This window comes from Pteropus medius, unplaced genomic scaffold (genome assembly GCF_902729225.1).
Source record: "Pteropus medius unplaced genomic scaffold, Ma_sr-lr_union100, whole genome shotgun sequence".
Taxonomy (NCBI): domain Eukaryota; kingdom Metazoa; phylum Chordata; class Mammalia; order Chiroptera; family Pteropodidae; genus Pteropus; species Pteropus medius.
This window is the reverse complement of record NW_024350924.1, coordinates 10269819-10381151: the sequence shown is the minus strand read 5'-3', so window position 1 is coordinate 10381151 and position 111333 is coordinate 10269819. Positions and strand designations below refer to the sequence as shown.

General features: G+C 46.0%; 3 protein-coding genes and 1 long non-coding RNA gene across 7 annotated transcripts; 1 reads left to right on the top strand and 3 right to left on the bottom strand.

The window, feature by feature from the left end:
- Positions 1-1873: 1873 nt before the first annotated feature.
- PDZK1 (PDZ domain containing 1) lies at positions 1874-23895 on the top strand. Of its 3 annotated transcripts, none has more exons than XM_039841395.1 (9): positions 1874-1963; positions 12677-12888; positions 13602-13842; positions 15483-15619; positions 16441-16636; positions 18857-19053; positions 21295-21513; positions 22433-22723; positions 23415-23895. In XM_039841395.1, exons 2-9 carry the CDS (start codon positions 12679-12681, stop codon positions 23463-23465), a joined length of 1542 nt encoding a protein of 513 aa, XP_039697329.1. In that variant the 5' UTR covers positions 1874-1963; positions 12677-12678; the 3' UTR covers positions 23466-23895. The 3 variants fall into 3 exon arrangements, with proteins under 3 accessions (XP_039697329.1, XP_039697328.1, XP_039697330.1); XM_039841394.1 differs by lacking the exon at positions 1874-1963 and adding an exon at positions 1977-2169; XM_039841396.1 differs by lacking the exons at positions 1874-1963; positions 22433-22723; positions 23415-23895 and adding exons at positions 1977-2169; positions 21725-21790.
- LOC120585151 (uncharacterized) lies at positions 2163-4240 on the bottom strand. Its single transcript, XR_005648251.1, has 3 exons — positions 3492-4240; positions 2860-3064; positions 2163-2426 (listed from the first exon to the last, which is right to left on the bottom strand). It is a non-coding gene; the product is annotated as an uncharacterized LOC120585151 (long non-coding RNA).
- A 334-nt stretch (positions 23896-24229) lies between the features above and the next one.
- Positions 24230-61809, bottom strand: GPR89A (G protein-coupled receptor 89A). 2 transcript variants are annotated; one of them, XM_039841397.1, is made up of 14 exons: positions 61613-61809; positions 55701-55760; positions 52166-52269; positions 47038-47144; positions 46526-46627; positions 42193-42313; positions 41488-41568; positions 33529-33638; positions 31572-31660; positions 30901-30993; positions 27852-27947; positions 26179-26268; positions 25239-25304; positions 24230-25095 (listed from the first exon to the last, which is right to left on the bottom strand). In XM_039841397.1, exons 1-14 carry the CDS (start codon positions 61652-61654, stop codon positions 24889-24891), a joined length of 1368 nt encoding a protein of 455 aa, XP_039697331.1. In that variant the 5' UTR covers positions 61655-61809; the 3' UTR covers positions 24230-24888. The 2 variants fall into 2 exon arrangements, with proteins under 2 accessions (XP_039697331.1, XP_039697332.1); XM_039841398.1 differs by lacking the exon at positions 52166-52269 and having other exon boundaries at positions 61613-61803.
- An 11728-nt stretch (positions 61810-73537) lies between these two features.
- GJA8 (gap junction protein alpha 8) lies at positions 73538-75121 on the bottom strand. Its single transcript, XM_039841020.1, has one exon. The coding sequence runs from the start codon at positions 74914-74916 to the stop codon at positions 73594-73596; it is 1323 nt and encodes a 440-aa protein (XP_039696954.1). The 5' UTR covers positions 74917-75121; the 3' UTR covers positions 73538-73593.
- Between the last annotated feature and the right edge of the window lie 36212 nt (positions 75122-111333).

Genomic DNA, 111333 nt, shown 5'->3' with positions numbered 1-111333 from the left:
TTTTTTTTAAAATCCAAATTTTAGTAGGGGCAAATCTCACTCAATTCAACATTCCACCGGGAAAGGGTTTTGTCATTTTAAAAAATTGCTGATTTGTATTTAACATGGAACCAACGCCGTTTCTGAATTTCAAGGCCTCTTCTATTTCCAGTCTGGAGGCTTGTGGCTGTTTATTCCATCTGTGCTGGGACGGAGGTTGGGTCTGAGAAGTATCTCTACTGGGAGTGACGTGTAAGCTCCACTGCAGGCTTTTTTCTCTCTTTTTCTTATTTTAGAAGTCTCGAGAATAAATTTTACTGACTTAGGCTACTTAGTTTAAAAATTATAATCTTATTTACATGCAGGATAATTCACCTATTTTAGGGGTACAGTTTGGTGAAATTTGCTAATTAGAGACAATAACTTAGCCACCCCCACACTCAAGACATAGAACAGTTCTCACTTTAAAGTTTCCCAGGGCATGATAACAAAGAAAACCCCCCAAAAATTCAAAGCAAAGGTAAGAAAAAGTTTCCCCTTTAGGTGCTTGATTTTAAGAGGGACGTTGACGAATCGGCTGGCGTCCAGGGCGAGCATCTTGACGTCGCGGCGTAGGTGGACCATCTTAGGGAACGAGGCTCGTCGGGGACAAACCCGCCTTCCGGTATTTGAAGGGCTGCCGTGTAGGTAAAGAGCGAGCTTCATGCAGCTCAGACGGAGCCATCAGAACCTGTGGGAGAAACTTTGACTCTATAAAAAGTAAATTTCTGAAAACAATATAAATAACGGCTGTTTACAGATGGTGAAGGGGTAGGCGAGCCTCAGAGTTAAACATAAAGCGCTGTGGATCGAACACGTGGGGAGTGGCGGAGTCGGAATTTGAGCCCAGGTGTTCTGACTTTCAGCCCAGGTGTTCCCATTCTCTTCCACTTCGGAAGATTTATAGCGTCAAGGTGGGGATGACCTGAGTCGAGTTAGTTGCTTAGGGATTTAGCATTTTCAACCATCAACCCCCTTGCTTGGGCCACGCCTTTGTGGGGGGCAGCCAAGGCCTAGTGAAGACCAGCGGCCAGCCCAGCGTGGGTGGAGGAGGGGAGCCACCCCCTCCTCAGCCCGTGGCTGGCTTTGCCTCACTGCCCGGAGCAATCTCTTGCCCCGATTCCCCGTGTGGGCCGAGGATTCAGGTCAGCGAGAAGCTGGCCGCTCTGCCCGCCTGTGTGGGTGCTGCTGATAGGGATCTGCTGTGGTCCTGGCCGGGGCTCGGCCGAGAGTGGGGCACCCCCACACTGCCCAGGTGGCTCGTGGAAGCGCCTTTCACTTACCCGGCCACGCTTGCCAGAGAGGCTCTGGGTGAGGAAGGGGAAGGCACTTGAGAACAGAGACAGGTGAGCGGGAGGGGGAGGGCACGGAGAGCCGGGGGCCTGGGCGACAGAGCCCGGCTCTGTGCTCGGCTCCCACGGGCGGGAGGGAGGGTGGCCCGTGAGGACTCTGCTCCGTTCACGGGGCTCACTGGCCTCCTGCTCTTCTGCTGCTGGGGGTGGCACAGATTACTGCTCCCCAGGAAGACCTCAGTGTGTGAGGATGCTCAGGCGACCTTCAGCCCTGACCTTGGATCGGAGACAGGGGAGGCTCCGAAGGTGTCGGGTGTTAGTTGAGTGTGACCAAGGCATCTGGCGAAGGGAGGGAACCGAGGGGCAGAGCTGCCCCCTCCCTGGCTGTCCTTCCCCCTTTCTGGGGGGGTGGAGTACCGTGCGGCTGGAGTACCGTGCGTGGGGTCTGCCAAGGGCTTTTTGGGTTTGCCCAGCTTGGAGCCCAGCCTGTTGGTAGGAAGCAGGTCAGAGGTTACTTGAACTCCAACCATGCGTCCCTGTTAAATACATCAGCTTTTAAATCAATCTTCGTTCAAAGTCCAGTGAGCTCGAGACTGCAGCTGCCAGCGAAGAGTGCATTCCGAGAGCGCCCAGCGGCTCCTCTGCGGGTCCAGGTAAGAGCCGACTCTCGCGGCCGCTGCGGCCCGGCTGCCCGGCCCACACCACCTCCTCCATTCTCCTCGCTCCTTTCCTGAGCCGCGGCTGGCCGTCCGGAGCAGCAGAGAGGCCCGTGGGGAAGGAGCCAAGGCCCCTTTGGGGGGTGTGGGGGGGATGGACGACTCCAAGGTTCTCTCTGCTCGCGCTGGCCCGCGTCTTGCAGGTAAGGATCTGCTTCGCAAAGCGGGATCCATCCGTGGACTGATCCGCAGGAGCAGTTTTCCCAGGGTTGCCTGGGGCTTTGAGGTGCAGCCAGGGGACTGAGGCCGCAGACAGACCTCGTGGGTCACAGGGGAGGTGCCCCGCCTTCTCACTACGCAGGGCTCTGGGGGTTAGAGCTTCTCTTCGAGGATTCAACGAAACTTTCCCACCGGATCATGAACACGGGCATCCTTCCTCTTTTCATCCTGTTATAGACCACTGGGAAAGGGGGAGACACAGTGATTGCTACGCCAGCTGGATCTGAAAAGGTAGATTAGATCTCCCGGCTCTACCATTTGGAGCGTCTGGTTGTTTGAGTCTTGTGTGGGTCCGGGGGAGCCTTGCTGTGGCACTCACCCAGGCGATTCTCCTGCACCACCAGCCGCTTCCTTCCTAAGCGGAGGGGTCCCTTTCACGTAAGGACTCGTCAGCTAAGGGGAACCCCTGAGCGGCTGGCTCGGTGAGGACACATCCCTCTGTAGTTCCAGGCCCTGTGGCGGGGCTGCCCCCAGCACGCTCTCATTCCGGGATCCCGGAGGCTGATGGGCTCAGGTCACGGTTCTCCAGTCGCCTGGAGTCACATGTCCCTTCCTGCGGCAAATAACTCGGGGACTTTGAGTTTGTGTGTTATGACTAAGTAAATCGTTCTTACCTTTGACTCTTTTGCTTGTTCTTTGCACCGTAAGTTGCTAGTGATGATGTCTTGTGCTCACGGACCCCTGGCTAGATGGATGCTTCTCGTCCAGCAGAAGGAAACTGGAGGTTTGACTCAGTTGTTGGTGGCAGGCTGTTAGACAAGTCCGTTAGCCAGCTGTAGCCTCCACTTCATCTGTTAAAGCCTTTTGCTGAAGGCTGTCCTGAAAATGACAACTACGTGTTCGAGTAGGAACACAAAGGCGCTACATTTCAAATGCCGCATCCAAGGCGGATAGCGGGAGAAACAGCCTTGCGGTCAGTTGGGAGACCTCGTCCCATCTTTTGATCTCGTCCAGCCTCTATTTGCTCATCTAGAGTTGAGACTAGATGATCGCAATCGTTCTATTCAGCCCACCAAGTGTAATGGATCTTAGAGTTTTGGAGGCTGGCTCCTTGTCACTTGGATATGAATTCAAATGCTACCTCCCCAGGAGAGGCTTTTAAAATGAGCCTCCCCTCTCCACTCCCAACCCCCCTCACCTATCTCCTCATTCATAGCCTCTGTCGTCAGAAATCGTTTACTTTGCATGTGCCGCCTTTGCCAGAAGTTTAGTTTCAAGAGAGCGGGGATTTCATCCTTGGTGTTACCTGCTGTCATCCCAGCTCCTAGAACACCTGGCAGAGAGTAGATGCTTAGGTATTTGAGTAAGTGCAAGTTAGTGGCAGAGAAGGAGCTGCAGGCAGAGAATCGGCGTGTTTGATAAGCTGCTCTAAGAGGCTGAAGAAGTCCGAGACTCTCAGGTCTTCCGAGGTCCAAGTCTGATCATGTGGGAATGGGCATCTCTGGTTCACATGACTTTCACATCTGTTGCATAGGAATTTGATGAGATCAGCAAGTTCGAGCTAGACATATTTTCCTCAAGATCTCAGCAACTCCTCTCCTTGGTCCTTCACGAGGGACCCGTGCCCAGATTTCTCCCATCTCTTTGCCCGGTTGTCATGGTTAAATGTTTAAGAGCAGGGTGTTGGGACGGCAAGCCTGCATCTGGAGCAGACGTGTTCTTCCTCTAAACCTGATTCCTCCTCGGTCAGGTGGGCATCGCAGAACCTAGTTCCTAGTGTTGCGAGGAGCAGGTGGGGGAATGAGCTCGGGTCTAGCACACCTGAAGTGCTACTATTCTGATGATCTTCAGACAGCTTTGTGAGGGGCACGACCCCAGGGAGGGAAGGAGCCCAGGCTGTGGCAAGGGGTTTTGATAAGCAGGAAAGGCAGCCCCTAGCCCACTGGATGGCAGCTAGGGAGGGCGTGCTCCAAGCCTCACACAACATAAACACTGAAGCGCCTCTGTAATCTGCAGGACCGAGTCTAAGGCCCTTTACAGTCCTTTCAACATATACCTGTTTTCTAGGCATTTGGAACCATTCCCCATTCCCAAACTCACTATTTCTTTTGTCTGGATGCCTTCCTCTTCCCAGCTTACAGAACAGGGAGGCTGGGGAGATGGTGGGAGGAGCCTGGACTCAGCTGGGTTTGAATCCAGGTTCTGCTTCTCTAAATAACTACGGGAAACCAACTTTTCAGACTCTTTTCTTGTAAAATGGACCAATGAGATTAAATGAGAACTCATAAAAGGTGCTTTGGCTGGTGCTTGGAGCTTCAGTACCTGCCCCATCGTAGGTACTAAGTATAACTTACCGATTCTGTAAATGATACTTGAAATTCAGAGGATGAAGCGATACCTTCAGACCGTGGCGGTCAGGAAAGAATTTGGAGATAATCTGATATTTGAACTGAGCCTTGAAAATGGGTAGGCCTTGAATTCATTCACTTGGAAAAAATGTTTGCTTAGGACCTACTATGAATAAGTAACCAGAGTGCGGATGGTATTTCGGACAGAGCATGGGGCCTGAGCAGAGGGCAGGCTGAGCGTGGACGAACACACACGGGCCGGAGTGGCGTCTGCTGAGGAGTTAAGGAGACTGACATTGGGCTGGGTTATGCCGAACCTCAAAACCTGAGCCAGGAGTCTGGAGTTTGTGTCTTGAACGAGTTTTTAGAGACTAACATGGTGAGAGCCAGATAAGGAGTTTGCCTTGAGGCGGGGACGGGGAGAGGCTGGAGGCGGGAGGACCTGGTACATAATGAAAAAAAAAGAGCCAGCGATGGAAATGCAAGTTCAGAGGATCTTATAAAACAAGGTGCCAATTGCGGGGGAACAGCCTGGCTCCAGCCGGCTCTCGGGGTGGCTCGGCTATTTTCAGGGATCTTTCCGTGGGGGCATCTGGGTTTCCACACAATTTCAAGTCCATCTCTCTCCCAGCCCGCAGAGCTCTCAGATAAGCCAGTAAAGTGGGAAAGACTTTGAACTCCAGCCCAGAGTCCTGCCATATAGGACAAAGTATTGTTCACGATAGATAGCCGGGCGGTACTTGGTACCAGCGGGCCAGATGATCTTTGAGATAAACAGATTCCATTCCTTGTCATCTGTCAGAAACAAGTATTCCGCCCTGGGCTTCTCGATCATTGTTCTCCACCTAACTCTAAATGGAATGCATTTCACTAACTTCCCACGTTTGAAATCTCTTGCTGGCTAAGCCCGAACAGTAGCTATCACGGTGGGGCAGTACAGTGAGCAAATTCATGTTTTAGGGCCCCACTTAGCCTTCTGTTTTCGATACTAGTTGTTTAGAATTAATAACTTGAGTTGTTGAATTTCCGCAGGTCTCGCTTTTCAAAGGAGGAATCCAGGCAGCCTTCGATATGTTATCTGCAGCCACGATATAGGCTCTGCCCTAGGTAAAACAGTTTTGGAGAAGGATGAAATTGAGTTGCCTTTATTTCTTCCTTGCTCGAGACATCTGTCGGTACCAGCGGAGGTACAGCCGGGTCCCTTTCATGCCGCTGGAAGCAACAGCGGCTGCCGAGGCTCAGAGAGTAGGCAGACAGGCTGGGTGCTGGGCTGGAAGCCCTCGTCAGGGCTGATGGCCGTGGGGAATTCCAGGCCTGTCTAGAGTTGCTGATTTAACATCGCCAGTCTCCGCCAATTGTATTTTCCAGTAAAAGTCTAGCGGTTGGTTGTCTCACGCTTTACCCATGCGTACAAACGGAGGAGCAGCCTTTCTGACGAGGGCCCGAGGCCTGGTCGAGCTTCCGGCAACGTCGCTCTCTCCGCACTGAAGTTGGGTGTTTTATGAACCAGCACGGAGTTCAGTGCCACGTTCAGGTGGAATGTTGCCCTCTGTTCCCCTCGGGCCTCCACGAGACGAATCACTTACTCTCCGCTTCCATCCTGGACTGTATACTCAGATATCCCTCCGTAGTCACAGTCATTAGGGTTAAATATGATTCACGGGCTTTCTTGCTCTGTTCTTGCCGTTTGGTTTTTCCGCGGCTCGAGGGCTGGTTACGTAAATGCCTCGTGAGGAGAGGCCGTTTTCTTTGCCTTCTGATCCTGCTGCATCACTGAGGTGCTGTTAGCTGAGACGGTGGGACTCGTAGGAGATGGGGTGATTGACGCCAGAGGCTCGCTGTGTTTATGGAGTAACCCCACTGCATCTGGCCTTCGGGAGGTCAGCAAAGAAGACGCTCCTTGGGCTCTTCCTTTCCTGATGGCCGTCATCTGCGCCTGGCTCTCACCGATGACAGCCCCCTTTTGTTTTCGGCTTCCAAGCAATGCAGTTTATCCCACATCCTTTCTCTCATCTTTTGGAAATTTGGTGACGCTGCCTATTGAGTGAGCCGGTCCACTAGTTGGTCCCTGGTTACCATGGCTACCTGGGCCAGAAATCTCCCTAAGGTAATTCTTCCCTCCTACCGCCTTCTCCGCTCTTATCTGTTTCTTGGGTCCCTTTGCTGCTGTACCTCGGGCTCGTACCTCTTAGAGCTCACCTGCCCAGGTGTTGGGACTCTGGCCAGCTTAGTCTCGAAGTTCTAGAAACACTCCATGGAATCTTATATTTCTTTGATACACAGCATTTGGTGCTTTTTAAAAAAATTTTTATAATTCCCTAGCTTTCAGGTATACATGATGCTTCTGGGCTCAGGGAAATCTGAGTTTATTATTTGAGCTTTATTTCATGGGGAACAAAATCTCCAGCCCCGACTCTTCAGCAGCAGAAACTAACTTTGCAGAGGGCGGCGAATGTGTAGACAGAGACTCTCTGATCTGCAAATCAAGGTGCCTGCCCATCCCTAGTCCGTCATCCAATCTCTTCAGCTCTGAAAAGGCAGGAACGCCGCTCAGATGTCCTCCCAGAAAACAGGATTCCCATTACACCAGGCCTCCCACCGGAGGACGGGGACGATGGCGTGCGTGACTGGGCTTCTCTGCTCCAGGTACTGAGTTTAGACGCTGCACATGTTCTATCTTAAGTAATCTTCACCGTGTCCACATGCATTTCCTATTGCGGGTGTTCACCTGTCTTTAGCTCGTATTTAAGAAAGTTGCCCATGCTCTCACAGCTAGCACCTGGTGACATCAGGATTAAAAACTGGGTTTAGCTCTAAAACTTGTTCTTTCCAAGGTCCTTTACCCCGACTAGGATGCCAGGGGACGATGGAAGTAAACATGCAAATTCTCTTCACATCAGCCACATACCCACACGGCCGCTTAGATTTTTCGTTACCGGAAGTCACTCTGTTCTAAAGATTCTTACGATGACCTTTTCTGTGTCAACCACTTAATTTTTGAAACTGTCCCCTCAGTCCCTTCTCTTTCCCCCTCCCCATTCATCCTGCTGAGCCGATCCCTCAAACGCTGCCTGTCTTGTCCTCCTGGCTTCTCTGACCTGTCCGTTCACGTGGGCCGCACAGTGTGACGCTCCAGCTCTGTGCTAACGGTGAACACAGAAGTCCTCACCCCCTGGCCTTCTGTTGTATAACATGTCGAACCCCAACTTGGGGCAGAAGTTACCGCTTTCGCCTTCTATTCTCAGCGTGAGAGCCGTGAGGAACCACGCTCATTGGTCTGCTGTGAATTCGTGAGGTCGATCATCTATCTATCTGTCTCAGGAGAGACTGTGTAATTGACCTTAGTTGTTCCTTAGACATTTTTATTCGGTTTGTGGACTCATTGCAGTGAAACACACTGTGGCTCTTCGGAACCCTTTTTGCCAGTGCTCATAAACTGCCAGCTCAGGAGGCTCAATTCTGTTTAGTCCAGATGGAGTTACTTGAGCCTTTGGAACAGATGTCGGCTCTTTAAAATGGGGGACATGTTGCATAAATCTAGATCTCCAGGTTCTCTTAAGAAATCGGGCAATCCGGCACGTCTTACTTCCTCGCAGCAGCTGTCCCCGGGTGCTAAGCCGGGGCTGGTTCCCAGTGCTCTCCTGGCCAGCTTCACTGGCTTATCGCTGGATATTTTGGTCCATTTTCTCAAAGTTCAGGATTTGTCTCAACCACTTTGCAGGAGAGACTGAAGCTGAGGTAAGTGACCTTATTTCCCTCTGTCCTCTTCTGTCTTGTCCCAGTGGAAGTCGTCCCTCTCGTCAAGGCTAAACCCATTTCCTATGCCCGCCCGTATCATTCCTCGGATATGCAAACATGCTGACAGTTTCTTAACACGAGAAATAAAACCATCCAACAACTTTGCTTTCCCCTCAAGCTGCTCTCTCAACTCTCTCAATCATCTATTCTAAGACGTACTATATTCATTGTCCCTGCTATTTACTATCCACTTGTTTCTTAGTCCCTTATCCATCTTGGGCTTCCATTTTCTCAACTCAGCGGCATTTTCTGTGTACATCCTTTTTACCTCTTGCCTTGTGAACCATCCGGTCTTAAAATTCTTCTTTACTGTGTTTGGCTACACCGTGAAATCCCAGCCTTCTGCTTATTCTTCTCGGCCTCATCTTCTCGTCGCCCAGATATGGATGTCAGTCACCCAAGGCTCTATCCCTGGCCCTTTTCCTTCCACATTTCACTCTTGGGCTTCGCCTTGCCCTGCTGCGCAGACTCGAGGCCCTCATCTCCTGAGCGCCAGCCCCACACTTCTGTCTACTGCAGGGTGTCCTGCCAAGTCCTCTGATTTAAACCTGTCCCAACCTGACTTCGCCGCCTCATGCCTCACGGGTACGCCATCGTTTAATGACATCGCTTTTCGGCCACTCACCAAAGCATGACCCCTTCCCTTTGCAACAGCCAGCCCGAGTGGGCTGCATTACTCAGATGTATTAGTCTCCTAGCTGCCATAACAGAATGCCACACACCGGGTGGCTTAAACAACGGAAATGTATTTCTCCACGGGTCCAGAGACCAGAAGTCCCAGATGTAGGTGTCAGCAGGTTTGGTTTCTCCCGAGACCTCTCTCCTTGGCCTCTCCCCTTCTTGCTGTGCCCTCACACGGCCTCTTCTCTGTGCACATGTACTGCTGGTGTCTCTTCTGATAAGGATGCCAGACCTATCGGATTAGAGACCCACCCTTATGATATCATTTAACCTTAATTATCTCTTTATAGAGCCCTATCACCAAACAGTCACCTTGGGGTTAAGGCTTCAACATGCGAACTTTGGGAGAGACACGATCCGGTCCATAACAGAAGGGTAGTCCAGGGGTTAAAGCAGGAACGATGTCAGGGTTGGTTAGTAGAGCAAAACTGAGCTAAGGTGATAAATTCAGGGCAAGTACACAGCTGCCCCTCAGGGAGGAGCAGACGGAATGGGACGATGGCTATAGAATTAGAGTATTCTTGCAGCTCAGAGCTGAGAGGAGCCCAAAGCACAGCTGCATTCGAATGTGCTGTGGCCTCAGAAGACTTAACCATACATCTGCCCTCTGTGACTGAGGCCGTGAGACCCCAACAGGGCTACCTGCCCCCACGTGCCCCCACGTGTGAGTGCAGTCAGCCGTAAGTAGGGAGTAATGGCCCCGTGGCTCTGACGCTGCCTGGGGCCGTGGGCCTGCTCTACCTCCTGGGCGCTAGTCATGAGCAGTGTAAATACATATTTTGGATATCCGTGTTGTCGTACCTGTCCCGTCTGAGGTCATCTCTGCATGGAGAAGTCTGAGGGAACAGGCCTGAAGGCTTAGTGCAGTCTGTCTGAGTCCTCACCGTGGTTCTTCTACCCGTCACCTGTGTATATTCTCACGGCTGCCACGCTGGGTCGGGCCCTTTATTGCACGCGAGAAGGATTGTTACGACAGCCTCTTACCTGGCCTCCCTCCCGTGTGTCTTTGCTTCAGGCCATACCACCTACCATTCCTGAAGCCCTCTGCTTATAAGCCTTGGGTGCTGCCTGCTGCCTCCCAAACTCAGGCCAGACCCCTCGGGCTACTGGTGGTCAAGACCTTTACGGTCAAATTCGTCACCCGGGAATTCCCGCCTGTTGGTGGTTCTTCAGTCACGCTGGGTGTTTGTCTCATCGACCCTCCCTCCAAACTCGCCCACCTCCGCCCCTGATGTCCACGCTATTCCGTGCCTAAAATGTTCTCTTCCTTCTTCTGCACCTGCTGAGGTTTCTGTACCTACCCCTCTGTCGTCAAGGTCTAAACACAGTCCTGCCTCACTTGGGAACCCCTCCCTTGTCTCACAGTGTAGGTCTTTTTGTACTAAAGCTTTTCCTTCACCCTAAAGTCCCTCGAGAATAGAGGTGGTGTTTTACTTTACCCCATCGAGCACTTAACACTATTTTGCATCTAAGTGTGAGGTGAACATTTGTGGCGTGAGCAGATAAAATCAGGTTTGGGGTAATAAGGCTTCTTGGTGTTCCGTAGACTTATTGTAGAAAGTCGAAAGACCAATGTTCATGATCCTAAACTTCACCGCTCTGTGCTAACTGAAGAAGCTAACTGTTTAGGGAGGGAAGAGGTCGGTAGGGAGCATGAATGTGAGGGAGAGCTGGCAAGCGGCATTCTCATTCGGCCTTGTGGGATGACTGGGAGATTCACGGGGTGAGTGGTCGGGCCTTAGACAAGGATGGGGCTAGGCCTCCACCCACAGGATTGAGGGAGGGGAGGAATGGCCTCAGCTCTTCAGGCAGATAGGTTTGGGGGTGAGGAGTGGCCTGTCAGTTTTAATTCATAGGATAAAGAGCCCATGGGGGCTATTAAAGGTTGTTTTCATCTGCTCGACTCTTAAGTTTGCCTGACTTAGAACTAGAACTTGGGGAGGAGGCACAAGGCACAGACTTTAGGCTGCCACTCGCTCCCATGCTGTTGGCCAGTGCACTGACTGTGGGCAGAGCTGGACACTGAGGACGGAACAGGGTGACCAACGGCCTCTCCTAACCAGGCTGTCACCTTGGTTTCTCAAGTTGAGTAAAGGCAGGCTCAGGGTGGCTGTTAACAGTTCACCTGACCTTGACATTCTCCTTCCCATGAGGGCATGATCCCAAGCCTGAGGGGAGGGGAGGGCTGTTAGAAGCAGCAAAGGGGATTTTTAAAATGCTCACGGTTAGGTTTCAAGCCTGGGGATTCTGAGCGGGTAGGTCCGAGGGCTTTCTAAGCATCTATTTTTATAAATCCTACCTGATGTGTGAATCGGGCTGGGGGCAGCTAGGATTTAGAATCGAACCGTGAGGTGATTGTGAAGACTCAATGAGATAATGTATGACCTTGACACAGCGTTCTCAAACCATGACGTGATTTTTCTGTGACGGTCTGTAGATTTACACCACCGACTAGTGTACCTGTTTCCTCAAACGGAAGCGCCTGGTGCCTTTGGCGGACGGAGCAACTCGCAGGATTTCAGGGGCGAGAAATGACGATCCTATAATCGCGAAGTGCCGACTTCATTTCTCCAGCGATTGTCATTTCTTTTTCCTTTCTCAGAAGATTTCGCTTTTCCCCGGCCTGCATCGCGACTGAGCTACAGCGACTTCGGGATTCCTTTACGAAAGCCTCTCTGGGAGCGCGCAGGCGTTACACCAGTAGCCCTGCTGTCACCATGAGGTCACTTTTGTGCTGGGAAATGCTTTGTACTCTCGTCAGGCTCCCCCTGACCCTGAGACGCGCATGTTTCTCAGGGGATCGTGGAGTTTTGATGAGCTACGTGGCTTTAAGCTCCCTTCATTCCTACCCTGCCCCCGCACCGGGCAGGCTTCTGAGCATTTATGCCCGTGTGATCTTTTTAAATCCCTGTTTTCGAGGGGAGAAAGCTGACGAGGCCCTGGGAATCCTCGGGTATCCCTACCCGGCTCTGACTAGAACTTCTGGGCCTGGAAACCCACTTTTCTATCTCATCCGCGATGCATCCGGCCAGCTCGGAGGCCTGGCCGCTCTGTTTTTCAATTGCGGTCTTCCTTGTCTGCCCTGCCTCCCCTAACTCCTAACAATCCTTCAGGTCTCGGAGCTGTCGTTCCTCCCACCCCATTCCCTGCTCCCGAGGCTTTCCGTTACCATCTCCTCTCCTGGCAGGTCATTCGCCACCTGTCACTGTAAAACTACGTCCTCCCTGACACAAAAGGCAAAAAGTGTGGGTTGGTTTTGTCTACGCCTTTATCCCCAGGGCCCAGAACTTGCCAGGCTCTTCAAATATTTGAATGAAAGTGGGATCGTATTTTCTTAAAAATCTTCGTTCACGCATTTGGACCTAATTTCTTTAGGTCAGGGGACAAAGAGGAATTTGGTCTTGGAGCTATTGAAATTCAAGCATCTGTGTCTAGTACCCACCCAAATACATGCATCTGAGACTCAAGTAAAACGGTTATCCTTGGGGAGCAGATTGACAAATCATTAGCAAGTCCTGGAAGGTGGCCTCTCCTACCCCTAATATTGCTCCCCAAACCGTCTGGATTTGTCGTGATCAGGAGAATTCTAGGGGATGGAGGACAAGGTTCTCACTCCAATTACGTTTCCTCTCCCATGGATCTATCCATTTGGTTTTCATCACAGAAATGGCCTCCACCTTCAACCCCCGGGAGTGTAAGCTGTCTAAACAGGAAGGGCAACACTACGGCTTCTTCCTGCGAATTGAGAAGGACACCGATGGCCACCTGGTCCGGGTCATTGAGAAGGGCAGCTCAGCAGAGAAGGCTGGCCTCCAGGACGGAGACAGAGTTCTTAGAATCAACGGGGTCTTCGTGGACAAGGAAGAGCATATGCAGGTGAACGGGACACACGTGGCACTTCCTCCAGGATCTGCCCATCCTCACGTTGCTGCTCATTGTTTCTGGTGTCGGTGGAGCTTTCCTGGCTGCCGCGGGCCAGGCGGGAAAGCCTTCGTGGCCGTACTTTTCTGCCAGCTAATCAAACCTCCCACGCTTACCAAAGAACTGTAAAAATGATGGCTAGATTTAAATAGCGTCAGGTTGAAAATGCATTGCTATATGCCAGGAACTGTGCTAGGCAATTTCATATTATCTGTTAATCCTCGTTACAACCCGAGGTACGTATCAGCAGTTCACAGGCGTGAGGTGGAGGCTCGGAGAACTCAGCCGGCTAGTGTGTCCGTGCAGTGACACGGGAGTCTGCCCCTGCCCCAGGCCTACCTGCCCCGACGTGGTCACTGTCTTCATGGACCTGGCAGGGCCTGCTGTGCTCTCGGAGGCCTTCGTCCCTAGAAAGGACCAGTCCTCATAAGCGTCGCCTGAGCTGGGGTTGGGTCTCACTCTCCGTTCCTACAGTGCTAGAGGCTCATCCTAATCGGCACCTGGCTCTCGGGAGGACTGGGGTCCCCCCTGCTGATTGGGTGTCGGGGATCGGCTATCGGAATCTCCAGGGCCAGGTAATCAATCAGCCAGATAATCAGCCAGCATCCCTCTCGGGCGGTTGATAGAGGCTGATTGGTTAAAGTTATCTCTTCCCTTCTTCCTCTTAGGTTGTAGATCTGGTCAGAAAGAGCGGGAATTCGGTGACTTTGCTCGTTCTGGATGGGACTTCCTATGAGAAAGCCATGGAAACCAAGGTAGACCTGAAAGAGCTGGGCCAGGAGCCGAGCGCGAACGGCAAGACGCCGAGTCCCGTGGCGAACGGAGGGACCCAGACTCCGACCCAGCCTCGGCTCTGCTACCTGGTCAAGGAGGGCAGCAGCTACGGCTTCTCTCTGAAGACTGTCCAAGGTGAGCCTGCGGGCGGGGCATGGACAGCCAGCTTTCCCGAAGGAAGACGGTGATTAATGACTTCTTTGACTAACTTTTCAGTTGCTATGGCTCTCCGAGGCAGCTGCACTCTCTCCCTCCGGCCCCAGCCCTGCCTCGCACAACTGTGCAGTGAGAGGTCAAGACACTGGACAGCAGTGTGTGTGTGGGGGGTGGTTACTGGGCACTCTTGACCTTGAGGTCAGAAGCTTCGAGGGTCGATGTTTCTTTATTCTCCTCCAGCTTCCTTAGTGTGAGGGTGGAGAGGAGAATGGAGAATAAGAGGCCAGTAAAAGGAGGTTCTTCATAACAGCTTTTGATTAATAGGTAGCTCGGTTCATCTCTGTGCCCAGGTGGTCACTCATTTATTCAACACATTCTCGAGCACCTAGTGATGTGTCAGGCACAACTGTCAGAGTTGCCGAGGACACCACAAAAGTCTCCACCTCCTGTGACATTTAAATCATACCTTTAGCCGTGGCCCCGCATCACTCTGAGGTGTGACCTTGACCTCAAGCTGAGAGGTACACAGTGATTTGAAAAGTCCGGACCCCCAGGAAGCACTAGAAGTTCGGCTTCTAGAATTTCAGAGGTGCAGGCTGACCTGTGCTCGGCTGACCATGGTTTCTGTAATGGCTTCTCCGGGACCAAGGTTGGAAACTGTGAGAGCTGTTGGCCCTGGGGTTCCACCTTGAATGCTGCCCCTTTGGGGACTGGAGCCACTGGTGGCGGGCCATCTCCTGGTGAGTGATTAAGAGCGGACCTATAGGAAGCATAAACTAGTGTCCACGGCTTACTTACTGCAGCAAGAAATACGAACTAGCTGTAAGAGGTATTTCTCAAGTTTGCCAATTAAACACAATGGTGGTGTAGGTGGTCGAGGGCAGCTTGGCATTGCTTAGAAGTCCGTTATCAGAAACATGGAAAAAAATCATCATAATTCAGATCCTATTCACTTGGCCCTTGGGCTAACGTCCATGGTGAATGAATGGTTTCGGTTAGCTTTATGAAGAAAACGTTTCCTTCGTGACGAATATATAAATGTTGTGTTTAAGGAAGCAGAGTTTAAGTTACTGTTATTCCTTACAAATAATTTATCTGGTCATTATACGGCAACCTTTTGCTTAGACCGGATATTAATATCTTGAAAGGATTGACAGCATTCTTTTAAGAAGCACTGAAGTCACAGCGCCGTCTGACCCAGACCGTTCGTGTGTAAGCTTCCCGTCCTCTTTCGCTCGCGTGAGTGAGATGTGTCGAATCCGTCGGTCTGTGATCATTGGTGACAGTGCTAACTAACCAGGACAGAACGGAGTGCATGCCTTCTAATTCTACGAAAGCAAAGGGAGCGTGACACATGAGCATGGTTTGGTACTTTCTGGTTCAAGAGGCCGGTGCCACCTGCGGGTCCTTCCTCGCATCGAGTTGGGCTCAGAAATTCCATTCGAATCAACGACGACTGAGCAATGGCTGCGTCGAGCTCAGCCAGGAGCTCTGCACGCAGGTCCAGATCCGGAGCCAGGCTCTTTGAGTTAACCCTAAAACTGAAAGTTCTAGTTTTACATTATTGGGAGAAAACCTTTTACCATTGTACTTTCTGCATCCGCCCCCTACTCTTCCAGGTAAAAAGGGCGTGTACATGACGGACATAACGCCTCAGGGCGTGGCCATGAAGGCTGGCGTCCTGGCCGACGACCACGTGATGGAGGTCAACGGAGAGAACGTAGAGGACGCCACCCACGAGGAGGTGGTTGAAAAGGTGCGTCTCGAAGGGCTGCTTTCCTCACCTCTGCTCTGGTTGGAGGTGGCGGGAAGAGAGCAGTCGGGGTTTGTGACGCGGGGGGCGTGACTATAATGATGGGAAGTGGCCCCTTTGTATTGAGAGCAAACAGACTCGCTAGTGCCGTGAGCAGTGTTGGTAACGGGGTCGAAGGCCTTCGCTCGTTTCACGTCATCTTGAAGAAAAGGGGTTTCGAGAGCCACTAACTTCATCTTTTGGATCTTGAGTGGGCCTGATTGGGAGCCCCCTCCGAATTTAGAATAGATCAGTGTTGAGCCCACGTTACTGAAAGGTTCGGGGCATAAACGCTGTGGCGAGGAATACGGGGAGTACCCGGGGCCCCCACCCCTCTCATGTCCAGCATCGTTCCAGACTCATGGAGAACACGCCGAGGTTTTCCTCTGAGGTCATGTGGACCCCTGAGAACTGACCGACCTTCTCTTCTCTTGGTAGAATGATCTTTCGAAGTAGGCCTTGACTTTCTTTTGTTTTCCAAACTCCTTCTCCAGCCTTCGCCTGAGTACCTTTCTGGGTTTGCCGAATTCCAGCTCACACTTGGGTTCAGTTGGCATCGGTGTGGGCGAGGTCACACCTAACGAAGGGTAAACGAGAGCCGTGGCAGCAGAGGTAGATAAACACCAGTGAGGTGGCAGGAAAGAGCGTGGCAGCTGAAACCCGGGCCCTCCGTCCCGTGTGTTCTGTTGAATCTAGACTCTCGGTCCCTCTGTCCAGAACCGTCCTCTCTCTCAGCATCGTTCTTGGAGACCGACGCTGGTCCTCACCTGTGCGTGTGCTTGCAGGTGAGGAAGTCGGGAAGCCGTGTCATGTTCCTGCTGGTGGACAAGGAAACTGACAAGCACCACAGGGAGCAGAATATAAAGTTCGAGCGAGAGACAGCGAGTTTGCAGTTCCTGCCCCTCCAGCCCCGGGCTGTGGAGATGAAGAGGGGAAGCAGCGGCTACGGCTTTCACCTGAAGAGCAGCCCAGAGCAGAAGGGTAAGGCGCGGGCAGAGCCGGAGCCCACAGCGTCGCCACCCGGTCTGACTCCAGAGCTCCACGAGCCCCCAGCTCCCCACCAGGTGCACGAGGGGGACAGTAAGAAGCTGGAAAGCAAAGCTGGGTCAGTTTCCATGCAACCCTGGGGCCTGCTGGGCACCCCCAGGTTTCCATGGCAGAATAAGAAGGCAGGATTTCGAAGCTGGGCAATAGTATGCTGGTAAATTGGCTCTCGGGGTTGGGGGGTAAAAGCATCGTTATTCGTAGCATTTGTTGATTTTTGCGGTGTAAATACTCCCACCGTGTCTGACTCCAAGCTACCAACATGTCACAGTTGAGATTATGCACAACCAGTTCTCAGGAGCTGGTGTGAGCAGACCCGGCACGCTGGACTGGAGGCAAGGTGTGGGGCGGGACCTGGGACTCGAACAGAACCAGGAGGCTTTCTGATAGGCACAGAGGTCCTCCCAGGGCAGGTGACTCTATGAAAGAATGTAATAAGTTCAGGCCATGTAAACTGTTATACAACAGGAGTTGCTGTTTCTTTTTACTGTATCTATTTACCTGACTTGATCAAATGTTAATTTGGTCCATGTTATGTAAAAAGTATCCTCAGGACCTTTGAGACTATCAAGTGGATCAGACAGAAATTCTTAGTCAAGGAGCCTCCTATCACTAGAGGAGATAAGAAACACGTGTAACTGAAGGTAGATACCGAGAAGCACCCCAATAAAAGGGAGGTGGCAGTGGAGGGAGGTAAAGTCCTGTAGAACTCCAGATTGGAGCCAGCTCTTCTCTCTAGAAGGCGCTAGAAGGCTTCATGGAAGAGGTGGCATCTGGGCTCAGGCTCTGTAGTATGAATGGAATTTGGACTAGACACAGCAACGACGAAGAAGGCCATTCCAGAAGGACAGCTGTGTGAACCAAGCAGGGGGGCGCAGGCAGTTTGAGTGACATCTAGAGCGTAGCGCGGGAAACCAGGTTAGAAGGGCGGTTTGATTGACAGGGAAGGACCTCCGACGCCAGGTTGAGTTTGGACTTGGTTCTAGTTGTGAGGCGTTAAGTTTTTTGAGCAGCGTGAGAAGAAAAAATTAAGCCTCCAGTGTTTTGGGGGCTTTAGACATCTCAGTCACTCCCAATAATTCTGCAAGAAATGCTGACGTGGAGGGCTTAGAGAAGATCCAGTGATTATCTAAGGTCAATAGTTAGCTGTGGAATAACCGGGATCAGACTCAGGTCTGTTTAGCTCCAAAGCAAAGCTGATGCTGTTGCACTGGGGAGTGACTTGGTCAGACTTTGCGTCAAGGTGAATCTGAAGGTGGATGTGTATTGAAGGCAAGGATCAGGGACAGGGAGAGCAACTGGTAGTTTAGGTAGAACTCAAGGCAGGAACTAACACAAACCGCATTTAGGGTTACGGAGGTGGGACTGGAGAAGCGATGCCTGTGATGTTAGGGTAGCACCGTAAGACAGCAGTTGACAAGAACGGGCAGTGGGTGGTGAGGCGGGTCAGAGGCTGAGTGTCAGTGGGGGGCGATGGTGCTCCAAGTGACAGGTGAGGGGTGCTTTGGGGATACATTACGTTGGGAGGGAGCTCTGGGCTACCCAGTCGGAGATGCCCAGCAGCCAGTGGGAAAAGTAACACTGAAGCTCTTTAAAACAGTGCTCGGCACAAAAAAGGAACGTACGGCGGCATCCGGTGAAGATGTTCAAGTCACGGGAAGGCCAAAGACGCAGCCTCGAGGCGTGCACACAGACCCGTTCACGGGTGCTACTAAAATGCCCGCATGGGTTTCCTAGGGTCTGAATATTTTGGTTTTGCTCTTTGTGCTCGCCCCACCCCATCCTGCCTTTTATGGCTCAGCTTCTACATAAGATGCGTGGGTCCAGGCTCGCCCACCGACCTCCCAGGAACCTGCTGACTCTTCATGCTCAGTACGCTATTTTGTCAAGATTGAATTCCAGGCCCTTTTAGAAACAACATGATTTTCTTTAAGGCCCTTTCGTTGCCAATGGCTGGGTTTGTTCCTGGAGTTGAGTTCCGAGCAGGGAATGGGGCTGGAGAAGGGTGCTCACGGGCTTCCTAGGATGCCAGTCGGGGGACAGAGCCCGTAGTCAGCCTGCCTTTTACCTCTATTTCATCAGCGCTTTGGGCGGCAGAAATCCTAGTTTTTCAGTGATCTTTCTGATAACGTCATTTATTTCGGGGGGTGGGGTTAGGTCAAGTCATCAAAGACATAGACCCCGGGAGCCCAGCGGAGGTGGCTGGCCTGAAGACCAACGACCTGCTAGTGGCTGTCAACGGCGAGTGTGTGGGGTCCCTGGGTCACGACGACGTGGTGGAGATGATCAGGAAGGGTGGGGATCAGATTTCGCTGCTGGTGGTGGACAAGGAGACGGACGAGCTGTATAGACTGGTAAGTGGAGCAGGGCCACACGCTCAGGCGTTATGCGGGCTCCATTGCGTCTGCCCCCACGCTGGGCTCAGGCACCCCTTTTTTTGAGCCAATGCTGTTCAGTCCACGGGTAGCCTCTGTTTCCACTCACGAGCCCATGGTGTCAGCACCGGTGTCCAGTGCCGGCTGATGAGAGTAGGGCCGATTTCAGCCGGCTGGATCATCTGTCTGCTTGGTTAAGTGACCACTTTGCTCTCCAGACCGGAAGGGGCACAACGATGACCTTGAGGCTGCACTGAACCTCAGGGTGGCAGAGACAGGAGAGTGCCAAGTGACTGGCACGTGAGTTTTAAGTCCTAAGCTTCAAGATTTGGAAAGAATTTGCAAATATAACTGCAGAATTACTTTTGGTTATCTTGAGAAAAATCCATGATCAGTAGACTACCGGAAAAAGGCAGACACGGCCCTAAGTTTCCTAAACAGGGACCAAATGAATTTTAAACTATAGGCCAGCAAGTTCCATCGATCCCATGTAAAAGCCTAGAAAGGCTTATTAAACAGCTTGTAGTAATTTGAAAGGCTACTCCATGTGAGAAGCAGACTTATTTTTGAGTTGTTCTGGGCACAGCTTCACCCAATAGAGACGCCGTAGGGAGGCAGGTTTTGGCTTAGGACCCCCCGAAGCCGCTAGGAGCGTGATCAGCTACTTCTGCAGAGTGCTGAGCTCCCAGCTGGGGGAAACGATTGAGAAGTCAGAGGTCACTGCTCGGCTGCTGTAGAGAGGATTATGACATCGAGTCCTTTCCAACTTCTAATCTTATGACAGAATGCTTTAACTATAATTTTAATGTTTTGGTCAATCTGAGAGAGAACGCTAATCTAAAAAGATGTCTGTCCTCATCTTCTTCCTCCCTGTTCCCTCCAAAGTAAGTTGCATAGGTGAGTTGGATCGTAAGAGGTAGATTAGTGAATAATACACCTAGAACACCAGTTCCTAGAACACACCAGACACCCAATATTTGAAGAATGAAAACTCATTAAGTGTATGTTACTGTACTTTGCCTCGAGATTAGCTGCTACTGTCGGACACAGCTGATGTGCTCGTTTGGGGCGTGATGTCAGGTATTCGTGCATGTAATCAGTTACTGATAATTTTCCACGTTTTAAAGAGAAAAATGTGGAACATTGGCAAGTATATCACTAAAAGGTCTGAAGTTAGCCGAGCTGGGTAGCGAGCAGGTTCTGTGCTGATGCTACTCTCGCTTAGCAAACGGTCTTGTGGCTAGTAAGACAGGTGGTAACCGAAGGACCCCACGTCTGCCCTTGGCCAAGCCTCTGAACGGGAGGATCGGGGACAGAGCACACATCGTACTCACTTTCGATTACTGCATTTTTCACTCATCACCTGACACGTCTTGGACACTTCTGGGCAGCAACTTAACTGCTGATCCAGGATCTCACCATATCCAAACCTATCCTTTTAATTCTCTCAACTAAGACCCATGGCTGGCTAAGCCCTTAGTTCTGAAAAAGAATTAGTCACGTTTCCTGCTCCATGCCTCTTCTGTATTCGAGACCATCACTGCTGCTTCTCACGGATGGTCTGGGAGTTGAGATGGCTTAGAAGGAGTTTAAAGATGGTGAGGAGTTTCGCATGACAGACGTGTCAGCTGAGGGTTATAACACTAAATAGTAAAACAGAGGACGGCAGGTCTGGAGGGGAAATAATCTTTGATACCATGTGACCATTGGATGGCCGCCACCCTGCACCCCTTACCCCTATGCGTACTTTAGATAGTGATAAAAATAGCGTCTTGGTTTCACTTTAATGTGTTTAAGGAGCTCTGGCCATGACCTTGCTGAGGGGGAAGGGCCACACACGAACCTGCTTGGCGTGAGGCACTGGGCAAGTCCCTCAGTGAGTGTAACTTCCAACAGGGGACAGATTCCCACGTTTCACAGTGACTCGCTCACTATCACCAAGTCAGAGGAGCCAGCGACCCTGTGACTTATTTTCGGATCCTTGCAGGACGCCCCGGGCTGCCTTTGCTTTACGCACGTGTGCACCTGTTCCCGTGCTTGTACACGACACTCTGTGACCGAGCTCGGCTCCTTTATACCTTTTCCGGTTGGAGCAGAGGACTTTTACAGCCCACAAGTAGACATCTCACGTATGACACCTTGTAAATTAAACCAGCGCGTTTAATAAAGTGCAACCCCTCACTCTTACAATTCATGTTTTTCCCCCTTTATTTTCAAAAGGCTCATTTTTCTCCATTTCTCTACTATCAAAGTCAAGAACGGCCCGAGGGCTCTGTCCAGGAGGCTCCGGCTCCCGCTGCTCCTCTGGACGGCCCCAGTCCAGACGCCACAGAGGAAGCAGAACACAAGCCGAAGCTGTGCAGGCTGGTGAAAGGCGAACAGGGCTACGGCTTCCACTTAAATGCGCTTCGGGGTCAGCCAGGCTCATTCGTCAAAGAGGTACGGGGATCTGGTTCCGGCAGCCGCCGAACACGGCCGGGCAGGAGGGTGTGAGTTCTCCCGGTCCGTGACGGTGTAGGAAAAAGGCCACATGGAAGGCCTATGTCACGCGCCATGATGGCTGTCGTGCCCTGTGTCCTCTCGCATAGCTCCCAGGACATCCTAAGCTCACTGCTTTTTTCTTGAACGTCTGTCCCACCTCGCTCTCCAGCGACCCCTGAGCAACGTGCAGGTTAGCGGTGCTCGGGCCCCCCGCAGCTGAAAATCCACGCATGAGTTCTGACCCCCCAAAAACTTAACTACTAACAGTTGACCGGAAGCCTTATGGATAACGTAAACGTTGCTTAACACATATTTTATATGTTACATGTATTACATACTGTGCTTGCAATAAAAAAAATGTTATTAAGGGAATCATGAGGAAAGGCAGTTACGGTATTTGAGGAAAGCCCACGGGTAAGTGGACCCGCGCAGTTCAAACCTGTCGTTCACGGGTCCACTGTGCTTCCAAATCAGACGGCCCGTGAGCCGACAGGACCGTGGCTGACGGCCACTAGCGGCCCCCCGGAGGGATGCCTGGTGGCGTCTGTGCGCCCGGTGTAGAGTCCCTGCCCCGCAGGGCCGGCAGCAAGACTGTCCCTAGCGCTCTCAAGTTGGGGAGGAGGGGGGGGACCTGTGACACCTAAAGCCTTCGACGTCTCAGACGCACATGTGATACCCAGCCGCGGTGACGCTGCTCACTGGAGTTCGGAAGTTGTAGCTTTCACAAGCAGAAAAGCAGCAGGGCAGCGCTGAGCTTCTGTGCCCCGATGGAAAATAACAGGGCTAGGAACAGATTCTCCAGCCGCGCCCTCCCCAGTGCAGGACAGAGTCCAACGCTCCCCGGCGTTCGGAGGTGGGACTCGAGCTCTGTTCGCAGGTTCAGCAGGGCAGTCCTGCCGACCTGGCTGGCCTGGAGGATGAGGACATCGTCATCGAAGTCAACGGGGTGAACGTGCTGGATGAACCTTACGAGACGGTGGTGGACAGAGTCCAGAGCAGTGGGAACGAGGTCACGCTCTTAGTCTGTGGAAAGGTGGCCTACGATTATTTCCAGGCCGAGAAGATCCCGATCGTGTCCTCCATGGCCGACCCGCTGGACGCGGCCCCGGATTCCGCAGAAGGCTCGCTGGCGGAGTCGGAGCCGGGCTCGCCTGTGGCGAAGGAGCGGGTGAGTGGCGGGGCACTCTGCCAGTGCTGTCACTGAGCGGGTGTGTGTGTGTGTGTGTGTGCGTGCGTGTTTGGGCTGCTACAACAAAATACCACAGAGTGAGTGGCTTATAAACATCAGCATTTATTTCTCACATTTCTGGAGGCAGGAAGTCCGAGATTGTGACTCCACCAGGTTCGGGTTCTGGTGAGGACCCTCTTCCGGGGTGTAGACGGCGCGTTCTCACTCTGCCCTCAGAGGCGGGTAGGGGCTGGGAGGTCTGGGCACCCTCTTCTTTCATGACACGGATCCCAGCTCTGTCCTCTCGACCTAATCTCCTCCCAAAGGCCCCCCCGCCCCCAATGCCTTGGATTTTAACATATGACTTTGGGGGGGATACAAACATTCAGACCATAGCCATTGACCATATTCTGAATCGCTTAACAAAGAAACTAGCCGTCTTAAGAATCCTATGATATCGCTATAGGGAGTCAATGACAGTACTATGCTAGCTTTACAGAAAAGAAATATAAACATTAACAAATTTGTGAGTGCCAACCAGCAAGCTGGAAACGAAGCCCGACACAGAAGCAGGTCACCTGGCCTCCGGGAAGTGACTCTCGTCCCTGACTTAAGTCACGCGGCTCTCGAAGAGATCACCCACGTCCTGATGCTCGCTCTGCTCACGGACCCTTTGTTCTCCTTTGCACAGGCCCACAGTACAGCCTCTCATTCCTCCAACTCCGAAGACACAGAGATGTGATCGGAACGAGTGATGGCTTTGGCTGCTAGCGGTTTCTGGGTATTTAATAGGAAGCCTTTCCCAAGGAAGGAGCTGCCACCTGTTTGCTGTCCGTCAGAGGACGCCTGTGAAGCCAGTTCAGCACGTGTGATTGTCTTCTGTTGCCCTCTGTCTCAGGGGCGGCTTCTGCAGCTGGCTTATTTATGGTTAACTGAGGGAAAATTGAGGCGGGAGCCAGATTTTTTTCATGCGATCTCTTTCAAGCATCAACTTAACTACATGTCTCTGTATGATGACCTCTCTTCCTTCCGTAGACTCCTTGAGCACCAAAGATGATTCATAAATCTGTGTGTGTGAGAGCTGCTGATTAAAGGATCTGAGCAGATAAGCAAATTCAATTTATGCTTTTTAAAGAATGTTGTGGTTGCTAAAATAAATGCCCTTAAAAGTGCCTTTTGGGTATGCTTTGAATCTTCCCTGTCAGCTGACCTAACCTTAGGTTAGACAGCGCTTTGGTTTTTGGTAAACTTTCTATGCTTTGACCTTTGTTTTGCCTCTAGAAACCCAAAATGATAAAATTCAGAATACGATCTTAGTAATCAATAGAGACTATCTGGTAATAAAATTCAGGATTTTCTTAAATTGGCTTTCTGAGTGTTCTAAACATTTTCCAACACCTACCTTTTATAGGTGAAGAAATCGGGTGACTTATTCCAGTTAGTTACTCATTCCTTTACCCACAGCACGAGGGGCAGGTAGAAAGAAAAAAACGAGACATCACTGAATTGAATGTAAAGCGATTCACTTTTAAATAACATCAAGTCAGAAGTAAATCAAGAAAAATGGCATACTGGAAGTCTCTTTTGCTGGAATCTGTTTTAGTTGCACCTTATCCCATCCCATCCCCAGAAAAGAACGATACCCTCGTGCTTGTTTTAACGGGGCGGGGGCTGGGGAAGGGCGGGTGGATGTCGACTCGCGCTGGATCCCACGAGCGTAACCCCGAGCTATCCGGTAAAATGAAGTTGAGGCCAAAGCATCACCATCTCCAATTTTAATGAAAGTCTCGAGGGAAAGCCGTGACCTTCTCCATCCATGTGAACCTTGACTTAGCAGTCCTCTGTGTCCGGCCCAGCTGCCTTAGACGGCTCCTGCTGTGGGGGTCCCGTGTGTCCCCACGATCACCCCACCCCGCAGTCTCCTAGCTCCTTCCCGCCCACCCCCTGACGCTGCACCCTCCTGGGACCCACGCAGGCTGCTCTCGGCTGCGTACTGGCTTCACGGTCACAGTACCGTCTGACGGAAGGCAGAGCTGCAGGCAGCGTGTGCTACCCCAGTGTTTGTTGGCTTAAAAAATTCCAGGCCCCGGTCCCCTCCGTTTTTTCCCTCTTACATCCGAATTCCGACGCCACCGGCCTGTTAGCAGTCTGTGACAGGCGTGAGTTCAAGGCGTCATATGCTTCTCCGGTGCCTGTTTGTGAGCCAGGTAGAGGAAGAGTATGCTGGACAGAGCGCTGACCAGGAAGATGACGTCGAACCAGCGGTGGTAGAAGCTGAACTGCAGCTCTCCGAGGACCTGCGTGATGATGGCGCGGTACTCCAGCGGCATGCTCATCCGGATCAGCAGCACGGACGACACGAAGTACATGCCCTGGAAGCCGCACACGGAGACCCAGAAGTCACTCCGAATGCAGTGAGGGACGGGTGGGAGGAAGTGGTTAAAACACTTAAGAGCATACCACACACTTCTGGCATTTTGCCATTGTAAACGTGAAGCAAGTTTGCTAAACTTACCATTATCTGTGCCAACAGCAGGACAATGACGTTGGAAGACTTACTGCTCGAGATGGCGTAGAAGAACTGACAAGAAAGGGAGAAGAGGTGGGTTTGCGCAGCTCTGCTAGACTCCTGCGTCAAGAGCATCGAGTAGCATGGCTGACATCTAATGAAGTGTCCCTTCTGTGCCACGATCCCGTGCGGAACAGCTCCCATGACTGAGGCTGTCCGGATGGCTGGGAAACCATCCGAGGACAGCTCTCCCACGGGCAGCTGGTGGTGGTTTACGTATCACAGCATAACATGGAAGGATCCCAATCGCTATCAAACTTTTCAGAAACCACGTCACACGCAGGACCGTCGCTGTAAGCTACTCCGAGCCCGTGTAATTGTTACGAGGCTCCTGAGCTCTTTCCAAAATTGTCTTAGATGCCTGAGGGTCCCGTCTCCTCCTCTCCCAACCTCCTCTTTTATTTGAACTCTTGGATCTTGGAATCTCTACCTCTTCTACCAGAGGATTTACCTTCCATGGAGCTTTCCTATGCTGATGAGAAAACAGCTGAACATTCTGCTTCTCCGACTTCCACATCCTCCTGACAAGTGGCTGTCAGTTACACCAACCTCAGAGACCCAGCGCCTTCATTCTGGCATCTGCTGAGTGCCTGCCTACCCCGTGCCGGGTTCTGATCCAGATGCCGGGGACAGAGTGAACAAAGCAGACCCTGGTCTCACTCTATGACCTTTGCTAACTGTACGTATGTATCCGATTGATATATGATATAAATACATCATCAATTTATACATTAGTTTAACTTTTTAAAATTCTGTTGTATGTCTCTGAAATATTTGTGACTGTTGTCTGAGATCTCAGAAGGCAGAGATCATTAGGTAAAATTATTTCATGGAACCACATGTAATTAAACAAATAAGTACTCTTTAAGTCCGTGACACAACATACCTTGGTAAGAGTGATCAGCAATCCTCTGATAGATGTGACGATGATTATTCCAACCAGGATGAAGGAAATATGTTGGGACCAGAACTTCACCTGCCACCGTAATAGGGAAAAAAAAAATCTGTTAAATCTCTGTTCGAGAGATGTGAAGGCTAAGAAGGTACACTCTGATGGCTTCTGTGACTGCGAGAGGGGACTTCATTAAGCCCTACCTGATTTAAAAAAAAATTTAGGTAGGGAGGAAAGCGAGTAAGTGACAACTAAAACACCTACAGGAAGGCCGCAGGGGACATCTTTATTAGCAGACTGAATCAAGACTTCAGGACAGGAGGCAACTGCAGTGATGAAAATAACACTCATAAATCAGAAAAAACAGTTGTGACAGAGCTTCAGTGTGATAAGTGAAAAGCATGAATTACAAGGAAATCAAAGAGCAGCTTGATTATTTTTAATATCGTGAATGACAGTTGTCTGATCACCTAAGACTTTAAGAATTTTTCTTTTTATAATAAAAGAATATACAGACATTCCCAGCCATGGTCTAGGAAGCAGCTGACCTTCAGTTTGAATCAAATGATGATGATACCTTTTCTCCTTTTGGACTGCTTCACAGTGACAGGCAGCTTTGGGACCCTGTGCTTGATTCAGGTCTGAAAAGTATCTGAGGGAGAGCTGCTATTACTAACATCTGAAAGATTGTATCCGGAATTACGAATTATATAAAGTATATAAATAAATCACAGGTGGAACACAGCAACTGAAGAGCATCTGAAAGCCCTGATAAGAAAGAGCGTCTCTAAAATGTAGCCCGGTAAAACATTTAAAAGAGGAGAACACAGTATGACCTGCATACTGCTTGAAGGACAGCGAGAGCATTCTCCGTCATGTAAAGCAGGAGATGCTGCTGGTCTATCATCAAAAAAACGTGCGCTTTGAGCTGTTTCTTAAAGGCTGGAGCTCGATTTTCTCTGGTTCGCTTTCAGTTTATGCGGCCAGCAGGGGCGGCCCAGCTGAGACGGGCGGCTGGGGGTGGCATGCAGTCTGTGGCCACGACCACGGCACGGGCAAAAGGCCCTCACAGGGACAAGGAACGCCACACTGGCCATGTTTATACCTGGAAAATATTCTATTCTGCAGATGAAGACATTAAACTTGAACTGGTACAAGAGTGTTTAAGCGACGGTGGGGTGACAAAGCAGTTGCAAAGACTAAAAATACTGGTGCGCATGTTACAGTCACCGCCGTTAGCTCAGAGTCCACATTAACTGATAAAGATAATTGTTTTACAGCAGAAATCATTTGAGTGCTAACAAAGAACAGTAATTAGTCGTTAATTTTCTACCAGAGAAATCAAAGGTAAGCTGTGTGTTTGAAGATCTCATCGAGAATGAGAGAGAGAGGTGTCTGAATATTCGATGGGGAGGACTGGGGAGCGGTAGCTGGCTCCGGAGAAGCCAGGAGGAACTGTAGAAATAACCAGCACGCACCGGTCATTAACTATAGTTTTATACCCTTCACAAATCTGCCATATGAATGTCGAAATATACAGAGAGTGGGAAGAACCAAAACAGATGCTAATCCCTATAGTAAGGAATTAGACTCTTAACGATTGTAATTTATAGCAGATAAAATAGAAAGAAATAAAAAAAAAACCAGGATCTCGATATGACTCTTACATCGAATTGGATCCCCAGATAATTCACAGTGATCTCGATGCCTCTGGTGACAGGATCGGTTTTCCCAACTCGGTCAAAAACGATATTAATGGTTGCCTGCAGAGATATAGATCTTTACATTAGAGCATCTCAATGAGCACTATTGCAAAAAGTGATTTGAAATAATGAATTAATCACCAATGTATCTTATAGGTGGATGTTCCTAAAAATGCAATTCTACTCTCAGTCTGCATCGTACGTAAGAAATCTGCTTTGGCTAGTCACATCTGGCAAACAAAAGTCTCGATCTACCCTTTCTTTCTTTTCTGTAAAGAGTGAAGGGGGATAGGCTATGACATATGACATTATCAGGAGCCAGAAAGGTAACAAACAACCTGGTCAGTGAAGTCAGTGTGAGAGAATCAAGGAATTTAATTCTCGGGGTTATTTTCTGAATGCTCTAAAAACAATCACAACAAAAAAAGTCGCAGCTCACAAGCCAGCAAAGGAGATCAAATGGAATTACGAAAAACATTCAATTAATCAAAAAGGCAGGGAAATAAAAGGGAAAAAGGAAAAGATGACACAAATAAAAAACATAGAGATATGGTTGTTTTAACCCAATCAAACCAACAATCACATTAAATGCAAACGGCATAACCCAGGAGTTGGGGAACTCCGCCACAGCTGTGTGGGAGTGGCCACAGACAATGTGTAGGTGGGTGGGCTTGGCTGCGTTCCAATAAAACTTTATTTACAAAAGCAGGTGGTGGCTGGATTTGGCCTGTGGGCTGCAGATGGCTGACTCCTGGTCTAAACGTGCTCATTAAACAGGAGGGACTGTCAGACTGGATAAAAAAAGCAAGACCTAACGATATGTTGCTTAGAGGAAACCCGACTTAAACACAGAGATACAAACAGCTTAAAAGTGAAAGGATGAGAAAAGATATATTATGCCAACACTAATCGAAAGAGACCGGGAATGTTTACATTCATATCGGCAAAGTAGATTTCACACAAAAAATATTGCCAGAGATTAAAAGAGTCGTTTCGTAATGATAAAAGGAGCATTTCGACACAGGGTACATAAATGACCCTAAATGTCTACGTACCCAATAAGAGAGCTTTAAAATACATGAAGCATAAAACTGACAGGACTATAAACTTAAAAGGATTCAAATCATGCAAAGTATGTTCTTAGATCACATGAAGTTAAATTAGAAATCAATTACAGAACGATTTTTGGAAGGTCCCCAAAACATATTTCTAAATCACCCATGAGCCAAAGAAGAAATCAAAAGGGTAATCGGAAAGTATTTTGAATTGAATGAAAATAAAAATACAACCTATCAAAAAAAGATGCAACTAAAACAGTGCCTAGCAAGAAATTTATAACATTAAAACACCTACGTTAAAAAAAGGCTCAAGTTGACGATCTTCGTTTCCACTTTAAGAAAAAGAAGACCCAAAATAGGCATCGGAGGAGAAATAATAAAGATCAGAGCAGGAATCGATGAAACAGAAAACAGAAAAACAGCAGAGAAAATCAATTAACCCAAAGAATGCTGGTTCTCTGAGAAGTTCGATAAAATGGATGAACTTCTATCTGGACTGATCAGGGTAAAAAGAGAAAAGATACGAGTTGCCCATATTAAAAATGAGAGAGAGAGAGAGAGAGCACTTCACACCCACTAGGATGACTATTACTGAAAAGGCAGATAAGCAGTGCTGGCAAGGATGTGAGGACCCGCGACTGCCTCCCACTGCCGTGGGAACGCAGAGAACGGCCTGGCAGTGGGGCAGTTTAAACACGCAGTTAGCATGCGACCCAACAATTTTATTCTTACCGGTATATACCTAAGAGAAATGAAAACACGTGTCTACATAAAAACTTAATACATGACTGCTCATAACAGCATTATTTATAATGACTCAAAGCTGGAAACCACCTAAATGTCCATCGACTGCTGAATGGATAAATAAAAATGTGGTACATACATACAATGGAATGACTATTATTCAGCCATGAAAAGGATGTAGCATTGATAGAGGCTACGACACAGACGAACCTTGAAACATTCTGCTAAGTTAGGAAGCGTCTCACACGCAAATTGTACGATTCCATTTACGTGAAATGTCCAGAACAGGGAAATCTAGATCGTGGTGATGGTTGTTGCACGGTGTATACATTTGTCAAAACTTACTAAATTGTACACTTTAAATACGTGCGGTTTAATGAATGTCAATTACACCTCATAAAACTGTTAAAAAAGATGCGCCCCCAAAAGGCTGAACGTTTTAGTAGCTTAGCTATCTTCATTCATCCTCTCCCACGGAATCAAGATTTAAAATGAATAGGTATTGACATCAAGTTATTATAACCTTAGAGCTGTTAAATCCAGAATCCTCCATTCATCTACCTTAATCAAAAATTAACTAACAAGCTGACAAAGCTCCTCTTTGTGCAAACAGCCTCAGTAGAACAATCACTGAACCAGAAAGTCACATCAGCCTTTTCTGTAATCACACTGAAATCCATTAATACCCGCAGAGTGACAAGATGAATAATGCATATAGAACATAGGACGTTATGGGACAGCCACAAAGAATAAGAGCTATAATCGCGTAGGATGAATTTATCTATAGAAATGTTGTAGAATTTACTTTGGACTTAATTTTCTTAGGTCTATGCACGTAATTAAAAAGGACAGGTGGTTCTGTTCTTAGCCGAAGGTAGGAGTAGAGTGAAGTACAGTCATATGCTCATGGATACTGCAGAAAGCAGACTGTGAAATAAACTTTTATAAGCACTTCGTATATTTCATAATCTAAGACCTTATTAATGATTTCTGACAAAAGAAAAACGCAACCTCCCTTTTCTAGGTGACCTAAGAAGGAGAAGGAAACAAGAGGCTCAAATATGTGAAAGATCACATTCTCTGCTGACTCGATTAGATTTGAAATTTAGGTTGAAATTTAGTTCAATGTCTCAATCAAACCCACTTTTCTCTTTCTGCCATTACCCGGGAAAACCACCTGACCCCTGACAGTAAAAAAATAATACACTTACCATGAAAATCTTCCAAACGCAATAAATAGAGAAAAAGTAACCCAGAAAATTAAAATATTTGCCCTTGAAAGTTTTGGAGTATTCTATTCTCTCCTGAGGAAAAACAAACATGAAACATGGTCAGTCGCAGCAAAACATAAATTTATATAATTAAAGAAAATGAATGGCTGCTCAGGCTGAGTCAAAAAACCACATATGGTAATAATATTAAAATAATGCTAGTGGGCAACACTTATTGAACGCTTACGTTAAGCCAGAAAAGGGGATAAACACCTTATACGCATTAACTACTTAAATTTTCGTATCAACTCGGGCATCTTATAGCTTTTACAATATTACTGACTTGCACGGGAATACAAAGCGATCGGAGGAGCGTGACCATCTTGATCCTGGGTCACCAGGAAGTGGCGTGTTCCACCATTCTAGACGGTGAACGGCCTCTTCTGACTATCTCGCTTATTTCTGTTACCGAGAGTGTTCCATGAAGGAGGATTTTGCTAGCCGTAGGAGCGATGCCGTGATGAGTACAGACCCCTGAAGCTTCGCGGCTGATAGGGAAGCTATGAGGTGTCTCTTGCACTGCTGGGCCACGGAGGACAGCAGAAAGCTACTTGGTCTTGTTCTCCCTTCCATCATATCGGCAAAAAGCACACTGTTTCTTTGCTCTGTACCTTGGTAGCATATAGATCAGCTGTTTCCAGAAAAAGCTGCCTGCTTAGTTCTTCCAATGCGTCCACTTCCTGTTGAATAAGAGTGAGATCTGGCACAAAATGGGCATCAAGGTTTAAATCACCAGATGTTTCAAGAAATAGAAATGAAGGAAGCCTAGGCTTTTGGTTTCTCCTACAGTGGACCCTAGGAACCGCCTAGAGTTCCAATCTCCTGCTTCACGGCCATTTTCCAGCCTCCGACTCAGGTGTGTGCAAGCTCCTCTGCCAAGGGCATCGCCACCAGACACCTACCACTCTGTGTCTCATGAGCTCAAGTAGCTCGGACAGATGATTCTGCTTCTTTTTTGTTTTATCTAGTTAAAGTCAAATGTAATCTCTGAAATCTCAAATGGTTACATAGTAAAAACACCTATTATATAGGCTAGTTTCTCCTAATTATCTGAATAAATACGTTAGGAAAGGAAATTAATATTTACTACGTTCTAACGCAGGCTAGGATTTCTAGACATGAACTTCTTTAGTTCTTTAGACATTATCTTCTATTATTCTCAAAACAATCCCATGAGATGGGTGTTGTTATCCATTTTGCAGACAAGGAAAGTAAAGCTCAGAGGGTCATTTAACCTGCTGAAAGTCACACAGCTAACGGGCATGGATGCAGTCAGCCCAGATCTGCTCTTTCCATTACACAATGTCACTGTCGATAATTCAGTGAGGTCTCCACTCAGGAAACGGGGCTCAGAGAGGTTAAAGAATCCCAATACTTTTGTTGATTTGACTTATTGTCGCTAAGATAGCTTAAACCTAAACTTTGGCTGGTGTGGATTTTTAAGTAATAAAAATAGTAAGGAGAGCCCCTTTTACTACTGAAGCATTGACTTGACTCTAAATGCTTCCTCCTCTGTGATTTTTCCCACTGTCGCCCAAATCAGAAAGTGCCCTCAGGCCTTCCTCGGCAGTGGCTGCCACTGGCACAGTCCAGGTCACCAAACCACCTGTTTACCTGTTTAGATGTCTGCCTCTCTCATGACAGAGAAGCACTCTGGCCGGAAATAGGAGAGGTGAACGAAGTGTTTCCTGATTAAACAAATTTAAAGAAAAATCCTTTCTCCTCTCCCATAGTCAGCCTCCCTTTCTTTGATCTAATTCTTACCGGCATTTGACACAGAAAGTTATGTCGTAATTTACAGCAAGAACAGATTATATCCTTCTCCTCCAATTGAAGAAGGGAATTTATACGCCCTCAGGCCGGACAAGGAAGCAGGAATACGCTGTCAGCTCTGGGCCCCCAAAGTTCTGACTTAATAGCCTGATAGTCAAAGAGATTTGATTACTCAGTTTGGAAATCAGTTTAATACTGCGACCGGCTGGGCCAAGAAAAATCCATTAGCCCAGTTTCCTTGATTCTTTAAACCAAAAAGTCACCGGAGATGCAGAAGCTGCTTTGGGAACGGGCCCTTACCAGCTCGTACACGAACCTCCACTTTAGGGACCTGTGTGTTTCGTGGTGAGAAACGTAACAGCGGAGCGGAAAGAACTGAGAAGGGGAGACCACAGCTCTGGTGCTGACTTTGTCACAAACCGCTGTGTGACTTCGCTTCTCTGAGTCAGTTTCCTCATCTCTAAAATGGAAAGACTGACTTGTCAAGAAGCCTTCGGCTCGAAGACAATGGTTTTATGATTCTACGATCGTCTGGGGAGCTGGAGAGGTGACTGTGCACACGCCGCGTTTCCTACGCCAGCCCCAGCAGGCTGGGCTCCGGTGCAGTCAGAACCTCGTCTGCAGATGGGAAAAAGAATGAATGGTGCCAGGTGGGTGCTAGGTTTGCCGGGAGATCACTGCATCGGGCATGTGAATGTCTAACCGCTATGCCGTACGCCTGAAACTAACATGACAGCGACTGTCGACTGTAATTGGAAAAAAAAAAAAGGAACCAAGCAGAGGGGTAGAGGATACTCTCACTTCCTGGTGCTGACGTGGTGACACTCTTGATCATTCTCCAGAATCCCGACGGTCTGTTATGCACCTCTCCCTTCTGGAACATAGTTCTCCGTGTCATTGCCATCCTGAGAGGAAAAGTGAAAACAAGCAAACAAACACTTCAGCGAGGAAGCATGAAGCGTCACAGCCCGTTCTCAGCCACCTTGCCGTTTTGTAAGGGCCCCTGTCATGTGCGGAGCTGTTCAGGGAGGATGCGCCTTCTGGAGTCCCGCTGAGGGGAAATCATACGCGCCCAGAAGCAGTGTGGCCTGGCGGGGGACCCGGAGTTTGGAGTAGGCCACCACCCTGAGGACAGGCTCCGCCATCCAAAGCTGTGGGACCTCGGAGTCGTCACTTCCTCATCTCTGGAGGGTTGTGAGGATCGATGAATACTTAACAAGTCATGCTGTCGACTACACGGCACTCTACAGATATGAATAATTATTACTGTCATATCATGAGGACAGAATAAAAATAATAGCTAGCACACCTAAAGCACTGGGTACAGGGCAGGAATTCAATAAATGTTTCTTTCCAAAAGCAGACAAAGGAGAAAAAACTCCCAGCAAAATCGCATATACCTGGACTCGTCAAAAACACTGCCACTCTCCCTCAAACTCCAGTCTCCCCCGACTACCGAATAAATCGACAGGAACTGACTACCCCTTCCTCTTGTCCTCTCGGTCTGTTGACAACCATCGCCTCGACGGCAGCTGCTGGCGTGTTCCGGCCCACCCACCGCTCAAGGCCACATGGGCATCAAGAAAAGTCCTTGGGAGGAAAACCAAGGCCATTTGTGCATAAATGGTCCTGATGGGTCAAGGTCTATAGGCCTAAAATGAACCAGGATGAGTCTTATAAAAATCGAGTAGTAGGACTAAAGAAAGATTTAATTCAAGGTGGTCAGTTTTGGCTGACAAGAGGTAGAAGTGGTGGGGAGGAAGAAGCAGGCCCGGAATTTATGGTTGGGACCAATGCGAATTACCAATGGCAGTCCTACGGGCTAGAATTTCTAAGCCACGGCTAAGACGGTATTAACAACAAGGAATGTTAGGTGTGTTGGCCACGCTGACTTAACCCTTTCCTCTTTAAAATGACCCACGCTGAGTGAATGGGATACAGCTCCAAGTTTTAGCTCCTTCTGCCTTTCCCTTTAAGGAGACACACGCGCGCTGTAACTTAGCAGTACTGGAAGATGCAGCTGATAACCAAGAAGAGGCTGACCCGGTTATGTGAACTCTTAACCCGTAGTGTTCACACTTTCATCGTTGAGAAAGCTGGAATGAGCATCTGAAGAAGGAAGAGGCCGTATCCCACTCAGCTGAAGTCCACTTCCATCGTCATGCTGACTGAAGGACGGGAGTAGGGGTGGGGGAGGGGAGAGCACAGAGGACATTTCTCTTGTCCTTTGTTTGAACGTCTGTACCACCACCACAGAGCGGCTGGCGCGGAGTGGCGCTAGTCGCCAACGCGAAGGTGACTGACACTGGACTGTGGCCCGTAACAGGCAGAGAGGTGCAGAGGTGAGAGCTGGCTGCACAGGCACGTGTGGCCTTGTTGCAAACAACTCACTTTCACTTTCAATTCGATCGCTTCACTCTACACCAATTTCGCTCTTACCAAATAGGATGCAGAAGAAAAATAGTCGTACATTTTAAAAAGAGAGAGTCAGCAACCAACTTCCTGAGATGTGGTGGAAAAGAATGAGAAGCAGCGTGAGGCACCCGCGAAGCAGGTCACTTGCCCCGCGAACTTCTCTTCACTATCGTCGCTGCCGCCACCACGATCACCGTATTGGGGCATCTTTATAACAGGGGCAGCCAGAGCAAGAATCTACCTATTATTAGCTGAATAGCATTTAAAAACCCACAATCTGGAAAAGCAGATGCACTTGGCTGAGGTTTGGTGGTGGCACTTTGCGGTGAAGAGGCTGAAAGACGTCTCCTACGGTTTAAGTATGACAGCCCACTGTTTCTGGTGGGAGGTCGGCGATGACTTTTCTTTTCAAATTAAATGTTTTGAGGCAACTGTAGATTTGCATGTGGTTGTGAAAATAATAGAGAGAGAGAGAGCCCGTGTACGCTTTCCCCAGTGGAAACGTTTTCACAACCAGGGAACTGGTCCTGGGGGTGAACACAGAACATTTCCATCGCTACGAGGGTCCCTCATGTCGCCCCTGAATAGCTCACTTTCCTCCTCCCACCTCCGCCCCCCTTTAAACCCGGGCAACCATGAAGCTGCTTTCCATTTCCATCTGTCATTTCAAAAATAGACCCATACAATAGGTAACCTTTGTGGACTGGCTTTTCTCGCTCAGCAGAATTTTCTGGAGATTCATCCAGGTTGTTTCATCTATTGAAAGTTCATTCCTTTTTAATAATACTCAGTCGTATTCTGTGGTATGGATGTACCACCCTTTAACCATTCATCTATTAAAAGATAGATGGGTTATTTCCATTTTTGGCTACTATAAGTAAAACTGCTCTAAATGTTAGTGTACAAGTTTTTGTGTGATCATTAAAGTCTTCACTTCTCTGGCACAGATGCCCAGGAATGCAACTGCTGGGTGTGTGGGAGTTGCATGTTTAGCTTTTGAAGAAACTGCTAAACTTTGTTCTGAGTTACTAAACTATTCGACGCTAACCAGAAATGTATGAGTGATTCGGTTTCTCTGCATCCTTTCTAGAATTTGGTGTTGCCATGAATTCGTCATTTTAATAGATGTGTAATAATATCCTGTGGTTTTAATTGCATTTCTCTTGTTAAAAAAAGAAACGATAGATCCAAAATGGAGTCACTTTTGCTAAGTTCCACCAAGACTCAATATCTAGCCTGACCACAGTTTCAGCCTCTCTCAGGACTGGGATTTTAGACTAATCAGTCTAAAACTTCCTGGCCAGCACTAGTGAGGTCAACTGTTTAATAAGACCCCCTGCTTTCCCGTAAGGGAAGGTGACCTTGGCTGAAATAATCCACTTGCCTGAAATAATTTAACTTTCTTGTCCTACCCTCCTTCTGTCTATAAAAATCTCCATTTTGTACAGCACCTTTCTATTTGAGACAGGATGCTGCCTGATTCATTAATTGTTCAATCAAGCCGATAAGATCTTTAAATTTACTTGGTTAAATTTTTGTTCTTTAACAAACACTCCAATGATTCATGATGCTAAATATCTCTTCCTGTGCTTCACTGCCATCTGTATACCCCCTACGATGAAATATCTGTGCATGTCTTTTGCCCGTTTTCTAAGAGGAGTTATTTTTTTACTCCAAGTTTTGAAAGTTCTTTATGTATTTTAGATACTAGTTCTTTCTCAGATATGTGGTTTGCAAATATTTTCTCCCAGTCTGTAACTTGTCTTTTTATCCTCTTAAAAGTGTCTTTCATGGAGCAAAATTTTTAGTTTTAATGAAGTCCAATTCATCAATTTTTCCTTTTATGGACTATGTTTTTTTTTGCGTCAAGTCTAAGAACTCTTTGCTAGCCCCAGGTCTCAAATATTTTCTCTTATTTTTTCCCCTAAGTTTTATATTTTACACTTTGAGTTAATTTCTGTATAAAATGTGAGACTTAAGATTCTTTTTTTAAAAAAAATCTATGCACGTCCAATTGCTCCAGCACCATTTGTTGAAAAGGCTATCTTTCCTCCTCTGAATTGCTATCTCACCTTTGAAAAAAATTAGTTGGCTGCATTTCTTGGTCTATTTCTGAGTTCTTTATTCTGTTTCCATTGATGTATGTGTCTATACTTCTGCTAAAACCACAGTCTTGACTCTGATAGCCTGAAATCACAGAGACTGATTCAGTTTATAGTTTTCAGCATGTAAGTCCTATACATATTTTGTTAGAAGTACACCTAAGTATTTCATCCTTTTGTGACTGTAATCAGTACTGTATTTTTAATTGCTAGAAATGCAGTTAATTTTTGTATGTTTATTTTGTATCCTGAAACTTGTTGAACGACCATTACTTTTTTCATTTTTTCCCTATGTGTACCATTTTTCTCTTGCTGCTTTCAAGATTTTTTCTTTATTTTTGTCTTTTAACAGTTTGACTATACAAACGCAGGTGTAGTTTTGTATTTATCCTACTTGGGGTTCTTTAAGCTTCTTAAATCTATAAATTAATGTTTTCCACCAAATTTGGGAAGTGTTTGGTCATTATTTCTTCAAATACTTTTTTTTGTCTCTTTCTCTTCTAGGACACCAACTACAAGTATTTTGGACTGCTTGACATTTTTTCATACTGAGACTTTGGTTTCTTTTTTTCCTTCGATTTTTTTACCTCTCTATTATTTAGAATGAATAATTTTGGTTGATGTAGCTTTAAGTTCACTGATTCTTTCTTCTGTCATCTCGATTCTGCTAAGCCAACCTAGTAAAATTTTCATTTCGTGACTGTACTTTTTACCTTTTGAATTTCCTTTCGTTTTCTTTTAAGAATATAGTATCCATTTCTTTTGGGGGAAAACTTATTGGTTCATTAATTATATTATACTTTCATTTCTTGGAATGTATTTATAATAGTTGCTTTCAAGTCTATTTGCTACCTATTATCTGGGCCTATTTGGAGTTAAGTGTCTACTAATTGCTTTTTATCTTGAATATGGTTGCATGGTTTCTTTGTATGTCTAGTAAGTTTGGTTGAAAACTTGACATTGTAGATATTATGCTGTAGTGACTCTGGAATCCGTTTTGTTTTCTTGAGGATGTTTTTTTGCTCTAGTACGCGGTTGACTTACTTGGACTGAAACTATAAAACTGTTACACCTACTGTGTGCAGCAACTAACGTCTCTGCTCAGTTTTTCAGCTTCCAGCTGCCCATTTCTCAGCCTGACTGGTGGTCTCCTCTGAGCCTGAGCAGATTAGTGATCAACAAAGACTCTGGAAACCTTTTAGTCAGATTTTAGGGCTTACCCTCTCTCTGGCCCTTTGTTTCCAGGGACACTCCTTAAATTTCTAACTGCTTGGCCAGTCCTGAGTTCTATCTTATGACACCTTAAGCCAGTAAGAATTTTGCTGTCTTCCAACTCGTGTGCCCAACTAACACGCAGTTCAGGCAACGCACTCGAAGGCACAACAAACTTGCGAATCTCATTAAGAGGCAGTTGTGTCTCTAAGGCAGACCTCTTTCTAGTTTCTGCTTTTTCTCAGGCTTCCTGGTATTCACTTTGCTCATGCGTTGTTCAGTGATGAGGCAGGGATTTGGGCAGTTGATACGCAGATTCTAGACCTCAGTCCTTTTGCATTTCTCTTGCTTCCAAAAATTTCCCTTTAATTTTTCAGCTACTCTGCCAATTTGAACTTTATCACTTGAGTAGGTGCTGAGGGTGGGCGGTGGTTGACCAGCAAGCACTCCCAGGCAAGAAAGCCACAAACACGCAGTTAGTTACCTGATACTCTTCTCAAATTTTTACTTCTGTCTGTTCATTTTCCAGTGGCTTTGAATATTTGTTGTTACTGATTTTCTAGTTTTTACGATTTTCTGTAGAAGGAATTGCTTGAACTCTGCTCAGTGCCATTCCTGGAAGTCTCCTGTACTATGATTTGACAGCGGCTGTGGCTGCTGCTGAAATTTCATCAGTGAATGTATTCCCCTCTCCCCCCCATCCCTACAGATTTTGAAAAGAGAGCCTAAAAATATTTTACCTCAAGGGTAGAATTAAGATTTTTTTCTTCAAAATAGTAGATTGCATTTAACTTTTACATGTTATAGTACTCCAGTTTTTTTCTGTATGTTGCAAGCTATGTGAAAAATTATAAACTCAGAATTTGTAGGTTGAGAGAGATCTTAGAGACCCTTTAGACAACCCTGTCATTTTACAAATGAGGAAACTGAGAGTCTAGTATTTGTTCAAGACAACTTAACAGGTGTATTGGAAAGTGACCGTCTAGCTCGAATTCATTCCATTATACCGTGATGTAGTTTCACAGCTATGTTTTCTATCTTCCATGAAACCATAATTTCGAAATTGTACTACTACTGATTATGAACAGAGGCTGTATGTCGGCTGTATCATAGATTACCAAAACACAAGCTTTACTATCTAAGTCAGCAGAAACACAAAACAAAATAATAAGTCGCTTAATTCTCTCAGCCTGAAAAAAAGCCGAAAGGCTTTGATCACTAAACCAGCATGTTCGTACTCTCTGAACTAGGTTTTTGATGAATGTTGCCCAAATACTATAAACCTCATCTTCCACTCAGCGTTCCAAGTGAGAAGACAGTGTGCCTCTTTCCTCTCCCATTTCAATCATTAACTTTTCTTGTTTGGAGCAGATGTTATTTTTCTTGTATGCCACCTCACTATGGCCCTCTGCTGTTAGACTGGAAGATGGCTTTCTAGTCACCACTCTTCTCCAACTCTATGTGTGAAAACGGTTTTTCTACATTTTGGTAAACAGCATGGCCACTGTAGGACTCCCAAGGGCCCTAGAACTCTCACACTCGCTGTCTATCTGCCCTGTGTGCTCCACTGGGTAAGAACTGTGGTAATCAGGTCAAGTTGGGACGCTGAGTCATCTGAGAGCCACTCAAATTAACAAGACCTACTGCAGGACCACAAACCATCCCAGATCCTAACTACACAAGGCCTATCGCAGCATATGTGTGGATCAGAGCCAGTTACTGACCGTGACTAGTGAGGAAATGGCTTAAAAGTACATGGCCGTGCTTGACATGGGTCACGATTTATAGTCATCTCTCTATATGAATACGAAAAATACAGTAAAAGGGAGAATGTTCTTGGGAATTAAAATAGTATTGTTTTTATATAAGTATCTTCCAATATTGAATAATATTCTTATTTTTATGGTTTAAAAATCTGCATTGATATTCATTCACATAAAATGAGCTGTATAGAATGAAGGAAAACAGAACACGTGTAAGTAAGTAAATGCATACACACGTGCTATCTACTTCTAATATCCTAGTAAAGAGGTACAGACATGGAGGCAAATAAGGTTGGTGAATATCGGCCTCTTTATCATCCTATTGTTCTCTCTTACATTAAGGCTTCTTCGACTTGACTACAGGTCTTACTATGGAAAAGTGTGGAAGAACATGAAATGCAACAATGCTGATGCGATTTAAAATTTCTCTGTCGCCATTTTTACATGGGCAATGATAACTTTAATAAAGACAGTGGACTAATAAATTTCATGAAGGTAGGAACGGATTATCTCATTCATCATTCTATCTCTTCAGCATTTAGTACAGTGCCTGGCATAAATTAGGGCTCTTATAATTAAGTAAATGAATATATGAATTTATAAATGAAGGCGAAGCATTAAATGATTATCATGCAGAGATTACTAATAAATTCAACAGTTTTCCTTAGCTATGTATAATTCACTGTTCCAAGAGCTCTATATATCAACTCATTATTATTTTACAGATGGGGAAACCAAGACATAAGGAGATCCAGTAACTAGCTCAAGGTCACTGAGCTGTAGGCCAAGGGCTCAAACTCGGACAGTCTGAGTCTAGAGCCTACGCTTTACCCACTGTGATACAGATGCCTTTGAAAACATAAAATTCAAAAGTACTTTGAAAATAATAAAAACAACAATAGCTAGAAGACTTGGAGAATTTTTTAAAGTAGTTGGAGAAAATGAAGTTAAAAAGATCAAAGTCAGGCATGAAAAAGTTTGTAAAAATGCCAGACAACAGACTTTTATAGAACATCCAATGTAGAATACCTTCAAATATAAAAAGAATTCTAAAAATTCATGTCAAGGTAATTTATCTAAAGTCAAGAAATAAGGTTGCATTTGAAAATTCTTTTCGTACAGGACAAGATGCTGTCTTCAATGGTACCTTAACTTACAATGATAACGAATAAGATGAAATTCGCTGTTAGTACCAACTCATTGTTAAATTTTCTTGTTGAGAAATTCTGACAGTACGAGTTTTTAATAAGCCGATCTCTTACCTTTTCTTTTTGCTTATGATCATATCCATGGTTTGGAGCAGCCGCCGTTCCAGGGCTAGAATATCTGTGTCAGTCACATTCCTGTAATAAGCACAGACTGTGAGCAACGCTATTGGGTCCCACTTTGGGCATAATACAAGGCAGTTGGAGAAACGCATAAAACTCGATTGTTACCCAGCTATTCAAGGACCTGTCTTTTTCTAGAAAATATGAAAATGACTATAATAAGCAAAACTGCTTTTGCTGTCATTTTTTACAGCTAATCCTTCTGGGGTCTCGGGGTGACGGATGGTTACGAGCTCTCTTTTAGTCTTTCTTAGCTTTGATTCAGTGACATTTACGACGCATGTGCGAGCACACTGTTAACTTGGCATTGTCTTCTGTTGTCCTACTTTAGGGAGGGACCGATTAGCTGAAGTTGGTGTCCACTAGGATGCGCCTTTAAAAAGTGGGGGGTTGAGGAGGGGAGAGGAAGGGTCGAATTGAAATCGCCAATTTAAAAATAAATGAACGTAGGACAAACGAGGGCAAGCAACGTAAGTGAAAAAGACTTACTTAGATTCCTAGGCCCATGCCCATAGGACAGAAGAAAAGAATAAATATTAGATCTGTGACACCGCCTTTTTAAGTATTAATGATGGTGGCATGATACGACATATGTATTCAAGACATGGGAAAAAAGAAAAGAGACAAAATGCTCCTTACCTGAGAAAGTAGGACATGTAAGTGTATGGGCAGTTGACAGCACCAAATCCGGAGAGAAGAGCCATGAGGGTCACCCCGATCACGCCCACCCGGCTGATGAGCTGTTCTATGGACAGGATCCCTGAAAACAGCAGCGCACATCAATGCAGGTGATGCAGAGAAAATGGCTGCCCTGCCCTCACCGGAAACACCACTGAAAACACGAAGGACATACGACTAACTGATGCAAGCCAAATTTTATTAATGAGTAGAGATTCTACAATAAATGTATAAAAGTCTATAGATTTCCTTCCTATCTCATATGCTTCCAGAATCATCTCCATTACTCAAGGTAATATGAATTCTAACAAAGCAAAGTACTTTAGTGAAAACTTTGGCCAAAAAAAAAAAAAAAAAAAAAAAAGTCAGGAAAGTATGTCTGCTGGAAAAGCACAAACGGCAGGCAACACTTTGTGCTGTAGTTACCTCTGATACCTACTTACCCCCTTGGGTCATAAGCACTTTAGCTTAAGCCTCATTCATTTTTGCCACCAATAAACACATAATACATCTAAAAATAGGCTGAAATTATGGATGCGTGAGTAATTCAAAGGCGAAGACACGACTTTTAGATGATCAGTTATATTCTAATTACCAATCATTTCTTATTATTTGAAAAAGCTGAAAAGCAACCCAGTAATTAAAATAAATGCTGCTGTTGACGTGTTTGGGCTAAAGGAGAGAAAGCAATGTGAAAGTGGCTCAGGACGTTTGGTATCACAGAAAAAAGTCCTTGTGATTTGTTTCCACTTTCTGTATCTAGGACAGGATCCGCTCCGGCCATCCTACGGCCGAACGGCAGCGCTGCCCCTCGGTCCCTGGGCGCTTTATGCTCATGGCACCACTGCAGAGCTCTTCGGGACCTCTGGTCTCGGGCCCCTTGCTGTCCCCACCTTCCATCTCCTTCTTCACCGAGAGTGGACCCCAGGCTCGCTTGCTCCACCTCTCCCCCGCCCTCCCTGAAGCATGGATCCTGCAAACTACCAACCTCGGATCCATCGGCCACTCTGCCTGCCCCGTGCCCATGCCCAAGCTGCCTACGACGGCCACACACCAATACTGCTGCCATGACAGATTTATGGCCTTCAGTCTGAACAGAGCTCACAACACCGAGAAATCCTTTCCCTGCCTTTGGCCAGCCATTTCTCCCCACTCCCCTGAGCAGACACTCAGTAATCCGTTTTTCCAACCCTCGTTCTCCTTAGCTAATGCCCTTATTATATATGAAATGCGTTATTAGATGTTAACTACCTCCACACTGCCATAAATACTGACACCTGCCATCATCCTCCCAACTTGTCCCCTCAGAAGACGGTGTTCAAAGCTAAGACTTCTCTTCCGGTGCCTTTGATCTTAGGCTCTTTCCTCCTTTTCCAGAACCTTGTTCCGCTGCCTTTCCCCTCTCTCGCGTCTCCCGTCTTTCCTTCTTTGTTGGTTCTTTCCCTTCAGTTCCCTTTTCTTTCATAAGAAAAAGTCTGTCCTTGGCCTTGAGTTTACCTCTAGTTACCGGTCTTCTCTATGTCCCCCTGAATAGCCAGTCAGGCTCCTTAAAAGAAGTTTATACTCACTAAGCTCCATTAATTTCTCAACTGGCTGCAATTCAGCTCTCATCTCTCCCCTCTACGCTGAATGGAACCGCTTCTGCGAATCTTAAGGGCAGGATAACAGGTAACACCTACCATGCACGTTATGGAACAGGCGCTCTTCTAAGCAGTCACTGTATTAATTACTTTATTCCTCATGATGATCTTATGAGGTAGATATGCTTGAAAATCTCACTTTACAGTGAGGCATGGAGGCGCAGAGAGGTTAAGAAGCTTGGTCAAGGTCACACACCTAATAAGTGGCCGAGTCGGGATTCAAACCCAGTCCAGTTCTTCCATAGCCTGGGCTCTTCGCCATTATTATCATAAGGTCGTGAATTTCCCTCTGGCTGCAAACATCGAAGCCATTTTCCAATCCTTGTTTTATTTGTCGAAGCCATTTTCCAATCCTTGTTTTATTTGCTCTTTCATGACACTGAATTGCTCCTGTGCATTTCCTTTTCTTGGCTTTCATACTACCATTTCCCTCGAGTTTCCCTTTAACTTCTCTAGTTGCTTTTTCTTGGTCTTTTGCTCTGCGTGGGCCAGAATTTTCTTCCATATCAGTCTATACAATTTTCCTTGGGTGACTTTGCCTGTTTCCCCAGCTTCACCTAATGGCACTTAGCTGATAATACCTAATGTTTTAGATTCCTGGAGTGAGCTCCATGAGGACTGAGAAATCCATACCTTTCTTCCACCTGACCTGTGCATCCAACTGCCTACTGAACATCATCTGGATATGCACAGGTCACATACCCCGAGCTCAAATTATCTTCCTTCTTCTACATGACCTATCTTAGAAAATGTCATCAGTCCTGGGGTCCTTTTTTAACTCTCATGTCTAATATCATAAATTTGTCTCTCTGTGGATTTATTTGGAAACGTTTATATGAGAGAGATATCACCGGGGCCTCTCTACTTCAAATGTTTTCTGCATGCTGACCACATCAGCAGACCCTAAGTTCCTATCTAGAGTGTCACAATCCTGAACTCATCAACCACCGTGGAGAGACTTGAATTTTCTTTTCATTCACTGATTCAATAAGCAGGTATTAAACAGTTATGTGCTAGATTCCATGTGAGACACTAGAGATACAAAGATAAATAAGATGCAATTTCTGACCTCAGGGAAGTCCTAAGTGAATGAGGAAGTCAGAAAAGGAAACGAGGAATTATGAATTTTATAGGTGATATAAGTGCATGGAGGTGGGCGCAACTAATATCTCCTAACGATGGCCGGGAAAATCTTAGAGGAATTGACGAGAGTTGAATATTGAAAGAATAAATTTTCCAGGCAGACAAAGGGTGAGGGATTATCCAGGCTGAAAGAACAGATCTAGAAACTTCGAGGTAATGTGGGAGGACTGGAGGGCGGACACACAGAGGAGAGCGGCACTATGGGCCAGAAGGGCTCGTGTACCATGCTGAGTTCGAATGTGTTTGGTAGGCTGGTATTTCTTAACTTTTTTGGCTTTCTTTAATGCTATTTGAAATGTCAAAATAGCTAGTTTTTAAAATACGTAGTTTACGATGTTGCACATGCTTTAAAAAACTGCACGTGTTTTCTGATCCTCCTGCAGGAGAGGCTCACAACCTCTCCTCCCAAACCCCCGCTACAGACGATGAGTAGACAGGAAGGACGCATGGGAGGCAGGCTCTAGACTGGTTCATTCAACATCGTTCCGATCCCATCTGGCGTGTCTTCCTACGCTACAGCATCTGCAAAGTCAAAAGCTCTTTCCCAGAATTCCCTGAAGCTAAGGATCTGAAGGTTACCTCGGCTGCATGGATTCCCATGCCCGCGTGAGACCCCAAATGCAAAAGGGAGCAAAGTGGGAGTGGTGACAGCCCTTAGGAGCTGGAGCAACTGGGCAGAGGTTCTCCTGCTCGGTCCCTGATGTCACAGGTCCCGAGTGGCAGGTGACAACTTCCACTCAGTGGGTTTTTCTAGTTCACTACTGTGGTATTTCTGTGGCGTTTCTCTTAACTAAGTAGCATTAAAACTTGTCGTCTTCACTTAGAAATTCTACAAACTTCCTAAAACCCAGTAATAAATTACTTTCTGCTTTAAATTAGTTAGAATAGATTCTATTTTCTGCTACAAGAATCCTGAGAAATGCAGCGGGACAGTAAAATAGCTGTTTATTTTTTAAAAAGCTCCAGTATGAAAGCTCTAGTATATTTACTACAGGTACACTCTCTATTTTAGACAGATTTGTATATATATTTCTAAAGTAGTTCTGGAAGAATCTGTTAGCCAAGAGGTTTTTGTTCATTGTTTTCAGCACAGAAGTTAGGACTCTGTCCATGACCTGTTCTTGTATTTGAAATGAACGTTTTTTGCGTGTGAGAATCTCTCCTAGAAAGCTTTTCTATTTTTACTAATTGTTTTATGCCACCGCTCTTTCTCAAAACACATACACACCCCGAAGACAATCTTTATCATAATTTGAGCAGTGGCCACTTACCTTTTGGGTCACAGACTCCTGTGGGAAACTGATAAAAGCCTGTGGACACCCCAACTCCACATACACATACAAACATATTCTCATAATTCTGCATACAGTATCAGGAGATTTAAAACCAGAGAAATTCTAGAGAAATAATTTGCCATATTTCTCATAATTCGAAGTTTTTAAAAAATCATTTTTTCAATATTAGAAAATTATAAGCCACCCTTTCCCCCTCCCCACCACATATACACTCACCGTGTTTGGGGCTGAGAATGGGAAATGGATCTCCCAGTTTCCAGAAGAAATACATAAAAGTCAACCATAAGAGACAGGAAAAAAGCAGTCGCTGTTTATGGACTAGAAGGAGGAGACAAGACCGTTAGGTTAAATAGATACACGTCTCAGAGCCTGCTCTACTTGAAGATACGAGGTTGTGCTAATTAATATTTGGCTGACTTCTTGACAAATGAGCGATGGAACACTACTAATCTTAAGAGAAAGCACCTTACCACCATGAGGCATCTGGCTGAAATTAAGATGTGGGTTGAGTTAAGAGAGACAATCTAATAGAAACTGAAACAAAACCATGGCAGGACAAATAACCCTATAATTTTTTTTTTGTGCCAACCTTTTTAAGATGATGCGTGTGAGATGCCCCACAAGCAACAGTAGCTACTAAAAGTAAGGTGGCAACGAAGCTCTCCACAGTCCGAATCCTCAAGAATACGCGTCTCCCGTGTGCCAACACGAGAGGCCACAGTACTCACGCAGTCGGATGTTGCTCACGATAAAATAGCCGATGTAAAAAGGCACCGTGAAAACCAGGACCAGCAGGATCACACACAGGTTCACCTTCCAGTGAAAGTAGCGGGAGCTGAAACAAGCATCAAAGGCCATCACCAGGCAGGAGGGGGGGCGACTTTCACTCCCCCTGGCCGACCAAAGGGTCTCCTGCTCTGAGAACTCCGTACTGAATACATCCCATCCAATAAGTCAACAGCAGACAGGATGTCACTGTCCGCTCATTTATGGATTAAAAAATATAAAGTTCTGAAAGGTACCCCAGGTCATCTTAACCTCCTAAAATTGCACTTATTAAAATGAGAATGTCAGTGTTCTAGTTATATTCATAGGCAATGTATAGTAACATCTGTCAACGTTTACTCTTACGAGCAGAATGATCACAGTTTCTCTCCATTGGGAGTCTTGTTCTGATATAAGAATTAAAAGAAAATAAATGTTAACAGTAACATGTGCGATGAAGACTCAGAAATACTTCTTTTATCCCCTCGCTATAATTAAACACCTGATTTGTGTGACTACTTTATTATTGCATATGATATTTTATTAAAATATTTTTCGGATTTTAATAATTTTATTGAGATATAATTCACCATTTAAAGCGTTCAATTTGATGGTTTTTAGTACATTCACAGAATTGTGCAACCGTTGCCATGATTAACTTTATAATGTTTTCATCACTCCCCTTCCCTTCTGACCTCCTGGGCCGTAGGAATCAGCAGTATACCTTCTGTCTTTATGGATTTGCCTATTCTGGACATTTAATATATAGGGAATCATACAATATATGGCGTTTTGTGACTGGCTTCCTTCCCTTAACATAATTTTTTCAAGGCTCATCCATGTTGTAGCATCTCTCAATATTTTCTTCCTTTTTGTGGCCTAATAATATTCGTTCCACTGTATGGGTATACCATATTTCGTTAATCCATTCATTAGTTTACGGACATTTGGGTTGTTTTTACTTTTTAGTTTTTATAAATAGCAACGCTCTGAAGATTTGTGTACAAGTTTTTGTGTGGACATGTTTTCAGTTTGCTTTAGACATACACCCAGGAGCGGAATTGCTGAGTCATATGATAACTGTTTAATTTTCTGAGGACTACCACTGTTTTTCAAAGTGGCCGTACTGTTTTACATTCTCCCCAGCAGTGTATTAGAGTATCAGTTTCTCCACAGCTTCACCAACATTTGTTATTCTTTTTGATTATCCATCCTGGTGGGTGTAGAGTGGTATCACATTGTGGTTGTGATTTGCATCTCCCTGATGGCTAATATGTGGAACATCTTTTCACGTGCTTATTGGCCATTTGTATTTCTTATTTGGAGAAATGCCTATTTGGATCTTTTGTCCATTTTCAATTGTGTTATTTGCCTTTTTATAATTGAGTTGTAAGAGTTTTTTTTACATATCATAGATAAAAGTCCCTTATCAGATAGATGGTTTACAATAATTTTCTCCCATTCTTTGGATATCTGTTTACTTTCTTGATGGTATCCTTTGTATTTATTTTAAATTTACTCATACTTAGGCCTTGTTTCAAAAAAAGTTAAGTGGTTAAGTGGCATATGAGGATATATAAAATACAAGATGATAAACTATAAGGAAATAAAAAAGAGGAAAAAAAAAAACAGTAAAAGACAGGTAAAATATCAGGCCAAGTTTGATGGCTATTAAGAAAATGTACACCATGGAGTTCTAGAAACTCGCTATGGGTGGGTCATAAATTTAACTTTAAGTTTTCCAAAAGTTGACATGAAATAGAAAATTTGATCAGTTAGATAAATCAGTGTCTGTAAGAAACACAAACCAATTGCTTAAAGGAAAAACAATTATTCCTGATTTCTTATTATTACTAAATTATTACCAAGATCACAATGGAAATTTTCCAAAGATTTCATAAAGAAGAAAAGGTGAGAGCAACGAGCAACGTCTGCAACATCCTTTCCAGAGAAACACCGAGTTCCAGAGGGCCGTTTCGTACTCCTTCCGCTCAGCGTAGATGGCAGGAAGCAGAAACGAAGAGCTACTCGGGGAGGCTGCCTTCGGGAGGCCAAGGCTGTCTAGTCCAGACGTACAGACAGCTCTTTGCTCATCTGGACTGAACCAGAGAAATGAACAAGCTGCACATCCTCCAGGCAATCCCATCTCACATTTCAGCTAAGCTTCTGGAAGAAGGAGGGCAATGACAAACGCAATCCACACTGCCCGCTGAAAGCAAACCATGTATTTTAACTACTTTTTGAGCTGAGGGTAAAGTGACATTCTTTTGAGAGAATTAAGGATCCTAACGATAATACATTTGAACGGGAGGCTATACCACTTTTGCTCAGAGATGAGTCGAAAGAATACTTTTGGTCGGGGCCAAGACTCGCCTTTGAAAACTACTGTGAATGCAGTCAGTGCACAGACATAATGCGTGATCGAGGTTCATCTTCCTGTTATGCAGGAGGGCCATATGTTAGCATGGAAAAAATAAGTGTAACTGAAGACATATCTCAGCCTACACACACCCAACTCTCAAAAGAGCACCCCAAGAACCAGATTTTTGCAATGATACTTCCCTATACTGAGAAAAATACGCCAAAGTAGCAGAGTGATGTATCTTACTACATGGGATTATTAATTATAAATGAGTTAAAAGTTGGGAGACATCATCTACCAAAAAAATTTATTTTGGTTTTGTTTTGTTTATTCATTATTTTTACATTCGAGTTAGTAAATTTACTTCTCAGGGGGATACAGGCTAGCAATTCTTTTCTTTCATTTATGGTGACATTGGCTAATGAAATCCAATAAGTTTCAGCTGTACACTTTAACGGTAAGGCATATATATATTTACACTGTGTCACCTCTCATAGTTAGATTTCTGTCACCACATATTTGACCCCCTTCACCCCATCTACCTTCCCCCTCCCCTAACCCCACCCTCTGGTAACCACTAGTCTATAGTCCATGTCCATGAGTCTCTGTTTGTCCTGTCTATTTGTTGCTTTTAGGTTTATATCCCACATATAAGTGATATCAAGTGATTTTCAACTTTTTCTGTCTGGCTAATTTCACTTAGCATGATTATCTCGAGGTCCATCCATGTTGTCACACATGGCAGTATTTCATCTCTTCTTATGGTTGAGTAATATTCCATTGTACATACGTACCACAGCTTCTTTAGCCAATCACCTATCATAGGACACTTCAGTTGCTTGCATGTCCTGGCCACTGTGAATAATGCTGCTACGAACATCAGTGTGCAAGTATCTTTTTGGATATGGGTTTTCAAGTCTTTGGGGTAAATACTCAGTAAAGGTCTCTCTTTAGCCTGTTGCAAAAGAGATGCTTTTCTTTTGGTTTCCAGTAGGTGGCGTCTAAGCTTTCTGGATCTCTGCTTTATATAACGCCTTAATGCCTTATTTTCCCTTGTCGATGTTTAATCGCGCTCACTACCCTCAGTCTCAGTCCCTGTCAGCAGTGTTAGTGATGGTTCCAGTAGCGTTTGCTCAGATTCCCTGGGGCTCTGTGGTGTCCGGTCTCGGAGAGTATGGGGGGAGGGCCCCTCCGGGTTGGGGGTTGGGGGCTGCAGCTCAGCCTCGGTTTTGCAACCGCGGCTGGTAAAAATCAACTGTTGTTTCTCTGCGTCCCGCTTCTCTGCTTTCTGCCCCGATGACTGGGCCCTGCTGCCGGCCGCGGGGAGCTCACGCTCTCCCAGGCAGGGCTGTTCAGGGACCTCGCTGCTCCTTCTCCCTGCCCGCTCCTCCTGCAGGGCGCTCGGGCTGCGAGAGGCAGCTTCTTTGTTTCTTCCAGTTCACTGCCCGACACCCGGTAGCTCTTATGAGCAGATCCCACGCTCAGACGAGTTGGTGTGCAGTTTGGGTGTGTTTTTTTGAGTTTTAGATGTTCAATTCATTGTTGTTTCAAGGGGAGAGATCTGGGGACGTCTCTCACTCTGCCACGTTTCTCCAAACTCATTCTGGTTTTAGAATATCTGTGCCGTAGTCCTTCTACCATGACTGAGATCGGGGGCCAGCCACGCCCATCCGCCAACGTGCTGCCCATGGCTGCTTTCACTGTGATAGAACTGTACAGCCCATAAAACCTAAAATATTTACTCTCTGGTCCTTTTAAAAAAACTTTGCCAATTCTGCTTAGATAGCAGTGCAACTTCTAGGCTGTGATAATAAAATTTAATAACTATCATGTAAGATAGCACTGGCTTATTATCTAGTCACAGAATCTGTATTCAGCTCATCCTAGAAAGGTTTAGATGATTAAAAAACAAGTTGAAAAGTAGGAGAGACAGAACATATTCTGGTTTTACCACACTATAATTCTTAGTTTATTGATCAAGAGACCATAATTACCAACTCTGATTCTCACAAAAGGAACGTGAGAATACAGTCTCTTTGTAAGTCTCAAACATCAGGGGCCTGTAATGAGTCAGACAGCTCAGCTCAACACCGATTCCCGACGACAGAGTCACATGCCATTTTATTCTTAATAGCTGATGTCCTCTACAAACAAACGGAGGCCTAAAAAACTTCAAGCTTGCAGTTTAACAAGGAAGATATATTTGGAGTAGACTGTTTAATAAATTAACAAGTATATTTCTAGAGGGGAATAGGATTTGCTTTTAAAAAATCCTTAAAGAACATTCTAAGGTCGGCTAGACTTGACCATGCCTGTGAAATCAACTAAGTTATGAAGTGGAGTTCAGTCTTCACAGAAGCCCTTAACTAGCTCTGGAGAATTCTGCTCTTTTCAATCAGCAGAACGATGTGGAGGGCTATTACTGGGATTCATTTAGAAAATAGCCCGAGAAAAAGAAAATTTCTAGGAGTGAAGCCTGCTACCTAGGCTCTCATAGCCTCTTTCTCAATTAGTATTTCAGAGCTAAAGGGCAGACTTTTTTTCCTGCTATTTCCCAATCTTTGTCAAACCAGTTACTAGGTGGTTGGGATCCATAGTAAATGTTATCACTGAGACCAAACTGACCACCCGGTGGATTTTTTCAGCTATGGGATCCAAGACAGTCTTTTACTGCAAAGAAAGTCACATAGGTCTCTTCAAGAGGAAAGCTACTTAGTACCCTTACTTACCTGCTATTCAATACTCCTAAGATTTCAAAGATGATAAGCTCAAACATGGTGCAAGAAAATGCAAAAGTCACAGAGAAGATCACCTGTACGACATACTGACGCACCTGTTAAAAGCCAAGTAGAGACTAAGAGTCACTTCCTTGTTTGAAATACTAGATTGATAATCTTCTGGTTACAAGTCAGAAAACTTATTTTGAAGGAATTCTCAAGTCACTGGAAACAGGGCCACAACTGTAAGCTGCCTGGAGCTACAGAAATGGATGGAAGCAAGTGGTGCTCCTGGACCACGGCTCACTGTTACCGTCATCCTCTTGTGGACAGAGAATTTAAGGCCCAAGAAAATGAAGTGACGGGGTCATAAGTAGACTTAGAATTCCTGATGCACACTGACGAAAAATATGACAGATTTATATATGCAGGTTAGAGCTAAAAGGGTTTCTTCAACACTCTGCAGGCCTTGGACCAGTTCTGGAACCTCCCCCGGGAGGCTTTAAAGGACTGAGCAGAATGAAAGCTCTAGAATCCTGGGCTCTTTCAGATAACAGCCCAGACTCCCTGGGGAGGTCTAATGGAGAATATCCTAGAAATGACCCCAAAGTAGTCCATAACCACTGAGCTTATTACTAAGCGAGTAGGGTTAACTAGGAAATGTCCAGTATAGGGAGGCATTTTTCTGAATTCGAGGCTTAAGATAAGAACCAGACCAGCCTTAGGATTTTGGTATTAACTTAGGATGTGAGATCGGTCATGTAACACTGAAGGCCAGATATCCAAATGATCAGGAACACTTATGAGACATCGTAAGTTAAATTCTCTCCCAAAGAATAACTCTGCTATTGGTGTATATACTGAGATGATCGAGGCAGGACATTGCCTGCCCCTGGCTTCTGGCTATACATGATTTGTCTTAAAAAAAAAAAAAAAAAAAAAAAATAAGACATGGAAAAAAATGGCATAGATGATAGAGGCTCTGTCCATCCCTCTGGCGACCAAATCGAAGTTGTGACAGAAACAAGGAGCAAACAGCAAGGAAATCGCCTGGGAGCTAGATGAACAAGCCATACAATTAGGGAGAAATCTAAGAAATCACCCTGCAATGGCAGAAGGTAGGACGGGGCGAGGACGCGGGGTGACCCAGGACAGAGGCTGCAGGATTGGCAGTGGCAGGCGCCTCTTAAAGGGGCCACATCGCAAGTGCATTTTCTTGGTGAACGACCTGCTCGCTCTGAGCATCAGTGTTGGTTCAGCTGCACAGGGACGTACAGGGCGACACTGAGTTGTCGAAGTGAGTACCAGAGCGAGGCTCTCTCCTCGGCAGAAGTGCCTGCGGTGTCCACTGTTCCTCTGTCAAGCCCTCCCCGCTCCCAGTGCGCGGACACAGCACAGCCATAGCCCTCACGTCATCGAACTGGGTAACAGAGGTCGCTCCGCCCAGAGGATTCCCTGAAACCCCATCTCCTCCAACTCGGGGCCCCATCCAAGCCACATCCAGGTGTGTCCTTGGCGAGTCAGGTGCTCCTTGCTGAGCAGCGCCTAGACTCACACTGGAGGCAGCTGGTTTCTGGTGTGGCCTTTTGAGACAACTATAAGCACATCATCTGTGGATTGCTTGCTGAATCTTAACAGGTGTCCCCAGAGAGGCAAAGGCTTAGGCTAAATTTGGCCTGCGGCTGAACCCCTCTGAGGACTGTGCCACTGGACACCTACTTCACAAATCCACACTAACAAGACCGGAAGACCTAGGAGCTTTGCTTAGTCCATAGAAACAGACATGGAAAGGCAGCTAAAATGGGAAGACGAAGAAGTAGAAACCATGTGAGAGAACAGAACAGAGATCAAGGTATAATGGAGTCAAGCAAGCTAACAGATGCAGAGTTCAGAACACTGGTTATAAAGATGCCCCATGAACTTATGAAAGGGTAGATGAATTCAATGAGAACTTCAACAAAGAGATAAAAAACATAAAAATGGAAATGGAAATTATAAAAGGGAACCAGTCAGAAATGAAGAACACATTATCTGAGATGAGAATTATATTAAATGGAATGAACAAAGTGAATAAAGAGGATCAAATGCCCTATATAGAGGATGGGAAAGCCAAGGACACGCAATCAGAATGGCAAGAAAAAAGAAGCCAAATCTACAATAATCTAAGGAGCCTATAGGACACTATTAAAGGAAAAAATATCCATGTCATTGGGGTACCTGAGGGAAAATAAGATGTTGAACAGCTATTTGAAGAAATAATGATGGAAAACCTCCCTAACCTGGTGAAGGAAATAGACATGAAACCCCAGGATGCTCAGAGAGTCCCAAAAACCAGGAATCCAAAGAGGCCCACACCAAGACACATCGTAATTAAAATGCCAAAGATTAAATACAAAGAGAGAATCTTAAAAGCAGCAAGAGATAAGCAGATAGTTACCTACAAGGGAGCACTCATGAGATTGGCAGCTGATTTCTCAAAAGAAACTATGCAGGACAGAGGGGCCTGGCACAGAATATTTGACGTGGTGAAAACCCGGGATCTACGACCAAGAATTCTTTATCCAGCAAAGCTATCATTTAGAGATGAAGGACAGACAAAGAGCTTCCCAGACAAAAATAAGCTAAAGGAATTTATCATCACCGAGCCAGTATTACAGGAAATGTTGGTGGGACTTCTTTAAGAAGAAAAAAACAGGTATCAAAAACAGGAATAAAGAATGGTAAGAACTACATTTCTATCAACAAGTACCTCAAATGGAAAAGAATTAAGCACTCCAACCAAAAGATAAGGTGGCCAAATGGATGAGAAAACAAGACCCCTACATATGCTGCCTACGAGAGACTCACTTCAGATTAAAAGACACACACAGACTAAAAAGAAGGGGATGGAAAAAGATATTGCCTTGATGGACCTAGAAGGTATCGCGTTGAATGAAATGGGTCAGATAGAGAAAGACAAATATCTCAGGTGTTCATGTACATATGCAATCTAAAGAACAAAATCAACAACAACAACAAAAGTGGAAATAAACTCATAGAGAGTATTTTGAGGGATACTAGATGGGAGGGGGTAGAGGAAGAAGAGGGCAAGGGTTAAAGCTTAGGTGGATGGCTGCAGAGTCAATGGGGAGGAGTAGAGTATAGCATGGGGAAGATGGTCAGTAATGCTGGCATGAACATGGCGGGGGAGAGGGCTGCGAGATTTGGTGGGGTGAGCGCTGTGCGAGTTGTGTGGATCTCTGATCAATATGCTGTACAGCTGAGGCTGGTGTATTGTATGCCAACTACAAATGAAAAATAAACTCATCAATTGTACAATGTAAATGCAGGCAACTAGTTGTCTATTCTATTTCAATAAAGACAAAAAAAAAAGAAATGGTTAAAAAAAAAAATCAACTAAGCCTCCAAGTTAAGGAACGGTACTCGTTTGGCAAAAACTTCCTATCTTGGAAGTGACTTGACCTTTAACGAAACTATTCTTCTTGCCTCATTTTAATATAATTTAAATTCATACAGTATAAGCATAGCCAAAATGATCTCTTCTCACCTCGTAGTCCTTAAATAGTTGGCGCATGAAGAAAAGCCACCCAAATCCAAAGAAAAATATCTGAAAGAGAAAGACGATAGAAGGTTAATATACATAATCTTTTGAGAAATGCCTCATATGGAGTATTTTATGAGTGAAGGTCTGCTAACTGGACAGTTAATTGATCTCAGAGATTAAAGATGAGATCTACTCATAGGAAATTTATTAAGGTCCTCAACGCTAGGACTAGATATTAAAATGCTCTTCAATTTTTGAAATTATCCATGTTTTAGAATGTGTTTTAAGTTAGACAAAAATTAAAGTATATGTTTTTCTTGTAATCTTATGATAATCATTATGAGCCAGAGAAGTCAGCAAATAAAAAAGGAGTTAGTGAAACGTGCTTTCTTACAGATGATGTTTCCAGGTACTAAAAAAAACAAACAACTTCATGAGAAAGAACTTAAGATTAAAAAAAAAAAAAAAAGAAAGCTAGTAGAAAGACTGATGTGTTTTGTTTTCCTGCGTGGAGCTTTCTTAGCTTCTCCACCCTCCCCGTAATCCATATGAAGCGGTCGCCTTCTCAGTGTAAAGCCGAGGGGCTGAAGGACCCCGCTTTGTCAGTTTGGGTTCAAGCTGGCATCGGGGCCAGCAGCCGCATGGCATCTCTGTTCAGTTCTCTAAAGCTGGTGTGTTTTTCACTAGTAAACAGAACCTTCTAGTAAATAGAACACACCCACGTTCTGGCACAACTCCTCTCAAATTGTCTAGAAACTTGATCGAAGAATAAAATTCTTTCATGCCTCCCACTGACTTTAGGAGCCAGTGAAGTCTGGCGCACAGTTTGGCAGACACTCCTCCTGCGTCCTACCCTCCAAACTCATGTTTTCAGCCACATGGAACTGCCTTGGTTCTTTAGACACAACATCGTTTCACATCGAGAGCCTGAAGATGGTGTCCTGTGGCAGGAACTTCTCTCCAGGCCACTCCCAGCTTCTCCTTTGGGTCTCGACGGCATTTCTTGACGCCATTATTACCGCCTCGGCAAGGCCTTCTCCGAACCCCCTGACAAAGACAAGTTGTTCTTCTTATGGACTCCCTATTCTATCCTGTATTCCCCTTACGAAGCACTTACCATGCACTTTTTAATGTCTAGTTTAAATACTTTTATTCAACATCCTTCTATGAGGAAAAAAATGTCAAGAAAACATAAAACTAAAAATTTTTTGCACAGTGAGGGAAACCATTAACAAAATGAAAAGACGACCTACTGAATGGGAGAAGATATTTGCAAATGACGCATTTGATAAGGGGTTAATATCCAAAATATATAAGAAACTCATACAACTTAACACCAACCCCACTCCCGCCCAAGTCCAATTAATAAATGGGCAGAGGACCTGAATAGATATTTCTCCAAAGAGGACATACGGATGGCCAAAAGACATATGAAAAGATGCCCAACATCGCTAATCATGCAGATTACAACCACAATGAGATATCACCTCACGCCTGTCAGAACGGCCGTCAAAAAACCAACAAACAAGTGCTGGTGACGATGGGAAGAAAAGGGAACCCTCACGCACTGTTGGTGGGACTGCAAATTAGTTCAGCCACTATGAAAACCAACGTGGAGATTTCTTAAAAAATTAAAAATAGAGCTGCCAGATGACCTAGCAATTTCACTTCTGGGTATTTATCCAAAGAAAACAAAAACACTAATCAGAAAAGATATATGCGCCCTCTGTTCCCTGTAGGATTACTAGTAATAGCCAAGATATGGAAGCAACCTAGGTATCCATTGATATATGGATAAAGAAGATGTGGGGTGTGTGTGTGTGTGTGTGTGTGTGTGTACATATATATGTATATGTGTGTGTGTGTATATATATACATACACACACACATATACATATATTTATATATATTTGTCTCTGTCTGGCTTATTTCACTTAGCATAATACCCTCTAGGTCCATCCATGTTGTTGCAAATGGCAAGATTTCATTCTTTATTGCCTCATTTCAGAGAAAGCTGAGGCTTATAAAAGTTAATCCAGTTATAGTGAGTGTCGGAGTCAAGATTCAATCTGAAGTCTGACCGACTTTAAAGCTGTGCTTTTAACCACTTCACCATAAGCTGCTCCGTGGTCAAAGGCGCAGGTGGAGAGGATGTCCTTAAACAGTACAGGGCCCCTTCTTTCTGATGTGGGAGGAGAGGAGATGGGAATGGATGTGGATATAGACAGCTGCTTAGATTAAGACGCAGGAAATAGATCACACCTTTGGCCTCATTTTTGTTGATAGAGATGGAGGCAAGGTCATCCTCAAAGAGTAAGAGAGGTGAGGATGGAAAAAGGGGCTTTGAGGAGAGTGATAAAGATTCATACATTACGAAGGGAAATGAACAAGTAGCTGATTAAAGTCAAGGAGAAGAAAAACGATTCGGTGAGCTAAGGATGTCCATAAACTCATGGTGTCGGAAATCTACAGCTGTGGAATTTTCTACAGCAGCCTTTGGGCCTTTGAAATTAGTAGCAGACAAACTACAGCCACGATCCCAGCGTGGCCTTTCGTATGTAGGCAAAGAAACAAGAAGGTAGGAGACAGTAGTAGCTTGGATCCATAAATCCAGACTGAGAAGAAAGGGGGCGAATAGATTAGGAGATGATACCCCTAGGCCGCCTAGGATACCCTCTGGCTATTACAAATCATCACCAGTGAAGATATTTAAGTTCGGAGTTTAGAGGCCACATTTATGAATATGACTTATGAAGTCATGGCTGAAGTTGGAACCATCAGCTGTTTAGGACTGGGGGTGCTGTGTACGTAGGTGATAAAAAAGAAAATAATACATATTACCAAGGTACTTGTTTAAAGTGCCAGGGGAACTTTAAACAAGGAAAACAAGCAAAAATGATATTCTATATGAAGGGATGGGAAATGGGAGAAAAAATACCTTTAATATTTCATTGTGGGCTCCTTTCACATTGACAAAAAGCTTAAAAAGATTTTCATAAAACTAGTATGAAAAAGTAACTGGAGACTCCATTAATTCCAAGATAAATATGAATTCTGGCAAGATTATGGAAGATCTTGCAGAAGGATGCAGAAGAAACAGGCAATCTCAAACATCTGCATGGCTTCTTATTGAAAAATATTTTTAAAACTGTGCAGAGTCTTGACCTTGGACTTAGAGTATATTTTGGAACTGATAAGTCTCATGACTGTACAGAGGGCTCAAAACATGAGTTAGATAACAGTTGCTTTTACAAAAACTGACTCTTATACTGAAAATTAACTACAGATAAAAAAAAAAAAAAAAAAAAGATGGCCGCTGGCAGCACAGTTATTAAAGAACTGACCGAAAAGACCCCTTTCTTGCATCATTTATTTACCCTTTTATTCATTTAATAAATATTTATTAGTGCCTAATATGTGCCAGGTCCTAGGAAGAGAACGGTGAACAAGAGAGCATGGACTCTGAAGGAGTTTACAATCTGTGGAGGAGACAGACAAGAAATTACACAGCAGTGTGATAGTGTTGTTCTAAGGGAAATGGGCATGTATAGGGACACCTGGCCCAGTCTGAGAGAAGCTTCTTGGATGTTCAAGCTGAAATCAGAAAGCTGAATAGAAGACAGAAGTGGAGGGGTATGGAGAAAAGTCCAGAAAGAGACAACAGCTGTGGAAATCTGAAGGCATAATAGCATGGCCAAGTTAGGGAAGTAGAAGTTTAGTTAAGACTGTAAAGTGAAGTGAGAAATGATGAGAGCCGATGCTGGCGAGGTGAGAGCTGGGGTCTCATCATGAGACACCTGGTAAAGCCACACTAAGGATTTGAACTTTAACCTGGGGCATGGCGAACAATCTCTACACCAAGATGTCACCTGACCAGCTTCAGTACTTGACCTCTAACTTCAGATTTTAGTCTGATCCAAAACAGGAAAAATGAGGGGCAGGTGTTTCTAAGGTAACCACGCCTCTCTAGGCAGGTGCTTTCTAAGGTAACCACGCCTCTCGGCTGATCCAAAACAGGAAAAATGAGGGGCAGGTGTTCCTAAGGTAACCACGCCTCTCTAGACAGGTGCTTTTTATTATGTAAATGTTTATTAGGCCTGTACTATGTGCCAGCAACTGATTTAAATGCTAGGCACTACACCAGAGAAGACAATATCCCGCACCTCACAGACTTTAAACACACAAATAAACAATAGTGATAGATGCTAAGAAGAAATTAAAACAGGGAAATGAGATAGAAGGTGGCTGGAATGGAGGCTACTTTGATTGGGAGTGGGGAGTCTGGTAAAGCCTTCTCGAAGTGACATTTTTACTGATACCTAAATGATAATGAAGCAGCCACATAAATATTTGGACAGAGAATATTCCATGCAAAGGATTCTTTGGGTCTTAGTTCCTCATTTGCAAAGAGCAGGTTTGAGAATTAAAATTTAATACTGCATGTGAATGCATTGTGAAAATTAAAGGATTATACTGAATAAAAAATCAGAAAGCCTTTTTCTTGGTTCGACTTATCAATTATGTCTGTGTTAAAAATCTGAGAGGCCACAACGCAATGCCAATTTCCTGACTGAAATTCTTATTTTTATTCTGAGTGAAAAAAAAAATGCTACTTAAATACTGTCATTTTTCTTGAGTTGATATCAGGCTAAAAATAACCCTGAGTTGTCACCAAGGGCAGCAGGAAGCCACAGAAAAGTTTGAAAAGCAAGAAAATTACATGTCCAGATCTTTGTATATCAATCCGTTGGAATATTATGCAGCCAATAAAAACAATAATTATGATAACTATATAAAGGATGATAATTCAAAAATAAAAAAGGTATTGTATTAGGGTGTTCCTTGTTTCATACTTTCTATAATGTTGTAATAAAAGTTTTTCAAGAGACAAGGACAATGCTCTCTTCCAAAGACAGAAGCATTAGGATGAAGCAATATAAAAACTGGATCAAAACCTAAAGACTTAATTTACCTCGAATCCCCAAAAGAAACGACTTTTGCCACTTGAAAAAAAAAAAGATTAGGAAAACATACTTTAAATTACTGGAAAAATGAGAGGGGAAAAGATCAATAATTAGATAGTCTGAGCTTTTACAAATATTAACAGCCAGCCAACATGTATTATTGAGTACTTGCTCTTGGAGAGGCTACATTTCAGAAAATAAATTCATTAACAAATATATAAATGGTATCAGTGCTGTGATAAATGCTATGAATTAAACAGGCTAACTCAACGAATGACATGGTAAAAACAACAGGCTCACAAGACGACGCTTCTATAAAGCAGGGACAGTCAGTGTCTTATTTATGTTTGTACCCTCAGAGCCTTATATAACGGTCGATAAAAGCTGGTTGACTGTACAAATGAATGAAGGTGGCCAGTCGGGAAGAAAGGAGGGTCAGAAAAAGATCCAAAACATATGAGCGGCAAACAGAGGACAAAGAAGGAGGTGTCAGTGCGCGATCGAAACCTCGTACTCTGAAGATCTCTGAAGTGACACCGGCAAATTCCTCCGCACCCGGATTCAGGATTTGATAACTAGCCAGCAAAGTCCCCACGTGTCCCCAGGAGCCAGCCCCGATTGGCCTGCGACGCACTCCGCGCCCGGAACCACATTCTTCTTCAATGCATGGGTCAGCAGCTGAGTCCAGAGGCTTCGGGAAGCTGGGGACCGCTCCCTCGTCGCGGAACCGGCTCTGAGCGCTGAGGCCACCTGACCCCTTCCAAATGCGGACGCGAAAGCGGGGAAAGGGGGCAGGTGGGAAGATGGAGGCCGGGTGGGGGCGCTGACGGCTGCAGGACGCGGCGGAGGGAGCCGGACGCAGCAAATTCCACACCTTCCCGGAGCCCGGGTCCAGAATGAGGCGGGCGCGGGCCGCGGGCGACGATTCGGGAAAGGGAAGCAGGGGCTCACCTGGGAGGTAATCATGATGCTGGAGTCTATCAAGAAACTCATGCCGAAACGTAGAGGTGGCTCATGCCTCCGCTTCCGACTCACCGAGGCCACAGCACGCTCGGGCCGCGGGACCCCTTACACAGGTGGCCTTTGCCCGAGAACGGCCACCGGGGCCGCCGCGCGCCAGCCCGACGCCATCAAGCTGCGCCCCAGCCAGCCAATCAGCGGCTGTATTGAGCGCTTCCCCGCGGGAGCCGAGTCGCAGGGGCGGGGCCAGGGGGGGACGCCGCTCTGGGGCGGGGCCAGAAGACGCCACTCTGGGGCGGGGCCCAACTAAAAGGGGCGGAGTAAGAGCCCGTGGTCTAACAATCCAAAAGCATAGGTAATGCAAAGTAGTGTTTCCATTTTTGAGGCTGAAGGAGGTGGAGTCTGAACTTCCATCTTGTTTTAAATGATAATTCCACTTTGTAATGGTCATAGCAAATAAGATGAAATTAATAATGATTGTTATAATGAGTTAGACCCTAAGGCAGGCATTGTGTTCTAAATGTTAAAACTTATGCTTGGCTCCAGAAACAAATGCACAATTATAGGTGAGGGAAGAGTGGAAGGGAAGATGAGATTTTCGCAAATATAGCTAACCACGTAAACTTATGATGCAATCGAAAAAATAAATAAGGAAAGGAAAAAAAGCACGCCATCTTTAATAAGGGAGTGATGATTCCTTACTCGGTATCCATCACACCACACTTGTTGTACTGCATTCTTTTTAGCACACTTTTAAGAGGCACATAGATGGGTTGGAGCATGCTCAGAGGTGAGCCACCGGACGAGGATCCGTGAAAAGAATTGAAGAAGACTCAGTAACGTCAGTTATCTTCACGTGAAAATATAAGTAGAATTGATATGGCCCCAAGAAATATATGTGGAACAAAAAACTGGAAGTTAAATGAAGTTTGATTTAATTCAAAACAAAGTATAATTCTTTAAGAGTCTGAAGATGGCTTATTTATCCTTTCCCACCTAGGCTCTAGCTAGTGCGTACAGTCCCTGGAGTCTCAAAGTCCTAGAAGCTGGCTCCAGCTGAGGGCAATTGCCCACTGTGGGAGTGGCTGCCATCAAAGTTGCTGTCAATATCTAGAAGCACAGCCTTGAGTGGACCTGGCATCTAGGACCCAAATGCTTAGACTACTGCAATCTAAGTAACTGAGACTAACAAATTTATTAGACACAAAGGAAGGTGTCTCGCTTTCTAAGTGTTGAACTCTGACATATTAAGCAGCCCAAACTACCTATCAGTTGTCCATTCCCTGATCTAGAAGGCCAGGGAGCAGTGGAGGCAGCCCTGTTATGGGAGCATCTTAAACCAGAGAACTTTGTGTCCCTGGCTACATCTATCAAGGAAGCAGGTAGATGCCTACACAGATGCTACTGTGTAAGCACTTACCTACACATCCCAAGTTAGAATCTCTGAGGTTCAAGGCCATGTGATATTGCAAAATGCTGGGAGAGCCTGTCAAGGCAAAAGGCTTATCTTGGTGGCTTACTGGGGTGCATGGTAGCATTCAGGGTCTCAGTGAACTTGGCATAGCAGAGAAAGGTATGCAATCCCACTAGCCCCTGGCCTGTGCAGAGCTTTGAATGATACCATTCAGGATTCTCCCTACTGTAATGCCTGTGTCTAAGTAAAGGACAGGCCTGGGTGACCTAGTGAACTGCTACCCTCTGCATTTGCTTGCAGAATGTCTCCAGACACCTTCACACTAGATTAATGTCCAATCAAAACTCCTCTCAAAGCAAGTCTCTTTCCCAGTGGTGATGGGCTCTGTCACCAGAATGACTTGTCCTCCCTTCCCTACCCTGGTACTATGTTCCCAACCCACTCTAGCCACCGCTCTCCTGTTCAACAGTGAGACCTTCTGCTTCTACCCCCAAGGACTGTCTGGCCACCTAAGCTCTGACCGTGCCCCCAGTCCTTGTCCCATTTTCCAAGGATGCTTTCCAAACTACTTTATGTTCATAACTACTGGCCATTGCTTACCATTGATTGAGAGATTGACTGCCAGACAGCCAGACAGACCTGCCAGTAAAGAGCCTACTGACAACATGACTAATCAATATCCCTAGGACCAGTGTTTATTTATACCAATGTACTGCATTCTTTTTCATAATAACTACAGTGTTAATACCTCCTATAATCTCTCACCTTGCAGCACCATTCACATCCTGACAGCTACCTAAATTCCCTTCTTCCTCCAAATTCATAAAAAGACTGGGTCCAGGAGTTGCTACTAACACCGAATTGCTGTGAAACACCCTAGCACCCCTTCTCCGTGCACACACATAGTGCCTGCCCATGTCAGTGGCTGGATAACTTCTGTTAGGAATTTTCTTTTTAAACTTTTTATTGTGATGTAGTATTAGATTCACGTGCAACTGTAAGTTTGGGATCTTTTGAGATATGTGACATTGAGATATATGACAATTCCATGGCAACCTTCTCCAGCTGCCTCTGTCCACGTATCATTAGCTTTCCTTGCTATGCCAGGTTCACTGAGACCTCAAACACTACCATATACTCTAGGGAGCCACCAAGGTAAGCTGGCCAGGAAACCCCAAATATTCAGAGAGGAAGTACTTACCTCCCAATGGTTCTGTGGATAACTTCTATACTTCGTACCTAGAAACTGTAGAGGGGCAGTTTTCTCAAAGTGTGGTACTCTCACTGCTTGGGAAGCTTTTTTAAAATGTAGATTCATAGGTCCTAAGGCAGACCGGTGGGTTTCTGAGAGTGGCTCCTGGGAATTTTTAACTGTTTCCCAGGAGATACTTCTAGACACTGAAAAGGCAGAGGTCTGTCTTTGAGAGTCAAAGGCTTCCTAGAAGGAGCTGGGGCCTTCACGGGGATGAAGGTCGGCTCTGATTTGCCTGGAGAAAGGTGGCTGAGGGCCAGAGTGTGCTCTGTTTTTTTTTTTTTATTTCTCCCTCTAGGCACGTTCACTCGACAGCCTGAGCAACAACAACCTGAGCAACAACCACTGTGCTTTGGCTGAAAAATCCCCCAGGCTCATCTTCCTTGAATCTAATCTGAACAGCTTCCCTGGTTGGTCCCCACTCATTCAGACCTTCTTGGCTGTGCACTTTAGTTCTTTCCCCTTATTACAGCGTTATTTTGGATATGTTGACCTTGGCACTGACCTGGTATGCACTTAGGATGTCCTGTCCAGGCCCTTGATGGTTTCAGATGAGTTAGAGTTAATGCCGAATCAAGTGCTTGGTTGTTCTTGAGGCCATATTCTTTCCTATTGTGTGCCCCTGGGCAAGTTACTTAAGTTTTTGTACCTTATTTTCCTCATCTAAAAAATAGAAATAATAATGGTAGCTTAGCCATGAGGTTATCGCAAGGATTAAATAAGTAATACACTTAAAACCCTTAGAAAAATAAGTACTTTGTAGTAAGTATGCAATAATTTTTACCCATTATTATTACTATCATGAATTTATAGTCACAGTTTTCCTTCATTACTAATCAGTTTAGATGTGTATTTAAAACTCTTGGTTGCCAATTATTTAAATTGAACTGATAATCGTATATCTCCCAAATTCGGAAAGACTCAGAGGCATTATTTAAAGTATATTACATTAAATTTTTTCTCATTTATTAAAACTCATCTGGGGATTCCCTACTAATATAATTCTTATGCAGAGTTAATTTGATCCATATAATTTGTGAATAAAAGGGAAGGATCTAGAGAGAGGAAATGAAAAATTGAATATATGAATTAAAATCCATAATTATAAATAATAGATGTTCACGCTTTTCCATAACTGTTCTGAACTTCTCCACACTTAAATCTGGGTCTCCTGCTCTCTGAGCCTGGGCAGGGCTAAAAGCCCTCCCGACCTCCCCAACACTTCGAGCTCCGGGATTCATCTTTTATCAGGATAATGAACAGATGTGAACATTTCCTCATTTTCGAGAAGCCTCCGCCTTTATTTCTGGCTGTGATTTACCACTGTAACTTTGGTCAAATGACCACAAAGGAGCTCAATACCGGTGTATTGCCAACGCCTGGAATATTCATTCTTATTCTTGGTTACTCAGTTACACACCCACACCCAGGCACATATACTATTTCGTTTTCCCCAAAATGGATACAATGAGCATAATATAATGTTTGGCTGTGTACTGTTTTACTTAGACATGCATCATGAGCATTTTCTTATGCCGAAGATTTTACATTTTCATTGACTCAATAATATCCATCGTATGATTATGCCATGATTTATTTCAGCAGTCTGCTTTTTTATTTGTCGTTCGTTATAATAAAATAATATCGTGGTGAAGAATTCGGCCCATCCACAGATCTAACCAGTGTAGCCAATGAGAAAGGAAGAGAAATGCAGCTGGAAAACTTAGATAAATTAGAAAAACTGCAGTTTTCAGGAAAGCTGGGTATTAGAGAAAAACAGAAGCTAGAGAAAAAAAAAAAAAAGAAACAAACGAAAGATAAAAGGGACTCAGAATTCTGTCCTGGCCAACGGAGTCATGTCCATATATTATCCTTGGCCGAGGGCTTTCTTCATGGTGGAAATTATACAGCGATCTGGAACTCACGTTATAGTTACTGTTGATTGCTCAAATCCTACCTACTTCCTAAAGGATTTGGAGCAGATTACAACACATACCACATGTATGATTCAATCATTAAAAAAAAAGAAGAAGAAGAAGAAGAAAGGAGCCAAAATTGATGGCTTTACCTCAAATCTTGCCCCTAGAAAGTTTATTTTCTCCACAGTAGTTGGGGTAGTCTGAGGGAAAGTGACCAAGAAAACATGGTAGAAGTCACAGTATGTGACTTCTAGGGTTAGGTCATAAAAGACACCGAAGCTTCCACCTTGATCTCTGGGATCACTTGCTCTGGGAGAAACCAACCAGCAGCTGGTGAGGACCCTCAGGCGGACCCATGGAGAGAAAGTGACTTGCCAGCGCTGTGTGAGTGAGTGGGTGGACCCTACACCCCAGGCAAACCTCTGGAACTGCAGGCCCTGTCACTATCTCACTGTGACCTCGTGAGGGACCTCAAGCTGCTCCAGAATTCCTGCAGATACTGTGAGAGATAAATGCACGCTTAGTGTTATTTTGGGCCAGTTAGTTTCGGAGTGATTTCTCACATAGCAATAGGTAACTAATAACACAGATCATCACAGGTGACATTTTTACTAATTATTGGTGTGGCATATCCTGGGGCTCTAGCCTTTAATTTTCATTTCTTTAGCATTGACTGTTCAACTATTTTAGGGTTTTGCTATAATCCCCTCTAAACTCTGTAAATAGATAAAATAATGCTAGATCCTATAACGGATAAATCTTGGGACCTCAGAGGATCAATACAATACACTTCAATTATTATTTTTTTATTTCCTATAAAGTTTACATCCCAGTCAGTGGGAATCGACAGGCGTGGGGCCCTCTGCTCTACAGTCATTGAAAGACTCTGACTGCCATCTTTGGCACGCGGCTCCAAGGCTGCTCTGGTTGATGACTTCCAGCAATTCATATGATAATCTCTTTTCCTTCCTTGATTCATAAACAAAGCAACCTGCTTGTCTTCAAGCCCGGAAATCCTGGGACCAACAGGGAACCTCTTCCTCAGATATATTCTTAGGAGTATGTGCCTGCTCTGGTGCTGCCCAGTGCTTGGCCAATTATCTCCTTCTCGCCTTGGGAGGTGTTCTGGCGCTCGTTAACCAAATATTACCATATTCCAGGCACTGTGCAAAATACCAAATATTCAGCGATATATACAGGATGAAATCTCTATCCTAAATTTGCTTGTAGGCAGATGGAAGAAAAGCAAGAAATGAAACAATTTGCTAGAAGTGCTCAGAAGTACTGAGAAATCACGAAGGAGGGCACGACCAACTTTGGGAAGTCTGTGAAATTTCATAAGAAAGAAGACAACTGAGCTAAACCCTGAAGGGTGAGAAGGAGCCGATCATAGAAAAAAGGCTCATTTGAGTTAAAAACACCCGACCCTTGACCAGAGAATTCAAGTAAACATTGCTAAGAATCCCACCAAGGCTATATCTAATCAAGGAAGGGTATTTCCCCTATGTGATGTTATTATAGAAAAAAGGAGGAATAAAGTCTGGGCAGATGAAGACAGACATCCTCTCTAGGTGGGTTGAGGTCAGTTATAAGGAACTGAGAAATTACTGGGTAAGCAATGAAGAGCCATTGAAGAATTTTAAGCAGAGAAGTGGGATGATAAATCCCGGGCAGAATCGTTTGGCTAATTTTATTTTAACATATCTATTTATTGTGATCTGTAATGACTTAACTTTAACTCTTTCTACAGTTCTCCATGACATGGAAGAGAACAAATCCTATTCTTTTGCCTCTTCCTATAAGGCCAAACAAGTATATGTGCTTTTTGATGTTCCCTGAGGTTTGTGTGAGAAGGAGAGAGATCAGATCTCAATTGATAAGGAAAGTTTTCATGTTCTTTCTGAATTACATACTCCTCTGCTCCACCCAGTGGTGTGCTGGAGCTGGCTTGTCCTGGCTTGTTAGCATCATTTGCTAAGTTTCTTGGAATTTCGTGAGCTAGTTTTACGTACAGCCGTTATTAACAATTAAATGACATAAACTTAATTAAAAATATGAGCTATAAAGGTAATAAATACTGAATGCGCTTCCCTTCTTTATTTTATTATTATCCACGCTCTTGGAGTTATTTATGTCTATTGTACGGTGGGCATATTTTATAATGTCACGTATGTCTCTTTCCATCTCTGTGTCGAGTGACCTTGTGTTGGTAGCTTGAAATTGGCGATGATGGGAGAATTTACACCAGGGAAATTGGCCAATGCAACAAACCAGGGCCTTTCACCCTGGAGGGAGCTGGTTGTTAAATGTTTACCAGCAGACTACTGCCTCCCTCCCCGTACCCCAGCCCTCTCGTTCCCCAACTCCTTAATTCCAAAGGAAGAACAACCAGAAACCGGGGCAGTCAGTCTCTTCACAGATTAGCTTGGCTGACAGGTCGAAAGAAAACGCAAAGATGGTGAAAAGTCAAGTTAGTTTTATTTGTTTGGTAACAGTCTAACAGGTGACTATTAGCTCCGACACAAGGAGGTGGAAGGTTGGAGAAGTCAGGACACAGTCCCAGTAAAGCCCGTCCTTTTGCCAGAGATTTCCACGGGAAGTTTTCATGAATGCGCTCCTTAGCTGCGTGTCTTCTGATCTTATTTCACAGATGGAAACATTTGCAAAAAAAAAAGGCGATGGAGCCATCTTTTTTTCCCTCCAGGAAACTCTACGAATTCTTCCAGAATTCTCTTTGTCTGTCCTGGAGAACTCCCAGAGGGCAGTGGGGCTGGAGCCTACAGTAGAGCCCACTGCCACCTCGGTGACCACTGCCACCGCAGGGCACCCTCTTCTCTGGCTGAGGAGCTGCGAGGTCTCGGGTGGTAGAGCCTGCCTTGCCTTTCGTAAAAATCTTTCCTTCCGCTTATCTAACTGCTGAACCTAGAATTTTATTTCTTTTTTCTCTTTCCTTCCCAACTACATATCTGGTTATAATACAGTAATTACGAGAAGGGAACGTTTCCCTGACTACTTCGCTATCACTTCTAGGCACACACTTATTTTGTTTTACAGATTGTTTTTACACTCAGAGGAGTTTCCATCCAACCAGGCAAACTTTTTTCATCTAAACTTGGCTAACTCGGTGGTGTGATCGTTCGCACACAATCTGCCTAAAGGGCTAATTCAGGGTCAGGGGAAGGAGGGAGGAGGAGGTGGGGGAGCAGGGTGGGAGGTGCCGTGTGGGTGGTATGTTCATTCGTACCCTCCCCACCCCCTATGCCCCAGTGACCCTCAGGAACTCGTGGAGAGCGGTCAGCACCAGCCTTGCCCCAGGCCTTCCGCAGGGTGCGGACTGAGAGCTTCTGCATGCAGTTCCTTCAGGACCCACGGACTCCCTTGTGCCAGGAGCCAGGGACTGCCTAAGTGGCTGGCGCATCTCTGCACTAGAGCCCTGGGAAGCTGCGTATCTGCAGCTTCATTTTCAGCAATGAATTCTTACACGATTAAAGATGTTCTTTGTTCGTAGTGTAATTCTTAGGAATTCAAGACTACAGAAGTGTTGACGTTTTGTTCCTCTTAATTTACTTCTTTCACTTTACTGATTGGCTCACTTTTTATCAGCATCATAGTTAACGATCTGAGTGTTTGAAAGTGGTGACTGTCAGTAGACATTTTACGATAAGGACTTCTGACTGATTGGATAAGGCCTGCCTTCTTTTGCTTTATTTTCAAATTACTGAGTTAAAAAAACAAAAAAACAACACTTATTTCTTCTAGAATGCTCAGAGTGTTTCCTGGGTATCGATTCATTAAAGCTTGTTATTCCCAGTTAACTGAGGGGAAATTATCATGTGGAAAAGGTAAGTGACATCCAGGGGTCCCCAGAGTCAATAAGGGGCAGCCAACACTTCTGACTTAAACTTCATTGTTCTTTGTGGGAAAATCTGATCCCCGGGTCACACCCACATCCAGAAATATTTGTCTAATTCTCTGTTGGATGCTTCACATGTGTGGCAAGGGACGAAGTCATGTTGAGAAGCATACAGGCCATTTTAGAACGCCCCAAGTGCTAGGCGTGGGAATTCCAGAGCCAGGCTTAAAACTTCCTAACTGAACTCAAAGGGACTCTATCCCTTCCGGTCACAGATCTCCTGACAGAGGTGTCGTCATTGCTATCAAGCTATCAGCCCTTTTATTCCAGTGGGAGAGACGCTTTCAGTATCCTACTGTCCAATGCTTCTTTTCATTGGAAGGTCCACATGCCCTAAGGGGTTCGTCTAACACGGGAGGGACCAGGAGCAGGATTTAAAGCTACACCTAAGGGAGCCCGGAAGGATAATAATCCTGAGTCGGTCATAATTATTTGCCTCAAAACAGATACTGAGGGATCGGGCTGCACAGAGTAAGGGCCTCACAGACACTCAGCTGCCCGTGAGTGGAATCTGGCAGCAGCTGTGTGGCGGCTTAGGATGGGGCACAGAAGGGACATTTTCCGAAGGACGAAAGCAATCGCCAATCTGTCTCTGGACATTTCTCAAGGTCAAAGAGCCCTAGGTTCCTACTAAACATATGAGGTCGAGATTCTGTTTTGAGTCTTTTCTGAGAAAACCGATCTCACCAGGTAACTGCAGGGCAGGTTGGGAGGGACAGGTGAAAAACATCCACCTGCCCTTCCTCCGAGTCTCCCCGCTGTCGGAAGACCTCTCAGGGAGCGGCACCACTCAGCAGGCTCCAGGTGCGGCAGCCAACTCATTCATCCTCAGGAGGCCCCTGGAGGTAGGTCGGTGGCAAATGCCATCTCTAGTCTGTAGACAGAAAACTGAGGTACAGAGAGGTTAAGGGGTGACAATAACACAGCTACGAAACGGCAGAAATGGAAACAAAACCAAATAAAACCCGGTTCCTCGATGCCTGTGTCTGTGTCTTTCAAAATAGGCTTCCTCGTTTGTTGAGACGATTAAGGGAAAATGGCCCCTTCTTTGGTGGCGGGGTCGGTAGGGACACTGAAGCAGGACGCTGCGTCATGCGAGGAACTGCGCTCGCTCACACACCCGTGGCCGAGCAGAGACCAGGAGACCAGCGACCTTCCCCGGCTCTACGACAGCCCCGGCAGACCCCACTTAGAACAGAATGCAGTTTTCTTTCTCTCTTCTGTTTTGGATTAGGTCCTAGTCGAGACGGACACTTGATCCTGGTAAGGACCAAGCTATTCTCAGGCTCTGAGTTTGTATGTTCTTAGAATGGATCTTCACGGACGAAGCAGTGGGAGCGAGGGCGCAGCCGTTGGCGTCGGTGATGGGCTGTCCGGCTCTCGGGCCTGAGGTCTCGTCCCTTTTGTCACCACACAGAAGGAGGTCTGTGTGCAATGGCGTTGGTTCAAATGGCAACCAGAAAGTCACTTGTCTACAGGATAAATACACCACCGCCCGACACATTCCTTCGTTAAAGGCTGTCACTTTGGATTAACCCGGATAAAATATAGTTGAAGCTTTCTCTTTTAAAAGGTCAAATTTCCCTGGAGTAACCAACCAACCAACCAACCAACCAAACAACGATCAGACCTTTGAATCGGTTTAATTTGCAGACCACTCTGCTTCAGAAGGGGGCACCAAAGACCGAGAATACGTCGCAGAGAGGACTGGCTTTGGGGGAGGCTCTGCTCCGGAAAGGGACACCTGGAATGAAAGGCAGGCGGAAATCTGAGAGCGGCACGGGACGTCTGCACACCTGGTGCTGGATGGAGGGAAGGCGGGACGAAGGCGGTTTTTCTGGGCACCTCCTCTGGGTCCCCTGAGGGTCTCCTGTCCAGATCCCTGCCATGTCACCTTGGTTTTTATCCCCCGCTGCCTTGGCCTTGGCACTGCAGCCCATGAAGCGTAACTGGGGTTTAGATGAACCATCTTGGTGATCACTTTTGCCCTCTGCTCTTGGCTTTGATTGGCTTTGGGTAAAATCGCTCCCCGTGTGAATATGTACTTGGACCTGAGGACTCTCCCTGACTGGACTCTGAGTTTGAGGAGTATTGGTTGTGGGGGCGAAGGGTGAGAGACCTCGGGGATCCCTCTTGCTCCCTTCAGCCTCTACGTCTCTCCCAGGGACGAAGCCTGGCCTGGGATTGGACTTTGGGATCCTGGCTGTTTGGACTCCCACTCCGGAAGCGGCTCCCCCGAGTGCCACTCAGGCGGCCCTTTCTGTACATGTCTAACGCCTGAGAGCTGACTCGACTCAAGGCGGATCTGCGGGCAGGTATCCTCCGGCTCGAAGCTGGGCTCGCTCCCCGTTCTCAGTAAAAGGAGGAGTAGATTTTAGGCTGAGCACTGATTTTGGAAGAGGAGAGGAAGGAAAAGAGCTTCTTAGCTTTGGGGAAGAAAGCTGTGACCAGGTCTCAAAGCCTTTTTAGCTTGCAGGGAGAGAGGGTCTGGGGTCTTGATTTCTTTCTCTGATGCTACCCAGGGCAGAATTCCCACCGATAGGAGGGATATAAATTGCTCCAGAACCCAGGTGCCACAGTGACCTAAAAGAGAAGACAGTGAGAACTCTGGGTATCTCCCAGACTGATGATTTAAACCAAACGCTCCAAATGGTGCGATGGGGTCAGAAGCCACAGAAACAAGTTGAAACCACAAATGACCAATTCCAGAGGAAAGCTGGGCTCGCTGGTGTAAGGTGACCATGCGAGTTGGTGCCCACAGGTTCAAGTTGGCTTGCACACATTTTGGCGCACGTGGCATATTTAAGATTCAGTTGGCAACACTAAAAATGTTGGAGATTTCACTTCGAAGTTTGGGCTTCTGGCTTCTCCTGAACAATCGGATGGCCAGGTAACACCGCCAGGTACCACCACCTGGAACGGGGTGGTGGCCGCCCTCTGCTCTCTAACTTCCAGAGTCCCACTCCCCAGGGCGTTAGAACAGGCCCGCTTTACCCACCGAACTCACTTGCCCGCATCCCGTAGGCATCTGCATTTGAGACCCCTGACATTTGGTCACGTGGTGTCTGTCAGGGAAGGGCCGGTGTGACAAAGCCTGGCTGAGTTAACGAGCTTGAGACAAGACCAGTATAGAGCTATGGGGCAATCGCAACTCCGATCAGAAGGATGTCTTTGGAGAAATGGGGATGAAAGCGGAGTCCCCGGGGGCGCTGGGCTAGGGGACCAGGGTGGGCATGGGAGACTGGGAACTCTGACGGGACAGTGGCTTTGTCTCGGCAGCGCTTGTATACGGGAGAGACAATTTCCTGGTTGCACAGCATGCATTGTCCCATGGCACGCCTGTCCAACCAGGGGTGGGTGTATGTGTGTGTGGGGTGGGGTGGGGTGGGGACAGCAGACTCAAATCACGGCGGTGTCTTTTGCTTTCACGCTGCCCGGTGTTAGCTGGGCAATTTTTCTTCCTGCGGCGTCGCTTCATACAGTGAGGTCATCTGACCTGGCCCTGCTGCTGGCTTTGCTCAGCCTGCTCAGGGGTCTGGTGTCATCCCCCGTCAGCTCCGGACACAGGGAAGGCGCCTTCTCGGCCGGCAGTCCTTGCTTTGACGCCTTCTCGGCCTGCAGCTCTTCCTTCTCGCCCTCCTTCCCGGCTCCGGGGGTCTCCACTCTGTCCCCCTCCAGCTCGTCGTTGGTCTCCTGCCCTTCGGTGCTCACTCTGTCCGCCTCCTGCCTTTTCTCCGCCACCTCGGGTTCGGCTCCCTCCTCCGCAGGCGGCTCCTCCGCCTCCACCTCCTGTGCTCCCACCTGAGCGTAGGAAGGCAGCGTCTCTTGGTAAGCCCGGGACAGGTCCCCGAGGGGCCCCGTGCCCATCTTCTCCTCGAACTGACCGAAAGGCTTGGCGGACAGTGGGCTGGTCTCCACCATGCCCACCTCGGTCAGGGGGAAGTAGTGCGACACGATTTTCTCTTCTTCCAGCAGCTGGTAGCCCTTGGCCTTCTGGATGGAGGACACGGCGATGGAGTGCAGGGACTTCTCGGGAATCTCCCCCAGCGGCTGCTCCACCTGCCTCTTGAAGGCAGAGCGGATCCTCTTCAGGCCCAGGTGGCTCATCTCCAGAATGTTGAGGAAGAGGGACACGGAGGCCACGGACAGCATGAACAGGATGAAGATGGTCTTCTCCGTGGGCCGTGACACGAAGCAGTCCACCACGTTGGGGCAGGGCCAGCGGCTGCAGCGGTACAAGGGCAGGATCCGGAACCCGTACAAGAAGTAGTGGCCCACGACGAAGCCCACCTCGAAGAGGGTCTTGAAGACGATGTGGCAGATGTAGGTCCTCAGCAGGGTCCCCTCCAGCCGGAACTTCTTGGTGCCCTTGCTGCTGCTGCTGCTCTTCTTGATGCTGCCCTGGTCGGCGGGCAGCGGCCCCCGCTCGCCACTGTCGCCCGCCGCCTGCTGGCACAGCTCCTCCGCCTCGCGCTCCTTGCGCTTCTCCTCCATGCGCACGTGGTGCACGGCGTGGCCCACGTAGACGAGCGACGGCGTGGACACGAAGATGATCTGCAGCACCCACAGGCGGATGTGGGAGATGGGGAAGGCCTCGTCGTAGCACACGTTCTCGCAGCCCGGCTGCTGGGTGTTGCACACGAAGTCGGACTGCTCGTCGCCCCACACGAACTCCGCCGCCGTGCCCAGGATGAGGATGCGGAAGATGAAGAGCACGGTGAGCCAGACGCGGCCGATGACCGTGGAGTGCTCGTTCACCTCCTCCAAGATGTTGCCCAGGAAGCTCCAGTCGCCCATCGCTCACCCACCTGGAGGAGGGACAGGGCAAAAGCTGAGCGGCCACAGCCCGACCCCGGGGCCGGCCGTGTCGCCTAACTCTCGGGGGTCCCCCTCTGCTTCCCGAGTCCACCTGTCAACGGCATCTGCTGGGGGCTCCCTCTGCGCAGACTAGGACTAGGGGACAAAAGGAATCCGCTTCCGTTAGCGTCCTCATCCGTGGAGGGCGTTCGGATGGCAATTTCTGTTCTCACGCACTTCATAAGCGGCCTAATAGGGTGAATGAGGCAATATGTGTATAATTCCCCGAACTTCACCCAGATTCATTATTGACCATAAATAGAAACCCACGGTTACATGGAATTAAATCAAGACCACAGCAGAACTAAGTAAGGTTCATGAGGCATAATGCTGAAAAATACCCTAGCTCATGACATTTGTTTCCTCCCTCAAAAAAAAAATAAAAATAAAAAAATAAAAAATTCTCGTATCTATGAAATTGTCTGTAACCATCTTACTTTTGACTGTGCTGAGATTATATAATGATCATAGGTTTGAAGAGAAGTGGAAGGAAACGGAGATCTATTAAATATCTATTTTGTGACAGACCTCTGTCATTATTTCGTTTAATCTGATCCTGCTGGACTTCACGGGGTATGGCCCACACCTGTTTCGTTTCCAGCTGTGGACTCAGTGCCTGTCACAGAGCCCAGCACGTAATGAGACTTCAATAAGTTTTTGTTAACTAAGTTGAGGCTCAGAGAGGTTAGATGAATCTTTTATGATCAGACAGCTACATAGTAGCAGTTCCGTCTGCCTGATCCCCAGGCTCGGTCTGTTCTGTGACACCCCGGAGATTCACTGCCTGTGATCACTACGCAGTTCTCTGACTCTTGTATTCTTAATTTATGTTTTCTCTTTTCTGGGTTGAGATGTGGAAACCCTTCTTAACACCTTTACAAATTGAGAGCAGTATCTTAAAATTATAATTACTACTCTTTTAAACCCAAGGAATGGAGACAGTGCTTTGGGAAGGAATCGTGAGGATGGCTCGCTACGACACTTTCAGTGTCCTGTGGAATGAAAGGTTTTAGGGTCTGTAAGATGCCGTTATTTTAACAGAGGTAAAAATCGGTCCGTAGAAAACAACGAAAACCGGTAAACATGATAGTGCACGATGCCTCAGCAACGGCAGCGACTAACGGAGAGGAGGTTGAACTGACGGGGCTGACGTGTGCTCACTGGGTCATTTATCCCGTGTGAACCTGTCATGCGAGCTGGTGACCTGTGAAGGACTGTGAGCAAAGCTTCCACCTCAGCCTGGGACAGATGTTCCTCCAGCTCGAACAGCTCTAGAGTGGTGGCGTTGGCTCATCACTGACCTTCGGAGAGGTGCCGCTCTGGGCTTCCTCCAGCCGTGCCCCCACCCTACGGGATCAGAAGCCCACGGGGCCAAAGGAATATGCCCACGGCTTTTAACGACAGTGATATTTGTTAAACACTTGAATGGGTGATGAAAAGTGGCGTCTCAAATTAGGTGTGATTTTCGGCTTTAGGATGGGATAGACAAATGGCCTCTTAAAGCCTCCATCCTACCTGTGGTTTGGAGCCCGGCCAGACAGTACTTGGTGGCCGACACTGATTGCAGGCATGAGCAATGCCCAGACTGTGCTCCCAGGGTACACATAACAGCCATCTGCTTCTCGTTGGAGAGCAGATGGTGATGCTCCTCTTGGAGCCCCAGAAACTCCCAATTAGGCGGGGTGTCCGACAGCAGCTTCTTCCTCCTGGGAAGAGGAGAGCAGCTGTGGCATCCCCAGTCATGACTCCAGTATTGGGGAGAGTTCCGTGTAGCAACGGGGAACAGAGAGGGACTGTCCCCCACTCAGAACAAGCAGTGCAGAATCCCGGTTGTGTGTATTAACTATTCCTCTGCCTCTAACACCGCTCAAAGTTCAGCGAAGTCTAGAGCTTGCCCTGTAAAGAGCGGCAGCCATTCTGGAAAAAGGTGGAGAACATCGCAGTCAGGTAAGCAGCCCAAGCATAAATGCTATTGGTGGCAGAGTCGGGAAAATCCAAACTTCTTATCAAATAGTTTAATCTAACATTCATGTTAAAACAATTTATGTAATTCACTCCTGTAATATCAAGTCTGGCTTTAATGTACTCTAAATCTAATGACTTATAACTCCACTGATATGTCAACCTGAAGAACTTACTTGTACCCCATTAGCCTTTCTGGACTTTCGTGGGTGTTTCACTGATGCGTCTGCATGACCGTGTGCAGTGAGCACGTGCTCTCGGCACTGTATGTCTACCAGTCACAGTTTTCCCCCTTTAGGATCAAAAGCTCTGGGAGGGCAGGGACCGTTTCGTCTTCATCTTTTGTGAACAATCACGACACAGAACAAAGACCGCCACAGAGTTGGAGCCCCGCGGACAGCTGTGGACGGGACCGATAACCATCGTTTGGAATCTGAAAGTCTCAGTCCCTGGGGTCATGGAATACTGGTCTAGGGAACTCGAGTTTCCACAGCAGGTAGCCGTGGGGAGATTGAAAACCAGCGAAAAAATGGCAATGATCAGAAAAGAACAGTGAATGGATCCCAAACTTGCCGTTTTGAGACACTGTTTTTTATATAAGATCAAATATATAAACTGGAAGGCCGATGACTCTTGACATGTGAGTGTCAGGACCCATGTTTATGACACACTGAGACCCTCCTGACCACGCGATTAGTAATTTCCAAGTTCAAAGCAAACAGGGCTGTCTCTTCCACACCTCATCCTGCAATGCCAGGATTGTTTGAGGGTTTTGTTTTTTTTTTAATGTCCAGTTAAAAAGTTTCTTAAAACAATGGAAGGCGAGAAACTGTAACTTAGGACAAAATCTTTCCATTTTCATGCCATCGAAACAGGTCGACGGCGCGGCTAGGGAGAGAAGCCTTACAGGTGCTGGGGGAAGTGCCTGATGCCTAACCACAGACATCTCACTGGAAGGAAGTCGGATGGGAGCACGTCTGAGCACGGGGAAACCCACACTGGAGGAAGGACATTTCCCCTCTCTCCTTCCAAGAAGCAATTCTGTTTTCTTTCGCTTGTGAAAATTCAGAGAACAGATCTATCACGGAGGGAAACTAAACTGACGGGGTTTTCCCGCAGAGCGTCCGCCAGGACACCCCACCAGAGGCCTCCGGTTTCAGGTAAGGATTAAAATAACACCTTAGGTTGGGGGAGCCCTTATCTGTTTATAAATTATACACGTTCCCATATCTTATTTCAGTTCCCGTGACATCCCGTGAACTAGGGCTGTGGTTCTCAGACCTGCATTTCGCAGACGACAATAACGGTGAACTAGGACGACTGCCACAGGGCCACCAACTCCTTATTTTGCCGAGCAAGGACATGAGAACAAGAAACTTATTAAGTCACTAACTGCGACTGTGGTCTGTTTTCAACATCATTGTATAAAAAGGGGAATTGAAATACAAAACTAGAAAGAACATAATTTCAGAATGAAAGACGGGCCTTTAAATCAAACATATGTAACTCGGTGAAAATTTTACGACATTGTTTACTACATTATTGTCATACTTTTTGTCACCGACTGCTGAAAAATTGCATTTGGACCAAAACTGACAGGTCCACAGAGGGATGTTAGAGAACCGTTTGTTACCAGCTCCCATTACCAGATAGGGAGATAGACCAGGAGGTTAAGCCTGTCTCCTGAGATGGCTCCGCTAGTGAGGGCAGGGCCCGGACTGCGCCCTGGCTGTCCCGCGACAAGCCTGGGGCTATTTCCAGTGTGGCAAAGCCTTCTCCTGGCTTTAAAGAGGCAGAACATCACACACACACCCATGTTAACGAGTTCCCCACAGGATTAGATGGCCGCTTAGGGCTCCGGTTTGCGGGGGGCCGGTAAATGTGCCTCCTCCATTCACGTTTCTGGAGCAGCCACATTACCCAGCAGCTCCCATGGAGAGACAACAGAACGTACCCCCAGGAACCCCCAGAGTTTTACGGTCCTTAGCCAGACCTTTCTCCGTGCTCCACGAAACGCTCCAACATCAAAAACGCGAAGCATGAAGCCTCCCCTACACCCGCAGCGCTTGATAGCCGTTACTACTGTTCCCAGTGCAGAGTGTGAGTGCAAAAGTACCAAACTCTCATAAACAGCGAATACTTAGTTTACATCCCTCTGCAATCCTGGAGGCATGTTAGCTCACTCTGAAAAGTGAAGAGACCTCAAAAAGTCATGTTGTAGTTAGAATTGGGACATCTCTATGGTTCCCTACCCCATACACATGTCTTTTCCTTCCACACCTCTGCCAACCCTTCGGCTAAGTCCAGGAGGGTTTTCAGAATTGAAAACTCTGAGCCCAGCCATCCCAACCCGAGACCTAGCGTTAGTGGCAGTATTTGTCCTCATGGAGAAGCCCGGAAGTGGCCTAAAGATGAGGCTGGGAAAGAAGCAGGGGTGGGGGTTAGGGAGTGGGGAGATGGGAAGGCCACAGACTGATAACACCCGAGGAAAACTTGCCAACAAGAGTAGGGTCCCCCGGAGAAATACGTGCTCGCTCCCTCTCCTGGCGCTCAGCAGCAAAATGGCAACTGTGGGCTCTTTCCTTTGGCACCTAAAAGCCCACCTCCCAATTCTCTACCCCGCCCCTACTGTGCTGCACGACTGAGCAGATATGACCGGATTGGCCCTGATGGGTAGGTTTTACTGTCCAGCAATATTTTAAGCTCCCGGCCAGACAGCTTTTATGAAGGGAGGGATGTTGGGAAAACAATGGGAGAGAGAGAATGAGAGAGCTGTGTCGGGCACCGAGGGGAGGCAGGTGGGGGGAAGGCTTAGATGGGGCTTGTGCAGCCTCCAAAAGTTTCTTTTAGCAGCAGAAAGGGGCCCCAACAGCAGGAAACCTCCAGCTCCTCTCCAGGGGCACGAGTCCAGGGAGATTCTCCCAGCGTATCACCATCAGCTTAGAGAACCTTACGGATGTAGGGACAGTACGAGGTCATCTGTGCGCATCCCTCTGCCCCGAGTCGGCGGGGTGGAACGAAAGAAAAAAGAAAGAAAAAAGAAAAAGAAACTTTGAGCAGGGGATGGTCTCCCTCTTTGAAAAGGAGCCTTAATCCGCCAAAGAATTCTGGCGTCATTTGTCAAGGTAATAACATTTCCCACCTCGTTTCACTCATCATTGCAAATAGTTTTGAGACGCCGCAAAATCAAGGAGCCGATGTCGTGGTAGCTACCAGTTTTAGACTTTAGCACCCCCATCTGTGAAATGGGGGTGTGGCGTTTTGGCTCACCAAGAGGCTCTCAGGTGAAACCAGTGTGGCTTCTTGAGGTGTGACGCCCTGTGCCTCTCTGAGACCCATTCCCACTGTCCAGAATCGACTACTGCAGTGGTCTATGAAAAACAAACGAACAAACGAACAAACAAAAATGGTGGTTTTGACCACATTTTCCAAACCAAAAATTGGGACATTTTATTTCACGAGTTTCTTGGCGAATATAGTGGAGCAGAAAGAGTTGAAAGTGGGGTTGTTTAAGAAAATCTGCGGTGCGTGGTCACTACACTGAAGGGCACTCTGAGGGTAAACCAGGAAAAACCCCTGAGCCCTTCCCTCTCCCCTCACCCCCACTTCCTGTCCTTTTTACTTTTACGGGCTTATTGCTTTGTGACGATGACAATTTGAAGGAGGATGTCACCACCGTCGCGTGAATCTCAGAATTCCATTTTTGTTAAAAATGTCCCGTAGCCCACCACCTTATTTAATTTGAATTCTGATCTCTTTGGAGCTTCCAAGTTCTAGGGCCCACACTGATGGGGACAATGCCCTCTAGGTCAAGGCTGTTCCTCCAAGTGAAGGAGGCAAGGAGTCAGGGGAGCTGCGAGGGGGCGTGGGGGCGGAGACGAGACGAGACGAGACGAGATGAGGACAGGGCCACAATCACTCTTTTTAGAACGTTCGGTAGGTGGCAATTTCCAAAGCTTGAGCGTTCCTTGCGACCTTCCTGGACCTGCAAAGCTTCTCGTAAATGTGAACTTCTCCCATCCAGGGCTTCCCAGTCCAACCTGGCCCCATTTCCTGGCAACACGGCGTGAGAGGTGGTTCGCAGAGTCTGGAAAACCAGACCCTGTCAGCAGAGCCCTGAACCGAGGGTAGTCTCAGGTTTGGATGCATCTGGCTTTCTAATTTAGCCCTGACTTGGCTTATTCGCTCTGCTGACATTGAAGACACCCTGTTAATAATGTTCAATTGGTTGAATTATTTGTGTTGTCACGTGCTCCTGTTTGCAGCTGGAAAGTGCTTGAAAACATAAACACTCGAGGAACGTGTTGAAATTGATGAAAGAGAGGCTCATTTTAGCTGTCACCGAGAGAGACGTCTGTTCTTCCCAGGAATTAGAGGCAGTTTCTCAGGTCTCTCAGAGGGATGTCTTCTCATGGTGTCCCTATGGTTTCATTCGATGTAAAGAAATCTCTAGAACATGAGGTTCACCGCAAATGCAAATTGCAATTTTGTATTCTGTAGTCATATAGGATATGAGATTATTGGCATTTCAGATAGTCTAAGGATGGCATTCTTCTGCCAGGGTGCTTTTGGAAACAATGAGCGGTTATGTATGCAAAGATAATGGGATTTGCAGTCAGGAGACCTGGCTCGGGGGTGGCTCTTTTGCTTCCCACGGGGATGGGGGGTGGGGGGCACGGGTGGGGGAGGGGCTTGCTCAGCCTCTCCAGGTCACTGTTTTCTCATCTGTGAAACAGAGATGGTAATGACTTCCTTTCCTGTTTTGTGAAAAGGACTTTCGAAAATGATGGTGGCCGCGGATCTGACCCGTGCCATGCCTTGAATCCTTGTTCTCTTGTTGGTTATGCCCGCTGTATCTCCTCCCCATCCGAGCTCGGCTCTGTCCCGTGCCCCGGGGTCATGGGTTGGTTTATTTCCACGTGGGCCTCATCCAAGGTCAGACACGCTCCCCTTCCACAGAGAAAATGCCAGAACTGGAAATGACTAGAAGAGATCACTGGTCTCGAGCCCCTCGTTTTTAAACAAAATTATTTTACTTTGTATTTGTATTTATTTTTAATTAATGAATTAATTTTATGGTGACATTGGTTAACGAAATCCAATGAGTTTCAGCTGTACGCTTTAGCAGTAAGGCGTATACATGTTTACACTGCGTGTTCACCTCCTATAGTTAGATCTCTTTCTGTCACCACATATTTGACCCCTTTTACCTGGTCTACCTCCTCCCTCTCCCCTCCCCTCTGGTAACCGCTAATCTACTGTCCATGTCCATGAGTCTCTGTTCGTCCTGTTCCTTCGCTGCTTTTAAGTTTATATCCCACATATAAGTGATATCATGTGATTTTCAACTTATTTCTGTCTCGCTGATTTTGCTTAGCATGATTATCTCGAGGTCCATCCATGTTGTCGCAGATGGCAGTGTTTCATCTCTTCTTATGTCAAGCCTTTCATTTTATGGATCAGGACACCAAGGCTCAGGGAGGAATGACACCACGAGGTCACCGCACAGCTCGAGGCCCAGGTGTCTCCGAGGCTCCAGGAGCCTCCATATTCAGACGATACATGAAAGCAGCGGGCTCTCTGGGGTGGACCAGGCGAGCCCCAGCTTTAGTACAAGGGAGGCAAATGTGTGTGGCCGAGGGGCCCGACCTCCATCAATTCCTGTGGTGACGGGAATTGGGAGATGCAGGTCTCTCTCTTCCAGCTGCTGGGGTGTGCAAGGCTGTACGAGTCTGAGCAACCGCAGGCCAGGGGCTGTGGGTGAACGGGGCCGTACCCCGAGTATGTCGGCCTGGCTCTGACTCAGTGGGCAACGGCTGGAGGTTCGCTCAGCAAGGATTCCTCGAGCATCCACCTTGTCTGGGTGTTGGGGACACATGGATGGATAAAACAGAGCCCCCCTCCCCTAGCAGAGCTTATGTTCAGTGGGGGTGGGCGATGATGCTTATTAAACAGGGTAGCTCAGCGAATCGTAGAGTAGGTTAGAAGGTGGTAAGTGGTAGGAAGGATGACCAAGTATGGCAGGCGGGGGCAGGGGGCGCCTGCGCAGACGGGGACGGCGAGGGAGGGAGCCGGGAGCGTGCGGAGGGGGTGACAGCCAGGGCGCAGGCTCTCAGCAGCAAGGAGGCCAGAGCCGCTCAAACAGAGAGGGCGAGGGCGACACGGCTGGGAAATGTAAATTTTTGTCTCTCGTTTATCCATTATGGTTTGCTCAGCCGCCCGTTTTTAAAACTCCAGCAATACCGAGAAACGAGATACGACCCAGCATCTCATGAGCGACTGTGTCCCTCGGGTCCGCCGCACACGTCTGCGGAGCCGTCGCGGCGCCCGGCGCTGAGCCGCGGGCGCGGGGACGGAGGCGGCGCAGGCCCGGGGTGGCCCCGGGGGGCCGTGCGCCCGGCGCGCGTCCGCTCCAGGAGAGGGGGGCGGTGGCGCGCCTGCGCCCCGGCTCCCGAGCCCCGGATCCGGCCGTAGGGCCAGGCCCGCACCCCGTCGGAACCTGAACTTGGAAGTGATCAGCGCCAGGCTCCGGACTGGGGGGCGTCTGAGCGTCCCACGTGCCAGCGGCCGAGCTCGCATAAGTGATTCTCCTGGTCTCTGCCTCAGTTTCCCCTCGTGAAAAACCAGAGCCGGCGTCCACCTCAGAGGGCAGTAGTGATTAGATAAAACAGTGCGTGTGAGACAGCTCGGTACCTGGCGCACGGTAAGGGCTTGACGAACAGTCACTGTCACCGCAAGGGCGAAGGTTTGGATGTTACTGGAGCGGGATCGAGCGTTCTTTGCTTTATCAGCATAGGGAGCAATACCTGCTTTTCCTTGTTTCTGCCACCTGGAGAGGGCCAGGGGGGAGTCGTGGCCCTCTCTGTCCCTCGTCTCTGGCTGACTTAATTTTGAGCCAGAGATTCGTCTTCATCACCACAGCCATTTGGCTGAGGTTCAAGGGCTCCCGTGCCCTGAGGGGCAAGGGGTGGGCCGGAGGGGGGGATGGGGGACACTTTCACTGGGGAGAGGATTTCCCGCACAGACGAGTTGTCAGGACAAGGCCGGGTTCTCTATTGAGCGGAGCAGCTCATGCGTGAGAGCAGATTGTGCCAATTCTATAGAGCACGACCCCTCGGCCCGGGCTTCTCCTGCTAACAAAGTTATCTTTCCCAATCTGCTTAGGCAGAGGGGGGACACTTCCCGCCCTTGTGCTGAGTACACAGAGCAGGCAGGACCCAGGCCAGGGCTGGGGCTGGCTCTCGGCTGTCTTTCCAGCACCGCCCCTCTCCGCTTAAAAGTCTTGGGTTCTCCTCAGCTGCCCTAACATCTTGGAGATAGAAGCTCAGGCTGTAGAAACTGGCATTGGCACCCTGAATTCTAGGTGCCTGGGGAGGTGTGGAGAGAACATTCTAGAAAAGAGATGGGAGAATTGGCTGCTGAGGCCCCATATCCACTGGGGTGGGAACAGTTATGGATGCTCTAAGTTGGCATGTCTCACACCGTAGTCCCCCAGACTGCTGGGAACTTCTTGGGAAAGCAAACTCTCAAGCCCTGCCAGGGACCTACTGAGTCAGATGCTCTGGGGACGGAGACCAGCAAACTGTTAACAAGCGCTCCAGGTGATTCTGATGCCTGCTAAAAGTTTAGGATCACCGCTTGAGGTAGCCTCAGCTACTGGAATTGTTCATCCTAGCCCCAGTGCCCAGCCCTGAACTTTTATATTATAGCCCTCCCCACACCTCCTGACACTCAGCCACCAAGACGGGGCCCCATAAACATTTTCTTTGGGTCCATCCAGAAAAAAAAAAAAAACCTTGTGTATTTCCCTGCAGTCTCTCAGATGCCATATTAGCCTACTCTGTACATATATAATATTATAGATTAGAAAGGGAGAAGAATTTTCTGGGTAGGCACTTTCATCTCCATTTATGGAGATTCAGTGAGGTTAAGTAATTTGCTCCAGGTCAGAGAAAGAAAGAGGCAGGGCCAGACCGAAATGGGGCCTGCTGGGCTCCAAAGCCCCTGTTTGCTCTGGCTGGCCACCTCGGCTCCTTTAATGATGAGATTTCATTCCACAGGGCTGACCTTTCAGAGCCTTTGGGGTCTCTGGTCTTTGTGCTCAGCAGTTAACGTTTGGAGTGTTTACAAATTTTTTTTCTTTTGGTTCTGAAAAACCAAAACAGCTGCAAATATTTTGCAAATAGACTAATTTACTTTGCACTATGTACATATATAACTTCGAAATGACAAATGTGTGGCACAAACACTCACACAGCAAAAAAAAAAAAAAAAAAAAATCGAACAATATAGGAGCCTGTAGGATAACAAGTAAAGATCTCTCCTTATCCTGTTCTTTCTCTCTCATCATCTCTGCATTAACAGTTTGGTGCGTGTCCTCCTAGACCTTTAATGTATGCAGATACGTATAAAAATGTAAGTGAGATCAATGCATTGTATATTATTGTGCGACTCGCCTTTTTCACTTAAGATACGTTGATGATCTTTGATCCTTGCAGTACATATAGATCAACCTCATCCTTTTAATGTCTGCAATAGTATTCCATAATAAGGACATCTTGTATATTCGTTCGGTCTGTTTTCTATTGAAGGACATGGCGTCGCTTTTTTTTTTTTTTTTGCTGTTACAGACTTTTAAAATGATAAATCTCCATATGTATATATTTGCGAGCACATGCAGGAATATTTTTGGAAGGTGTATTCCTAGAGGTTGAATCGATTATTCAAAAGATAGCTAAATTTAAATGTTGGTAGATACCACCAATTACTCTCAAAACAGACCGTACCAGACTATACTCTCAATAGAGCTTGTGAGAGGGTGCATCGTGACACATTCTTACCATCAGTGGCTATTGCCCATCTTTATGTTTTTTGACAATAGGATGGGCAGAAAATATCTTGTTATTTTATTTGCATCACTAGTGAGATGGAGTGCCTCTCCTATGTTTACTAGCCATTTGCATTTCTTTTCCTCTGAATTACTTACTCATCGTCTTTGCTCATTTTGGTGGGTTATTTGCCTTTCCCTTTTTGATTTATAAGCTCTTTTTAAATAGACTAGCTATTATTCCTCTGTCACATGTTATAAAACTTTTTCAAACTATCACCTGTAATTTAGCTTTTAGGGTGTTTTGCTATGCAGACTTATATTTTTATCTAATCGAATCTGTAATTAAAAATGTATAGGTTCTTGACTTTGTGCCTGGCTTAGAAGGGCTTCTACATTTTGTTAAAATTCAGAACACCAGTTAGAAAAGAAATTTGCCAGAGTACTTTCTGTTTCAGTTCGGCGTTTAAGCCTGGATTCTCGAAACCCTGAGTTGTCACAATGATATGAGTATTGCTTATTCTCCTCCTGGTTTTTAGCCTCTTTTCTTTTCTACTGGCCTTTTTATTTTAATAATAAAGGAATTATATAATTTTTATTCATCGACTCAGTGCATCTGATGACAGATTTCATCATCATCGCCAGTTTTAAGGGCCTACTTTGATTTGCAAATCAGAAAACCACACCGGGGATCATCTGTACCTTTCTGCTTCTCGTAGGTGATTCTGTTTTGCTTTTTTATGGTTCTAGATGCCCGATTTGTACTTACCGTCAGTATCATGCATGGTGGAGAGACAGCAAGAATATTATTTTTTTTACAGCCGTTTTTTTTTCCTATTGTTTTATGGGGAAGAGCCTTCTTTTTGTTTCTGTGTTTGTCTTTTCTTTATGACAAAGAAAATAGCTGTAATCTGGGCCAGTCACCTCGAATTCCAAAAAAACATTTCTTAATACTTAACTACTTTTTTTTTAAACCTAAGTAAGGGGTTTGATTCTGACAGAAAATGGTTCTAGCAGCAGGAAAACTTCACTGTCTATGGCTTAATCTAGTTGGTCTCTCAATCACTAAGGACTTCTGTTTCTCCACCTTCGAAACCGAGATACTGCCCATCTCACGTAAATCATCCAGCATGGGTCCTAGTCCAAAGAAGACGCAAAACAAATATTGTCTCCTGTCCGCCCCTCAGTTTCCTGACCTGTAACACGGATAAACAGTGAGACATATCTTGTCGAGTTGCTTCGAGAGTTAAATAAGAGAACAGAGAACTTTACAAATAAGTGTGGCTCAGGTTCCTCAACCCAAGCAAGCTTGGTTCCGTTTGGGGTCATGCCGCCTTCATCCCACTAGGTGGCGCCATCGACACAGCCAGGAGGCTAAGATCCGGCTGTCTGGAGTAGGGAAAGGAGATCCCACTTCATTTTCTTCCCTCTGAATAAAATAAGTTTAGCAACGATTATCACAGATGTAGCAAAGAAGCATTCATTTTTGTTGTAAATCGCGTATTACCATCAGAGCTTTCCTTGGGCAACAGACTACCCTGAGGCATGGTTGGAAGTGGGGACCCCTGGAACATGAACTTGACCACATCCTTCCCAGACTTAGGACCCTTCTGTATAGCTTGCTATTACATCCCAGGTATTGTCCAACCTTTTCATTTCAAGTTAAAGCTTACTCTGGAATTAAGTGCTATATAAAATAAGTTGCTCAGATCGAGGGTGGCAGACCCCTAGTCCTACTTCACAGGCACTTCAGAGGAGCAGTGAACCCCATGAATCAAGGCTCAAGAACTACTGCGAGACAAAGCTTGGGGCCTCTCACATGGCACATGGGGCCTTTTGCTGTCTGGAGCCTGCCTGGTACTCCAGCCCATCTGTTGCCACTCACAGCTTTGCGCTTGACCCTCAGCATCCACGGTCTACTGGTCTACCGGGTTCCCTGTACATGTGACCCTGATTTTTGTCTCTATGGCTTTGCCCACGAAGTCCCCTCTACGTGGAACCTTCCCCCGACTCTGACTCATCCGTTAAGGCTCATTTTGGGCGATGACTTCTCCAGGAAATTCTTCTCTGACCCTATCTAGGTTGTCGTTTTAATGGTTCATTGATGTGTCTGTCTCCCCCACGGGTCCATGAGATTTCCAAGCGCAGGAAGTATGTCTTACTCATATCTATTTTATGAGGGCTGGGTAAGCGAGAGAACTCGATGGGTTTTTGTTAAGTGAATAAATGAATGAGCCATGAGTAGAGGGAAGGGCAGTCTAGGTAGATGAGATGGCCAGAGATGAAGCTATAGGAGACCAAGGCTAGACCTCTCCCCTCAGAGCCCCAGTGGCAGCCCTCACAAGGGGTCACCAGGCTGTGGAGGGTTGCAACTCCTTCAGCCATCCGTAAGAGAAGCCCCAGCAGCGGCCTGCTTCTAAGAAACATTTTGACCGTGACCTTTAGGGGCCTGGAATTGAGGGTCTAGAGCAGCTCAAGCTTCACCTAAAGGCAAGAGCCCTGCCAAGGATGACCGCTGCTGGAAATTCTGTCTATATATTCTTATCTTGCTCTGTTTTCTTCCTCTTCTGGGACAGGAAGACACCTGAGAATGTCCACGGAGGGACCCTGAGAAGGGTAATGAATAAAGGGGGCCTTTCTCGGATGGGTAGATACAGGGCGCATGCCACCAGACTCTTCTAAAAGGAAAAGGATGCAAAGGAGCAACGAGGTGGTTCTGGTTCCCCAGACCGGGCCTGGGCCTGGGTCCTCTGCCAGCACCGCGTGTGGGGACTGAGAGCTGACCAGGAAGCTGTCACCCGTTCGTCTCTGGACCGCAGGGCACGAGGCTTTCCAAACACTTGGAGTTTGTTGTCCCCCTGAAGATGGCGATGGGACCACTGCGGTCCCTGACCGTGGCAGTTCCTAAGCACCAGCGTCCCAGCCGTGGAGGTAGCAGGCCGCCTTCCTGTTGCCTTGTCCTGAGCCTCTCGTGACAGTGGCACCGCAGTGTCCAGGTGTCTGGCCCCCGAAGCTGCAGTCTTCACTCGCTCACCCCTGAGTTTATAAAGAACTGAAAAAGCTTAGTTTGAAGGTTCTTGGCTAATCCGTGCCCCATCCCCTCCTTGGGGTGATGCTGGGGAAGAGGCTGCCGTTCCCTGGAGACTTGCAACCTGGGCCTCTGTGCTTCTCCAGGTCCTGCGGCCACTGAGGAAGCTGGGATTTCCCTCAACGTCTGTGCATCTGACGTGAAGGCCGGGCAGAGAGTCCCCGCGAGGGGCTCACACCAGATCACACTCACGCAGGCGTGAAGGGACTCTGGACATGGCCCGGGGAGGAGCGGGAGCCCCGAGGGACAGACAGCTAGCCCTCCTGACATTACCCCAGTCACGGGGCTTCAGACGTGCCCCCTGAGGCATGCCAGCCACTCCCCCAAACTGTGTAGGGGGACATCCTGGTAACAAATCCCACTTTTGTTTGAGTCTGAGAGCTTGCAAAGGGTACAGAAGACTGCTGCGCAAGCCCAGAGGGGAATTCTCAGTCCTCGAAAGGTGGGATTCTACAAGGGGGACAGGGGCAGCTCCGGGGGCGGGTTCGTCACCCCGGCCGGGGCTCCAGGGGGCCACGCGCCTTCCTCCCTTAACTCCAAAGGTGGACCTCCCTAGAGGGCAAACGGGGCTCTTGGCCTGAAGGTGGGAGAGAAGCCACTTGGGGTGTGTGTGTGTGTGTGTGTGTGTGAATTGCTTCTCACTTCATTTTCCTTCCTAGCGGTCCCCAGGCATCCAAACAATGCCTCTCCAGGCAGCCTGGCACGGCTGTCATAAAATGCAACTGAAATTAGTATCTATGGAAACAGGCCGGCTCCTTTCGCTGCTGTCGCTCCCTGTGTCTGGGTCGCCGGGATGAGTCTGGACACCGGCTCTGCTTCAGACGCGCCCGGCCACCCTCCTGTGCCCACTCGCCTTTCAGCAGAGGCAGAGGAGGAGCTGTGAGGAAGTCGACCCCAGTGTGGCAAAGCCTCAGACAGTCCCGGAGACACAGCGCAGGCGGAAGATGGCTTGTGGGCCTGTGGCTCGTGGAAAGCAGGCCGAGCAGCTTGTGCGGACACCGCTGGCCTGGCACCCAGAGCTCCGTGACCCCTTCCAGGCTTTTGGGCTCAAGGTCCAAACATCTACCCGGTCAACAAAATTCTTCTTTGCCTCCTCCACCCACCCCGGGCTTAGCTATGGTTCTTCCCTTTCCTTCCTTTGCCTAAAAAGGTAATTCGTTATTCTTTAGGGGTGCGTTCGTGATGGTGTTCATTCGAGAGGTTTTAACGTATTTATTTGGGTGTGAGACAAATGGAAATCGGTCTGCTGCGACCTGGCCGAAGAGACCGAAATGGAAACAGACATCAGGACTCTCTTCTCCCCGCTGGCCCTGATCTGCTGACCTATTGGGCCACGAGTTTCCTCGCAGGGGACCCTGTCCTCAGAGCAGACCTTGCCGACGGGTCTGGCTCCTGGGTGAGAACTCGGCTGGGAGGATGGTGGGAGCAGGGCGATGGCCTTTGGAGACCTCATCACTCTGACAAAACATAAGTCATTTAACAGTCAGAGTTCCTCCTGGCTTTATTTCCATCCCGGTACGTGCCTCCGCCTGGGCAGCCCAGGAAAGCTTCCGGAACCCCGCGGAGACTGGCCTCGCATCGCTAGGGGGCGATGCTGTCTCTCTTTTGCTCTATGCACGCGGTTTTAGAAAATCTTCAGAGATGGGGGGTGGGAGGCACAGAAGGAGGCCGATTCCAGTGACCTCTTCGTATCACAGTGGAGTAGATGGGGCCGCTGCAGGTGCGAGGGGCCGAGGGCGGGAAAGGCAGAAGGAGGCAAGGCCTGGGCCTGCTTCGGGGGACAGTTGTTTGAGTGGCCACATTTCCTGGGTTGGCCTTCCGGCACCTCTCCTTCTCACTGTTTAATGACCCTTATACTGATGGAGCTGGATGTCCCAGAGGGTACCCCATTCTCTTCCTCCTTTCTCCCGACTCCCTAGCCTCTCTCATCACCGAAATAGTTATTCTGTCTCCTCCCAAACCTAAAACCACCAAATCTGAGAGCCTCTGCTACCCGCCCCCTTCTCTCTCCCAGATCTGCCTGTTTCCTCTGGTCTTGCACAATTCAACTGGATCCTTGATTGTATCGGGGGAAATATTTGATTATGAAAGGGTGAAAGTCAATTGTATAGCGTGTTGGTTCACGTGATGGCAAAGCGAAGGGTAAACTTCGGCGGATGGCAGACCCTGACCTCAGAGAGCCAGAATCATTCCGGGGACATTCTGGTCAGTGTCACGGAGAGTCCATTCTGAGGGTTAAGGCTGAGACCATGTGAATTTAACTCATCCACCTGCATGCTACAGGAAGCCTCTGTTGCTGGGGGCAGGGTTGGTGGTTGTGACGGGACCTCTGCTGTGAGCTGCCCACCCTTGGACTTGCCCTCCCGAAGCCTGTTGGCTGATCAGAAGTCACAGCCTGCATCAACAGAGATGCCAGTCTTGCTCCCGCCCATTCTCCCCTTGGCCTATCTGCAAACCCATTAGAGTGGAGACTCCAGAGAAATTTCTCCCATCAGTAGATCCAATAAGCACATTTTCATGTCCTTCTAGAAGAGGAGGGGGTCTTACATGGAAGCCTCTGTAGTTAGTTTGTCGTTGGCCTTCTCAGTATGGTTTAGTTTTTTTAGGTTTTTTTTTTTTTTGGCTCTTGGCCTGGCTCTGAACCTACGGCTCACTAATATTTAGCAAATTAACTCTTTTAAGTCTCGGTTTTTATTATCTGTAGTTGGAGATGACTGTTGTGGGTCTTTGCTGAGATAATCTATGTGAAGTACTTGGCCCAGTGGCTCGCATGTAAATAGTCGCTGTCATTATCTTGAAATGCAATAGAGGCCGTAGCTAAGCCAGCTGGCTCAAATCTTGACTCTGCCACTTACTGGTTGTGTGCTATCAAGGAGCCCATTTCATCTCTCTGTGCCTCGGTTTCCTCATATATATAAAGCGCGGTCTAACAACAGCACTTATGTCATAGGGTGCTCGTTAGGATCGAATAGCCGGTGCGTGCAGAGCACCGAAGCAGTCCCTGGCAATCTTAAGTATCCAGAGAAGGCTAGCCCGCAGGCCCTGCGGAGCTGTGGCCTCGATTACACAAAAGCGATCTGCATGTGGCTCTGGAATTCTGCGATGTGCGTTTTAGGAGAATGATTTTCCCATCTGACTTAGTTCGCACTAAGATGGATCTGTATGAGTGGCTTGTCCGACTGGCCGGTCAGTCAGGGGCTCACAATATGGCTGACGGAAGCTCGTTACAGGTGCCAGGTATGACGCAGAGTCTGGAAGACCGACCATTTCGAGGTGCTTGCATGGCGTCTTTTCACCAGGGGTCCTGTATAGCTTATCTTTCCCTACATGTGTCGACATGGAGAGAAAGATCTTATTGTCATACCAATTGTGCAGGTGGAGAAATAGGTGAACAAGACAGATTCCATCCTTGCCCAAAGTGCGCAGAGGCAGGGTCTATACTCCACCCCCACACCAATTGTATTTAAAAATAAAAATTAATCCAAGCGGCTTTCGGCACCGCCTGACAGGGCAGGTCGTGGACAGTGTGTCTGACATGCCATTCCACGGTGCTGGCAGCCTTTGGCACAGCTGCCCTGACTCTGGGGTAACGCCAGGCAGAAAGCACATCTCGGGGCTTCTATTGCACCTCCCTGATTATTTATTTATTTTTAGAGTCTTCAATAAGACGATTTTAATTAAAAAAAAGAAAAAGAAAAAGAAAAAGATTGTGGGTGGAAATCTGGAAAGAGCAATGTAGAAAAATCTGAAAATTTCTTAACATTTTCAAAATACATATGATGAGTTTTAGGATGCTGTGTAGGTCCCAGGCCACTGTGACAGGACAATCTCTAAATCACATTGTTATCTTCGAGGAGCGTCTTGGAGAATAGAGAGATCCGCACGAGAGCGATGTGCCATCCATCTTTCTAAAGAAGTGAAGAGAATTAATGTGGAGAAACAACCTATTAGGGTTGTCAACTGTTTAAGGAAAACTGATGAAATGGAATTGGGAAGAAAATACTCTGCTGGTTTCTTAAATGCGATGATGATTCATTAGCAGCGGGAGTTAGGGGCGTCCGTGGTCCCTTTCTGATTATCTGTGGAGCAGTAGCCTGGGTTGTCCAAAAATGATATTTACTTTTGGCTTTGGAAAAATGTCATGATGCTTGTTTTGGGAGAAGATTAATTTTCCAACTAAACCTGTTGGCTTGATTAACAATATTTTTCTTAGAGAGTGACGGGCACGTGAGTGTTGTAACTTCTTTTCATTCGACAGATATTTATTGAACATTTACTCTGTGCTAGGCGCTGGGCTAAGAGCTGAAAGTCCAATGCCACGCTAGTTAGACTTGGTCCCCGTCCTAATGGAGACAGACATTGAACAATTAATGTGCATAAGTAATCATTTAATTAACATTGTCTCAATGAAGGACACATACAGAGTGCTAAGTATGCATATAACGAAGCGTTGGCCTTCCCAGAGGGTTGGAAATATGGAAGTTCTTTGAAAATGGCGAAGTGTGAACTCCGAGATGCAGCAACCCCCTACTCCGTGCTTTGTTTGGATTCGTGGTGAATCTCTGGATGGGCACAGGTGGCTCCTGCCTGAAGCCTGAGTCACCGTTTCTTCTGGCTCTCTCGAAGGAGGAGGAGGAGAAGGAAGAGGCCGACTTCTTTCTCCCAACTCCACATCGCAAGCGGGATGAGTTGAAAGAGACTGAGAAATGGTTCTGTCAATTCCTGGAGCACAGAGATTGGTTCAGCTCTATTACTTCATCATCCATCAACCATCAGGTTGGAAAGCTGACCAAAAAATAAAAAATAAAATCAGGGAGCATGACAACTTGATCAAAACTATAAAGAGGAAGGTCTGCTACTGTCCATCACTCACGGTGTTAGGGACTGACACCACATGGTTCTCATCAACCAGTTACACATGTGTCTTCTTTCCTACGTTAGCACTTATTACATACATGTCACTTACACCTTTACCTACGTCATGCCCTTTAATCATCGTGTAAGTCCTAGAAAGTAGCTCTTTGATTCCCATTTTGCAGATGGGGGAACAGAAGTTAAATATATTAGTTCACTTGTCCAAGGTCACAGTGCTAAGAAGTGACAGCATCGGGATTTATATCCAGGCCTCCTGAACTCGAGAGCCTGTGTTTTTTTCCATTACGCGGTACCTGTCCTTTGGAGAATGTAGAGATAGAGACAGCAGCTGGCGTCCGAGACCGGTCATGTTAGTTGCTTTCTCTTGATAAAGAAACAAGGAGGGGAGGGGAGGAGAGGGAAGAGTCTACAACTGAGCTTTAAACCGGGGCTTAGTGGAAGCGGATCGTTCGTCATTTGAAGTTTGGCATGTTACATTGGGTGGGCCCTGGAATGAAATGAAGAGGTCTTCTTTGAGAGGGGGGTGGAAGATCCTGTACTTTCACGTGCCCATTAAAGCATGAGACAAAATATCATCGGTCAAGAGAGGGCTTGGATAAAAGAAACTGAGACACACAACTGGGAAATATAAAAGGGCATAAGAGAGAGGGACGAAGACCCAGAGGATCACAGAGAAAAGGGACACATAGCTCATCGTCGAGCTGGAGTTATTTCTGTTTACAGAGACACCCAGCCCTCCCCCAGCCCTGCTCCCCTAGTCTTGGTAATGCGAGGCTCGGGGGTGGGGGGGTCCGTTCTCTTTACGGCTCCCTGTGTAATTAGATCCAACCTTATAAGGAAAAGGGCACGGGCAGATATGTCTCATGGTTTATGCATAACTCGCTCCTTTCATGTTTCCTGCTGTACATTTTTGCTTGTAAATTGCATTTTTGAAACCCTATTGTAACCATTCCTGGGGGTGGGAAATTCCTGTATAGCCAGACTAGGCGGCTGCTGTTTGGCTGACGGTGGCTGTCGGCTGGAAGAGGAGGCAGTAGAAGCACTGAGCAGAGAGAGCCAGGTAAGAACATCGAGAAGATTAGCGTCCGGGGATTTTCGGTCTCCAGTCTTCCTTCATCTCGTACTGTCCAGAAGCCATCAGCCTTGGACAGGCTTCTCCTCTGGGTCCTCTCCAGCTGCCTGATAAAACGTTCAACTTCCAATCGTATGATTTTGCCTGTTGCCGTTTCTTCTATTCTTGGAAATAAAAAAGCTATGGTCCCAAAGGGATCTTTTTTTCTCCCTTGTGTTAGTTTTAAGTTCAATGATTTTCATAACCTCTCTCAACCGGTCTTTTTTTTTTTTTTCCACGAGCATAGTCAAATGGAGTTCGGGTTTGTATTTGCCCAGGAGTTAATTAGCTTAGTTTAAGAATGGACGCGAAGTGGTCCTAACTTTAAGAATAACCAAAATAGCAACCACGATAATGATAACGCTCAAACACACTCATCTAATGGTGCAACCGAGATCTAAAACCCATTCCCCTCGACAACCTGTTCGAAGTCTGAAAGGGTTTGCGATGAAGGTGACCAGTGGCAAGCTCCTGAAAAACATCAAGAAAGACAGCTGATTATCCCCTTGTTTGGTTGGGATGATCTCATCCTGTTTGTACCTCTATTATGGAATTTATTAAAATACACGGAATTATCAGCTAACTTGCTGGCTCCTCCCACAACACGTAAGTTCTTGGAGGGCATATTCATTAAAATTAATATTAATAAAATTTTGCGGGTCCTTGATTAAGTGTGTTAAAAAGTTCACTAACGGTAAACGAGGGGTCCCATTAGTTAGGTTCATGAAGTAGCTGGGGCCAGCACAGCTCGCCGGCAGCGAGTTCTCATTTGAATTTACCACCTCCTGACTGTGTTTTGGCAACTGTGGTGGCAGTTATCTGTTCTCGCTTAATTACCGATGGGGACATTTCTGAGTCTTGTTGGAATCTCCAGGGCAAGAACAGTGATTCTAGAAATCTTCCGGTTCCTGGTACCCATTTGTTGGTCCAATTCAAGCGGAAAGGTCCAGAGACTGGGGGTGCTGGCATTCACCCTCCCCTTCTCTGTTTCCAAAGGCAAATTTGTCTACTACTTATCCATTTTCCCTATCCTGCCATCTCCTTTCCACATTCCCTCTCTTTTCCCTAAATAATTAGACACTTAGACGGCTACGTTTGACAATAGGGGTTTAAATACAGGATAGGAGCCAATCTCCCATTGTCTTAATTCAAATTCATTGTCATTGCTGGAGTCTTACTATATTAGGTGCTGAAAAGTGTTTGTCGAATGAACAAATAAATATAATTTGTTTCACTCAATATCACCAATGGGAATATCTTAGATGGTCAGGCAATAAAAAGGCCAACATTTGGTCCCACTAAATCTTGGGTATCTAGAGTATGGACTAGCCAACGATGTACCGATGACATATTAGCAAGTCTAGATTTAAAAAACTGAAAGAGCTACATGGCACATATGCCCTACTAGCCTAAATTCCAGAGTCATGCTACGCCTAATTCTAGCTTACAGGAAGGCTTGCATCTGGGTGGAAATGAAGGTGGGCATGGCTGTGACTCAGGATTGGATAACTGATGCTGAAACAGAGGAAAGCATACCAGAGCATCCGACAGTATTGATAGCAGGAACAGAAAATCAATGATGATGAAGGAGACAGCAGACCTTTAATTTAAGAATATACATCGTTAAGTTCTGGGACCACAGAATTTATCAAATTATGTTTGCAAAGGTTGTACAGACATTTGTATGTAGGGTGTTGGAGAAGGCGTGTTCAGATGCATTGGAAAAGAGTCATCATAACAGATCAACGAATCCCGGTCGATGATGACCTAATCTAACAAATAATAATGAAACGTAATATTAAGGTTTAGAGGGGAAATTCATCTGTGGCCTGAGAAGCTGGCACAAATGTGTTGGTTGGAAAATGCAGAAGTGTTTCTGATTATCACCGGAGTGACTGTCGTGGTTATGCATCCACTGGGCAAGCAACTTTGAGAACTGAGGTTTCTTTACATGGTATTATGAATTTGTACAACAGTCTTTTAAAATCAGCCATATATTTACCATTTCCGTTGAACATTTTTCTTTTTGTGTTTCCAACCTACCATGTGGGATGATTTCTTTTTTTTTTTTCCCTAAAGAACTAACTTTAGTATTTCTCTTCGTGCTGGCCTACTTTCGATGAATTTTCTGTATCTGTTTGAAATGGATTCACTTCAATTTCATTTTTGATGATACATCTTTTTTTGACAGTTTATAGAATTCTAGGCCAGTAGTTGTTTTCTTTCAGCCCCTTAAATATATCATTGCTTTGTGGCTTCTATAGTTTCCGTTGGGAAGTTATCTGTCAGTCTTAATTTGCTCCTTTGTAAGATTCCAACTCCCTTCCCTTGCCCACTTCCCCGCATGCTTTTACATTTTTTTCTTTGTCTTGGTTTTCAGCAGTTTGGCTGTAATGTGCCTACTTGAGTATTTTTTGTTCACTTGTTTTGTATTTATGTTGCTTAGGTTCATAGAGATTCTCAGTATGTGGCTTGATGCCTTTAATCAGTTTTAGAAAATTCTCTGCTGTTATCTCTTCAAATATTGCTTCTTCTCCATCACTCGTTTCCTTCAGGAGTTAAATTACACGTCTGTTAGAAATTTCACCATGTCTTGTATCTTTTATGCATTGAATGAAAAGTTCTAAGTGTTAACATAACGTATTCCCAAATGCGTTCAGGTGATAATTGGTTCGTTAGAATAGAAAAGGTTTCCAGTGACTATATAGTTCCTTCCTCTCTCTACATTACCTGACTATATTTTAAACCATTCTAGCTAGATAAGAATCTATCTTATTTTAAAAGATTTATAAGAAAGGAATACGAATCATAAAACTTCGGTGTTTAACAATCGAGCAAACTCTTCTTTAGAGCTAATCTAAATCCTTTGTGCCAGAGCCCAGATTTATTTATCCTCATATTTTTGCTAGATGGGTAAATTCCTCAAGGACAGGAAGCATATCTATTTTTGCTCACTATGGTATCCCCAGCACTTGGCACATAATAGGCTTTCAGTATTTGTTAATAAGTGAATGAAAAAAAGGGGAACGCCAAAATTCTAAAATCAAATATATAGTATATTAGAGTTTGATAAAACATAGACATTGGCTAGCTCATCCTCTCCAAAGACAGGGCCATCTTCTCCAGCTTCCTGATAAGGAGTCTTTGTGCTCCTATTTGGATATTTCAATGACAGGCAACTCACTTCTTTGAGACAGGCTGTTTCATTATCGAATAACTCTGTTTATTACAATAAATGAATTTTATTTAGGTAGAGCTAAAAGATTGATTTAATTATTGTTAGATATCTGTGCATTTTTCTCTTCATAAGTCTCCCCAGACTTCTTTTTTCCTAGTATAACAATTTTTAAGCTTTTGTCGTGGCTTTATTTTTCTACTTCCTTATTTTGGATATCTAATCTTAATACTCTCAAAGGTCTTCTTTGCCTTCTTGATGTGGGAAATGGTGAGGTAGATGAAAGTATAATAAGGAATGTTTCCAGAGATTTAACCTGCAATCTGAACACAGAGGTCTAATTTCAGTCTTCATCAGCTCAACTCCTGTTCAGGGAATTATAGTCAAACTGCTGAAAATAAAAATAAAGACAGAATCTTAAAAGCAGGTGGAAAGGGGGCACAACATACAAGGGAACAAAGAAACAAATTAGAGCCTGACTTGTCGTAAGAAATAATGAGGGCTGGAAGAAAATGGAATGACATATTTCATAGGTGGAAAGCAAAACAAGCTCTGTCAACCTAGAATTCAATAATCTATAACAATATTTCTGAAATATGGGGTGGAATAAAGCATTTTTAGATAAATAAAAGCTAAGAGAATTTGTTGCCAACAGACCTACCTGACAAGAAATGCTAAAGAATAGTTATTAGGCTGAAGGAAAATGATACCAGATGAAAATTCAGATTTGCAGGAATAAATGAAGAGCGTAAATATGTAAGTAACTATAGAACACTATCTTATTTTTCTCCTCTTAATTTCTTTAAAAGATAAGCAATCTCTTAAGACAAAACTAATTAGACTATATTGTGGGGCATATCACATAGGTAAAAGTAGAATATATGACAATAATAGCACAAACGATGAAGGAATAAATGGAAGTTTATGTTGTAAAATTCTTACATTTCATGTGAAGTTGTACAGAATTGATTCTAAGTAGATTGTGGTAAGTCGAGGATGCTTATGGTAGCATCTAGGGCAACTACCAAGAAAAAAAACCCAAAGAGATATAGCTTATAGCCAACAGAGGAAATAAAATAGAATACCAAGAAAGCTCGAATACCCAAAACAAACAAACGAACAAACGAACAAACAAACAAACTAACTGACTAAAAACAGGCAAAGAGAAATAGAGCAGAAACATCCAGATAGGACAAGCAGAAAAGAAATGGCGAGATGGTAGACTTAAAATCAATGATCTCAGTAATTACATTAAATGAATATGGGTGAAACATTTTCTTTAAAAGATAGACTTTTCAGATAGGATAAGAAAAATCAAGACTCAAGTAAGTGATATCTAGAGGAGACATGATTTTTTTTAAGAGGAGACACAATTTAAATGCAAAAAAAAAAAACCCCACACATATAGGTTTATAGTCAGAGGATGGAAAAAAGATATACAATTAAACAGCAGAGGTAAGTAATGGTGCGGCTATATTAACATCGGTAGACATTAGGTCAAGGAGTATTTCCAGATACGAAGAGGGATGTTTCGTAATGATAAAAGGGTCAATTCATCAGGAAGACATAACAATCCTGAATACAAATGCATCTAATAACAGAAGCAAAATGTGACAGAACTAAAGGGAACAACAAAAAGATAAATATCCAATTATAGTGGGAGATTTTAATAACTTTCTCTAAGTAATTTACAGAACAAGTAATAAAAAGTCAGTAAGGATAAAACGCTGAACGACATCATCAACATGTTGACTTAATTGACATTTATAGAATACGCTACCCTATAACAGCAGAATAAACATTCTTTTCAAGTGCCCAGGGAACGTTCACTACGTTGGACCATATGTTGGGCCATAAAATAACTCTCGATACTCTCGAAAGGTTAATATTTTACAGAAGATATTCTCTGACTACAATAAAATTAAATTAGAAATCAATAACAATAAGGTATCTAGAAAAATCCCTAAATATTTGGAAATTAAACAACATATTTATAAATAACACATGTCTCAAAGGAGAAGTCGCTAGAGAAATTAGAAAATATTTTTAACCAAATAAAACAAAATGTAGGTATATACTTAAAGAAAAAACTGAAGGGAAATTTAAAGCTTTAAATACTTTTTTTTTGGAAAAGAAGAAATGTCTAAAATCGATGATCTACATTTCCATTTTAAGAAGCTAGAAAAAGAACAAAATAAGCACAAAGAAAAGAGAAGGCAAGAAATAACAAAGAGCTGAAGTTGATTAAATAGGAACAAATACAAACAATAGAGAAATTTAAAAAGTCTGAAGTTGATTCTTCGAGAAGATTAATAAAATTCATAAACCCTTTATAAGGCTGATCAAGGAAAAAAATTCAAAATCAAGAATGAAAGAACATCATCATAGATGCTGCAGATATTAAAGGACAATAAGGAAAATCTTTAAACAATTTTATGCCAATAAATGACAATTTAGATTAAAATAGACAAATTCACTGAAGAACATTACTTAAAAATTGACTTAAGAAAAAATGTATAAAAATGAGAAAAAATCATAATCATAAGCCTTCTCACAAAGAAAACTGCAGGTCCAGATGCATGGTTTTATTGGTGAATTTTATTAATCATCTAAGGAGGAAAAATACTATTTCTACATAAACTCTATCTTGAAAACAGAGGAGGAGGGAACACTCCCATATCATTTTATGAAGTTGGCATTACACAAACCAGATTCCAAAAATGAAAAAAAAAAAATAAGATTTTATAAGAAAGGAAAACTGAAGACCATTATCTTTCAAGAATATAGATTTAAAAAGTCCTCAACAAAATATTGGCATGCTGAATCCAGCACTGTATAAAAAGAATAATTAAAAATTAACAATAATTTAAAAACAATAATATATTAAGGTCAAAAATTAAAAATAATTAAAAAACAATAATATATTAAGATCAAGATTATATTTACCCAAAGAATATAAGAAAAATAAAAACATATTTGAAAATCAATCAGTATAATTCACCACATTTACAAAATAAAAGAGAAAAGCCATGTGATCAACTCAGTAAATACAGAAAAACTATTGAAAAAAAAGCTTAACACTCATCCATGTTTAAGTGCTCACCAGGGAAGGAATAGAACCTTCTCAATCTGATAATAGGCATCTATGAAAATTTCTGTAGCTAACATCATACTTAAAAGTAAAATATTGAGTACTTTTCTACTTAAATCAGAAAAAGTGCTTTCACTACTTCTATTCAGTATTGTATGGAAGGCCCTAGCTAGGGCAATATGGCAAGCAAAAGAAATAAATGGCTTAAAATTTGAAAAAGAAAAAGGAAAATTGTCGTGTCAGATGGCATGGTTGTGTATGTAGAAAATTCTAAGGAAGTGAAAAATACCCTGCTGGAACTAATAAGTCCGTGTTGAAAATCATGGATTACAAAGTCAACACACAAAGATCAGTTGTATTTGTATATACTAGAAGCAAAAAATTGGAGAATAAAAAATATAAAAATATTACAATGGTATCAAAAGCATCAAATACTTAGGAATAAATAGAATAAAAGTGCAAAATGTCTAGGGTAGAAGTATAAAACACTGTCGAGAGAAATTAAGACATAAACAAATGGAGAGATATCATGTTCATGGGTTGGAAGAATTAATATTGCTAAGGTACCCATTCTCTGCAAATTGATCTATAGATTTAGTGCAATTCCAATCAAATCCCAGTAGATTTTTAAAAATATAAATTGACATGTTGATTCTAAAAATTGTATAGAATGCAAAAGACTCGAACAGTCAAAGTAATCTAGAAGAATACAAATTTGGAGAATTCACATTATCTGGGTAAATGAGTACTTTAAAAGTGTAGTAATTAAGACAGTGTGGTATTAATGTAAACATAGATAAATAGACCAGTGGAACAGATTATAGAGGCCAGAAGAAGACCCATATGTATATGGTCAACTGATTTTTGATAAATTATCAAGTCACGAAAGTAGAAGAAAGGACAGTCTTCTCCTCAAATGGGGCTTGAACAACTGGATAAATAAATTTAAAAAATAAATTTTATCTTTAATCTCATATTGTACACAAAATTAATTTGAGATGGATCGTAGACCTAAACATGAAAGTTAAAACTATAATAATTCTAGAAAAAAACATAGGAGAAGATATATGTGACTTTGAGGTAGGACTATTTCTCAGGTCACAAAAAGCACTAACCAAAAAGAAAAAAAGTTAATAAATTAATCAAAATTCGAAACTCTTATTCATCGAAAGATATTAAAATGAACCCAGCAATTTAACTGTAAAAAGCAATTTAACTCTTAGGTATTAACCTAAGAGAAATAAAAAGATGTTGGCAAAAAAGACTTGTGCAAGAATGTTCATAGCAGCTCTATTCATAAAAGCACAAAACTATACACCACCCAAGTGTCCAACAGCAGGAGAATGAGTAAGCAAATTGTGGCATATCCACACAATGGAATTCTATTCAGCAATAAAAGAGAACAAACTATGGATATAGGTAACATAAATTAATTTCAAAAGCATTAGCCTGAGTTAAAGAAATCAGGCACAAAGGACTATGACGATATGATTTCGTTTATGTGAAAACTAGAAAAGGCAAAATTACAGAGAGGGAAATCAGATCCTTGGTGGCAAGGGGACAGGGAATGTGGCGGCGGCAGGGGGTTGACCGTGAAGAGCCTGCAGGACCTTTCCGGGGTGATGGAAATGTTCTATATCTCAACTGCAGTGGCGGTTCCATGGCTGTAAACCCTGGTGTGCGTTCAGAGGGTGACCTTCATTGTGTGGTGAAGTTCATACGACACTAAAGATGATTTGAAAACACAGCTGTAGGAGGATAGGCATTGATACAGGTGGGAAAAGTGAGTTCAGAGAGGTAATACTCTCCGAAGGTCATACAGCAAGCAAGTGGCAACGCCGGAGTTTGAACCTCTGTACGCCTTTGATGCCAAAAGCCACGTTCTTTCTGTTACACAAAGAACTTAAAAATGGTGTGTGTGTGTGTGTGTGTGTGTGTGTGTGTGTGTGTGTGTGTGTGTGTTTATCCATGCAGCCATCTCTCTTTCTCCAACAAGTGTGGACGCTCTTCAGAGCAAAGGCTTTCTTACATACCTTTTCTCTAGTTCTGGCTTAGAGTACTCTGTGACAGCGGCAGGTGGTCTGTACACCTGAGCTTGACTACCACTCCCATGGGCAGCGACTTTGAATGCATTACAGGTGAGCTCGAGGTATCGACCCCCATTCCACAGGCATCTGGGCCAGGGGCCCGGAGATCAGCTCCGTGTGTTCATCCCAGGGTGCCACACAGATGTGATCATTTCACATCCCGTGAATAAGATAGGGAAGCACTGCCTTCGCCAGGAAGTGTTGCTGGAATTCAGGTGTGAGGGAGGGGACTCTGGCTGAGATGCACGGGATCAAGGACCCCCGAGGAGAACTTGCTAATGAGAGAGGAAGAGAAGGGAGTAGGTGGAAGGGAAGGGAGAGATGGATCGGAGTGAGACTCGGATTGACACATGTGTGGGGACAGGGAGCAGAGCCACCAGGCTGGAGCTGGGCCTATGGAGATGTATTTGAGAGGGAGATGGATGCTCTTCTGGTGAGGACCTCACTATGGAATTGGAGCGTGCTCTGCAGTACAAAGCCCCCTACTCAGACTTCACACAGGGGTTGACGTGTGTGTGGGAGGCTGGGGGTAGGGAAGGAAGAGTGAGGGTAACATGCCGTTCCCGGACTTGGCCTTGGCGGTGGAGGGTCCTGCTGGAGGCCAGGCAGGGCCAGCCCCTCCACCTTAGGCCTCCGGTGGAGTCTGCCTTTCCTTTCACACAGCATTTGTTCTCAGCCCCTGGCTGTCCCCCCCGGGGAGGGGGGAGGGGACATCCGTGGGGACGGTTCCTGTTTCCCAGCCTTTGTAGGCCCTTGCCTTCCTGGACGCGATATGATTGTTTCTCTGGGCACAGCGCAAAGATGCCAGTGGAGAACGGAAGTATCTCATGCCTCAGCAATTTTTTTTTTTAAGGCAAAAAAGAAAAGGCTATTGAACTTGGGAACCCTGGACCTGGAGTCCTCTCTTCCTGGTGTGGGAGCGGGGACATTGTACAGGGCCAGTCAATCAGCCCTGTGGGCCAGATATCCAACATGGGAACGATCTGACTCCCATCCATCAGCTAAGTAGTGAAAATAATACTAAATTCCTTCTCGCCCTCGAACTGCTATATTTATGCTCTTCCCCTTGGGGATCTTGGGACATGCAAGAAGAGGACTTTATCTTCCACCTCCTCCCCCTCCTCGCCCACATCCTCGCCCCCTTTCAATATTCTTTCATTCATTCACTCATTTACTCTCTTGTTCAGCAAATATTTCTCGAGTATCAATTATGCGTGAGGCACTGTGCTACATACTGAAAATACGGCATTGCTTAAGAGAACCCCCAACCCTCGACCTCATGCATTTACAGTCCAATGGGAAAGATTCTGCCCTGTCTGCAGGGGTAAAGTCACACCAGGCACGGAGGGACTGAAAATACAGACTAAGAGAAATGACAATAAAAAGAGTATATACCTCAGAGCTCTCTGAAGGCTGGGTTCATGTCCAATTCACCTTTGACCCTCTTTCGACACATATGACAATGCATAGCACGTAATAGGTGCTTCATGATTGTTGAATTCATATTGACAGAGTCAATGAAAAGTCACATAATGTAATAAATATAAAAGCAACACAGGCTCTGGGGTTTTGATTTCTAGTTAAACCACTTCTCGGCTGGCATGACCTGGGATAAGTTGCATAACCTCTCTGGGTCTCAACTTCCTCATTTGAAAAATGGGGATAATAACACCGATCGCGTGGGAATCCGGTAAGGATTCGCGATTAAGGATCAATGAGTATGTAAAGTATGTTTGTGTATAAAGTACCTGAACGTAGCAAACAATGAAAAGCTTACATGATTCTTTGCTGTCGTCGATAACGAATAATAAAGGTTAAATGAATAGTAGGCAAAAAAAGTTACCGGAGTACGGAGAGGGGCGTGGCCACAGAGGGCTGAGGCTCGCGCAGGAAGAGGAGGGACTGAGCTGTGCTTGGCCGGTCACCCACACGCGGATACGCGGACACTGGGGAGCGAGGCAGGGCGAAGGGCCTGAGGAGCAGTGTGGCACTGGACGTGATCGTGGCACGCTTCTGGGACGAGGCAGAGGATGGGATGAGCCTGCACAGGGGGCGGGGGGCTCCCGCAGGACTTAATTCTGGACCAGGGAGTCTTGAAGGCAGAGCTGTCACGTGCAGAGTGGCATTTTGGAACAGTCGATCTGGGTGGGGCAGAGTGTAGGGTGCCCAGCGGGGGTGGGGGGGTGGCAGGGAGAGCAGTCAGGAAATCACACAATGATCCACGTGGCTTGGGGGCCTAGAATCAGGGGACAACAGAATCAAAAGAAAAGTGTAGCTATGACGGACTTTGAAGTAGAAGGGTCACAGAAAAATAATAAAAACAAAAAAAAGGACTCTCCAGAGGCCTTTTCCAAAGTGTCTGCCATCCTGAGTCTGGTTCTGATGCGCTATTTATTTTTGTCTCGTCAGACGATGGTTTTTGCGTCTTAGCATGCCTTGTAATATTCCACTGATGGTCAGGCATGATGCATGCGGGGAACAGGCACCCAGGTAGACTGGTCTTCGGCGTGATGCTTTATGTTTACCTGGTAGGAGTCAGGCCGTGTTTACTGTTTGCTGTGGTCGTAGGTGTCAGAGGATGAAGTGTCCTCGAGTGTCCTCGTTTTTGTCTCCCCTGTCACCTTTGGGTTTCCCTAGAGACTCTTTCTTAAGCAGGGCCAGGGAAGGCTGCAAGGGGCTGGAGTTGGGTATGTCCCCTCCGCCAGGTCAGTTAGGCTGGCGAAATAGTTCCCCTCGAGGGAGGGGGGCCATCCTAAGTTTCGCCTCAAGGTCATGAGGAGGCATATTTGAAAATGGCTGCTTTTCCCACCCTCTACCCCCTTGCTGGAAGCATAAGGGGATTATCCTCCAATTTTCCCAGCGAAGACCTGGTGGGGGTCCTGGAGGTAAAACTCGGGAAGGTGTGGGAGACCCCCTAAGACTGCCACCCCTTCAGTTTTTAACTCTCGAGCTACTCCACGCTGAGTCTGCAGCAAACCATCAGTCAGGCTTTATGTGTTCCTGCTGGCACAGGCTCCAGCGGGAGCCTCTGCTCCTGGTGACGGGCAGTTCTCTGTATCCACCTGTCAAGCTCTCCAGCTTCCAGGGCAGCGGTTTGCCCTGTGACCTCAGTGGTTGATTTTCAGTTCGTTCAACTTTTTTTCTCACGATGAGGGGCGTGATGACCCCCAAGCTCTTTGCCAATTGAACAAAGAATGGAAAGTCCCAGAGGTCTTTGCTGTTTGGAATAAACATACTTTGGATTGGCCGATCCGAAAGCCATAGAAAAAGTTACCTTAGTTTTTAGAGGCCAAGAGAATGGGTCTTTCAGCATGTTATTAGAAACAGACAGATCTCGGCCCAAAAGCTGGTTCTGCTACTCGTTAGCTGTGTATCTTCTGCCTCTTCCCTCGCTTTTCTGAAGATGACAATAGCCTATGACCACGGAGTTTCACGAGGATTAATTTACAACCACATGGCATGTAGGAGGTAGTCAGTAAACGGTAGTTAGTTAAAATATTTTCTCTGACAGCACCAGAAGTCTGTTGATGAGGTGCCAAGAATTCTTAGGCAAATAAACTTTTTTTAAAAAAAATTGTGGTAAAATACACAAAACATAAAATCCACCATCTTAACAATTTTTAAATGTATCGTTTGGTATTGCTAAGTATATTCACATTGTTGTGCAACCAATCTTCAGAATTTTTTTGTCTTGCAAAACTGAAATGCTTTATCCATGAACCAATTCCTCATTTCCTACCCCCTCAGCCTCTAGAAACCAGCATTCTACTCTGTTTCTTTGAGATGACCTCTTTTTTTTTTCGTGAATGAGAGTTCATCTTGAATGGGCCTCTGAAATGATACCTAAAGACTTAGCATCAAATCTCTGGGCCAGTCTTTGGTATATTCATGCAAGAAGACGTACACACCTTTGCCAGGGCCCAGTTGCGTCATGGGCTGAGCCCTCGGTCCCCCCAGCAAGACGCCAGGCTCCCTGGCTTTATCGGCAAGCCAGTGGTCCCCCCACATCGTGGTCTCCATGACAACAAGATGAAAAGGCTGGGACTGTGATCTCCGAGCTGCAGCCTCACCTTCTCACGCTGTGTGAAGTTCGTTGTTGGGTCACTTGAGCTCCGACGTGTAACCCTGGTTCCCACTAAGAGCAGATTCTAGCCATTATGTAGGTGACTCCCAAACGCCTGACTTCAACTTGACTATCAAATTCATCTAGATGTTTCCCTGGAACTTGAGACTCCAAAGGTCCCGAGCCGAACTCATTATCTTTCCCCCGACACCTTTTCTTCCTGTGCTCATCTCTGTAAATGACGCTTCCACATTTCCAACTTTTTGTTACTTATTCTTCAGAATCTCCTTGTAATAATTTCTTCCCTCTTCTTCGCCTCCATATTCCATCTACGGCCAAGACCAGATGAATCGATTTCATCTCTTTCCTGTGTTCCGTCTCCTCTCTGTTGCTTTGCTTCTCATCAGGGAATCACGTGTTCATCAAGAGTTTTGTTTAATTTCTTAACTTGGGAGTCTCTTGCTTCATGTTCTAACTTCTCTCGTGCATCACTGATCCAGCTACATCGCAGCCTTTATAGCTCTCACAGTTGCCTTTCAGATACAGGCAAGACGCACCAGACGTAGGTTAGAGATATCAGTCTGCTACTGAATGTCCTCCAAAATGCATCTCTAATTCTCTCTAGGTATATCAACTATCTACTACTGCATAGCAAATTATCCCCAAACTTTGTGGCTTAAAACGGTGCACATTTATTGTGGAACAGTTTCTGTGGGTCTGGAATCTGGGTATGGCTCCTCTGGGTCTTCCGCCTCGGGCCTCACGGACAGCAGCCAAGGGCATCAGCTGGGGCTGCCGTCATCTCGAGGTCTGGCTGGGGCAGGTTCAGCTTCCAAGCTCGTCTGATGGTCGTTGGCGGGATTCAGTTCCTTGTGGGCTGTCGGACGGGGAGTGTCAATTCCTCACTGGCTGTGACCCCAATACCACCCATCCTTTCCCACTGCCTTCCCTTAGGCCGTTCCTTCCACCTCCTTAGCTATCTGTTAATCCTTTCACACAGAGTTCCCATCGTCATACACACTGTCCTGCAGAGCCCTGGGAAGCACCGGGGGAAACGGGTAGAATGAGTTCTTTGAGGGTAGAATTGTGTCTCAGCCAGCTTTCTAGTCTCCTTTGGCTTTATTTAGCATGGTTCTTGAAACACAGTAAGCGGTCAAACGTTTGTTGAATTGCGAGCAATCGTGAGGCCTGAGGGCCAATGGCACGCCGTGAATGGCCGTGAACGGCAGCGGCAGGGGAGAGAAGCCCCACGGCTCAAAAATAGCCGTTTGAGAAAAACAGCTGCTATGCTATGACTCCAGGGATTAGTGAGAGACCGGCAAAGTCTGCAGGACTCTGGGCTGTGGGGACCGGAAGCCACTGATGCCTGATCCCTAGCAAGGAACTTGGGGACACTGGAGTCGGGGTGTCTTATTTGGGTTATTCCATTTAAAGAAACTCCTCGTGACCCCAGTAAAGCCAATGAGCTAGACATGAAAGGAAAGGAAACTAATATTATTTAACCTCTGAATTTTGCTAGCATTTCATACTAAGAAAATCTGCTATAAAACAGTTATTATATGCTCATGTTAGAGATTTAAAAAAATTCAGAAGGGAAGAGTAACTAGATTAAGCTTAGTAAACTGTTAAACGGTGATTCAAATTCAAGTGTAACTGCAAAGCCTGCTCTCCATTATAGCCACTCTATCTCGCCGTTATTTATTGAGCACCTAATATGTACAAATGTCTGTGTGAGAGGATTAAATATTTAAAAAGGTACAGGGCACAGATCTTATCTTTCAGGAGGCTATAATCTAGAGTCTAGTTTGTGGTAGGTGAGTTGGTTAGTGCAGGATAGCTCAATTTAATCGAAGCCAGTGAACAGTCCTATCTCTTCCCAGCCCCGCCCGTGCCTCGTCGTTCAATCCTGCGCCAAGTACATGCTTCTGATGTTCTGAGGTGTGACAAGGACCAGAATACAGCTATACTTGGTAATACACATGAACTCAGACGCCAACAGAAATCAGGAAATACTGACTTTGCAACCGAAAGGAGTAAATTTCGATCTAATGTAACGGAGTCCCTGAAAGTTAACTTCTAAAGCGATCGAATGACATGCGAGCCCTCTGGGAACAGCAAGAGACCGCGCACGTGTGACATTCCCCGAAAGCTGAGCAAACGAGATCCCTGACTCGCCCTCTGTGCGGCTGTGCTGCGTACTCGGCGACCCTAAGCCCAGGACCCCGTATTCATCTTCATCATATCTCATCTCATTATCCTGGGGAGATCGCTTCGGATTCTGACTTTCCACCTTGGGATTTCGTATCCTTAGTTTCCGTGCATTGCTCAACATCTTCCTGTGTTATCTGATTTATTGTTAAAAATGCTGCCCAGGCCAGGGCTGCGGCCGGTGGGCAGAGACAGGCGGCGGTGGATCTGTAACGTCCAGGCGCGGCCATCTCCTATGGCACGTGGCAGCGTTTGTCATGGAAACCTCCGGGCAGCACGGTGACACGGATCTGGAACCTACTTGCTCCTTCCACACCTGAACAACCATGTCCAAGAGCTGCACAAACAATAGTGAAAACCCGCGTCTTCGCGTTTCGGATCGCGTTCACATCGGCCGTTTCGTCTGGGTCTCAAGAAGCTCATGGAAGAGGCTACGCGGACGTCGCCGTGCTGATTTTCAGCATGCCGATGAAGTCAAGGCTGTCAGAGGTGAAGTAACTTCTCGAGCCTCACATCGCAGTAGGCAGGGGAGCTGGATCCTAAATTTTCCCACACCTGGACCTGTGACTTTTGTCCTTGCCTCATAATAATAACAATTCGCATTGAAGTTTAAACAGCTTTTTTTTTTCTCTTGATGTCACTGCCCACAGCTGTGAGGACCGGCTAGTTGCATCTCCCCACTAGTCTCCATGCTCCAGGAGAGCAGGGGCCATGCTGTCCTAGTCACACCTGCATCCTTTGGGTCTGTGTGGTGGCCAGCACAGTGTGTGTGCTCCATGAGTGTACTGAATAAATAAATAAATGATTAAACACAAACCGTTACCTATAATGTAATTGTCAATAAAAGCAACACTTATTTTATTTAGCGGGGCTAGGGTTTAAAATTGCTCCCTTCCGCTAAGCCCTGAATAAACACAGCAATATGGCTATCCACACTCTTCTCTTAATAAAGAACTCAAGACACTCACTAAGTACACTCTGTTCATCCTCTCGTGCACCTTGACGATAGGTACGGGTTAGTGGTGTTATGGTCATATCACCCGCGAGAACAGAGAGATTGTTTATCTCACCCAAGACAGCACAGACGCTCTCAGGAACAGCTGTTAATAGATTTTATGTTTCTTCATATTCAGTCCGTTGCCGAGACTGCTAAATCCTGCCCAATCTATCAGGCGGCAGAGCCTTAGGCCGCTTTGCGAGACTCTACGATGCAACGAAGTTAATTCACGGAAACGGCTGCAGGATTGTGGGAAACCAGCCGCTTACCTCTCAGCAGAATTCGCTGTACCCAACTGAGTCACCGGCTGAGCGAAGGCAGGAAATCTCACACACAAGTCAGCCACGTTGCTCATGGTACAACAGCAAGTAAATCTCCTTCTGAGGAGACCCAGGTCAGGCCCGGCTGCCTTGGGAAGGTTCAGGGACAGATAGAGATCTGTAGTCTAAGGAACGTAAGAGATTTTAGAGCCAGACCCGATCTTTGATCTGGTGACTCTTACAAAAGGAGCACATGATTGGCGAGAATGACTTGTCGGGGAAATTAAAGCAGAAATGTGGGCAGAGAGTAAACTCTGAGCCCCACTCAGGCACGGGCCTGAGATCAGCAACAAACTATTGCCTCCGACCCATCTCCCGCAGGTGGGAGGCGGCCTGCAAGGCAGAGATGGAGGACAGCCAGCCTGCCCAGGGGGAGGCAGACCACAGCCTTTTTGGTAGTATACTTTTTAATGAAATGCTTGGGAAATTACTTAAGTCCTTTCAAAATAAAAGCGTACTGTAGAGTGACTTTTTCCTTAACTTTTTTAGACCAGAGCCACTCCCAAAACTTTGCAAGTTTCTTGCAAGTAGTTATCTTCTGTGTGCCAACAAT

What these genes read in the sequence shown, in the direction of transcription:
- PDZK1 (XM_039841394.1), top strand. Translation starts at nt 2,121, where the DNA reads ATGGACGACTCCAAGGTTCTCTCTGCTCGCGCTGGCCCGCGTCTTGCA. An exon ending in CTCTCTGAAGACTGTCCAAG is followed by an intron (nt 13,843 to 15,482) that starts GTGAGCCTGCGG and finishes CTACTCTTCCAG; the next exon opens with GTAAAAAGGGCGTGTACATG. An exon ending in CGGACGAGCTGTATAGACTG is followed by an intron (nt 19,054 to 21,294) that starts GTAAGTGGAGCA and finishes TATTTTCAAAAG; the next exon opens with GCTCATTTTTCTCCATTTCT.
- GPR89A (XM_039841397.1), bottom strand. Translation starts at nt 61,654, where the DNA reads ATGAGTTTCTTGATAGACTCCAGCATCATGATTACCTCCCAG. An exon ending in GTCAGCACCAGGAAGTGAGA is followed by an intron (nt 31,661 to 33,528) that starts GTATCCTCTACC and finishes ATTTTGTGCCAG; the next exon opens with ATCTCACTCTTATTCAACAG. An exon ending in CTGATCTATATGCTACCAAG is followed by an intron (nt 30,994 to 31,571) that starts GTACAGAGCAAA and finishes GTTTTTCCTCAG; the next exon opens with GAGAGAATAGAATACTCCAA.
- GJA8 (XM_039841020.1), bottom strand. Translation starts at nt 74,916, where the DNA reads ATGGGCGACTGGAGCTTCCTGGGCAACATCTTGGAGGAGGTGAACGAG.